The 114306-nt window shown below is 43.1% G+C and overlaps 3 protein-coding genes across 6 annotated transcripts; 1 reads left to right on the forward strand and 2 right to left on the reverse strand.

Annotated features, from left to right (window-relative positions):
* Positions 1 to 1570: 1570 nt before the first annotated feature.
* KCNE1 (potassium voltage-gated channel subfamily E regulatory subunit 1) lies at positions 1571 to 15893 on the reverse strand. Of its 3 annotated transcripts, none has more exons than XM_035315718.1 (2): positions 15814 to 15893; positions 1571 to 2505 (listed from the first exon to the last, which is right to left on the reverse strand). In XM_035315718.1, the coding sequence occupies exon 2, from the start codon at positions 2442 to 2444 to the stop codon at positions 2064 to 2066; it is 381 nt and encodes a 126-aa protein (XP_035171609.1). In that variant the 5' UTR covers positions 2445 to 2505; positions 15814 to 15893; the 3' UTR covers positions 1571 to 2063. The 3 variants fall into 3 exon arrangements, with proteins under 3 accessions (XP_035171609.1, XP_035171608.1, XP_035171607.1); XM_035315717.1 differs by lacking the exon at positions 15814 to 15893 and adding an exon at positions 8483 to 8759; XM_035315716.1 differs by lacking the exon at positions 15814 to 15893 and adding an exon at positions 8260 to 8759.
* A 16601-nt stretch (positions 15894 to 32494) lies between these two features.
* On the reverse strand, positions 32495 to 72601 carry RCAN1 (regulator of calcineurin 1). 2 transcript variants are annotated; one of them, XM_035315719.1, is made up of 4 exons: positions 72231 to 72601; positions 39305 to 39478; positions 38191 to 38350; positions 32495 to 35172 (listed from the first exon to the last, which is right to left on the reverse strand). In XM_035315719.1, the coding sequence occupies exons 1-4, from the start codon at positions 72453 to 72455 to the stop codon at positions 35009 to 35011; spliced, it is 723 nt and encodes a 240-aa protein (XP_035171610.1). In that variant the 5' UTR covers positions 72456 to 72601; the 3' UTR covers positions 32495 to 35008. The 2 variants fall into 2 exon arrangements, with proteins under 2 accessions (XP_035171610.1, XP_035171611.1); XM_035315720.1 differs by lacking the exon at positions 72231 to 72601 and adding an exon at positions 41645 to 41836.
* A 10453-nt stretch (positions 72602 to 83054) lies between these two features.
* Positions 83055 to 110516, forward strand: CLIC6 (chloride intracellular channel 6). Its single transcript, XM_035315721.1, has 6 exons — positions 83055 to 84121; positions 105552 to 105661; positions 106112 to 106237; positions 107328 to 107434; positions 108198 to 108379; positions 109691 to 110516. Exons 1-6 carry the CDS (start codon positions 83174 to 83176, stop codon positions 109850 to 109852), a joined length of 1635 nt encoding a protein of 544 aa, XP_035171612.1. The 5' UTR covers positions 83055 to 83173; the 3' UTR covers positions 109853 to 110516.
* The last annotated feature ends 3790 nt before the right edge of the window (positions 110517 to 114306 follow it).

Consider the following 114306-nt stretch of genomic DNA (forward strand, 5'->3'; position numbering starts at 1 on the left):
AAAGAAAAGAAAAGAAAAGAAAAGAAAAGATGGAATTTAAGTAATGCTGACAATCACCCTTGTCACAAATAACTGCACCAGAGCTACAAAAACAAGGTGACCAGCAAGTGCCTTGGCACAAAATGCCTGGAAGCATCTGAAGTGGAAGGGGAGCTGTAGGAGGCAGCCCTTTTGAAATACTTAATGTTCAAGGTTTTAATGTAACGGAGGCCATTTTTAATGCAAATTTAAACATTCTCATCAATGCTGCACAGGCCTGCACCTGGAGAGCTAACAAGCAAGAGCATTTGCACTCTCACAGGGGGAGAAAAATGCAAGCAATATACAGGCTGCATGGTGAGAACCAAAAAGAACAATGCCCAAGCCAAGAAATCAACATTTTTCCAAAGACTGGCTTTGGTTTACATTCCCCCAGAGGAAAAAGTGACTCAGAGAATTAAGCTGATGGAGATTTTCCAAGCTGTTCAAGGCACTTAAAACATTCACCTTGCCCTCAGCTCAATGGTAGGCACCACATAAATATATTTTTAAAAATACTCTTTGTTTTTAATTGTTCTAAGTTCAAGTATTCTGGGAACACAAACATTGCTGGAATACTACTTTAATGAAAGTGCAGTGCTAAAGAAGTACCTATGCATGGAAAGGGAATATGCTCTGACTTGCATCCCTTGCCTGTCCAAATACTTGGGTAGTGATTTGTCCCTGCTCTGCCCTCGCCTTTCCTTTGAAGTGGTTCCTCTGCATGACTTTCTTTCCAGCCTTTCCCAATTCTTCTCACTCTCCAGTAGCTAAAAATGGGATGTATATCTATAGAGCAGAAACAAAAGTCCCCTCCTGCCCAGACCGTTGCTTCTTTGATCCCAAACAAGAAAACAGGCTTCAAGCTGGCTGGGTTGCTATTTTGAGCAATGCAATGTCCAGGGGAGATGTATTTCTGCCTGTTAGCAGAGACAGCTGATACCTGCTGCCACAGCAGTTGAGTTCGTCTGCTGCCTTCCCCTTGCAGCTCTGTGGTCACAGCCCATGGAAGGAGGGCATGCAGAGGCCACAGACAGGAAAACCTCCTTGGCATGGACCTCACGTCAGATATGCAAGAAATAAACAGCTGTGCTGAGTGGGGCCTGATCTGGGGAGCTAAATAAACGTCTCACAGGTTTCAAGATAAGCAGTCACATAAGCTGCACTGGAGATTAAATAGCAGAGATTTTGGGAAACTACTCTTCACAGAGTGGAAATTCACTTTCCAACCAAGTGCTAGTACCTAGGTCTTGTGCAATAATTAAATGTGGTCGAGACATTTGTGCCTGTATGTTACTGGGTCCTTGTACAAGGGTGGATATTGCTGCTAAGACCAACCTCAATCCACAAACAGGAGAAACACAAGTAGTCTGCAAGGCTACTCTGGGGGACCTGGTGGGAAGTAGGGACAGTCACGAAAAAATTCCCTCTGAAGTCTGCATTATTCCACAGAAATAGTTTTCAGAAAAAAAAGAGAAGAAAAGAAAAAAAGAAAAAAAAAATCATTTTCTAAAGTTTTGTCTCAAAGATGCGAAAGATTCTAAGAGACGTGTCATCCACAACACTGTGCAATGTATATAATGATTATTCTACAGTGGACTAAAATACAAAGGTAATATTTCTGCTACTTCTTCCTGGAAGACAATAGTCGCACTTGAAAATAATTGCCTAAGCCATACTTGGCTGTTAAACCCTCTAGTTTGTGCTTCATCTACATTGGTTTTACTTACACTGACTACTGCAAGCATTCATGCTGGCAACACCAACATTTACATTTTTCACTAGGTGAAGCTGATGAGCCCACGATACTCCCATTGGCTGTATCCCTCCCTCCTTGACCTTACAGTGGCTCTAAGAAGGTGGTCGGGCACTTTTGCAGCAGTAGGTCCATCACAAACCCATCAGCTTCACCATGAGTTCACAGTTGTTCAACCTGACCTAGGCCAGCACCTGTGGCTCTGCAGATGGGACGGCAGCTAGCCTGGTTCATAGCAGGTATTACTTGGGTTGTCCCCATGAATAGTTCAGTCCGTTCTCCCATTTTGCTAGGAAGACTTCACCTCAGGAATCTGCGCGCTCGGTTGCTCCACGGCCAGCTGGTTTTCAAAGACACAGCAGAGCTTGTAATTTTCTATGAGCTTGGCTTGAAAATATTCCTGGTCCTTCTTGTGCCAAATGTCTGTTGCGATGTACATGTTGTAGGGGTCACGGGAGTCCTCCAGCCTCCTGGCGCGGATGTTGGTCACCATGACTCCCACTGTGAAGAAGCCGAAGAGGCCGACCATCATCAGCACATAGATGATTTCAAGGCTGCTGCTGGCACTGCCAACCTGAGACGGGGCAGAGCTATTTGTCTGCTCCAGTTGGTCTTGAAGCAGCTTGGAGAAGAGGGAGCTCAGGGCTGTGTTGTTAGACAGCACCAACATCTTTTTTTTTTTTTTTTTTCTTCTGTCCTTTGCGCTTCTTTCCTTCTTAGTTGTAGCTTTTCTAGAAAAGAAGACAACCAGGGACATGTCATCAGACAAGATAAAGTTTCTTCTGTGTCCCTTACTGGCTCCCCCTGAAGGAATCTGTCTGAGGGCACACACAGAGGCAGGAAGGCTGTGAGGGGCTGCGAGGTCCAGTTCACCTACTCCTGCCAAGCAAGGCCAGCGAGGACAAGTCCATCCCCTGCAAATATTTGTCTTAGAAGCCCTCCACAGTGTGATGTCCTCAGTCTCCACAGACTGCTGCAGTGCTTCACCCCAGCAGCTGGCCACTCACCCAGGCCCCCAGCCCAGGCCTACCCACTTACAGCCCATGACTTCTTCCCTGAGGCATACACGTACAACGAGCGTCTCCACACCGCAGCAACTGCTTCTGGCTTTGAAGATTGTTATCATGGCTTCCTTCAGCCCTCTCTCCTCTACCTGTAGCTTAAGGATTGAATCTGGAAACAAAACCTCTGTACCTGATCTGCAGTGGAAATAACTCAGTACCCACAGCGAGCACTTCATGTCTACCCCCGCTGAGGAGCCTTGCCTTTCTTCTGCAGCCCTCATAATCATATACACCATGCAAGGACCAAGCAAACAAACACCTGACAGAAATATATCCCAAGCTTATTTAATGCAACTCCCCATTTGCCAAAGGAAAGTGGTTCACAGGGAGTTATGTAGCAACTGCCTGCCCGGCAGTGGCTGTTGCTGACTGGAAAGGAAAAGCATCTCCCTCCATCCTCTCTCTCACGGGCAGACGGGCCTCCCCCATGTAGTTCATTGCTTTCTCCTCCAAACCAAATTGCTGTGCAGTATCTGTGTTAATGGCAAGTTAGGAGGACCTCCACTGGCATTGCTGCAGATCAGGAATGTGCCAGGAGATGGCTGCACCAAGTAGCACCTGGACACTCAAAGCCTCCTAGCCATGGCACTCATGGTCCTTTTCCCCTTTCAATGCCAGCTGTGAATCTTTTAACAAGAGCAACCCTATCAGCACCGCAGTCCCAAAGCCTCAGCAGCCAGGTAACATGACTGACAATCTCACTACAATGCTTAATTTAAATATCCCTAGAAAAATTAAGACAACAGTTTCTTTCTGCTTTCGCCCTTAGCATGTCTGAATAAGGTACTGTTATTCAAGGTGACTTCTGTGACAGCAATCTTGTAATAACGTAAGATGGCTGTCAGTGCTTTCTACAGTTTTAAATCTGTGAGAGCAGGACACAGCATGCTAGCAAAAGATTCTCCAGCATGCTTACCTTTTTTTTTTTTTTTTTTTAAGAAGTACTATATTATATTCATTTATAATACATCAAGATCAAAATGAACCCTCAGGCAGAAAGCCACCAAAAGACCCAGGCAGCAATTACACCCAACATTAATGATGCAAAGATGTTGTGCAGGACCTCTGTGCAAGAGGGAGTTTCGCTGTGCACACAGCCTCCAGCTGCCGGTAATGACACGGCAGTGGATATGATGTGTCTGGAGGCTTCTCTGAATTGTCTGCACCTCGCAATAGCATAAATTGAAGAAGATACGGAGTTAGAGGAAGCAGGAAAGGGACACTAGTTCTGTGACCTCCTGTCATTCACATGGAAGGTAGCAATTTACTGTGTTCTGTGTCGCTGTGACCAAACGAAGTATGCCATCAATTCAGACATGAATATGACCAAACAATTGTATAAATTAACTGCTAATGCAACCGCCTACGCTGATTTTAGCTCCAGATTTGTCTGAAACATTTTACTAGACCTCTGAGCTGTGCAGTCATGGATTTGCAGCTGGGTCTCATTGAAATTCAGACACCCAGACCAGGATGTTCTGTGGTGAAAGCTCTGCTCTTCTCAGTATGCAGTCCTGGGGGATACGAGTGGCATCAGCCCACACCAGCTGAAGTCAGACTCCTTCCCTTGGTGAGTGGGTGACCGCAGGGAGCCCAGGTGAGGCTCCTGTGGGCTCAGATTCATTCACACCACTCCTAGCAGTTCCTGCCATGAGGTGCCTCGCCAGCAGGAAAAATGAGCACACAGGGGAATATGCCTTGGTATTTCAGTTTTAAATAGAGCTGAGCCTGGGGGTGGCTAAGGGAGACAAAAACCCCCATACAAAACAATATTCTGATCCAACTCATTTCTTCAGTTGCATGAGTCAAAGCTACAGGAAATAACATCTTGGCAGCTTGATCTCAATAGTTAAAATCTATTCACATTTCACAGCTGTTTTCAGATCCTTTAAAAGGGAAAGGAAGAGAAAAAGAAGCTTAAACCTTTATCTGAGATTACTCCTCCTATCTGTGTAGAACGTGTCAACACTGTAAAATGGAAAACTGCTAACAACTCGTTGCAATAACTTTGCCTGTTGCCGGACCGGCCCCATCTCCATAACCACATCGGACAGTGATAACAGGAGAGGTGAAGCAGGGGAAGAGGCACACTCTGGTTCCCAAGGAGGAAGGCTTCTCCTGAAATTTCAGCAAGCCTGAAGGCCTCATCCGTTACTGCACGAACCTTGTTCAACTCCACTGAAATCCATTCTGGGACTGGTTTAGAGCTGACTACAGCTCTAAAGGACTGCAGGACTGAGAAGAGCTGTCTGTGTCACTGGTCTGTCCCATAACAGATGATCACATCTCACTGTCCCCCAAAATCTCTGTTCTCCACTCTCCCCAGGAGCATATTGATGAGCTACAAATCACCATCACTGCCACAGTCCCCTTGTGGGGTTCCTTTGAGGTTCTCCGAATAAAACTGTGAAAATTATGCCTACCCCAAGATCTGTCAGAGCTGGTTTGCACCCCTGTAATTCACCTGGGTTGGTGGTCCCCATCCAACATCACCCAACGGGAGGCTTCAGTGTATGGCAGGGGGTTCACCTCTCCTATCTGCCGGGGGGAGACAAGCACCGAGCAGTGGCAGTTCACTATCTGGTGTTAAAGATTGCCTGGAGCAAACATGTTACCAGTTCAGCAACTTTTTCACTGGGCAGCAATTCAGAGGGAATTCCCTAAGGTTCACAGCAGCCTGAGCCACATCCTGCTCCCAGGTGCCTTGCTGCTTTTCCATCCATTACACTAGATGCGGGTCATATATTTACCTCCAAAGCAAAAGTGGAGGTCTCAGTGCAAGTTTCTGTCCAAGTCCCAAGTTTCTCAGCAGTGCAGATGGTGGGAGATGGAGAGAGACCTCCTCCGAGTGACATCTCCATGGAGAGGGTGGGTTTAGGACATCAGCCGAGATGCCAAAGGCAGGTTTCTGGATTTGAGAAGTGACCAAAAGCAGGGGTCTAGGAGACAGGTCTACACCATAAATGTCCCTGGTTAGATGAGGATGACCTGCAGTTTCTACAATCAGTGGAAGAAGGAAAAGTATCTTAAAGTAGCTTAATAGCCCCTTCCAAAGCATTTTAAAATATTGCTTATAAATGAACAGGTTCTCAGCAGGTGTACAACCATGCATGCAATCCAATTTCAGTGAAAATTAAAGGATCCTAGGACAGTGTTTGCTTTCTCTGTCTGCTGGCTGGTATGACTTGGCATACCTTTAGCCTGGCTGTTGTTCTATGCAAAGGTTTCCCTGGGGATTTACTTGCACAGAGGTGGGCTGTTACTTGCGGCCATGAGGCTTCACCAGTAGGGGGAAAATAATAATAATAATAATAAAAAAATCCATCACCCCCTTCCCTCATACACCCCAAAACCCCCAGGTGTAGAGAAGATCAAGTCCCACTCTGCTTATGCCCAAGCACACCAGAGCCTGTTCACGCTGGTCAGCACCTCCCACCCTTCCTACAGGAGTACCTGGTGCTTGCCCAAATACCTTTGGCTTGGGCACGAGCTGTGGGGCACAGGTGAGAGAAGAGAACAGAGACCTCTAGACGTCTTACACTAAGGCCTTCTGGCTTACAAGGCTGCTTGTGGTGGAGGCCTGAGCCGGCTGAGCCCCAGGAAGACCCAGCTACCCCTGGAGCCATGAAGCAGGATGTGCTGTGCAGCCAGAGGATGGAGGTGTGTGGGTAAGTGTGGGAAGGCCCCACTCACGTCACATCCCCCTGCCAGCTCAGAGGCTGTCCCCGGGCACAACCGAGGCCACATCTCTCCAGTATGACGATGCTCCGACAGGCTGACTCCCACATCTTGATCTCTTGAACACCCAAGTGCTCGCAGCCGAGCAGCTGCAGCTGTGGCAGTCACATCCCCGCTGCTGAGGAGGTGGCACAGTGACGGGGGTGCCACTGCAGAGCTGCAGACTGACACTTGAGTTCAAGCAGAGCAATTAGCAGCTGCCGAGCATCTGGCACTTATTACCTCTTCTGTCTATGTTGTAAACATCAGAACTGACTTGTGTCTGGCGGGCTCCCAACAAAGGCAGAAGAGAGCGGGTCTGCGTGCTGAAAGGCAGGCTGCAGCCTGCTGCCCCAGCCCGGCTGCCTCTACACGTGGACGGGGTGCTCCCAGCCCGGCTGGAGCCCGGAGGTGCCAGCTGCATCCCCCTCCGCTTCGCCCGGGGCTGGCTCCCAGCAGCTGAGCTTCGGTGGGCCCCAGCAGACCGCTAGGGCTTAAAAAGTAAAGAGGCGATTTTCTGTCATGTTGTGTACCTCGGTGACGTGACTCAGCCCAGTGGGGATTTTGTCCTCCAACACTATGTGGGCAAGCTGATTTGCCTTGGCTAGCGGTCCTTCTGTTCCCCGCCGAGGTTAAAATGTGATATTCCTTGCGCAGACAGAGGTGGATGTTAAATGGCAGATGCTCTTCTCCCATTACTGTTTTCTCAGCTCTCATAAATCAAAAGACCTCTATTTTAATTTGTACCAAGCAGATGTCTCCAGCAATCTCTCTCCCCTTGCTGCCAAGAACATCACTAACCAAGGGACTCCAGAGGCACATCTACCTTTAGAAAATATACTGCAGACGCAGCTTGTCAGGAGCTGATATCGCACAGAAAAAACTGAGCTACACTAGCAGCAAAAGTTAGCACAGCATGTTGCCCACCTCCCAGCACTGTAAAGCAATTATAAAGCTTCTCCAACATTATAAAGCAATGGATCTACTGACCTCCCCGGCTCATTTCCCTGCCTGTTCATTACAGGGATGGGTAGGTCAGACAACTAACTTTCTGGAGGCCAGAGCATTGCACAAGGGAGACCCGTTTCCTCCCTCCAGCTCCTGGAAATTGGTGCAAGCACGCAGCATCCAAGACACTGCGAGCCTATCTGAGATGGTACAACAGAGCAGGCAGGGTTGCAAGGATGGATTTTCAAATATCCACAAGATGCACACACCTCCAGCAACCCCCAACTTTCTCTAAAACCTCTGTAGCCTCTCCAGACCATCCTACCTGCCATCCATCACTACCTGCCTGAGCACCACTTCAAAATGCACCGTAATGCACTTCTAAATACACTTCAAAAAGCAGCACTAAAATGCAACACTCACGTGGTGGGTGCAATCATTTCTTTCCCAAAGCACCGGGGAGAAGACCAGACCCCTTACACAGACTGTGTACGTACCCACTGTTCTGAGGTGGAAAACCCAGCATCCGCCCCAAACAACAAGCGGTGAAGTTTATCCTCCCAGATGCGGCTGCCCTGGGCTCACACCCAGCCCAGCAGAGCAGGCAAACACTGGCACGACTGGAACAGCAAACAAAAACCAGCGGGCAAAACCCCTGCTGCCTCTTCTCCTCCATCAGCTCAGCCCTGCGGCGTGCCTCTTGGAGCCTTTCTGCTTTCCACCACCCCGTGCCCTCGTCCCCAGCCCGGTACAGACCTGACAGCTCAGCTCAGCTGGGTGCAGGGCTCCAGCCCTTGTGGGAAGGAGAAGGGGGAAGGTGTGAGCCCTGGGAAGCCCCTGGGTTGGTGCCTCCGGGGTGTCAGCGGGCAGAGGCTGGCTCCTGGCTCCTGCAGGGACAGCAGCCTGGCCGTCACTGTCCCCGTCGTCCCCGGGATCAGTGCAAAAGGTAAGAGGTGAACAGGAAAACACCCAGGCTCACCAGGCTGGGGGAGGGCAGGAGCCCGTGGCGTGGGTGCTGGGAGCCGGCCTCCTGCTGCAGGGTGCGGGCACCGACCCGGCCAAGGGTGCTGGGCTGGGAGGTGCTGGGGGGCTCCTGCGGGGGGCACCCAGCCCTGGTGGGTGCTGCTGAGGGGAGCAGGGGAGGCAGCACAAGGGGAAGCATTCCCAGGGCTGCACCTCCAGCCCAGCATGAACAGCTTGCTCCGAGGGGCTGACCCCCACCCCTCACCCAAAAAGAGCTGCTTTCCATTAGGGAAGAGCCAAAGGGAGGTTCGCTAATGCATGCTTGGAAGCTCTAAAGTGGATTTGTTAGCTTTGTAAGGGAGCTGAATTTAAACACACGCGGAGGGTGCTGTGGTGTGGATAGCACAGACCCAGCTTCCCAAGGCTGTGTATCTGCCTTCGGGAGCTTCATTCTGTGTTTTTAGGGACATGGGGGATACAGCCTGTGCCTTCACTGCCTGGGGTATTGCTGTGTCCCACTGAGGGGGCAGGCTGTTAAAAGGAGATGCTCTAAGGGTGGGCGGTGGCTCATTAGGGAAGCAGTGCGCTGCTTGATAAACAAATTGGTCACACAGAAGAAACAAATTGGTCCACAGAAGGACTGAAGGTAGGGTTAGGGCTCTGTGTCTGCAGCTGGTGAGGACAGGGCCCTGCCTGTGCCCCTCTCGGCTGCTGGTTGGTGTGAGGGCACTGAAACACGCACCCCAAACCAGAGAGGGTCCAGCAGGAGATGGGGCAGGAAGAAGAGAGCACGCATCATTGGTGACAGCAGGGAGCAGGCAGGCGGGCCCTGCTTCCTCTTCGTGGGGGAAATTTGGGAGAAAATTAGATCACGGCACTTCCTCTTCCCATAGCTGAATGTGTTGGGAAAGAGAATGTCTCGGCGTGGGCTGGAAGCCGTGACCTTCCTTTTGGGAGAGGGAGCTGCCGCGATGCAGGGGAGGCATTTTGAGCCAGGGCTTAGCAACAGCAGCCCAATTCCTTGTTAGTTCCCTTGCTGGCATGAAGGACAAGAGGCCATCAAGAGCTCCTGGTCTGTGCTGGGGCAGCATTTGCCAAACCCATGCTAAAACATGCGAACACGTTCTCACTGGGAAAGGGACCTCATGGGTGTGTGGGGCTGAGCGAGCCTACACAAGGGCTGTCCTTGGGAGATCTCAAGGTCAGTGTGGGATCTCACTTCCTCCATCAAACCATGGCGCCGCTACAGCTGAGAGGAGGGCTATGTCTTAGTTTCACAAGACCAACTCCATTAGTTCATTATTTTTTAAAGTCACATCCACATAACTTCTATTTGTCTTTGGTTGGACCTGAGAGGGAGATTACTTTTTTTAACGTAACAAAGGCAATTTATAAAGGCTAGGCTCAAAGCCACAAAGCCACTCCAGAAGTTCCTTTGCCCTCCTGGATCTATCAATGGCCATAGGTTTCATTGTCTTCACCTTAATGATGACATGTGGAGTGACTGGATCTGTCAGAAAGTGAACGCAGGTCAGCTCTGGAAGGAGATAAGGGACATTTCACAAGCACAGGAGGTTGCAGATCTCCTGGATCCATCCGTCCAGGGGTGGTAGGGAAATTTTATAAATTGGTCTCAGTGTTGTTTTGAAGAAAGAAAGGCGTGGGGAGTAAGAAAGTAGGTGTGGGGAGTAGAGAAAATAGTTTATTCTTTCAAGGACTCTTTGCTCTGTCTTAGAAAGGTTGCTGCTGTGGCTCTCTCACACTAAGAGATAAGGTCTAACTTACTGCTGTCCAGGAGATCATTATCTTTGGCACTTTCCCATACGTACCTCGTTAATCCCTCAAAACCAGGGGAAATCACTGGAGAGCTGTGCAAACTCATGTTCAGAGCGTTTCTGGGTTGCCTGTCAAGGCCCTGAGCAGAAATGAAAGGGCGCAGAAAAGTAACTCAGAAGGTGCCTTTGGTCTCCTCCGGTCCTGCAGTGACCTGAGCCGGGCTCAGCTCACCTCTGCTTCCTCACGGCTGGCCGAGAGGAGGGGAGGACAACCGGGGCTCCACTCCATCCCCCGTCCCTGGAAGACCTTCCCACCAAGTGGCTGTATTTTGTCTTGGCTGGCCCCCCGTGGGAAAACCTCATCAACGCAGAGCCGCAGCTGGCTGCAGCAGCAGGAGCAGTGCCGCCGCTCGGATCCGCAGTCAGCGCCAAGCGGTGCAGCTGCAGCGGAGCGTGGCTTTACACCAGCTGCAGAAGTAGGCTTGCCATTTGCAGCCTGCCAACAAAACGCAATTTAGACCATAAAACCCCACCATGTTATATTAAAAATGTGCTGACACCTGCAGCGTTTGGAAAAAGACACTGGATGGAGAAACTTCCAACCCCCACAACAAGGTTAAATTCAATTCCCTTGCACTGAAGAGTAATTCCTGGATGCCAGTAGAGGCACAGAGGCTGGAGCATTACATTTTTATGGTGATGATTGAGATGAGTCATCCCCAGTCAGCAAGCAATCATTGCTTTAATGACCAGACAGGGAAAATTTGGTTTAGTGGTGACCGATGCCGCAGTTTGCTCTTCCAGCCATGCACCAAGTGTTGTGGGAAGGCTGCATCGTCAGCTACAAATTCACGTACGCTCCAAATTATGGCTCCCAAGAGCAGGCTGTGGCCATCAGCTCCAGCAGGACCTGCGTGGCAGTTCCTACCCCTTTCCAATGACAGCATTTTGGGCAATTTGCACCTTGTCTCTGCTCGGTGCTGGGCAAACAGCTGGTTGCTTGTCCACAGCCACTGGCAGCGCTGGCATCCAGCAGCAGGACACATTGCTTACCAAATAGTCCATTCCTTTTCTTTTTAAACAAACTGTGAATAATTTTTACTCAAATAGGTTGAGTCTGGTACTTAAAAACCAGAGGATTTTTTTTTTCTTTACCCACCAGGCTCCCCTACAAATGCTCGGTCCTGTGAAAAGATGTTTTAAAAATGCTCTTTGCAAGGGTGGAAATGCCATTTACATAGGGGCTCTCTGTTTCCCTCTACATCCTTCTCCCTTTGCATCTTTGAGACAGAAAACAATAACCCCACGTAGTTCCTCCGTAGAAATTGCTCACTTCTGCCTCCCTCAGAATATTTTGCTCATTAAAATACCAGATTGGGTCTGAGAGCTTCTCAAGGGTTTCCAAGTCAATCTTGGCATATTGACCAAACCCATCCAAAGTTGCAACTTTAAAAAAAAAAAAAAAAGAAAGAAAATTAAAAAAGGTTAGTTGCTGCCTCCCTTCCTCACTTGTGCGGGCTTTCCTCAAGGTGCTCAGGTGCCCCAGCAGGGGCTTGCATCCCCCTGGGACCAGCCCGCAGCACGTTGGTGCCCTGCTGCTGCCAACCTGCAGCCGCCCTGCAGAAAGCGAGTGTGCCTGTCTGACCCCACATGCATGGTACAACGTCATGAGGGTGTAGGAGGCCCTAGATGAGTCTCCCCTTGCCCCTTCCCCCCCAGAAAAAGGGGAAAAAAAAAGCCATTTTCTTCCTTTTGTGCGATGAACCTGAGAAGTCTTGGAGCCGTGCAGGCACACCCCAGGCAGTGGGTGATACGGTTAGCAGCCTCGTGAGGATGCAACCCGACTCTTACCTCTCATTTCTGACATAACCCCTGTAACCTCAGCATCACTGCCAGCAAGCTAAAGGCGAGTGATCAAAACCACGTTTTGAGAAGCACGATCCCTTCCAGCCTGTATTCAAAGTGCCCTGCAAACGCCGGCTGGACTCAAGCTGAGGAGGGAGGGCACTGCTGGCCCACTCTGGTGAGCTCCTCAGATCTCCTCGGGAAGCCACCAGGGCACCTCGGGGTCCCATGCTCACCCAGGTCACAGCTTTGGTTGGGATCACAGCCCTGAAAGCCCTTCTCTCCTCAGCCACTATCAAGGAAGGGCAGGGGGAGAGCAGGAAGGTCCCAGGCACAGCCAGGAGGAGCCGTGCATGCTAGAGGCTCTCCACATCTTCTTCCTCAGGTTGTCTACCTGGAATGAGGTTCTTGTTCGCTGTGAAGGTATAAAGAAAGTGAAGCTACACAAATCTTTCAAAATAAAAGATTAATTCAAGCAAAGTTCAGCTAAATAACACTTCAGGCATTCTGAGGGAGGATTTAAAGATGCTGTCTGAAGTTCTCACTTAAACCAGGTAGAAGTACAAAAGCTATATACTCATAAAAAATAAACCATTAGGAGCAAAGAGTAAAAAGATAAAAGACTGCAGTGGAAAAGCGCCGCAGAGCTCCATACTTTGATGCCAGTGTCATGCTAACACTAATTAGTGAGTGGAAAATACTGTAAACTTTCTCCTCCTTCATAGTGCACAGAAGTCGAAATTCATGTCAGACTTCATTAAGAAATAAAAAAGGCACGTCTCTGAAGAGTGTGCACACATCTGATGCAGGCTTCAGGAAGCAGAAATGAGAGCAGATGACTGGACAGGGGTCATTGCTGCTTATCCCACCTCGTGGCAGGGTCAGGAAAAAAACCTGGAAACCACAATCCTGGCTCAATCAGATGGCAAAAATCAAAGATTACATGCTGGACCCCCCGGTATTCAAAAGTCCACAGTCATTGACGGTAGGATCTCCAAGCAAAGCAGCTCTTGCACAGCCAAATGTCTGTGGGCAGAGGAGGGTTGTTATCTGCAATGATTTGTGCAGAAGGATTTTTGGAAGGGTTTTGGGAAGCCACAACAGAATCCCTGCATTGTTGGAGGCTTATTCATCCTCCTGATGTTTGAAGTATTGAAAACCTGACAAGTTTGCATTGTTCTCCTTTGCTTAAGCAACGATGCTATTGAACCTTTGGCTTTTCCTCCTCTGAATCCAGCCACCTCAGGGAGCGTTTTGTACCCACGCTTTTATCAACAGGTCTCCGCGTACACCAAGAAGCAGGGATGTTTTATGCTCAGAAACCAGTTTTGCTGTCAGCACTGCCAGAAGAAAGCAAGATCAAAGATCCTCTAATAGTACAGAAAGAAATACCTGTTCAAACGCCCCTTCCAATCTCACAAGAATTTGCACTAAATTGGTAGGTTAAGGCCGTGAGAGGAGGCTCCTCCACGTGCATTCTCAAAAATGCACTCATTCAGAAAAGGAGCCAGGTCATGGGGGAAGGGAAACCTTGCATCCTGAGAAGCAAAAAAGCAAAATACCTTTCCAGTCATTTAGACAAAATAATCAAAGCTACGTCCTCACACACGCCACCCACAGCTTCCTGCGCTTGCAAGTAACGTTAGGTCCAGCCCTGCCTGCATTATCGAGGAAGGCTTGCAAAGGCAGAGCTATTCCTGACTTTTTTTTTCTTTTCTTCTTTTAAAGAAGATGTGTGCTTTACAGCAGGTATAGATAAGCTTTTCTGCACACATATCTCTCCGCTAGGGTCGTTTTTTCTTCCTCGAGCAAACAGCAGATGCGGGCAGTGTACACACTGCTGCCCTGCAGGAGCCCTGGGATGCTTTGTGTTTCTGGTTCACTGACCCACGGCTGGCCACACTTTCTCCAGCTATGCCCTGGCAGCCTAGCCGAGGTCTTCACTAGAAGCAGAAAGGCAAAAGAGCAGCGTGAAGGTGGTTGGTGGTTTGCAAGAGAAGTGTCCCCGATGCAATGGGGCTCCCCCCATACCATAATGTGAGAGGGAAGGGGGAGCTTGATGTGGGCATGGTGAGCAAGCAAACTGCCTGCTGCTGAGCACCTCTGCGGTTCAAGGAGGAAAGCTTTCAATATTTGCAGCCTAAACCAGACAAAGCAAGCAGGAACCACAACACCCAGTTTTCTTTGATTGGATGGATCCCACCTAGCCCTGAATATCAGGTAGCTGCTTGGGCTATGCAACAACTTGTTTGTAGCTTTATAATCCAAAGAGTAAATCATTCTTTGGTTAGTACATGAGCATACGTGGGATATCTTTCTTCTGTGATCACAACCAAGTAGAAGGAAATAAAAGTCCTGGGACTTCAGAACAGAAAGTACAGAAAAAGGCAGCATGAGAGTGGTGTTGCTCCACCTGGAGCGCTTTCCGCCAGGTTCCTCTTCACTTTGCCACACATTTCACAGGAGAAAAAGCAAAAGGGTGTGGGCTGACTCAGAAGACATGAACATCTGACAGGGCACACAGCATCTGAAATGCCTTGAAGCAAAGGTACAGGCTGTGAATCATTTCTTCCAGGAAACACTGACCAGCTCCTACATAAAAACAGCCATAACTGGCCATTTTTTTTAACCCAGTATTTTGCCTTGCAGTGCCAGAGCAGGCATTTAGGGAAAATTGGTAAGAAACTGGTGTCAAGCTATGCATCCCTCGGTATAGCCCCTCAGCTGCAGCGTGCGCTCCTTGCACAGAACCACATGCTGTTTGATGATTCCCTGTGTCCTGCTGAACTTAGAGACAATAGCAACCCGCACAAACTAAGAACACATTAAAAAAAAAAACTACGCATTTCCCTAACTACAACATCTGTGGGAAAACAAACACAGAGGTAGCATCGACTAGGCATACCTCTGCTGGGACGTTTCATCTCTGAGCTGCGCCCACTGATGCAGTAATGCAGTTCCTCTGGACCACAAGGGCATTGCAAATGATGAGATGGAGACCACAATTTTTTCTAGGATTGCAACACTACTGCAACATGTGTTGGGCCACTTCCATCCCCTACAGCATCTTACACAGTGCCCGTCCCTGCCATTCACAGCGGTGTTAACACAGCTGCTGACATTTTTTTTCTCCGGTCTGGAGGAAAAGCACAGCATTGCAGGATCATCTAGGCTGGAAAAGATCTGCAAGATCACCAAAAGTTCAGCCATCCTACCAGACCATGTCTCTAAGTGCCACGTCTACACATCTTCTAAATACCTCCAGGGATGGGGACGCCAGCACTTCCCAGGGCAGCCCATTACAATGTTTGACTATCTTCTTCGGGAAGAGATTCTTCCCAATATCCAACCTAAACCTCCCCGGCACAGTTTGAGACCCTTTCCTTGTGTCTCATCACGTGTCACCTGAGAAAAAAGAGACCAGCAGCCCCCTTGCTGCAGCTTCCTTTCAGGTAGTTGTAAAGCAGGCTGCAGGAAAGACGGACACATCTTTACAAAAATAATCAACTAATTCTCCTACCTTTCAAATAAAATCATCTCTTGGATATGACCTACCTGGAGTGAGTGTCCCCAGCTGCCCGTGGGTGCAGGTCACAGGTCAGTGATGCGTGGGGGTTAGGAGCAGGCTGTGCTGGTGTGGGATGGAAGGAGCCTACCTGCAAGCATAACTAAGCTTGCCACGGGCCCAAGTTATGCAAATTTACTTGATCAGCACTTATCTCCTTACCTCAGAGCAGGGCCTGCGATACAGGGTGAGGAGGAGAAGAGCGGAATGAAGCTCAACGTGAACTCTACCGCTCTGTTCCTCAAGGCAACTCCTTCTCTTCCTTTCCTATATCAGCACCGCGAGTTTTAATTGCAGCTTCCTTATTGTAGCGACCTCATCTCTCTATTACCTAGAAAACCTCTCACAGAGTTGGGCACGATGTACTTGGAGGCAATGATGATAATTAATCTATCCTGAGGTTACCATCCCTCTTCAGTGCCTTTAATGAACGACAGAGACGGAGCTTCCAAGAAGCGCCAGAGGCTGCAGCTCCACCTAATGACACTGCTGAAAGCGAACCTCGAACGCGCGGGGAAAGAGATTGATTGTGGTAGATGCGCTGTCAGCGCTGCACTCCAACTGTTTGTTACTGCCGGCGACCTGGAGACGTGAGCCCAGGGCTGCTGGAAAAGGCAGAAATGGAGAACACGTAAACTAGCGGTTCGCGTGGCTAGTGGGCAAAGGCAGCGATGGGGAGAGCGATGCTGAAGCATAGCCCAAGAGTTTCACACCAGTCCCCTGAAATAAATGGCCTAATGATTCTCAATATCTATACCATCAGCCTTAAAACCCAGCCCCTTAGCACGTTGGCCTGGTTTTTGTTTGTTGTTGGCTTTTTGTGTGCATGCGCTTGTGTGTGGTTGGGTTTTGTGGTGTTTTTTTTTTGGTTGTTTTTTGTTTTGTGCAGACATAAAAGAAAGAGGGAGGCAGAAATGCACCAGCAGTGCTGGTTCAGCAGAAGGCTCAGGAAAAGGACACGGGTCCCCACAGTGGTTTGTGCATGGGACAGGCTGACAGTCGTGATTACAAAAGGCACACCCACATCACCTGGTGGCTTCCTAAGGGCCATGAAACATTTTTATTCCACACCACTGGCTCCTGGACTGGCAAGAGAGCAACAACCTACTTATGCTGCCTCCCTGAAGAGGGTCCTTGTTAGACTGTAGAGGTCCTGCTTCCCCCACAGCTCCCACCCCTAAGAATTTCCAGCACACCCAGGTCAGAAACATCCATGGGGAGCTGAAACTTTGTGCCCCCAGAAGGGAGGCTGGCTTGTTGCTGGAGCTGCTGAATGAAGGGCAATGCACTGCCTGCCTGCCCCTGCTCCTCTCCTGCCCTGGGGTTTGTGTCTACATTTATACACTCACGCTTTAATTGTGCATTTTCTCCACACAGTGCATATTTGCGTTACTTCAGGCATTTCTTTCTTGCCCTCCTAAGCAAACAAGCCTGCTCAGTTTTTTTGAATTCCCTCCCACTCGTAACAATAGGCTAGACATGGAGCGAAACTGTCCCTCCTTAATTCAGGCTGTCACACATTCCTCTTGCTTTAAATAAGGGACTATTGCTAAGCTCATGATTTCCATTCTTTCTCAGCCAGCAGCAGGGCTGAAGCCCTTTCTGTTTCTCACCGGGGGCTGACAGAAGTGACCTCAGCTGCCCATGGTTTTTGTGGCACCTGGGACAAGCCGTGCTCAGCCACAGCCTGGGGAGAGCATAACCTCAAAAAACAGTGAGGTGACCTTAACCAAAACGGTTGTAAAAGGGATGGGGTTCATTAAATCCTCCGGGTTGAACATATACCTTCTTCTTATTGAATAGTAAATGTCCTCAGAGAAGGTACTGCCATGAAATGAAAAGCTGATAGCTAAGAATAAAGCTCAGATCCAGACCAAAATGCTTTGGAAGACACAAAATTACTTCCTTTACTGAAATCCCAAACTGCTATGAAACACAAGGGTTTTGAAAAAGCCACCGTGGCAGAAGCAGCGTGGCAGTGGAGCCCTGGGTGGGAGCTGTTGGCTTCCCTTCAAGCCATGGCAAGCAGCAGCCCACAGAGCGCTGTGAGGTACATCTCAGCCCTACAAAGCCTGATCCTAAACCCCAGTCATGAAGATGCTCAGGTGTGAGATGTCAAACGCTACATCCTGCTAAGGTGTGCCACGTGCCAAGCAGCAGGCCCCATTTATTTAGAAATGTAGCTATAGCAAACATTTTCCCTAAGCTATGGCTTTACCGGACCATGCCATTCATAACGCAGTGACTAACACATTTACTAATTTTAAGCCTACTTTGTTTGTTCCGCACCAGGAAATGGAAAATGTGAATTCCTGTTGTTCAGCTCCTGCACCAGATATAGTACATTATTCCCTTCGTTTGGAAAGTTTTGTTTCCAAACACTATCCATTACTCAAACTGTATTAATGCAACAAAAGTACCATCCAAATAGTTTCCAGTAGATCTCAACAAGAGGATATTGCTTTTTCTGGTGTTATGACCAGCGACACTCATGTCAAAAAGCTCCAGCTCGTGCCACCTTTTACCCTAAATGTTTAAAAAATAAATAAGTAAGTGAGGTTCTTGTTTGTACAGAATTATAACCACCAGTGATTCACTACCTGCACGTGTCGTATGCACATCCTGGTCAGTGAGGACCTCCGGAAACTATTCAAAAGCTTTAGCTTCTTATTCTTGGGTACTTTTTCTGAACCAAAAGTCTTTGGTCTGAGTATTGCAGTGTATCGCAGGCTGAGTCCCCAGCTGCTTGGGCTTCTGCCCCTTGCTAACACACTCCAGCCACCACTCCACAGATCCTTTGGGAGCCCGTGTCCCTCCTGGCCAGCACCAGAAGCAGCACGGCTCACCAAGTGGTGCCAGGAGGAAAAAATAAATGTTTGCTGGGCATTGCCCCCTCGCCTGGCTGTGCTTTGCTGCTTACCCATGCTGTGGCAGTGGGAATAATGAGGGGCTTGCCATGACCAGAGCTGGGGGTGGATGAATACTTGAATCCTTTTCATAGTTGATGCAGATGCTGTTTGGTTGCAACTCTCCTCCACGTAGCTCTGCTCTAGCAAAGTGGATCTTTCACGTCTTTAGTGTTTCGTAGCATAAAACCAACACTTTTTTTTTTTTTACTCTATCGCACCTGACTTCATCTTAATGCTACAGCACCAGTTCAAGACTCACTCAGGTTTCTATAGAAGAGGGACATTTTCCTATGGTTCATTTTCTTTTGATTTCATCTGCATAATTATATCAGTAAGTGCTTGGGGTCTGAATGCTGCTGCGTCAGACTACTGAATGAGCCAGGACACCAACATTTTATTGTCATCAAAAGCCAAAAAGAAACAAACCTCAAATTGAACCTGCCCCTCCTGATAAAAATAACAGGGCAAGCACATACTCAGCAAATGGAAAAATAACCAAGATGCCTCTGCTTCCCTTTTTAATGAAAGCTGCAGCACCCAAACACTCAAGAGGGACTGGGGTCCCCTTGGGCCAGGCGTCCTGTGGCCATGATGCACCCCAGCCTCTGGGCCCCGTCACTGCTGTGCGGGGTGCCTTCTCCCCACTGGAGACCTGTTCAATGAACAGGAGCTGCCCCAAACTGACCCCCTGCTCCCTGCCAGCACGTGGAGCTGTGCCTGAGGCCCCCCAGCCCCGGGGAGCCCCACGCCGCTGGACCCCGAGCTCCTGGTGCCAAGTGCTCTGTGCCCAGGCAGCAGCAGAGCAGCCCTGCCGCAGCTCAGGGCTTGCTGGTGAGGGGAGCATACAGACCTCAGGGGGAAGAACGGATGCCTACGACTTTTCATATATTTGTTCAAAGGAATTTTGGGTTATTTTTGCACTTTTTTTTTTTCTATAAGCTTTTTCTTCCTTAAACTATGATCCATGTCAAACCGCCTTGCAAATATTTACACATGAAGGAAACATCACCACAAATGACAGCTGAAAAAACCTCACAGCCAACCAGACAAGAAACTAACTACGTGTCAGGGAGTGACAACACAAGCGACAACACCGTTTTGTCATTGCAGTAGTACAAAATTCGTCTTCTGGATTGCTTCTAAAATCACTTTTCTGCACTTTGTTTTTAACACTGAATCACGGGATACTGAGGAGGAACAAACAGGTCATCTGTCTGGGGGCAATGATAGAAAGGCTAAGACCAAATCCAGGCACTGATGAAGCCACAGACTTTGCACTAAGGCTCCGTGTTTGAAGAGGCTCGTGATGGCGAGAGAAGTGCGTCCCCTAACATCTCCCACCACTCCGGGCTGCTGCAGTTCTGCCCGGGCACTTCCACGTGACTCAGCCTCCTGTGTAAAGGTTTCTTTTCTGCTGCACCGCCATCATCAGACTTAGAGATCATAAAGACGCACTTGAAGCGCAGATGTTTGCGCGGATTTCCTTCATGACTGGCTGCATTCAGCACAGGCCCAGCGAGAGGCACCTCGCTGCTGGTAGGCATGACTCCCACTGCCATAAAGGTCACAGGCAAGGCTAAAGCAACTGCCAGGCAAGGGGAAACAGCACGACCAAAGTTTCTGGTGAGACACGATCCTCTTGCTCTGTTTATATGAGAGGAAAGCCAGGCAGGACACTGGGTGCTGAAGTACCTCCAAACAAGAAGGGCCTTTTACATCAAACTTGCACAATCCAGTTGTCCACAAAATAATAATAATTAAAAAAAAAGATGTGTTTTTTTATAAATATTTTATTTTTTTTTCCCCAAAAGCAGAGCTGGGTGCCCGTGCCAGATGCCACAAGGCGTGACTCCCTCAGCAAGCACCTCGCACAGCCCCAGCAGCCAGCCCCTGGAGGAGCTCACAGGCTGCCCCCCGGCCCTGCTCCGGGCAGAGCACCACCACGTGCTCTGGAAAGCGTCTGGGTTTGCTGGACCAGCCCTCCAGTTTTGAGTGCTGGTCAGAAGCGTCAAACCAAAACTTTCCTGCGTTTCTTTCACGGGGTGGGTTTGAGTTTACCTACCTGCCCAAACAACAATTGGCCAACAAAGCAACCTGGGTTTGGAGAAAGGTAAGTGCAAATATATGTATATATTATTTTTTTTTCAGCTGAAAAGGGGAAAGAGTGCTTTCCCTCCCACGCTCCCCCCCCCACTCCGCCCAGAGCAAACCTAACACAAAAGCTTACTGTTCTGCCATCAAAGAAAAAATCCCCTGGTGTTTCAGTTTGTTTGATAATGTCCTGTTAACTGACATCAAATCAGTAGAAATATGTTGACTTGGAGCACACATCCACCACCATTTTCTGTGGTTGCACAGGCACAGAGACATCTCTTCCACTCCATTTTCTGTACCAACAAATAATTATAAAGAGAAGGAAACAGAGACTCAAAGAAAAGGGGTAATTGCTGTTAAGATGCTTGCAGTATGCTCCTTCACCTGGCAGCAAGGACACTGCAGCTGAAGACCAGCGTGTGTGTGTAAATTGTGTGGAAGGTGCTAAAGAACAAAGGAAATGAATTTTACTCCACTGGAGAATCTTCACGTGAAATTGTATAAGTATCTTTTTTTTTTTTTTTTTTTTTATGCCATTTTTAATAATCATGCAATTGGATTTGCACTGGTGGGAATGGCAAGGAATAACACTTTGCAGCTCTGGATCTGTAAGTTAGTTAAAAGGCTTTCAAGCAGCCGAGTTCAGCCTCTACCACCTGAAAATCTTTTGTCAGCAGCTGTGAGTGTGGCTTCTAGTTGTAAGTGCTTGATGCCTGCTGGGTTAATAGTGCTATCTGGGGAGTCCAAACGTGCCAGGGGCCTGGGAAAGTGCACAGACCCGTCCCCCTCCTCCCACCTCCCCAGTGGGAAAGTTATGTTCTTGCTTAGGAGATAATGGAAGAAGAAAATCTGAGAGCAGCTGCTTGCGCTCGTGGATCCATCTGCCGCACCACGTAGAGCTTTGATGCCCGTTTTAAGAGGCACGACACGGGCATCTGATTTGCTGATAAAGGAAAAGCTCACAGGAGGCTGGATGCTCGCACGCCTGCAGGTTTGGACCTCACCCAAACGCAGAGGCTGACCTAAGATGGAGCCAGCTAGTTGTGTCGCCACGACAGCTAGTGCTGACACGATTCAACAGCAGATGAGCTCAGGTATTTAACGCAGCCACATTTCTAATGCATTCGGGATGCTCTGCTAATACCCCAAAAACATAACTGCCTCGATGGACGGGCTGGGACAGAGCTTAAGAAGAACCTGGCCCTCTGTGAACAGACCTTGTACATGTCTCAAAACATCATCCTGCATTGTCTACTAAGTTCCTTAAAAGGCACTTTAAAAGCTTCACCACTGCCAAATATCATTTTTACCTGCAATAGATGTCTAAAACCAGCTGTTCCACAAGTCACAGAGCGAAGGAAACTTGCTTTCCTGTGGATATCCACTTTACAACTGGATATTTTGGTACTCATAAAAACCCACAAAACTCCACAACCAAAAAAACACCAACCCACAAAATGACAGAAGTGTTCAAGGAACGTAGGACATTTGCCATGTGCATTTTCTGTGCCACGTCAATTTTCTGTGATAAATAAAATGTCCTTTATTCCTTTGCCTTCATTAGAGTCACTGTAGGCATCTCTCTTGCATCCAGCCATTATTTATCATCTTCTCTTGGAAGCTTCCCATACCTGGCCAGACCTCAAGATATCTGCAGTATAAATTCTCCACATGGTTCCTGTCTGCAGCCCTCTTTGTGGGGTTTGTTTGTGGAGCTGGTGCAGGATTTGCTGCGCCATCTGGCAACGCGTAATCAAGTGGAGCACGGGGAAATTGAGAAGTCTGGAAGCAAAACAGCTAGCATCTGCAGATACCAAGCAGCCTTACAGCCAGCCAAGCTGTGGTGTCATCGGCAGAAGCCTGCCATTTCCAGATCCAGGCTCGGCGATTTTGCAGTGTCAGCTGTGGAAGCGCTTGCTTTTACGAGGGCTGGGGACAGCAGTGCTGCTCGGGCTGACTAACACCTGCAGAGTGGCAGCCTTCTCACTTCCCTCTCACCTTAGGTACCAGGAGACAGCACCTCTGGCTACCTTGCTGGCTACCCTTGGGCTGTAATGAGCAGGTAACAGAGTAAACGTGCTTCTTCAGTGCATTTCTTTTTCTGCCAGCAGCTGTTTAGGTGCACAAACTATGCTGCGTGCCTCAGCTAAGCAGAGGAAGGCATCCACTGCAGCTGAAAGGAGCAGCTCTGGCATCCTCTGCCAGACTGTACTTCTTGCTCTTTCCACCACCTCTTGCAGTCCGGCCTGCAGAAGTGGCACATCAGTGGGATTTAGACTGGTTCAAGTACACGTTAGAATAGGGCCCAGCTTTTAAACCAGAGTCTGAATCTGAAAAGCCTTTTAAAGAGCTAATTAGGAGAGGCCTAACCAGAAGATCCATTCATGATGGGTACCAGACGGGGATTCATGAGAAGGCTGTACCTGCCCTGTCCTCCACACCTTACTTGTGCCCGGTGACTTATTCTTTCTGGCCTCCTCAGTGTCCTCTCTCACATGCTTGGGTGTCCCCTCTGCTCACACGGCAGCTCAGCGCTGCTCGAGGCAGAGACCTCCGTGAGCCTGGTGTTTGCAAAGCGTGTGCGTCACTGTGAACAACAATTAATCACAGCTGTTAATCCGAGCGGTTCTTCTTCCCTCCTCCACACAGCCCACGCATCTTCCATGGCTCCCAACAACCCTAATACCCGATGAGCAACAAACCCCTACAACAACACAGCAGCACCTTGCTTCCTTATTGACATTCTGGCGTGGAAGCTGGGCTGTGCATAAAGCGAGTCCCAAAACGGCTCCAGCAAGGCATCGGTCGTATAAGGGAGGCAAGGATCAAGCACAGAGCAGTACTGCTTCAGAAACCCTTGGGAACAGAAGGAAGTTCTAGGACATGTGGGTGAGTTAATTCATTGTCGTGCTCTATGGAGAAGGACTGGGTATTTACTACCAACCAACAAGCCCTCCCCCAAACACAGCACTATTCATTTCCTGAATGATTCCACAGACTGACAAAGCATGGAAAGTTCTCGCTAAACGTCTCTCCCACACAACACAATTTGGCAGAGGGATTAACAGCGTAATGTGATGCACCTTCTTTTTAATCTCATGTAAAAATTTTGACTGCTTAACACTCTCCTTACTCAGCAGCTAGCCATCAGAGCTGCTCCTCAGGAAGCGCGTGCCAGGACACCGCACTACGCTCAGGAAGCTTTTTGACCTACCTACAGGAGCTATATTACAGCAGCACTAGCCTATAATTAAGGTTGTGTCAGAGTTTCCATTCTGTAATGTTACCCTAGAAGGGGAGAGTATACGGAGCTGAAGGTACCTAGAAAACTCGTGGTTACACGTCAAATTGCTTGGGGTATTGTTTTGCACAGCCAAGACTTCAAACCGAGTACCTTGCCGTGAATCACCCAAACGAATCAAAGACCTTACTGTCAGACACAACAGTCCCTTCTCCTTTCTTGAAGATTTCAAGCAGCATAAACCACATTATTTTCATGAGCCTGGAAGATTTTTCATCTCACTTGTCCTCAAGGGATCTGAGGTGGTAAAGCCCTCACTCTTTCTACTAGTCCTCCAGCACAGTTTGGTCAGCATTCCCCTGCCTGTTGGGAGCGTGCTGCATCTGAGCACGCTTCCTCAGATGCGTCAACATCCTCTGATCCAGACCTTCAGATAAGCTCAGCTATACACTGCAGAACACGCAGAACATACATATGTACCTGCTATCAGTCTGACTTGTCTTCACAGAACAAAAATTCCCAGAAAAAGCCTGAGTCCTTAAAACTTTAAAAATAAGCCAAGAAATTACACGTGCTTGTACTTTCTAATATACCGTGGCAGTGCTTGGCTGAACCTTGAAAAACAGATCCTGATCAGCACCATGACTGGTAAGGTCATTCGACCTGTCCACTTGGTTCACATTCAAGTGGTGAAGCGAGGTCAGTGGATTGCACATGTGCCCCTGCAGCATGAGGAAGTAGAGGCTTACCACTGTCTGCAAACCTCAGAAACGAGGAGGAGGGTAGGGAGCCTGGAGGCACTTGGTGTTGCATGAGGAACCTGGTGCTGTGGAGCATGTTTTGGCAGATGAAGGTGATGTGCTCTTGTGCCAGGAAGGTCCCGCTGCTGGAATCAGAGCTATTGCAAGGAGAACCAGCGTGGCAGTCTCTGTGGGAACATACGCGCTGCAGGTGGGTACGGAGAACCTGGAGGACTGCTGCCTCTGCAGTGAGGAGGTGTACGTGGGGGCACCGAGGAGTGGAGGGAGAGGAAATCTGAGCCGAGCTTGCTCTGATGTCCCAGATCAAACTCTGGTTCTTTGTCTTGGTTCTTTCCCATACCTGGTCTCCCAGTTCAGCCTCAGGAGTCTCTTTTGCCTCTCCTTTCCCCTGTGACTTCATGCAGGCTTTGCACTAGCCAGGGCAGGCCTCTGGCTGCCTCACACTCCGGGCTGAGGTGAGCCTCTCATGACCAAGAAAAACAGCTGTGGTTGCTGCTGGCCGTCCTGCCTGGGACACAGGCAGAAGTGAGAGAGTGACAGATGCCAGCGCATAACCTGAGACACTTGACACTTGGCCGCTCTGCTGACTAACCCAGACAGGGGAAGTGATGGTGGCAGAGTCTTAGGTGAGATCTGGTGAAACCATCTTCTCATCTAGGAACCAGACTAGACAGAGGGACACTACACCAGCCCTCCTCTCTCCTTTCCCCACCCGTGCCTTGCAGTGTCTTGGATCAGGTCACAGATCATACAACCATCTCAAACACTGCAGGAAAACAGCAACAGACACCACTGACAGCTGCTCTAGGTTCGCATTTGCCCCCACTTTCCTAACTTCAAATTAGCTCACCTGCTCCTAGTATTTCTTTAGGTCCTCCCTCCAACTCTTCCCACCTTTTCTACCACGTTATGCTCCCTCTCTTCCCTCTGTCTCAGTCTGACCACCACGTGTCCTTCCCTAAAATCTCAAAGTAGGAAATCTCATGGAAAAATAACATCTGGAGGGAAGGACTGCAGCACACAAAAACTCTACTTGAAAACCTTTCTCATCTCTTCAAATGAACTTCTTTGTACGGCTGAGGAAATACAAGCCTAACGCCACTCTAAGATGCACTTAGATATGCTTCTTAAGGCAGTGTGGGCAGCTACCTTGTTTCAGAAAGAGCCACCTTACACAGAATGGAAAAGCAATCACAGGCAAGACTTTTCCCCGCAGCACTTATTTTCCTTTACAAAAATAGAACTCCTTCCAAGTGTCCTTCAACACAAACAAGCCCATTTGCCTTCAGCCAGAATAGTGCGTGTTATGGCATGCAATAGGCTTGACCTTCAGCATCAGAACAAGGAAGATGCTGTAATTCCCTCTCACAACAGATATGCTAGCGTGCATATTCTCACTGCATGCTCTCCCTCCTGCGAATGCGGTACGAAGTACACACAAATCATTTAAAAGGTAAGTTTGAGAAGCAATTACTTGGCTGAACAAAAAACTCCCTGCAGCATTTAGTTCACTGGCTCGCCATTTCTGCAACCCTGAAAGGATCAGAAACAGCGTTTTTAGGAACATTTGAACAAGACATAGGATATCTGAGGATATCGAGAAGACACTAAAATGCCTGAAAGACTTGTCACTTTCTAGAGGAATGAACAAGCTGCAGATTTTCACTGGTGAAGTGCCAGCTGACTGTTGATCTGTTTGTCCTCACTGAGCAGGGGGCACTAACTAAACCAGTGGCTTTCTACCCAGAGGCACACCAGCACCTGAACCATTTCAGCCACTTCTTGCTGCTTCAAGCCACGCGAGGCTGGCGTGATCAAACTCCCCACTACAGTATGGGCAAAATCTTAGGGGTGGAAAACAAGAGGTATAAAGGGCTAGGGTGCACAACTGCCTTTTATGCCAAGTCATCTATTTTTGCAGCTTTCACAAAAATCAATACACTGATCATTAGTTTACTTATAACAATCCAATACCATTCAACTCCAATACTGGAAAAAGACCACATTGCTGCTAAAAGCACTTTGTGTAGCTGCTGCTTTTTGCATAATCTGGCCATAACTCACATTAAGAAATGCTTTTGGATGAGCCAAATCAGATACAACCTGTGAATTAGCATCGCTTGATATATATAAACTAGTGTTTGAACTTCACCTTTTACAGTGAAGACAGACTGGACACATGTATGTGTTCTTTGTGCCTGTTCAAAGTAAGCAGTATTAAGAAAATTTGACAAAAATCCTTTGGAGTTTTTTGTTATAATAATTCAAACACATCTAGGAGTAGGTAACACCAGCAATTTTTACTCTCTTTTACGTGGCACAAAGCTCAGCCAGGGCAGCCAGCAGGGAGAATGATAAAGCAACCCCTACAGAACTACATCCCTGGCTGTTTCTATCCCCTAGTATAAAATCACACCCCGCTTTTAACACATAGCTTCACTGCTGGTTACAATTCCTTGGAGATGCTTCACTTAAACATGGGAATTGGATTAACACTAGTTTGAAAAGTTTTAATATAAAGAAGTCTTCAAAATCAGAAGCATTAACTATCTCTGCAAGCCTGCAATCCACGCCAGCCTTTTACAACTTGTTTTTCTTGTTATGTGCATTGCAGTAATTACTTCTGCTCTCTTTCCCTGCAGGGAAAAGCTTCTCTCCACAGGAACTGCTACAGCGCAGCATGAACAGCAAACATACAAAATGCTTCATCACCTGGATGAATCCCATTTTACGGTCTGCCTGCTTACCTGCATACAGAGATACCCATACAGAAAAACACAGCTACTCAAGTACTGGAAGCAACCTTGCCAGGATATATGGCATCCTTTGCGTGCACACTTGATGGGGTTTTTAGAGATTATAAAGCACAAAGCGCACAACAGATACGAAAGCCTTCAAAACCTGTGCTGCGTCCCTGCAGCCTTCTAACAAGCTGAACGAATGGCTAGCTAACTTCCAGCAGGTAACCTGCTCTCACCTGATTTCTTAGGATTAGGATTTCTTAGGATCAGGATTTGAACACTTGGCCCATGTGAACTTTTTCTCACGAGCGGTACCAATGAAGTCAAGCAGGGAACCAGGTGTGTCACACTGCGATTTACCACTTTTATCTTTAAAAAGTATTTCACTACAAAATTTTGTATACAACACAGAAAAGTTTCAAGCAGCATCCCAAAGGGATCAGAGATGAGGAACAATGTACTTTCACAGCCCCATAGCAAAGTTACTTTTTTTCCACATCCGCTACCACGATGGGAGCCTTAGCGGGAGGTTGAGTTTCTAGTTTAATTTTATCCAGTCGTGCGCAATGGCATTGCTTGACATTTAGCTCCACCTATTGGGCACCTCCACGTACCTCTTTGAATTCATCTAAATTAAACGCCAACTTAATTATGCTTGAAGGCTCTGATCATACAAGTTTCCCCCTGCCCCACCCTCCCCCAAACGTATATGCAAAATTGTACATGCAAATTAGGATCCAAGTTCTTACTCAGATCACACAGCATGTAAAAAAGTGAATGGAAAATAAAGAATAGAAGAAAAGGGGAGAAAAAAGCAACCCAAACAACTCCACCTTGGAAACTCCACCAAAATGGATTCAGAATCTCTTTTCAGAGAACATACAAGATGAATTCCTTATTTTCCAGGAGATCCCTAGTGAATGTCCCATTTAAATCAAACTCGGGTCTCCTAAATAGTGAGTTTTAATGATTGCTCAACAACAACAAAAAGTTGTTTAAAAATAATTCTGATAGTTTTGTCAAACAAAAGCTGACCTCCAAGCAATAACCTAGCTCAAAGTCTCTAGTTTATAAAATTTCTCTGGACCTCTTGAAACAACCTGATATGAATTAGTAGCTCACCCGGGATATATTTAATTTCATATTTGGATCACAAAATAAAGCATAAATGTCTATAAAACGTAAAAAATAAGTTCCTTTGAAAATTACCCAAACACCTGTAATGCTGTAACCAGAAATGGCCACTTGCTACAAGCAGGTCGTCTCCCGTTTAGTTTCCGAATATTACAATTTACAATTTTACTTATTTTTCCTGTCAAGAGACAGGCACTGTAAGGAAACAACACGAAGGTGATTTCACCAAATCTATTTAAGCTTTTTAGGATTAGAAAGATACATTTTAGAGCTTTAGAGGAACTACCAAATAATGAGTTAAAAATATCTTAAGAATCAAGGGAAACAAGTTTATAATGTCAGGGAAAAAGGAAAGTAACAAAAGGATTTTGGCAGAGGGCACAGGATAAACTTTCAACCACTTCAATGCACAGAAGCAGAGAACTTGAAGAGGAGCTCCAGAACAGGCGTGGATCTAGTGGCATCCCTTGGCACCTCAACACACTCCCATAAAGGAAATTCAAGTGAAATAATGGTGATGTCTACCTGAATGACACCTAAGGACAACTTTTCCTCTTCAGTATTCCTATAGCCTCGATACTGAAGTAATTCCAAATATTATGTAAGTTCTCATCTTTGGCACTTTAGGGGAGAGATGTAACCCTAGGTAGCATAAGAAGAAAAGACAAATTTTCTGTTTCTTTCTCCAGAGATCTGCAGTAGCTCAGTAAGCCCCTTTTGGTAAAACCTTTAACTAAAGCACTGAGGGTCTAGGGGCACTCAAGAAAATAAATATGGAAACAACTGAGTTTTTTGACTGGCTACCCACAGAAATCCTCAATATGAAATGAAAAGGCTCAGAGTAGAGCATAATGTAAAGAGTCAATTTTGACTAAAAACCATTACAAGTTAAAAAGAAAATTAAAGTTGGGGGGAGAGAGAGAGAGAGAGAGAGAGAGAGAGAGAGAGAGAGAGAGAGAGAGAGAGGGAGAGAAGGAAAAAGAAAAGAGCTGAGTCAAATTCTTGTCTGTGCTCTAGGGCTCTTTCTACATTTGTTTATCCTTGAACAAGCTTCTCTTCACTGGACTTGTGAAGTGGTACCAGTAGGGCAAAACACCTCAAAATTTTCAGAGATGTGGACAACAGTACAAAGCGGCCAGCATTGCACTCAAGGGAATCTGCCTTGTTTCCAGGCCTACGTAATTACTGAAGGTATGTGGTCCTGGGAATTGGTTATGGCTTGGCCAGAGTTACAGATGCACAGCACCAGAACAGAGTACAACAACTTACACCAGTAAAAGAAATAACGGTTAAATGCGTATAAATGATGGTGGTAGACATGCAACAGAGATCAGACAGAAAAGCAGACATAATTTCATGAGGATTAATAAAAAAGACACTGTGGGCATTGGGTGAATACTGGAAAAGTTCATGCAAGTGGGCTGTGTTTGTAATGAAACTGCAAATAAAATAAATTCCTGGCACATACCTGTGGCAAAGTCACTCACACTGAATATGAAGGCAGGTGCAAACAAAGTCATACGTAAAATCCAAGGAGGTAACGGCCCTGCTTGGTAGATAGTACAGAGTCATTTCCAGTATGTAGGCAGAAGGACAACAAAGATGCGTAGTAGAAGAAATATTTCAAAACAGAACAAGGCTAAAAAAATAAAATGAACCACCACCAACAAAAAACAACAAAACCAAATTAATACTCTATGAAGAAAACAGCCTGCTATTTGCAAGGTATAAATATCTTCATAATTACTAAAAATAAGAAAATTATTATTGACAGAATCAAAAGCTGATAGCAAAAGCCGCATTATACTGAAGAATACACAAACAAACAAAAAATGTCCTATTGGTGCTCCCCCCATGCTATGCTGCTAGCAAAGACCTTTGTAAAACCCCTTGTGAAGCCTATAATGAAATTCTGAAGCCACAGACACTGAGCTCTATCCTCTGATAAGAGAAAAAGTGTTTCAGAAAGACACAGGAAAGCCCTTTAAATCCCCAGAGACCCTCAGTGTTTTGGAAACAGAGGGAATGCCATCTTGAGGAAGACAGGCGAGAGCAGAAAACATTAGGAAGAACTGCAGCTTCTTGGGCTGGTCTTTCAGGGGGAGAAAGTCCCAAAGAGCATGGGTGACAACGCAACTGCGAGAAGTGATGAAGTGCCACTTTGAGCCTTTTTCCACCTATTTAATCTTTCATACTTAAACTCCTATCATTTTTACATACCTCAGAGTGTATCACACTAAAAAACAACTGCCAGCTACTTGAAAAAAAAAAAAAAAAGCAACAGAAATGCTGCAGTTTATGCACATAAGCACAGACTAGGTAAATGACAAAAGGTTTCAAGTCGAATGGTTACTACTTATAAATGGGAATTTTGTCAGAGAAGATAAATCCAGTCCTGTCAGATCTATCCCATTGACTACTTATCAGCTGAGTCACTTCTCTGCTCTTGCTTTGTCATGGTAGAGTACAGCATCTCGGGGAATATTTTGTCTTTATTAATATTGGTTGTTCTGTAGTCTTGCTTTTAGACATCCAAACATGAATTTATAAAAGCGTTAAAAACATGAATTAATAAAAGTGTTAAGTGGGTATAATTTTCTGTAAAATGTTTCAAAGGCACGTTGGACATAATCCAGGAAAAAAGCAAAGAAGATAGAGGAAGTGCAACAGCTAAGCCTACTGAGTGAATTTCTGAACTTGGCCCATGCCTAGACTAAGGGCCCACCCCTTGCTACCACAGCATGTTTGGAAGTGGGAGAGGGCTCTGGACATAGCACAGCTAGCAAGCAAGCTTTATAGATAAAAATCTCAGTTTCTAGTTAAAGAACTGGTCTTCTCCCAAGACGTTCTTTCTAGTGTGACAAAACAAAACTTGACTAGGCAGGTGGTTATGCCTAGGGGAAAACCCATGCTGCAACTGTTAAAATGGTATGAGAGAGCTGCTGGAGTTCATTCCTTCCCCACCCTTGACAAGTCTGAACTACACATGAACAACTAATACACTTGTCCAGTATTTCGAATATCAAAGTTACTACACTTACGGCTGCAGTAACGTGCATCGCTAACTGGCAAGTCTTGATAAATGACAACCAGTGATTACTTCCACATTTATAAGCTCATGGACGCTATCCTTATGCAGAATGCAAATAAAAAAACAGTGGAGTTGTACATCCAGAAAAGAAATGAAATTAGAGATTTTCTTTGTAAAGTAGGATGGTTCAATTGCTGTTGCTTGAAATTGCACAATACCTTCTATCTTTTGTTAGATCACTTAAGGATCAAGTTATGCCTGTTAGTCTATATAGGAATTCCCCTGGATGGGCCTGCTATTGATAAGCAACAGAACTGCTCCTTCAAACCATTTCTGTGTATAGGACAATTACTTAAAAACATCAATACGTCCCAGTCATAAGTACTGAGAAGAACGAGCAGCATTGATACCAATAACGCCTTACTGCCATGAGAGGATTTCTATTTCATACTGAGTGAAACCTTCAATGCATTTTTGTATAACATGTTTTGCAACTCAGAGACATAGGATTACCAGGTAAAGGCCGAGAAATATTGACATTTTCTTATTCCAAAAGCTTTAAAAGTAGAATTATTCATGCTGTATAATCAAACTGGTAAACATAATATGAATGCAGAGGGATTATTATAGAATAGTAAAACGTTGATATCATTATTAGGAAGCACATCAACTTTAGGCACAGAAGAATCAGTTTTTAAGTGGAATAATTTGGACCACTTAATTTACTAGTCAATTCTCAGACTTGCATTGAGATCACACAAGTCACTTAAGAAAAAGGCTGGGAAGTGTTTCACTGTGAATAAATTCATTTTGTTGGAAAGGATGGAACAATATTCTAATATTCTAACCTTCAAATCAGCAGTGTTTGGAAGCTTAAAGTTCATGTTTTGGTGCAAAATATTCAAATACTTTCATGGATAAACACCACAACATTTACAAGAAGACAAAATATTTTAATTTAAATATGTCCCATACTATACAATTGTATAAAATACCAACTAAGCATTCATTTGAATGTTTAAAAAACAGAGCAAGCAATATACTGTAGTAATGATAACAGAAGGTGGCACAAGCCAAGATACAGAACCAGAAAAAACAGGCAAGTTACTGTCTCACCATCTTTGTTTACAATTACCATCAGAAGGGTAGCCATCCCAAGTCTTCCATCCATGGTTTCCAGTGCCCACCTTTATGAGGCAGATGGCAGTGTAATAAACTGGGAAAGTCTTATTTTTTTTTTTAGCTTTCTTTACTTTTCCTTGAAATTCAGCACTGTTTTCTTTGTATTGCTACAAAGCAGAGCAGCAACTAAGTTGCTAATGCAAAACTAATACTTTGACTGGTAATCATATAAAGATGGAAAGAGGACAAAAATGATTTCAACAAACTGTACAAAGTAAAACACCCTAAGCCCAGTAGTAATTTTAGAAACATGGAAAAAAAATCTTGGGAAGGCTTAAAGACAGTTGTGGCGAGCTTACAAGGTTTCCTGTCCATTTTATTTTTATTTTGGGGTGTTAATAAGCAGTACATGCATCCAGCTGATTGTTATACCTTAAAAAAGCAAAATAACCTTAAGCACCTTAAGTTGGAGAGTGTGCCACTTGAGTTAGGTCCAAGACAGACACCAATTGTCAGTGTTCAGTATGCCCTGTGAACTGAAACACTCAGAACAAGGTCATAACTAAAGTTTAATATATTCCTCTTATCTTTGGTCACAGGATATCAATCTCTGTTTTATTTAGTATAATGACACGCCTTCAATAAACCACTTTTACACTGCACCACAGCTTGGAATGGCTTCATTACACAATTTGCTTCACTGATATTTTATTTTAAAAATGAGGTGTGAACCTGGGTATTTAAATTAATGTTTGCTTCAAATGGCACTGAATGTATTTTTTTTAAAAACATTAACTCCAGCTACAAAACTCATCCTCAGACCAACTGTGGCAAAAGTGAACTAACACATAACTAAACTTTTGATTTTTAGAAACATGTTGGAAAGCCTCAAACATCCCCTAAAAATTGTAAGTGATATTCTCCCATAGATATCAGTTATTATCTCCTAAAAAAAATACTGAAACCCATTTCAAAGTGAAGATCTCCATTTTAGAAAACAAATAAGAAAATACACTTCTGCCATCTTTCTTCCACCAAACTTGTGTGTGATAAGCTACAGTCTTTAAACACTAACATATAAAAAAAAGCTTCTCCCACGTATACCCATTACTTAAGTATGCATCATTACTTGGCATTAAGCATTTCTAAATACCAGCTTATTTTGGAAGCAAAGCTAAGAAAGTATATTCTTATCGACATAGAAAGCCAGTAGAAAAAGATACAAGTGTGCAGCTTGTAGAACAGTTCACATCAGGAATGAATGAGGAAAAGGCACTCCATCTCGCTTCGCTGTTCTACACAGTGTGTGCAATTTTTCAATCACTGTTAGACCTTTGTTCACAGCAACGCAGATTCACATATTGAGTAGCGCTCTCATTACTCTCCATTCATTACTATTTTTTCACTGGAAAAGTACATTGCTGTGAATATGCAACATTAGCTTTATTTATACATTTAAGAATACTTTTTTTTTCCAAATGAGAAAGTCGAGATTACTGAACAAATGTTATTGAAGATATAAATTATTTAAGTTTAAATAATTTAAAATCAACTTATTTAAACAACTTTCCTATTGCACATTTTTTCTATACCTTTGCCAGACAAAACCCTACATAGGCATTTAAAAGAGTAAAATTTTAATAGCACAAGTTACATAGCACCAAGGTAGGGTGCCAAATAAATTGTATGCCTGCTGAAAACTGAGTGCCAATAAAAACAAATATAAATATATATGTATATACATATCTAGTAGTAAGTCCGGGATGCTGAGATAATAAATACTTTAAACAATTTCCCAGATTTCCAAAAACATGTGAGAAACTATAGAAAATAATGCAAAGTTACTTTTAGAAGACCAAGAATACACATGCACAAAATCTAATATAAGAAAAAAGGTTTACAATTCCCAATGTCTTGTCTTTAAAACCACCTCTGTTATCGCTATGTATGCCACACAATGACTAGCCTATTAGTTTGAGGATTTATGAGAGACAGAACAAAGAAAGCTTCCCCCTGTTGTTTTATAATGTAAAAGCCTACAGTACCCCCAAAAAATAAACCCACAGTTTGTCTTGTTAGGTCTCAGAATGTCGTCTTCTGCCTATCTTCATTCCCAGTGACTGGGGAATACACCCATGACATCTATCGACCTGCAGCATCAAAAATAAGGATGAAAATTCCTGTATTTTTTTCTGAGCAAACTTACATTGGAATTTCTCCTACTACAACTGCTGCTGTTGCCACCAAACCTGTGACCTGCCGTTTCCAGAGTAAATGTTTCCCTTGAACACACCTACTTGTAACCCTTGAAATACTATGGCAGTTCAACTTAAATGGGCAGGGGTATAATCCGGCCTTCTTGTCTGAATAATTTTTGGTTTGGGTTTCTTTGTTTCTTCTTCCACATCGTTTTCCTGGTCACTCTCGCATACATGGACAACAACGCTAGGGGTAGTGTCAGTTGCAGCATGTAGCTCATATTTTTCTCCTGAAAATTAAAATATTAACAAAACTGGTTAAAAATGATCTATTTTGTAGAAAAGCATGAAATAAATGACTAAAAAGAAAAGACTTGTTCTTTTAAATGCTACTTCTGTAATGCATTGATGACTAACAGCCTGATGTCACAAAGCATCAGATGTCACAGACAGGTGCATTGCTAACCATCATGTTCACCATCCAGAAGTATTTAAGTACTATTTCCAAAGCAACAGTTCTCAGCTACTTTCTTACATGAGAATGTAAGTTACCCCAGGCATTTAAGAAAGTGTTCTGTGTGAGCTGTCACAAGACTTCCTGGTGTGTGGTTGTGGTTTTTTTTTGGTCATTTAAAAGCGTACAAAGACTATACATTCACTATACCATGCAGACTTATTTTTCCTCAGTGATGACAAAACCACAGGATCTTCCTTTCCCTTCAAAGCTTTCACTGTTAAGAAAGCTGGATGCGCTTTTACCCACCTCGCACAGAGGTGCTTTAAAACTGTTCTGGCATTCTGTGGAGCAAGAGCTAGACAGCAAGCATCACACATCACAAGCATCACAAGGTGAAACATGGTAGAGATGTACTCTGACACAAATTTGGTTGACTGCTGATTTCAACTCCAGTTTCACTACAAGGTTAATAATTGCTTTTAAATCTAACCAGATGTTAAATAATTTTAATCTTATGTTAGATCAGGGGAAAACCAAACTATTTCTTTTCACCCCTTCCATGATGAGCTCTCCTTACATGTTTTTTTGTTTTTCATGTTACTTTATACTTTTTACCCCTCAGTGGAGAAAACAGCGTCCTCTAAGACCACTTCAGTGATCAGCTGTCTGAGAGCTAACACCTGTGACAAGCTGCACGCCCTAGCATGCCAAGGCTCTAAAGTGGTCTCTGCTCTGTTTCCCAGAGCACTTCAGGAGCAGGAACTGCCAAGAGCAGCAGTTCCACAGAGAAAAAGGCTCTTGCCTACAGTTCTAAAAAACGCAAACCATTGTGCTGAAGTAACCCTTGCTTGCACCTGGCTCCTTGGTACTGAGTCATTAAGTCCACGTTCCAATAAATCTTAGTCAATAGGTAGTTTTATAGGGCTTAACATTCACTATGTATGTGAAAAATCTCGTGGAGAAAGGGATTGCAGATCTGCCAGTAAGCTTACCGTAGGGCATCTTAATAATAGAACTTGCAGGGCAAAAACACCAGCTTTTACTTAGTAAACTTTTAAATACTTAAGACATACAAATTTCTTTTTGGTATGGATACAATTTAAGAGGAAAGCTTGTAGCTAAGAAAGCAGCACCCACCAAGCAAGCTCTGAGCTTTCACGGGATCAGCAAGCTGTAACGCTATTTATTCCAAGTGCTTCATCCAAAATGACTTTTATTCCAACGAGCATAATCTTATGGGACTTTTGTTTCAAAAACTGATTTCAGGAAAATAAAATCTTTGGTAAAAATATTTAGTATGTCAGGAGTATTCTCAATGAATCGTTTGAAAGACCTAATCAGGCTTATCTGTTTAGTTTACACGCTTCTGGATAAACAAATGATTTTGGTACCATTTTATACCTTCACTTTAACTGTGGTATTTCTCCTATAAATTGTTCCGGCCATTATCATTCAAACACTATTTAAAATTTAGTATTTATTAAAAACTTGCAATAATCTACTCCATTTTTTATCGTAGCATAAGCATAGATTTTTATCCCTCCATAGACCGCAATGTATGAAACTTCACAGGTAAGAGTAATTCGCTAGTGGTCTGAGACACATTATTTTCATTAGGAACTGTGGGTTTCACCAGCATACAGTTGGCCATAAAGTGCTCCACAGACAACCATAACACACTACTGTACAATTGATGCATGAGGAAGTAGAAGTTCTCCTCTACCATCTTTTCCACCCCTTCCTACTGATGTAATAAAAGTTCCCTAAACTGGTAAGCAGATATATAAAAATATTACAGTAAAATAAATCAGACTATAGTTTGTTCTCTTTGATGCTGCTACTAAATATATTCATTTGTTCTCTCTCCTAAACCTAATAGGACAGTTGCAAACAGGTTAAATAAGAGTTGCAAACTGTAAATTGTGGAAAATTAAATTTGCATTAACTCTCATTAAGTTGTTTAAACTGAGATATAAAATGACATCAAGGAATGAGATCATATCAATCCCTGAAGCATAGCTAAAATACAAGTTAGTTCAGTTTAATGGAACTTTTTAACAAAGTATTATTTAATTTAAAACACAGATATCAGGTAGAACTGTTTCTCCTTTCTGTGGTGTTATGTATTTTTAATAAATAGATGCATCAACAGCCTACACAGCTGAAATGACAAGCAACTGATGAGATAGCAATAGAAATGAATGGTAATAAACAGTAAGCATGCATTCTTGTTATCTCCTCTAATTTAAACAGAGAGGGATGGAAAGGAACAGTTTTCCTTCCCAGGCTGAAGCAACCTCAAAGCTGCCAATAACTGAGTAAACTGCAGAAGATGAAAATACCAAGGAGTTGGTTGGGAGTGGCAGAAACTTCTTCCTCTTAATTCCAAAAGAAAAATAGTGCCTCAAACCAGCTTGACACTGAGATAGTAGTATGTGTAGGTGGAAAACTATCTCAGAATGCAGGGAGGTAATTCTAGTTCAGAGCTACATAACTGTTAACTGCTTTAATGTCCTCATCTGAAACAGGACTTTCCTGTCTCTGCAGAAGGCATACCACTACTCAACTTCCTCTATTTTTAGGAAACTACTTCTTGAAAATTCTGGTGAAAAAGCTAACGTGTTATTGAAGCAACATTCATGCTCTCTATAAATCACAAAACATCATATTGTTGAGGTCTGGGCCCTTCAAATGATCCTGTTGAGTTACTGTGTATGTAAGAAACCATAGCTTACTTTTTCTGATGCTATACATTTAACTGGCGAACAGTACTTCATTCGGAAAATTATAGGAGTTCATTTGAAAAGGTGTTTTAGCTGAGAAAAACCTAGGTGTTTCTAATCCTGTTTACCTGGTCCTAACTTGGAGATAGCATATAAAAGGTCATAGTTAATCACTGGAGTAGCATCTTCTACTTGCTTCCAACCAACAGGTGGAGAGGCAGGAGGTGAAATCAAAAACTGTTTGTCCGGATTTGGTGGTGCCAAATGCGAGCTTCCAATGTGCAAAGTCTGAAAAAAGCATAAAAAATAAAGTTATTTCACTACTATTGATGAATTCATCATTAATGAGGAATTTTAACATCGGCTAGATGCTATGCTATAGCAGGCACTCAAGGTGGCAGCATGTAACAGTATTATTGAAGACAGCTATATGAAAGACCCCGTATACAAAATACAGACGAGCCACCACATCCATCAGCTCTGATGAAACATGCAATGAGGTGTGTACATCTACATTTTCTCATTATGGAGTTTTACAGAAATTTCACCAGAAAATATCTGTTCTTAAACTACTGAAGAAGGAGGAAGCTGGATATGGGCTTTAAGGCCTAATGACAAATGGTGTTGAAACTTATTACCACAAGTGAGAGTGGTGAGAATTCTAGAAGGTATATAAATAAACTGGCTCCTTCAGGACTGTCCCTATTGACATCTGAAACAGACACACAGATTAATTTTCCCATTAAGGTTATGGAGGAAAATACACAGCAGCCACCAAAAAGCACCCAGATTACCAGAACCTGAGACAGTTTCATTACTTTAGCGGGAGAAGATAGCTAGCTGGAGAGCTCCACTGACGACAATTTCAAGAACAAACGTGTGCTAGAGTCCTGAGCACGTACTGCTACACTTCAGATTCCCGCACATACCATTTGAGCATTCTTTTCTTCTGTGTGTGTACTGCTGGCCAATGCGCTTGGCTTTCCCCACCCCATAAATTCTATCTTTGCCTATGTTGATCACTATCATCTACTCTTTCCCCAAGGGAATCTAAGCAATACAAAAGGAGACATAAGTGCAAAATAGGCAAGAGCCTCCACATACTTGTAGCTTTAGAACAACCTGTGATTCTCTAACCAAAATGAAAAATTAAGCATTCATTAGCATGAGTGGAGACCTGTGGAAGCTTACCACTAGTAAATTCAGCTTTAGTACCTTGCAAGGATAATCACAGAGACCTACCTGAGCAAAATACAGTTTTATTTCCTTTCCAAGGAATTCTGTCTTGTGCAATTGGACTCTAGCATCTGCCGCAGATAAAGGGTTACTGAAGTTTATTCGTACTCTTTTGAAGCTCTTAAAATACTGAAAGGTGGTATCTCTGTCGTATGTTCTAAACAGCGATTCAAATTTGGCCTGAAAAGAAAGGACCAAAGAAAGTCAACATGCAGCACTGCATATCTTCTCTAACGAAATACAGAAATAAACAGCAGTTGTCAGGAGGGGGATATCAACACTCTTGAGAATTGGTGTACTTGTTATAGCTCAGGTTTCTTCTTATTTATTCTAACACTTTTCTAACCTATCACTTGTTTGTTCTTTTTTTCCTCTATAGAAGCTTTTTACATCCTAATTGAGAAAATAGTTTATTATCAATAAGAAGCATCTGATTTGATAACATAATAAAATATCAGTTAATGGTATTGCTAAGATATTGAAAAGAAATGCTTGTTTTACAAAATTAATATCCAAAGGCCTTAAAAAAAGACTGCCAAGCATGCCTTTGTCTAAGTGTGTAATTTTCAATGAAACCAACACAACAGTTTTAATAGAGAAAAATGAAAAAAGCTTATTTGCAAGCTAAAAGCAATTTTCTTCAGTGACTCAGCATGCATAATAAAGTTCACGAACATCGCCTTTTTTAATAGCTGCTACTTTCACTTAGGAAAATGCATGGTAAGAAAAGATATTACTGAACACTACTTTAATAGCCTCTTCTGTTCCTGGAACGGAATTCTAAGGCAGCTCCCACTCGCTCTTCTAAAAAGTCTTAAGCACTAACCAGATAGCTCCTAAAGGCCTTTGACACACTTTCTGTTTTGTCTGTGCGGTAAGTATAGGAACTGGACCAAAGCCTCATACCTTCATAGATCTGCAGCTGAGTTACTTTGCTGTCCTGACTGTGTGAAAAGACTAAAACACATTTACCAACAGCTGGTAATCTCCATGATGCATTTAATGTTTGGGCTCCTAGGACATCTATGCAAACCATATAGATTTTTTAAGTTATTTATTTTTAAATAAAGCGTACTTCCACTCTTACTTGAGGACACCAGAGCAAAGGAGGAGAAAAAAGCAGAAAGCTGTGAAGTCAGCATGCTCTTGCAAAGTGTTTCATGCTCACGTTAGGACACAGTAATCAGTTACAAGCCTTATTTCGGAGATGGAGACAGATCAAGCATGCTGGTATTTCGGATACCTTATCTTCATAAAAGCTTACTGGAAGCTGAATATGAAGTCAAAATATAAAGATATATAGAACTGCATGCATTTTTTTTATGCCACATTTTGAATTAGTAGGGAAAGCAACAGAGGTTATATAAGGCAGCAGATATTACTTCAAAATTTTGTTCTCCTTTCTGAAGAGCTGTTTCACAAACTCGTCAGCTATATACGTAACCAGTATATTTCAAAGATATTTTCCAAGATATTTTAAAACCACTGCTGTCCTGCTTCTTGCTGAGCCACATCTAAGCTTCAAAACGAAATCTGAGACAAGAACAGAACCCTCTACACAGAAAGCCTGTATTTGTTAGCCTACTGTACTGGAAAGAAAGCTGGATGAAACCATGAAAACTAAGCCTGCATTTGTAAAGTCTTAGTCATGTGTCATATGAAAAAAAAAGAAACCCATGCTGAATTGCATTTCAAAGTTCACATTCAACATTTAATCTCAGAGCGCCTACAAGAGTTGTGCAATATCTGTAGTTTTTTAGTGCGTGCAAATTATATAGGTCATAAATATCATGGTAACAGTATGATAATGAACAAAACATTATTTTTGTACTTAAGGTATCTTAGCAATCAACAACTGACTGTATCAGGACTGGGTTACTTACACAATACTAATTCTAATCAGTGAAATACAAATCCGAGAGAACTTATAGTTCTAACATTGTTATTAACAACTATAGTGCCAACCAAAAAAAAACACCAGAAAATGTATATACTATAAGTTATGAGAATCTTACTACCAAAATTATAATATCAACATTGCTGAAAACATGTATGAAAGTGAAGAATACAATACACAGACGAGAAATGTCTAAAGGTAAACTTCTGATCTTTTTCCAAAAACCCATAGCTTAAGATCTAACAATTTCCACAGTGAGATTCGTGAGATTCATTCGTATCAGAGCATACTGTTGCAGACTTGTAAGACCCAAGACCCTCACATTAAACTGACTTCTTGTAAGTCAAGAAGCTACCGAGGTAAGCTGCATTCTAAACAGTTTTGTACAGCACCTCAAGACTTTTAACATTCCAGCAGTCCATGTAAATAAAGCAAAAAATAAAGCATACCCTTGTTTCTGCTTGATTGAAGACATCGCTATCTGCCACACAGGCAATCAGAGAACTAAAACTGTAGTTAAAATTTCTAAAATGCATTTTGTGCTTCGCTAAGGCAATACTTGCCGTTCAGCAGAAACCAATTACTTTTAAGGAAGCCGCTGGCTCTGCAGGCAGTGTTTATAAGGGAAACAAGTCCGGCCCCTCAGAGAAAAAAAAAAAAAAAAAAAGAAAAAAGGAAAGGTTTCAGAGCATCCTGTATGTGACAGCGAATTCCTGAACAAAGTCCTGCATGCTTTGAGGCAGTCAGGAACAAAATGTAAGCTTCTACTGGAAAGAGGTGACGTCAGCACATTAGTCAGCTTCCCTATGCTAATTACCAGCGCTCGGGAGGATGGAAAAAGCAGCTGAGGTTTGCACAGCAGCTGCTTTATCAAGCCTCTTGCAGCATAGTTTCCACTGGTAGTAATTCCATTCAGCACTCAGACAACATGCTCTTCACTGGAATGGGACAACCCATCTTAAGATGGAAAATGTTACTGCTAAAGGACCAAAGTCTAGAGTAATAGGCTGTAATTAGCCAGGAGGAAAATTTCAAGACTTTGGAACGGAAAACAAATCCCTCAGGTCAATAGCTTTCAGTAATTTTTTGGAAAAAATACACAGCCTGAAATTTAGAGATTAGGAGGCATTGATCTATGAAAATACTTTTTCCCCATTACAGTGAGAATTCATTTTGAAGCTTTCTCCAATGCAACTAGATGGATATGATTTCCATTCCCACTTTATTACGAACCCAGTATGAGCCCCATAAGCAAACTTTTTTATTTATTTAAATAAATGCAGCTTCATCAGAAATCGACTGGTAGGGTTTTAAGAGACAACCTGAACTACCAACAGCAGTGATGAGCTATGAAACCTACGTTTTTGAACATGCACTGGTTCATAGATTTGTTTCAGAACATTTCCCAAGAAGTATCAAGAACAATTCACACACACAAAAAAAATCATTACCATTTTAAAGTAATTCATTACATTTAAGCTGAAGCTTAATGAATTTCCAGACTACTTGGAAACTTCCCACACAGCTTTAGATCAAAATTCATAATGAAGTCAAATTTCTAAGTGCATTTGACTATATTTAGTTCATTTGACTATAAAACGAGGCTATCACAGAATCATCAATTTTTATGAAACTCTCAAACACAATAAACAGTCATTAATTTAAACCCTTATTTCATAAATATTTAATCCTGTGTAACTATTCACATAAATAGCCTTCTTGATTTCCATAGGCTCTACTTGCTTGCTAGAAGTTCAGGATGCTTACTGTGCCACAGGCCAAAATCCCCATTTAGCAGTCAAACTCTACTGTTGCAAAATTACCTTGGCATATAAATTACCTTAGTGTGAAAGACCACTCAAGACCTACTTCCTAGTACCTCTTCATAGAAGCCCCTACTTTAAAAAAAGCTCAACTCCAGGAAAAAAGCTGGTTGGAAGGACAATGCAACAACTGGCCTAGATGCTGTCGGTGAGATTAAACTCAACGCCTAGAAGGAAGTAACAGATAACAAGGCTCCAGTGCTTCAGGAGCACCTAGCGTACCAAGTGCCTGAAGGACAGAAAGGGTGGGAGAAACAACCAATGCTGCATCCCATCTTCTGGTGAGCGTAGGGCAGGAACTGCAGTATCAACCAAACACTTCTGAGGTTTCACTTGGCACATATACAGCAAGAACTGGTTTGAGTTTTCAGGATCACCGCCTGCACCCAGGAAGGCAGATACTCATAAAAAGCCATCACACTGAGCAGCAAACCACCTGAGCTAACACAGAAAATCATGCAGAGTATGTCTTGAATCCTGCTCTTGCCCTGGAATTAGGTCATCGAGTGTCTTACAGACTTTGGAAGTGGAAGCGCCAAGCATGACTTTGTGGACCAGTGGTCTGGATGCTCATCTGGAAAACATGGCCATGAATCATTTGGGCATATATGGAAACTGAAAACTGGCTTCCCACATCCTATGTGAATGCTACAGCCACTGATAAGAAAGTAAAGGTCCCCCTATAACCTGCTGCTGAGTCAGAGTCACCTGGTGCACTCTGAGGCTACCTGGGTGACTTGTGGGTGACAGGTGGAAAGGATGTTGCTTCCATGAAGCCTCACAGGGCCAACACATGAGGCTGTTTTCAAGCTGCTCAACAGAATGAATCCTCCAGCAACCTCACTGCAGACCTTTATATAGGTGAGCACGTCAAAGCTTCCTTGCAGTCCAGTGGTTGTAAAGGTCTGCTAAAGCCCTATTTTGGACTCGGCTTAAAGTAGGGCAGGGAGATTCTAGGTACTTAAATCCCTTTGTAGCTCAACTTAAATTTGGGTCCAAATCCTACAAAAAATGAAAACACTTGATTGCTATCATCCTCAAGGGCATTTACATCTTACTGAGGATAAAGCACATAGAAAATGACTTTACAAGTCTTCCTACAGCCATTTCTCAAACCTAACTTCATCATTTAGAACAGGACCATAGCCTGCTGTATTACTGGGTTGGCTCTGAAGATACCAACCAGTTCTGAGAACATCTAACATCTCAGAAAACAATTTTTTTCACACTGTTCTCTGAATTTAAAATAAACATTGGCTCTTCCACTGATATGCAGTAGAATTTTACTTTATCAGTTTCAAAAGCAAGGAAAAGAAACCAGTTGTAGTCTATCCCACTTATGCATTGTTGTTATTACTTTTTGGTAAGGTTGTGTCACCAGTCACTCAAAGATACAACTCAGGTTAAAAAAATGATAATGACTACATACTGAAGCTCCATGCACAATACAGAATAAACTGAGAATAGGTAACCTGAAAAAGAACACTTTGAAGTAAAACCTAATACCCTTAATGCTATGCTTTGTTAGAACAGTGCAGTCTACAATGTTTCAATTAATGGATTAAATAAATTACCTTGAATGCTTAAAAACAAAACAAAACAAAAGGGTTCCTTCATTTAAAGGGGAAAAAAAAAAAAGATGTATATTCTCAATCTCAGTACCCGTTTTATTTAATTAAATAACACAGCAGCACTAAGTTGAGACCCCTGAGATGTATGTACTGTAGGAGCCAAATTACAAAAGCACTATTACAAAACTCTGACAGTGTTGCAATGTTTCTTCTGTGCTGATCAAGCCCTGTAAGCCCTGTAATGTTTGCTAGCCACAATGAACTACCTGGAACAAGAACACTGCATGACAATCAGCACTGTAAATTCATTGTTCTGATACTATCAGAGTAGGCTTTTTTTCCTCCTCTCATCTTCAGAGAGTTTGCTGCTTCTGTCTTCTCTTTGAGACTCCCTACTGACCACATGACACAGAAAAGAGACCAAGGGTGAGGAGATGACCTGCTTAAAGATCTATGCCTTCATCTGGGTAACAATGGCCAATACTTCATCGGTAGAATAGGATGCTGCTGTACTCAGCAGTGAGAAACTAAATGGGTAAGATTCAGGTGAAGTGACAACACACTTGGCCTTGTTTCTCTCAGTTCTCCTTTCCACTGAAGGGTACAGATTCTGGAGCTTTTTTTTTTTAAAAAAAAAAAAAAAAAAAAAAAAAGAGCTCTGCCTCTAAAAACTGCAGAAGAGATGCTCACTAAAATATTCCCCAACCTCAGTAGCTCCTGACAGATGCTCCATTAGTAGCAGCATGTCCCAGGCAGAGAAATTTAACAGACCCTTTTGTTTTTCTGGAAGGAGAGAAAGGAGAAATAAGGTGTCAAATGAGCATATGGAAGTGTGAACACAAAATGATCAAGTGCAATTACTGACTCTAGAATTTAATCTCTACTTGCAATAAGATAGGTAAGGCACAGAGGAGGAAATGAGACCACAGAAGCAGAAAAAAGGCAAGTCACAAAAAAATGATTATGTTGTCAATATCAAGAAAGAAAATTAAGATGAAACAAAGCATGTTGGTAATTCTGTAAGTGAATAAAACAACCACTGTATGAGCTATAAATCAGAATGTAGTCCATTCTTCTCTCTCTTCACTGGCATACTTCTACAATTACCCTTGGCGAGTGCTCCTTTTGCAGTCCCTGCACTCCCACTATATATACTTGCTGATCTTCTGCTATCAAACATACAGTTTCTATTCCTGTCTTCACATTAATTATCTTGCCTTCGCCCTTATTTAGGGCAGGGATAAACACCTTGAAGTTATCTAGAATGAATAAGCATGCTTACTGGTTTCATTTTACTAGTGGATGGGAAAGGAGAAGGGGGGGCAGATAGTAAACTACAAAGAACTTCCAGACCTACCCACGCATGTCTAGGTTTAGGAAGTTAAAATTCAGGTGTGTGTTAGTGCACACAGAGCAGACTGACCTACTAGCCTACACTGTTTTTGCCAATGCAGGAGCAGGACAGCTAGATATCTGCATGTGACAGATGTGAAGGAGAGAATGTGAAAATTTATTAAGTGATCCTTTTTGGAACTTAACACTAAAAGTTGACTCGAAAATTCATTCAGGTAAAACCAAAGAGTCTTGAAGTGAGACCCACTGAAATAAGTAGTGAGCACATGTCCTCGACGGCATTTTTCTCAACTACCTTTTAGGGTGCTCTGCAAATTAACAGAGCAGTCAGGAAACAGTAACATTCTCTATTGTTAGAAAACCTTCAGTTCCTGCCCTTGGGATTCAAGAGGCAGGTTGTTTTGCTGTAGAGGCTTTTTGTGTTGTGCCCTTTTTTTTTTTTTTTGGTTGGCTTGCTTGAAAGCTTACTCGATGAGCAAGAGAAGTCACAATGTCAACAGACTCACCCAAAAAGCCAAGAGTGAGGGCAGTGAGTTAGGTCACTTGACTTAAAATATCCGTACAGTAACACAGTCTCATTTTACTAGTCAAAATGAAAAAAATTCCAACCTCTCCCCTCTGAACAAAAAAAAGAAATCTCCCCCCAAATGAAGACTGAATGGAAAAATGGACATGATTTCTTTTTGCAAGTGTGGCAGGATTTATTACCAAGTGAAAACTGGCAGATCAGTCATGCTTGTTTCTTTTTCTCCTCAAAATCCTTACATTAGGCTGGGCACCAAGAGACAGACAACCTTCATGTCCAGTGCAGAACAGTGAAATGGCTGCACACCTCCTTATGCAGTCAGGCAGTAACACAGCCCTCGACATAGCTGTACATGCTTCTTCTAAGCCAGGCAAATCCAGATCAGAAACACAAATATAATGTATGAGAAAGGCAGGGAGCATATGGGAGACTTATCATACAGCTGAAAAGGTTAATGGACAGTTTCTTCTGCTTTTGTGGAGCTGCGCACTCATTGTTCTACTCATTCCTAAGATTATCAGAAAGAGATTACAAGGAAGTATACGCAGTGTGTTAGTACATTTAGCAGAGAAGTACTCCACAAGTTAGTACATTTAGCAGAGAAGTACTCCACAAGTAAAAAACAAAAGTCTTTGGTATTATAGAATAAACTGTACAAGAACATCTGCAAATGTATTTACAGTAAAGAAATCACAGAGAGCAGAGCAATGCAAGTACGCAGACTGGTTTTCCAAATTATACAGAGCTACGTGCAGTGTATTAAGTCAAGGTAACACCCACACAATGACAAAATGGAAAAAGGGGCACGAAGCATGGAGTTAAGACTGTCATCATCAACTCCTCTCATTAACTTTGTTTATAATGTGGAATGGCAGACACATGACCATTCACTATTTCATATGCGAACGAGTATTTTAGTCACAATTTCCAGCCATAAAAGTAAAGACAAAAATTCATGCAGCTTTAAAATATAAGCATATGATGCCATATATGAGGGTACACAAGGGAAAAGCCTATTTGTCTGTACTACAAGTTATACCAAGCACCATATAGGATTGTCTTTAAAAAAAGATATTCAATGCCTATAAAAAACTGAACTGTTGGACAATATTTTCAGATACAAAAAACAAACTTTTCAGAAATTAAGCTTAAAATCTTGCCTAAGAGCACTAGTTCAACAAAATGATCAGCAGCATACTTGGTATGTCAGTAGAGACTTCTCATAGATCAACATGGCTACATTCAATCGACAATAAAAAACAAAGGCCATGTGCATGGGGTGTGGTATCACCTCTGTTTTGGACTTAGCTGTTTCAAGGAAATCTTTTCTTCTTCCAAACAGCAGAACATGCAGGGACAAATGACCATTAAAAAAAAAAAATTAAGAAAAGTTTATGTAAAAGCAAGCAGAAAAGCTATGAAGATTCTGCATCATTATGTGTAGAACACACACTATTAAAAATAATGAGACTGAAACAATTTTATATACCTAAAATTATAGAAGGACAAAAGCCAATCAAAACAAGTTTTCAGAGAACTCCACTATTTCTCCAGTTATTCTGTACAAATTCACAAACTCATTCATTTTAATTCCATACACTAGAAAGAACATACTGTGAAACATGAAGTTCTTTTGCAGCAATTGGGCAAGTGGGCTGAGAAGAAGGAAAAAGTTACTGTGAGGTCAATTATAAAGACTTCATCATCCCCTGCCTCCACCTTTCTCCCCTCCCCATCCCAAGAGAAAGTTTGGTTTCAAAAACCACCTTTGTGAAGACAAGCTGCTGCTTGGAATTGGATGAAAATGCCTAGAAAAGACTGTTCTGCAATACTACAGGTCAATCCATTACATGTTTGAAGATAGGGGGATGCAAGAGAAAAATCATAAAGTTAAAAGACATGATTAAAATACCACAATGATCATCTTTCTTTAACCAAGACAAATGTAAATATGATCATTCCCATGGCCAGATGCAGATGGAGTGCCAATTTCTTTAAGAAAGCAAGGGGAAAGAGATGGTGATGGGGACAATACCACAATCTAACTCATGGAAGTGATGCACATGCCTCAATAGAAAAACCTAACTATGGAAAGGGAAGGAAATCCTTAAACTACTCTTCTCTTTTTCCTTAAACTTTTTGAAAGCTTCTATAAATATAGGTATCTATATTAATCCTTTCCTCAGAGTGGAGATTTAAAAAAAAAAAAAAAAGGAAAATTCTCCAGAGATCATCTACATCTGTTATCAACTGAAAAAGAAGGGCTTTTAAAGCAATCTGTTTAAGTTCATTTTTGCATACTCTAGGAAAAGCATCTGTAAACAATTTACTGCAGAGCTGTAGGAAGTTGCTTGTAAAAATAAGCCCCCCCCCCCGCCCCCCCCCCCCATTCCCCAATTTATGAAGTAATATCTCTAAGCACTGTGTAACTATGAAATAAAGGAAGCACGAAGTGTTCTTCCTACCAGTATAAATAGGAAAGCCATCATCAGTCTGTCCTTCTCAAGGTTATTTATTTGTATACCAGTGTGGGAAAAGAGATAGTAAGTAATTAATGGATAGGTGGATTTGCAAGATGTCTCCTGCTCTCTTGAATTATTTCAGAAATGCTATACAAGTCGGCTACTAAAACAAAAAAAAGGTTTTCAGTTCATTATTTCTTGTGAGGGGGCACCTTCTGAAGATGAGCCCTGTTTTGTAAAGATGGAACAGCTGTAAAGTTATTTATAAGCCAGATTTGGTCGAGGGAGAGGTCCAGGGGATAGGGCACATGCTTAGTGTTGGATTCATGCATTCTTTAAACATGTCAAACATACTCTGACAGTAACCACAGCTGGAGTGGTGCACTCTGATGCTGCCTCTACACATCACCCATGCAATAGAGTGAGTTGAGGGGCATTAGAGAGTATCTTGGTGCTGGGCTTGTACACTAGCCTTCAAACAAGTTATCTTTTAGATACCAGAGACCAAATTTTGAGGAAATAAACCTTTAGTGCTAGCCTTGACATATATAAATTTTGATAATGATGCAAGTAAAACCAGCAACCACGACAAGAAGTGATGAGGAATGAAGTTTGTGCATAAAGATAATCAAGTTGTGACAGCTTATGAGGAAGAAAGGAGGCAGACAAAGACACAGGAACCAGGTTCTTCAAATTTCTTCCGGTAAAGCAGGGGGGAAATACCAGTAATGGATCCAACAGTAATACACCTCGGTCACACAACTCAGAATATTTTACTCCAACTCTATCAAACTGAAGCCAGTGTGGTGAAAGCTGTCCAATATCCAGATGTCCTGGTAGCAAGTGCCTACCATCCTGGAGCTGGAAGAGGCATGCACAACATAAATGAAAACTGCCAACAGAACACAAACCTCAATTTCATTTATGATTTTAAAAGCCCAGCCCAGTAAAACTGGAATCTGTTTAGATAAGTACACTAAAAAATACATTAAGACATGATATATTTTATAAAATAGGGTCTTTAAAAAACCGAATCCTGAGATAATTGGGCAGAGTTATGATCCCGATTCAAATGTCAAAGGCAGTCTTTTAGAGTTTTTTTTTCAGCAATACATTCATCAGAATAAAATCTTGATCTCAAGCAACATTTAAAAGAACAAAATGTTGATAAACATTTGTCTGGCTCTTTGGTTTTATGAAACTCACTGACCACCACATAAGGATTATAAGGGCAATAGCACTGCTGATGCAATATCCTACTACATCCATTGAAACTTTTCTAAATAGACCAAAGAACACAAGATATTTTTATCTCACTTTGCACATTCTATATAATGAAGGAGGTAATCATAAAAGGTCAATACTGAGGAGAAAAAGCAGAAGGAATGAATCTGTCAGCTTATCTTTTCTCCCTACTCAACATCTAAATCAAGAGTTACCATTATAAAGCATGAATCACTGCTTATTAAAGCTTTAGATAAACCAATTTAAGAAGCCTAACTACTTTTCTTTGAGCAACCAAGGCTGAATCTAGTTTTCAAATCTGTTCTGGAACAGCCAGATAGCCTTTTTAGGGGTTTCTGAACCAATGAACAAGGATTGTATGATGGCTATTTCTCCTCAGCTAGTTGAACAGAGTTCCGAATTTCTTTAGTGCAGAAAAACTCTGAAGCCAGCTGCCATTTCTATTGATTACTTTGGAAGCCACTAGCATGCCACCAACCTCTGTCTTGGTATGACTTACACCGCTACACTTACTCCTCAATTTCAGAGTACATTGCAAGATGACAAGTCTTACCACATATTAAGTGAAAATTTCACAAGTGACATCTGATAGTGGAAAACAACCCAGTTGCTCTTTATCTGATGACACTCAAACTGAACTGGGTCTTTCAAGCTGCAATGAAACTTCCATTATCACATCTGGGAAATCAAATCAGTTCACCATGGCTGGTTAAACAGTGCTTTATCATTAGCTCCACCTGCATATTCTTATTAAAACTACGTTGATAAGTTCTGCACAGCCTGGACATACTCCAAAACCAAGCACATACTCCAAGGCTAATGAAAGTACAAAAGGCAGCTTGGGCCATGCTGCAAGCAGCATTCTGTTTGCTCTCCCACTCCCCTATACAGCAAGGTGCTACCTCCATACAACCTGTGAGCTTCTGGGAAGAGGGATCATGAAGATGTTTCCTCAATGCTATGCCTGTGGACTTTTGAGAATTTGGGTATAGTCTTACATCCAAAGATAATACACAGGTGTCATTATGTATACTCCCCCTCACAGATCGAGTACAGCTGATGCAAAATCTTCAAGAGCTATTAATATTCTTTGACGACATTTGCTGAAGTAGCATAGTGGCTTGCTTAGAGTCTGGATTACCTTTAGAGTGCTTTTGTTTGAATTAAAAAGTTTCAGAGAGAAGTTCAGAACAGTCAGTCAGTCTCTCCTCAAAAGAGATCCAAAACCTGCAACAGTTTTGTTTACTATTTAATCCATAATTCTTGAAAGATACAACTTTCTCCTCCCTCCATTTAAAAATGTTCCATTTTAAAGATATGTGAATTGCAACCCAATCTGGCTTCAATGAATGCCGGTTAACTTGCTGCTTTTCTTGGTTTTAATTCAAGAACTTGTTACACGGCAGAAGAAAATTCCACAGAAAGTTGCCCGCATGTATTTCTATTGTATCAAAAGGAAAACATAGAAGAAATCCCACTCAAATGTGTTCTTAATAGAATTACAAGCATGCATTTGAAGTCTGAAACTACAGATTGTACCCTGAAGCTGTATGTCCTTTCAGCAGAAAGCCATAATACCAATGCATCCAAAGTTTTGACCGCAGAAGTGTGCATCACCTATAAGACGTCAGCAAGGTTTCTATGAGGCCAAGTCCTGAATTCAGCCATTTGACTGCACACAGAAGCTATCCACTCCACAGTTGCTCCACTGAGGGATAAAAATTCATATAACCACTAATGTTTTTTTTTTTTTTTTTTTTTTTTTTTAAACACAGATTCCAAAAGCTTTGCCAAGAAAGAAAGTAGTGGTTTTAACTGGATAGACTCTTACAAGATTTTTAAGAGGAGCTTAAAATACATGAATTGTCATGCTTGCATTCTGTAGCCTACATATGTTCAAATAGAATATATAGAGCTGTGCTGTATCACAGTAGGGCTATTTACAGATCAAGTGTGTGACAGTTTTCCAGCCACCCATCAGGAAAATAAATACCTACAGTGTGCTTATTCCTTCCTTGGAAAAATCCATGACTTACACTTCCATTTCCAATCATTAAACATTAAATTCCTGTTCACTGACGGGTAACATAAAAGCCGTAATTTGGAAATTCCACAACAGAGTACTTGAGTAACCAACTACACTCACTTAGAAAACTTTAATATAGCAACTATATTCCAAAATTTAAAAGCTTTTTGCAACCTATTTCCACCCCTGCAAGGAATTTACTCAATCCATTGTAAATGAATTAAAATTTTGCCCTCATTCAAGTATTCTGGAAGAAAAACATTTTTCATACAATATATTTACTGGTAACTATTTTGCCATTCATATTAAAAACATCATTCTGCTTTGAAAAGTGACTTTGACGTGCTGAAAACTAATATTTAAAAATCTGCAAAACTGCAGGGACTGAACAGAATAGTGGACTTATTAAAAAAAAGTATCTTAGGATCTTATACATAGCAACTACTCTAGAAGAGATAAACAACTTCTGTTTAATTTTGTTTCATTGAGAAAAATATTTTTAATGAATAAGAAACAAAATGAGAAGTAATAAAATCTGTGTTGCATTCTGTCAGACCATATGGATGGCTTATACAAACAAGCTATTCCAATGCTTTAACTCCTGCACAGCACCAGTGAAGTGGTCATGAATAAACGTGCTGAGGAGAGAACAGATCCTTCTACAGATAAATCTAAAAGAACTCCCCTACTTTGTTTGAGAAGTGATATTTATGGAATGAAGGCGTTAATCTGAACTGCTACCAGAAGTAGTGCAACCAGGACATGCAGTTATCACCAGTTCATGTAAGGCTGCCAAAAAGCCTGATCAGCACCAGAATGCCATCCCACTCATCTGCACCTCAAAGCCAACCAGCACTTGGAAGCTAAAAACCATCTAGCCTAGAGTAGCTGGTGTCTCTTTGGGAAACAGAAGAGCAGGGCAAGGAATATTTATGGCTGCTGTACATCTAGGAGCTATCGTAGAAAGTCCACAAAGCTTGTTCTCACCCGGAAAGCAGGAAACAGTCATTAGCAAACAGCATCATAAAGGGTAGGAATTTCTGAGGAGTACTCTACATTCGCTAGGAGAATTGCTAAGGGCCTATAACCCTATATTGAGAGACCATTCAGGGATAATCTCCTCAGGACATTACTTAATCCTTTCAAGAATGATCTTTCAAGGTTTTAAAAAAAAAAAATAAACACAATAAACAATGTGTTTTTTTTTTTCCCTCCAGAGTTCCTTCATGCAAGGATAAATTTACAGAAGAAAAATGTCCCTTAAACTGATAGGGAGAGTTTTCTCAAAGTCATCAGACAGTAGGTCAAATAAATGGACTATCTTGAGCCTCCTAGTAAGTTTTAATCAAGTATGACACAAGGATGAAGGCTTAAAGGACAGCATTTATGATTAAATAGAAATGTGTGTGAAAATACCAGGGATGGGAGAGAGCTGGATGACCAAGGAAGAAGCATGCAAAACTTAGTTGTTAGCTACTCAGCTTGACACAAGCCAACCAGGCAGCTCTTGTGAGCTTGCAGACAAGCTAGAACAAGTACCAGTGTATGCCATGGCACACAAAGATGGGAGGATTCAGAACTTTGTAGAAGATGACAGCCAAGAACACACATGCAGAGTAAGACAGACATTTGTTCTGCAATCTGTGTAATATGCTTAGTGTACAGAGGAATTTGCAAGCTTTAGGACCTTATTTAATCCATACACTATAAAAATTAAATAAAACCATTAAGTTTATCTTAGGAAAAAAAAGTCTTTCTGTTCAGTTTCCAGAGCTCAAAACAAAAATGAGCTGACTGCATATAAAGACTGAGATGCACAGTGAGTAACTGATGATCTGAAAAGTGCATTTAGCATATAGCATGTGCACTTTGGGTTTTAAGAAAGAAAAAAGGCCAGAAGGGACAGAAAGAATTAGGAGTGGCTATCTGGTCAAGCATACAAAAATTTAGGAGAAAAAAGAATCCAAATGGATGGCAAAGTGCAGTGGTAGTTTCAAAATTGGTTCTCTATACAGAGACAGGGAGAAGATTGTTTTCAGTCTTCAGTGCAATGTTATCTTGTACTGCTAACAGTGACATCTATTCTCAGAGCCCTTTCTTATCACTAAATTACTCCAGGTGTATTTAACTGAAGAGTTAACACAACAGCTTTAACTTAATCAACAAGACACAGAACATATTCCACTAGACCAAACTGGTCTAACCAAAAATATATCCAGGCACAAGATGCTGCTGACAAAACAAACAATTCCCATGCAGTCCCCTAAAAGAACTTGGATGCAGTCACCTTTGGCAGAACCAGCTCTTGTCAGGCTGGAGGAAGCATCAAGGAGTGAGACTTGTCAGTCAGCCAACACTCATAGCTTCACACCTGTGCAAAGGTGTCAGTAACTGCAAGCAACTCCCTTCCTAATACCAGCAGCTCCCAACAGGCTGGTGGATCAGCAAGCACAGTCACAAAACCTGCTGCAGGATATGCTCCAAGGAAGTCTGAAAACTGTACTTCCTCACCATGTGCACTTTTTTCTGGCATTTCTGATGTACCCTTTTAGTACTGTAATGCTGTAATCACTAACACCACTCCGATCACGCCTGCCAGGGCAAAAACTGAAAATTCACACGCTTGATGCCATTGCACAGGTGAAAGACTGCAGAAGTTGGCTGAAAGTTAGAGTGATAACATTAAGAGAAATATTCACCACCATCCAGCAGAGGAACTTTTGGCCAATGGACTGAGTATGAGGATGCTAGTTTTAGCCAGTTCTTTGAACAGAACTGAGAACAGTAATCAACACTGAGGTGAGGGTACATTATCAAACTTATTAAGTACTGATGCAGAAGGAAGACTTCATTTCCATGGTTGTTTCAACTGCACAGTTTTTGACTTTTCTTAGTTGTTACCCTGAAAGCCTGAGAGCCAAAGGAGAGAAGATAAGCAACAGGTTTGGAAGACAGCAGAAGCGGCCCCCCCCATCTTAAATTATGCCAATGGAGAAACACAGGTAAAGAGGAAAGTTCGGGGAAGAAAGTAAAGAAATTCTGAGCACCGTAAATATTTGCAGATTTCTCAGAAATAGCCACACCTTTTGTCTGATACTAAGTTTAGTTCAAAATAAGAGTTTTTAGAAATGCCATAAGAAAGTCGAAGAGCAGCAACTGTAACTGCTAGCCATTCTAACTACAGCTTCTCATTTGTGCCCCATGATTTGTATAAAATCATGGAAAGTTGCACTATTTCCTGATAGCATAAGGCAAAGACTGGTCACTCAAATATTTATTTGACTAATTCATTCCACTGGGTTTTCCATAAGTGATTCATGACTGTACTCTACTTTCCTGGAAAACATTTCACAAAGTCTGTACAGTATGTAAAGTAGTATATTTTCATTGTCTAGTTTCTAACTGTGGATTTGGTGGATTTTCAAGACTCTTTAAAAGCAAACAGCATTTTTTAATGAGTTCATCCTACCAAATACACTTTTTTTTTTTAAAACTCAGACACTCCTATGCCCAGGATGACTGCTATCATGAGAAATGTGTACGCGCTTGTTTTTCTGACAAGTTACTCTAGGCTTACACGCAGTTCTACTTATACATGTAACCAGACTTAGTACATCCTTTAATAGCACATTTTATCCTCTCTTGCTTGTCCCGATCCTGACATCGCTATTTTATGCCGATTCTGTTCCCAGTTAAAGTTAATGCCGTTAACACTGCCACTTTCCCAAATGAAAGGATGATCAAGTCCTTATCTGTAAGCTCCTCTTAATAGGGATTTATCACTATTTAGATGTCACCGCCAAAATTGTAGGGAGGTGGGGGTGGGATACAAACTATCAATAAATAGGAATTTAACTGTTTAACACCACTGAAGGCAAGACTGAAAACAGGTTGACAGTTGATTTCACGGCAACCTCAAAAGCCAGAGACTGGTCAGTTCCACTGAAAACACAAACAGCACCTGCAAAAAATAAAGCCCCAAAGAAGAGCAGAGCTGTCAGCAGACCTAATGCCATCTCCATTAACCCAGCAAGGGCTGCTGTGTTTAAATAGCAGGACACATTATCCTCTATCACAGTACGTGTGGGAGGGGAAAACTAAAGAGTCAAGTATGTACACGTGAATCCCAAATCCATAGATACACGAGAGGAACTGAAGTTTCCCCAATAATTTTTCTTACTTCCATATACAAGTGTGGTAATTACAAGCACCAACCTCTTTTAAGATTTAGGTGAAGATGATGTTCCACATGAAGGTAAATTTGTGCAGGCCCTTAAGAGGAGCATCTCTGTGGAAGCATTACCTACAAAACCCTCCGAGACCAGTCTAGAGAAACTGGGAAGAGGGATGGCAGTAATTTGATTAAAATTATTTTAATGCAAATCTAAATACTTATTTTCTTCAAAAATGTTATAAAAAATGTATATGTATTTCACTCGATTTTCTAAGTAATCTCTTTTACAGGAATTCCAGTCACAGATGCCCTAGGAAACTTTTTTTTTTTATAAGGAAATTTAGGAAGAGCCTCCCTGAATACTCACATCTTCAATCATAAGTTTGCTCTTTTCTTGGAAGTCACAAGATTACAAATAATTTGTTTACATAGAGGGACTGTAAAATAATTACAAGTTCTTTAAAACTACTTGCCAGACTGGTTCCTAAAATCCCTCCTGGTGTCAGTTCAACACATTACACACCAGTGGGGCTGACTTCAGTACCTGATCAAAGTTCTGGTTCCTCTGGCCAAGCCTGAGTCTGGAGGGTACTACTTAAACAAATGTGCCTTCAAAGTAGTTCCCAGGACCCTCACCTCCTCCCATGATCATTAAGCAATGTAAGGGACTGTAGCTCTGTTTAGTATGCAGGTAAGCCCTGGGTATAGTGAAAAAGACATGTAACCTTGTTTCCCATTTATATGTGGGTTGCTGTGCTGTGTAACAGGTTGGTTTTTCTCACCAGACATTCTTCGCAGCATAACAGGACAATCGATTACCCAGTTCCTCCCTTCCCAGACAGTCTGACACAGCGCTGCTCACATTGCTTCTGGCTTGAGTTTGACTTACAAATTTCATTTTTATGAGAACTTCACACTACTTGCTTCAGGCAAGTTTCTTTGGACTTTCCATTAAGCCCTTCTTTGAAATTACCAGAAGTGTTTAGGCTCTAAGCTTTATTGGTTTTATCAGTTTTACAAACGCATGATACCACCCATCTAAACAGAAGTGCTATCAAAATAGGAATAATCTTATAGTGCTGGAAACTTATTTCTGAAAGTTAATATTTCAATAATATTGAAATTTCAGCGGGATATTGAACGTGGAGGTAACTTCTCAGGTCTCCATACTATTTTGAAATTTGTTGTTTACCTGCTTTCATAGTTCCCCAAGCACTTTTATGGAAAATACAGCCATGAAGCCTTTTATCAGGCCAAGGAAGAAAGGCAGACAGCTCCCTTCAGGGTGCTGCCCTAAGCTATTCTTAGCCTGTTTGCTATTACTGCCACTCTCCAAGGTATTTCTGAGGAACTTCATTAAGTTACTGCAACAATAAAATCCTAGTCAAAGGAAAGACTAGGATTGCATACTTAGCATTTCAATAAATACAGAAATAAAGACATCTTTCCCATGTGAACACTTAAGGCTTATCACTTTTTCCAGATGAATTGTTTTGATTGGAGTACTTCTGCAGAAAGCTTTCTTGGAGATGAAGTGCTTTATTGCACAAAATTTGTGAGTGAAAACACCTAGCATACTCATTTTCTTCATTAAATCAGTTTGTGCACAATTAATAGATACTCTTTTACGAGTCACAGTTTCATAAATGCTATTTTTAAGCATTGGTCATTTCTCAAAGTCACTTAATTTTCACAGCCTCTAAAGGAAAGCACTACCTTGCTTGTTTGTAAAGCCAACCAGGAAAATTTTAGCTGGCATTCAAAACCTGTCAAGAACAGTAAGCCTACAAGCATTTCCAGTTCTACATTACGCAACTGGAATGTTACAACAAAGTTTTTGTAGATTTAAATTCAAAATAATTACGCAATCCTCAAATTAGACGATATGCAATGCAAAGTACTCACCAGAGCAGTCAGCACAATAAAGTGATACTTAAAACAAGCGGGAGGGATTAAACAATAATGAGCACAGATATGTCTTGGAAAAAAGATGTGGGGGAAAAAAATGTTAGCAGATCTCTTAAGAAACCATTGTCTTATGACTTTACAAGAGATACCACATTGTCAGCTATAAGAAAGTCTGCTGGCTGTTTTAGGGCTCAGAAACTACTAGTTACATACCCTGGAAAGTTTTAAAAATAAATCAACTTGCAGTATAATGTTTTTCCTTATAGGAGAAGGAGGGAAAAAAAAAAGCACACTGCTAAACCAGGGAAAATTCTTTTAAATTACTCCACTGCAAGCTGTTTCATCTGTAATCACATAACAAGTGCAGGATGTAGCAATTACAGTAACTCCTTTTGTCTGAGATGGATGAAGCTCCAATAAAATAACTGCAATCAAATCTGTCTGTTCAGCAGTAAGCTTTGGTGTTCCACATCCAATCTATTAAAACAAATAGATGATCCTCTTCAAGAATGGAGAATTAGGATGACTTGGTTGTATTGCCATGTATTGCCTTTTATAGCACTTACTTGCCAGTGGTCATACTTTGGTTTTAGATTTACAGTTCCAAGGACTATTTCCCCCAGATTCTCATGGGTTATCACACAAACTTCTCAGCCTTCCCTCCTACTAGGAGTATCCAACTGCTCATGAAGAACATGGCTGACCCTCCAAAAAAAAAACAACAAAAAAAAAACTATTAGTCAGTGCTCTACCAAATCCCCAGTGCTACATAGAGCAGGTTCTCCTGCCCAAGAGCTGCCCCAGTGCTCGGGGGCCTGAAAGGGACCCAGGTGCCTTTCCTGACACAACCTGGGCTTAGGGACTATGTTAGCACAAGCTGATGAGAGTTTAAGTGCTTGTACTACATCGTGCACTGAAGTTTTGCAGCTGTTTTTTGTTTTTCTTTTACTTGGCTTTCATGGGATCCTTTATCTCCTCTTAAAAGCGCAGATTTGTTGTAAAAATACTTGGGCAATATTTAAGGATTAAGTGACAGAGCAACTATGCTCCTAACAATTATGGTTAAACCGTAGGTCTCAGACTGAGTTTCTGGAATTTAAATTAGGCTTACTCTGTGAAAGGCAGACATGGAAGCAAAGACAGCACAGACTCACAAACTTAGGTAACTTCTGTTTTCCAATTTACGATTAGCCACTAAGGGATCAGAAATTAACTGTCACATTCAGTCTGGTTCTTCTGTGATCTCAGATTTGTATTTAACTGATGTTAGATTGTACTTTTTAAAGCATCACAAACTTTCTGCTTCTTTACTTAGCATAGCAATTAAGAGACTACTACAAATAACTGCAACAACTGCTTAACTGTGGGAAAGAACTCCCCATCACCAAAACAGATATCAGTGTTGTCATAAGCTTCCCAGACCAAAGGACACTCAACAGCACCAATTCAGTCCCTGCCACGTCATCTGAGGCTCTTCATAGTCTCCTCATTGCAAGTTACAGCTGGGTTTGACTATTCACTATTCCCATTTACTTCCACACCAGCTTTGTCTGCAGGAATCTATAATGTGAAACATTCCTAATTTACCTGAAGTCCACTTTTTAAATAAAAAGCTAGTTCAGAACATTTTCAGAGATAAATGTTTCAAAACTAATATGGCACGATGTTATACCTAAACTTTTGCATGTTATAGAAGGGAAGAACGGACTCTCATCAGTACTTAAGAATCCTACACAGAATTTTACACTGCTCCATCCCCTTTGAGTAGCGAATATATATATTTTATAATCTTTTAGGCCTTAAATAAACCTTCAGGACTGCATCAACTGAAGGAGCGGAGGATTATTATAGTAGTAAAGAGAATCTTCAGGTAGCAAACTGAAGTTAACTGTCATTTGGAGGATTTCTGCTTATAGGAGTATTCATTGCTGCATGTTGTCAGTTATCATTCTGATACACTTAATATACCTTATATTTACAATTGTCACTTTCACGTGTCAGATTTTAACAACTATGTTTTAGAAGACTAATACTGTTAACAGGTGAAGCTAAATCTAGATATTACTTACTTTGGATTTAATATTTTTAAGAGATATGCAGAATGTTATTTTGGTCACTTTTCTTTAGCTGTCACTTCTAACATGTAAAAATAGGTTCTGTCCACAAAAATCTTTTTTTCCTCCAAGTTATCTCCCCTCCACCCCCCAGTTATGGTAGGCACACGTGCTCTGTAATACTCGCTGAAGATATGACCATAATCTTGATTAAATTTAATAAACAGTTAATCATAGAAGTTTCATTAACATTAAAAAAGATGCAGCTTTCATGCCAAATCTACTACTTGGAGGAGGAAGGTAGGGGAAGAAGAGGACTAACAGCATGAAAACAGCATGGATTCTGGGGTTTTAAGGACTTTCTTAATAGAAAGACAGCAGTATTTGTTTAACTTAAAGATGAAAGTTATTGTCAAAGTCAAGCACAAGTTATGTATTCTACAGCATTTATCTGCCCACTCTTTTACTATGTTCTCTGTGAACAAGGGAAAAATAAAAGTCAGGGGAAAAAGGTTATACTCAGGAGTCTTTAGAAAACCACAGAGCTGTTGAAAAGCAGGCTGCTATTTTGTGAACTTTGAAGAATGAAATTTTCCACTGGAGTCAGGGAAGGAAGAATGGAAGATGGTTTCAAAATATTTTTAAAGAATGTTCTGGGTGGGTAGCAGAAGAACAATAGAACTGCAATTAGTGATTGTATTTCTAAGAACACACTAAGCATACCCAGAAGATTCAAAAGCATTTTTAAAATATTCTGATAAAGATAACAGAATGAGCCACAGAAGAGGCTGGATTTTTATCTTAAATCAAATGCATTTTTGGTAAGCTTAGTGTCTAATATTCTGTGATTTTCTCAGACATGTTAAGTTAGTGACATGCTACATAGTGTGATAAATTATATAAGCTATATTTCTGAACATAATGAATATCAATTACAGCTTTTTACCAGCCAAATAGCCTGTTTGCAAAGTTTGTGAAGCTTCCTAGGTAACTAACCCTTTCATTGCAGCAGGCATAAGATTGCAACACAAGGGCTGTATTACTGCAACTGTTTATGGAAATATCTTGGCAAGAAGAACATGCAAAATACCTATGACCATCTGACCTAACCTTTGATGCCTCATGGTAACTTTACTATTGAAACACTACTGGTAACAAAAAACCACTGCCATTTAAAGCTTTGCAGTGCCTAACAACAGAACTTTTAGGATGCACTTTTGTTTTTATGGGAAACATACACCTGTTTTAGATGAAGAGGGAAAAGACTTATCGGAAAATAACTCCTGAAACTGTTTTAACTTCCTGAATATTCAAGGCCACAGCTTTTGTTTATAAACTTATGCTTCAAATAATATTGCTAAAAACAAATACAGTTCATGCGTTTCAGAAGACTGCTTCCCCTGTAGCTTTAGAAGTATGTAGCTTTCACTTGTTCTCAGCAGGGGAGATAAAAACCTCATCGCTGTACTCCAGTATTGATAAGAGCACAGTTTTTATTTTGGCAGCTTCCCAAGGAAGAAACAAGAGACATAGCTGCATCTCAAGTAGTTAGTTAGGGAACAATTTCTCCCCCCCAAACATCTCCTGTCAAGAATTAATGCACTTAATCTGCTATCAGCTAGGTTACTAGTATCGCTTTTAAAACTCGCTTGACATATACCGAAGAAACTCAAAATTTGTTTGAGGTTATTACACACCTCTCAGGCGAATGACCTCCTCCCACACTCGGTTTCTCAAGTGGAAAGTATCTGACTCCTGATGCAAAGACTATCTATTCATGCCTAATAGGTGGGCTCTGTTTAGTGTCATTAAATTATATGTTGTAGTGAGGCGTGAACACATGGGCTAACAGCATTTTTAACAGTCAGAAGTCACAATGATTTAACCTAGTCTCTGATCCGATTATTCTTTTGGTTATACAACCCCAGGCAAGAGTTATTCATACTTTCCACTGCCTGCAACAGCAGCTGTTTCACTATCACCCTGGAGCCTCAGGAAAATTCAAGCCCTTAATCACTATTTCCATTAGCCAACAGATCTTTGCTATCAGCTTGAAGTGATACGGCCGAAGTGCCAAGAAGTCTAACTAAAGGAAATTGATTAAAAAACTGTCCTGCAGTTTTTTTCCAAAGAAACAGCCACATACATCAGAAGTTGGACAAATACCACTAATGGGTTCCCATTGATTCCTTCGAGCATACACAAGCCATGCACACAAGCCTTGTGCACATTCCTTCAAGTATGTATGTCAGTCTTGATGCAAGAAAACTTACTTCTTATTTAATAAGATCACAATCTGCAGGACATACAGATTCTAATTCTTACCTAATCTTTTCTTTCTTTGCACATATTTAATTTCACCCTGCTCCCCAAACTGGGCAAAGCAGTCTACTGCATACATACTCCCACTTTAGACAACAAAAAGCCTCGGCTTTCTGCAGTAACGGGCAACGTACTGCTGCAAAGCCACCAGTCCTGAACAAGTTATCAAGTTTCTCTCATAGATGGGAGTTGTTCTTAATACACTTCGTAACAACACCTACACTTGCTGGGTTGCCCTCCCTTTCTTATTTTCACAGAATGGTTTGAGTTGGAAGGGACCTTAAGGACCATCCAGTTCCAACCCCCTGCCATGGGCAGGGACACCTCCCACAACACCAGGTTGCCCAAAGGCCCATCTAGCCTGGTCTTGAACACTTCCAGGGATGGGGCTTTAATAGTTATCTCACAGATGTCTTTTATTTAACCATAGGGATTATGAACGGCTTCTTCACCTACAAAGTCAGAAACAGGATAAAACCAATTTTGTATAACAACACAACTTGAGTCTACTGGCAGTTCACCAGCTCTGTTACATTAGCTTCCTATCTCTACAGAGAACGGAAACAGTACCTCTATGAAAGAAAAGAACAATTTTCCATGCCTTTCAGCCAGTATTTGTTTGGAAAGCAGCCCGATCTTTAGAAGTACTTCGCATCCAGACAGTCCCTTGTTTTGAAAATAAGCCCAAGCCTTCCCAGAAGCTTCCAGAATATTTTCTTTCATTGATGAAATAGCAAAGTGATTGTTTACTCACCTATACAGCATCTAAAGAAGTATTTCTTGTCAAAGTTTGACTCTGTTCTAAGGATACCAAGATCATCATCATTAAGCATGTGATGCATACACACAAATAAATCCAGTGACCAAACAGTACTTATCTCACCATTATCTCCGCACAAAGCTAACATACAATCCAGCACAGCTATTTGCAGCTGAAATACAGGACACACACCCATTACAGCATTAAGCTTTTATGACAGTTTCTATGTATACATCAAGAGAGCTTTCTACAGCTTCTCAATAGGGCAACTACAATGTAGGTTTCAAGACAGAAGTGCCAAAAGCACCTCAGTTTTCTCCTTGCCAGTCTTCTGCCAAATGACTCAAGTTTATCCAGTCAAACACCCTTCAGCCACACTGAATACAGATAGGAAAAAGCAATCACAGTACTTTCAACTCTGAGTTCATTCTCTTAACAGGACAGTTTGGTCACATTTACCCCTCCTAAAACCACAGCTTCATCAGAACGATACATCGCCTCACTGTTTCTCGTGGCTTTTGTACTTTGGTAATATCTTTTGTACTTCAGGAACAACAAGCAACTGAAATCCAACTCATGAGGTCTGCAGTGTACTCAGCTCGGTAGCTAGCAGTATGTTTTCCTTCCAGGAAGTCTGCCAACATCAAAATAACTCCAGAAAAGAAAACCTCAAAAAAGGAAAAACAATTCAATTACAGGTGTCCAATCCAATTATTAGCTTCTGAACTATCTGAAATTCTACAACAAGGTGAAGTTTTATCTTAAATAACAAGGATATTTTTTTAAATAAATGAAATCCAATGCACACACTAAGTATCAATAGCTCTGCTTTTATGAGTGGTACCAGTAATAAGTAACTCACGTAGTTAATGAAGTAAGAAGAAAGCCCTCCTAGTTATCTCTGGCAGTAACAAATGCTTGCGGGAAGAGAAAGAAGGTATAAAGGCAGGTAAATATAAACTTCTCCCACTTCATTATTGCAACAGCAAGTCACAAACTTTGGGGACCAAGATATACCCTAATCACAGTGCTCAATGGCACCCTTGAATCTGTCCCACCCCTTTCTTAATATTAGGCTTCTGGCTTCCCTAACATTCTAGGGTAATGAGATCCACGGTTTAATTATGCATTACACACACACAAAGTTGTATTTGAGACCTCATTCCCAACTTCAGGTTTACTAAAGACAGCTGGATATTTCAGCTTCACTAATGTATTTCCAGCATATGTTCTATGCTGGAAATATTCCACAGGGTGGCTCACTCCCACACCTCCCCTCTCTCATGGAAACAAGAAGCCTTTACCCTTCAAACTCCAGTTGTAGAATTTGACAGAGCCCACGCCTTTTTTTTTAAAAAAAAAAAAAACCTACAAATCCTTCATGAATACCAAGTTACAATAACTAATACTGCATGAATGATCTCTTCAGACTTAAAAAAATACAGTTTCCATTATGGGGTGGGGGCACATTCTGCCTATCTGAATGGAAAAACCTGTCACTAATTATAAAGCCATTCCTAGTTGCTTCAGGCCAGAGGTGTCTAGAAAGCTTCTGTCACAGACAAAGCCAAGTCCTCGTGCTACTGACGAGAGTCTCAGATGGGTCCATCTCTGAGGTACTACTATCATCAGCTGCATCAAGTCTTGAGGGGGAGAAAAAAAAACAACACATCAACCCAGAATCTCCACATCACAGTTTTCAGACTTGCGTTTCATCAATTTGAAGTCTCACTGAAAAACAGGACTTGTATATTTTTATAAGGTAATCCACAGAAAACATTAACAGGCTTCACAAACTGTTCTTTCGCATTCAGTTTTACTTGACACATTGGTGTCAAACAGCTCGTGGATTTTTTTTTTTTTATCAGATGCACAAGATGCAGCAATGGCAACAGCAAAATCTTCCCCCCCCCCCCACTAACTTGAGAAGCATCTCCATGCAAAACTTGAAGTATGGAAACACTCTTTGGACCTGGTAGTGCTTAGAGCAAGAGGAAAAAAAACAAACCAACCCCAACTAAAGCTACCTAGCTTTAGTTGTTTGTTAGAACACTATTTCAAAAATATAAAAACAACGCACACATTAATAAAAAATACATTATTTCTATTACATGCTATATATGAATTTAACAGTGTACCTGTTTTCAAATATTTTACTCATTTTTTCGTTTTCAGTTCTGACACTAACTTATGACCCTAAAAGACCAATACTAGACAAAAATATACATTTACAAACATTTTAAATCAAAATGTGACCAACTGAACAACCATTTTCAGTGACAAACTGCTGAAGATCTATGCTTTCTCTACGACTGCTGTCAAAAAAATCATCTTTTATTACCATCTTAAATCTATTTTGCATAGGACAGTTTAGTCATTACTAATTAACATAATGCTTATGTTAATAATAGTGCTTATACCAGCAAATATTATGTCAAGAGGTTTTTGTAACAAGTTTCAAGTTTGTATCACATCTAAATTCTGTAGTTATTTTTACATGGGCACATCTGTGCTGGTATTTCTGAAGAACAGACCTTAATTTGTTCCTGAACGACACAGATAACAAAGAACATAAGGAAATGTACTCCACAGCATTTTAATGTACACTGGACCTGTTGGTGTGACCAGAGCACAGTGATTTAAACCAGACAAAGCTCTTCCAAATTTCCATGAGGTTCTCCAGGGAAATAAAAGCTTTTACACTTGTATCACAAATTTTGCCTAATCTTTTTTAATGACCTGGGGTTAATGATTAGAGTATTAGATCATACAGGAATATTTTTTTATTTGATATCTACAACACCTATGCTATTGATGAACATTTTACAATATTTATTTTTACTTTGCAAAAATATTTTTAAGCCACTTAACAGTCATCTCAGGCAGCATTACTGAAACTGTTTCCATTTATAGCCAAACATGCTAAATCTGAATGTTGCTTACCCTTATTTTCACCCTGTATATATGACTTTCCTTAACATATTCTGTAAGTGACATACTTCCCTTTTATTGCTGCATATAAAAGGATTTGCACTGTTTGCTCGAGGAATGGGATGATCACTGTACTTTAAGGACTTAACTAGTACTAGGACTTTGGATGTAGAAATAAGTATTTTATGCTTTCCACATGACCTAGGAGACCTATAGAGTGTTCCCAGTGTGATATACAACTGAGACTGCTCCCAAATCCCTCCTCTCAACAGACCACAACATTGAAAGCTGCAGCACGAGGGCTCTCTGTTAGCAGCTCACTTATGTTAAAGCTTTGACTTGTATTCACATATGATGCACTCTGAGATGTCTTAAGGACAAAAACCTACAGAAATGAAAACAATTCTCCCTCCTCCTGTGAAATCACCCTTTCTCCTGTTTCATGGCATTACTTGTACTTTCACAAGAAAGAAAGTATGGAAGAAGTCACCCAAATTGCTGTTGAATGCCTCAAAGTCCAAGTCTATAAAAAAAAGAGGTCAAGCACTGCTTGAACAAACTGATTTATGCTGTATAGTCTCTTCAGACAATTCTATGCCAGCTGGAGATAAGAGTACTCAGCCCAAAAGGTGATTTATTCAAATCATCTTTGTGATGACAAAGCAGCATCCCACATGGGCACTGGGAAGAGCAACTAGAAAACCTTCTCTGGGCTCACAGGCCAGAAAGAGCTACTCAAGTGGGAAGACTGAAGACATAGCCTTAAATGAAACAGACACACTGAATATTCCACCTCTTAATGACTATTGCTAAACTTTCCATACAGACCATGTGTTTAGTAGAAAATGTTCATATTATGAATAAAGTATTCCAGCTTTTAAGACAAAGTCTTTCCAAAGATCCTCAGGAGCTGTGGAGGTGAGATATCCCCATGACTCTCAGGAGTTCACGTTGGTCCTCAGATGCCAAGATATGAACAAGTTCTGCCTATGCACTTAGCAGACTGGATGCATCCCAGAAGCCATAAAACTCCATTAGCATGATATTATGCTCCACTGTAACGTCAGAAATTATTACGTCAGCCATAGCACTACAGTTATATGATCTCCAGACTTCAAGTCACTCAAAAGTCTGCCTTAACCTGTTAACAGCTGTAGAATAAACCTGTATCATCTGAAAGTACAGCAGCTAAATACCTCTGGAAGATTTAATTTTACTGCAAGACTTTTCATACCAGAAGATTTTTTTTTGAATCATCCTTAGTCATTTTACTGTTTGATGTAAAAACAGATCATGGGGATAGGATTTTGAACAACAATCTTAACCCTCGGCTTTTTTTGGAAAGCAACAAAATAGAATTATAAACATTGTCACAAAAATTATTTGAGGAAAAGCACCAGCACAGAAAGAATGAAAGCCTTCAAAAACACACACAGAAAAGTATGGATCTCATATTTTTCCCATTAAGGGAACATTTCACCAAAACCAGTGCTGTAGCCACAAAAATATAAGCTTTTTTTTTTTTTTTCTTAAATGTGACCTAAAAGGATTAACAAACTTTAAGTAAAAGGATTAATGAGGCATGCGACTAAGACAGGAAGAGATTACCAGAAAACCCAAGCACTATTCTGTAAGGAAGGTTTTGTGAATACTCCTGAGAAATTTACCAACTTCCTGTAAAGCAGAAGTAATTCTTTAAGTATTTAATACAAAATACATTCAACATCTCATGATTATTTCAGTAGGCTGAAAGTCAATTAAAAGTTTCCAGAGGCATGGCTCATTTAACAATGAGTTTATTTTCAGATCAATTCACAAACAAGTTTTTCCATATTAAACCTATACAAAGCTAAAGGAAGACTAGCCTTTAAAGGCTATGATAATCATTAACAAGATGCAATATATCTGCCATTACTGCTTTTGCTCTTGGTTATACTACTGCAGAGAATTCTGACCTTTTCAGGCCTTATCTTCAAACACAACTATGATTTATTTAAAATAATCAGGCGCTGTTTCACAGCCAGTTCTACCCGTGCTTGCCACTGGAGGTTACATGAGGACGCAGATGTACTCTCCTAGGGTAGTGGGAGACCAGCTCCCTCCCACTAATGCACTGGAAAGCAATCAAGCTAAGTTCCTTTAAAAATTCAGCTTTCAGGGAAGTTTTCTCTAGCAAGCTCTGGAGAAAAACTATTATTGCGATTTAACAGCTTGTTATCTATGAATGTGAGTTTTCCATTAATTAAGGGAAACCTGCTACACTCATTACTTCACAGTAACTTGGGAGATTTAGTAGACTAAGGCAATTATAGGAGCCTTAAAGTAATGCAAGGAGTTCAACCCACTCTAAGGAAAACAGCTGTATCCAAAATCTCTCCCTGCCCCCATTAAAAAAAAAAAAAAAAAAAAAAAAACACACCATAACCCACCAAAACTAGTTCCTCAGTAGCCCAAAGCTGAGTTCTTTCCAGAAACTTTATGTTCCTCTTTTAATCCCCTCAAATTAAATGAGTGATACTTGTCTACAATTAAGCTGAAATGGAAACCTGACAGAGCAGACCCAGGTAACCTACTTAGCAAGAGACTACTGGGGCATAGATGAAGTTATTTAGCCCCCCGGTGGCTATGCTCTGAAGTTTAAAATCATCAGTGAAGTATGCCACATCCCTCCAGGATTACAAGACACAAGCAAGCTATTACCTTCTGCACTTGCTATTTCTCAGTGGAAGTTCTATTAAAACATCCAAGTGTCCTCCACTGACACACAAAAAAAAAAGACAAAAACGCATACCAGCTGAGGAAGATGGAAATGGGCAAAAAACAATTGCTGGCTCTGGTAATTAGCTACCAACACTTTTAAATGAGTGCACAGGCTCATTTAAAAAAATTAGTTACAACAGATCAAACTCATCTGCATACTGCATGAATAAATACTGCTTTAAGGAAAAAAAAAATTCTCAAGCATAAAGTCAGCATTAAAACTACTGAAAAGCCAGGGGAAGGAGTAGAAGACATTTCAGGAAGTCAAAATAGATTTTTTTTCCAAGGTAATTAGCCAACTGAAATCAGATAAAGTGTTTTTACTTGAGATCATTTATCATACACATCTATGAAAGCAGAAGTAAGGGGATACAGAGTCTATAGGAATTTCTCCAACTGGGAGCTAGAAAAAGCTGGAGAGTATGTATTTCAGCATTCTAGGGAAGATTTTGAAAGTGATGCTTAAATACCTCATGGATGGTTTTCCAAAAAGTCAGATTCTTTCTTATGTGAATGCAGCTGAGAAGAAACCATCACTTACTAGTACTATTATCATACTTGAGAAGATAGCATATTTTTAAAGAGATTCATGTCAAAACCAATAAAAACATCAGATTTCAACTGAAAAAAAAAAAAAGAGCAAAAGACATACAATCAACATTTCCAAGACTTAAAATTCTGTACTTTCAGCTTTGTTGTGCCACTCTTATCATTTAAAAAAAAAAAAAAAAAAAAAGATTTCACTGTCGAGTACTTATTGAATATTTTTCTGTCCAGAGGAGCTGTGAAAATTCAACATGGCATGAACAGCAAAACAAAACAAAACCTACAAAAACAAATAAAACACCCCTGGCCCAGTGATGCATTCTGAGAGCAAATCACTGATTTTAGGGAACCTGCTCTGTGCATTCTCACTTTGAAAAACATCTCTGTCCAAACAGTTTGGTGGCAACAGTAATCTAAGGAAATGCTGTAGCTGCAGCTATCCCTCACCACAAGCTGAGGAGGAAGGAGTTTGACACAAGCAGGAACCACTGACTGGGGAGGGTAAAGTGGAAATAGTTGTTGCCAGTCATCTCCTATCTCACCTTTGATTGGATCAACCCACCTCAAATAGGGCAATCCAGGATTACTAAGGGGCCTACCGAAGAGAAGAGAAAACCCAACTCTGCAGAAAAGGTACTTTAAGACTGTTACATACACCCCATTTCCTACCTTTTCCAGCACTGTCAAAAACACATTGAACTCACCAAAGGTAATAAAATATTTATAAAACCACAATGTCTGGTAATGCTATATTTTATAATACCTTTATTCATTCCTTTATGACAGAAGAAGTTTAATGCAATTGTCTGCAAATTCTCTAAGAACAAATTTGACTTTTCCATTAAATGAATTTCCTTAAAAGTAACTCCTTAAGTATAGTAAGGTTATCATCTTGTAATCTGTTCCAGATGCTAAACCATCACTCTAGACCAAAACCACCTTCATTTTCTCGGGTACCAGAATTAGTAACAGAATTAGTAAAATTGGATGCATGCACAGAAGGCCCTAATTTTCCCCGTTTTAATACAGTCTTACTCTTTTCATATGAACTAACAGCAGCATGCTGAACCCGCCTTTCACCAATCCAAACAGACCGGGATCCCAGCCTTAGTGCCTCACCCCACCTCTCGTCTTCAGTGAATCACTTCAACAGCAGAGATTCAGTTAGCCAATTTCTTTAATCTATTTGAAGTCTACATGCACCTACCAACTGCCTCAGCATTCTTTATAGAACTTCAAGAAAGATTTCTCTTCCCTGTTGGACACAAACACCCTACTTATGGTGTTCAAAATAAAATTGAATTCCTAAGGCATAGAAGAATTAAGATCAACAGCTAAGCTGCAGTAACCATGCATACCGTCATCCCTGTTTAAGGCAAGAGAGTTTACACCAAGATGATTAATTAAAACAATAGGAAATAAACTTGAGATTAATCTGTATTCCTACCTGCTGCAACTCCTGGCAAAAAATAAGTAGAAAGAATAAGGAAAAAAAAAAAAAAAAGACTGCCATTTCAGTGATGTGTAGTTCTTTGCTCTGATCTAAACTTAGTGTCTGAATACAGAGAGTGTTTAGAATTAAAACAGAAAGATGGAAAAATGGTTTAAGTGTTTAGACACGTCCTGATCTTTCATGTAATTATGCATTTATGTTGTCATATCTGTGTTTTCAAAATACACCCTTTAAGGTTATAGAATTCACCTACAAAAATACTATTACCACCAGCAATTGAAGATACTAGAACTGATTATATTCTTCTAAGCACATTTGGAGTGAACTTGAATTAAAGAGGGTAAATCCCTGTGAAGGTGCCATTCCCTTCCTAGCAGCAGGTGCCCTGAGTGATACAGAATTACACTGCTGTTAAAAGTTACATAATTTTAAGCAATAAAGATGATGCAGCTATATTGTATTCTGATTCCCAGCTCATTTTTAATGCATTGCAACTGTTAGTAGCCTTGAGCTGTTGGACTACTGCTATACCTAGTCTAAATTGTTTTTCACAGAGACAGCCAGTTACCGTAAAAGGATTTTAAACCAGTACATTTATTGCCTAATTTTTCAAGTCCATTTCATTTTTATCTTTTTAAGAAATGAACGCTTCTTTCAGTATCAAAGGCACCAGAAAATAAGGGCTTGATGGAAATAAGGTGTGTAAAAACAAGGAGAGAAATACTGGCTTCACTCATTCTTTAATTCTGGACAGCGGTGCGACAGGTAAGAGGAGGCAAGCTCGACTCGAACCCAACTTCCATGGAGAAAGCCACAGATGAGGTGGGAAGCAATCCTGAAACGTTTATATCTATTTATTAGACGTGGATCTGTCAGGCAGCTTATAACATTGTTCTGACACCTGCTGTTACCCTGCTCTGGCAGGGCGGCGTGCAGCCCTCTTCGCTGGCTTTTTAAACAAAGCCAGGCACTGCAGACGCCCTCGCCATGCCCAGCAGCTCCCTTTGCCGGCTCGCAGGGCAGCCCCGCGCCTGAGAGGCTGCCTGCCGCCCCACCAACCCTTCCTCCCTCCGTCCCTCCCCGTTCCCCCCGAGGCGAGGCGGCGGCGGCGCGGCCCTCACCCGGCACGGCCCCTCCTGGAAGACGCGCGGGTCGAGGTTGCAGGCGATGGTGGCGGTGGGCAGGTCCGCCAGCGCCTCCGCCTCCATCGCGCCGTCCACCAAGCTCCAGGCCGCCTCGGCCGGCAGCGCCTCCTCTTCCTCCTCCTCCTCCTCTTCGTCTTCTTCCCGGGGCGACGGCTCCTCCCGGCCCGCTGGGCCCCTCCCGCCGCCGCCGCCGCTCTCCATGGCCGGCGGCGAGCGGAGCCCCCGCCGCGGGGCGGAGCCCGGCTGAGGCGGCGGCCGTTGGTCCCCCCCCGCGGCCGTTTAACCGTCGCCTTCCCTCCCCCCACGCGCACGCCTATAGGCGGCGGGCGCCGCCGCAACAGGTGGCCCGCGGGAGCGCGGCGCTGCTCGCCGCCATCTTGAGTGAGGGCAGCGCCGCCCTGAGGGGCGTTAAACGTGAATAAAAAGGGGTGTCGGTCAGCCACCGCCGAGTGCCTCGAGTTTCTTTCGGCTGTTCTCAGAACTACCTGACCGGCCCTTGATGTTCTGCAAAGGGTTTCGTGGTGTTCCAGAGCCGAGGGGAAAAAAAAAAAGCCTGTAGCGCTGTTGGGGGAGTTGTGTGGTGTCTGTGTCGTTTCCTCCTTACCTTGGACCTGAAGGAGGCGTAGTCTTAAAGCCTTCCTTTTTTTTCCTAGTGACAGAAGTCTGTAAGAGACAGCTGCACCTTTCCAGGCTACGCTCAAGGAGCTGCTCGTGTCAGACGTTCTGCAGAAGCTGAAAGCTGATCTATTTGTGCTGAGCTGCTTAGTCCAACGTAACTGACCTAGACAAATGCTTTTCTTGCATACACGTATATACAGAAACGTATTTTAGGGTAATACTTGAAAGTGAACTTCATGTGACTTTTTTTTTTTTTAGAAAGCTACTGTGATATTCACTTACCGACCTCAAACATCCTGTCCTAGTAGTAGAGTACTGCAGAATAGCTAAAGGTATAGTAAGTGAAAGGATGCTGGATGATAGCAGGCAAAATTCTAACCCAGTCTTTGACCTTCACAGGGCTGATCAAGAAAGCAGGAGGTCTCAAAAGTGGGAAGTGCAATCCCTCCAAAAGCTGTTCTCTCATCAAGACCAAAAGAGGGCTACCACAAGAACAACACTTCCAGCAAGCTGAGGCGCTAATCCTAGTCTTAAGGTCAATTTCCAAGAAACTTCTCATAGACGTGAGTGAGAAGGCAACTGTCATTTACATCACTGCTCAAGCTCCCAGGACTTAGAAAGCAGTGTCATCACACGTAGTGATCTTGTCATCAGGCGTCATCTATCCAGAGGCTCAAAAAAACCTGTTTCAGTTCAGGATGTCTAGTATTCTAGACTGCAATTTGAACTACATTTTTGTACGTAACACATGTTAGCCTGCACTTGTAAAAATATTGCTGTGCCACACGCAGGACTGGATTTTGTAACCAGGCTATAAGCAGATTGATACAGGCTATCATGGGTCACTTGTTCAGCAACATTAATAAAGTATTTAAAATTTGGTATGGCAAATATTTTTAATGGTGTTCAAAGTAACATACTTTTACTGATCTTTTCTTCCAAAATGCCACAATACTTTGTTGAAGCAAAGAACATCTGAAAAATTAATTTTGAGGGCTGAAAATTACGTGCTACCTACTGATTTGCATTGTGTAACGTTTACAGCAGAGACAACAACCCCACTACTTGAGAAAACCACTGTTATCTTTAGTTAGCATTGCTGAGCATTTTTTTTCCCAACAGATCAAAGACTTTAAAAATGATGAATTACAGGTCTCAGTCAATTTTAATGAGATCTTGCAGGATACAACAAGGCAAAAAAAAAAAATGCCAGGCAAAGAGATAATCATTTGCCTTCTCCCTCCCTCCTACAATTTTTTTCAGACTCTGTAATCTGTCTGTTGTAATCCATTCAAGCCTTTCTCGGAGAGAGACATGCACATCTTACATGCAGCATATTTTCATGACTGCTCTAAGTGATGTCTGTTTATATTTTCACACCATTTTTCACAAAAATTCAAACAAATGGTATCTTAGAAAAAAAAGGTTACGTATATAAACTTGCTGAAACTTTTTAGAGTGAACTTATTTCAATCTCTAGACAAGCTAATGTCATTTTTAATTTTATTTTATGCTCTCAGATTTGCTTCCTGATGTGAGTGGTGATAGCTTCTCCAAGGAGCAAGTATCTGTACTCTCTGTTTCAAGAGTCCTAGCCCTCTACAGAAATCTCACCTGAGGAACCTGAACAAAAAACTGCTGTTACAGGTGTTTAAAAGCTCTCACAGAAGAAGTAAAACCTGCCAGGAACAAATTCATGTGACTGCAGTCTGCCATCTTACTGTTATGAAAGCCATTCGAAAAACATTAGTCTGGCCATTACTGGTCTACTGGCATAAGCCACCCCCAGCTGGTAATTGCAACCAGGTGTCAGATTTGTGGATGAAAATAAGTCATTAATGATATTTGTATCATAATAACACCTGAAGCTCAACTAAGATCACTATCACATCGTTCCAAGCAGTCTGAGGGTTCCTGGAACAAATTCCTGGAACAAATCACTAAATACACACTTGAACAGTGCTGTTCAGGTGTTTTAAACAACACACACTACCATCTAGTGGTAGGAAGAGAGACCCAAAGCATCTCAAAAGGGCTATTTTTATTACATGTATCTGCATACTGAAATCCTCACTTCTCAAGTGAACAGAAGTTAGCTAACCAGCATGAAAAAAAAAAAAGAAAAAAAAAAGAAAAAAGAAAAAAAAAAACTTATACAGAATGTTCGGAGAAGGACTGAACATGCGGCACATGCGGCTTGTGGGTGACTTTACTTCCTGAAAACTAATGCAAACCACTGGCTTGTTTAATAGTCCTCGGAATAGATTTTCAGTGCACCTAGTTAGCAGCTGCATATAGACCGGTGTAGTTAGCAGTTCAAACACGTGGTATTGGTGTCAATGACAGTACTTCAGAAGACTTAGATTTATTTTTCCTGGATAGAAGCCTATTCACAACATGATACTGCAGTCATTCATTTACTGTAGACTTTAAAAATGGTATGCATGTCTAATATATGCATATATATTCAACATTAATTTTAGCTATCAATAACGCAGTTTTATTTTCATTAAAGTGTTTTTTAATTACTCCCATATCCTGCAAGTATCCTGAAAGCAAAAGCCCATATCCTCAATTACTTGCTTACATTGACATTAAAAATCTTGTACTACCAGTTATTTGCTCGTGTTTGTTTTTGAAAATCTTGACTTCTTAAACCTTGTCCAAATAACCACCTAGATTTACAATAATAAATGTCCAATGTGTCTAGAGACTTCAAAGCTCAAATCAACCCAATCATCCTGTTTGAATCTAAAACATGGTCAAAAGAACCTAATCCATATTCACACTGTCCCCACAGTTGAGCATGACACACCAGCGTATGGTATTTTAGATATCTACTAAATTTCCCTTGTTAGATCATATGAACTTCATAAAAGCCCGACTGATCCAACAACACTGACTCCTAGGGGTCTTCGTTATCAACAAGGTTGGAGGAACGTGTTCTCAATCTCTCATACCTGAGGTGTGCCAGTCACTTTTCAGTCTGTTTGCTCCAAATCCAGTTCATGTGTCAGAAGGGAAATGCCCATCGCTGCTTCCTCCCCACAGCTAGGAGGATCTTTCACTCAGTGGCAGCTCCTTCACAAACTGCCCCATGAGCTCTACCTCCTTCATTTCCTGCAGCCCTCTTGGAGCCCATGTTCTTTAGGAGGTTTTCCTAAAATCCACCTCAGTGACGTCTTCAATTTACTTCTTTCAAGTGCTCGTTATCTGCTGAGCAGCCCCTCTCAGTTACTTTCTTATATATAGACATGTTCCCCTTAAAACAGCCTCCCACAGACAGAGATCTGAGCCTCGTTAAAGCAAGCCAGTTATGTTGAAGTGAACATATAAAGCACACAAAACCTCACTGCTTTTGCTTTAAGTTCAGCTTGAGCAAACCATATGCCCCAAGGAGAAAGTAGACGTAAAGCAAGTTCCCTTATATAACAATTTGTTCTGATGTTAAATGCTATTGGAGGTATGTTTAATTTCTAGCTTAAGCTTGCCTTTTTCTCCCTCATAACCTCTCGTTCTTGTTACGCTTTTCTTTCCTGTAATAAAAACCTCTCCCAGTACTTGGTGTTTTATATTGGAGTCCCTCCTCACTATTCTTCTTGCTCAGCTAAGCAGATCCAGTCCTGCAAATCTCTCAAGATGTAGAGCTCCTTTTGGGGTTGCTGAAAGGGGTTTCACGCCTGGTCCATGCTGCTCCCCAGCATGCTCCCTTTCCTTCCCTTGACTTGGGAAGGGATCCTCTTTTCCAGAGGGTCTGGATGCCATCAGTGCTGCTTGCAAAGCTTCTGACACTCCTCCGCAGCCTCCTGCCCACCTGACTTGCCTTTTAACAACACAACCTAGGGAGTTATTTCTGACAGTACTTTAGTTCACTGCATTCACCAGTGCCTTTTAAGCGGCAAAGGAGGTAGCAACACACCACCCGTTTTTCTTTTTTCTTTTTTAACTTGTGCAGACTGATCTTCTTCATGTTGAATCCACAGTAGTGAGAATAAGAAAGCAGGGCTATAGCCTCCCTGTCCCATATTGTGTAATGTTTTTAATAGAACATTGTGTAATGTTTTTTTTAATGCTTTTATTTTTCTTCTGCCTGAAGGAAAAGCAGAATTAGCTGGAGTGTTTTTCAGAACCACTAGTGTTTGGAAGAGTAGGAATTGTCCCAGGGCAGAGAAGAAACATAAAAATAAAGTGTCATTAAATAAAATACATGCAGTGAACCTAAGGTTTCTTTACTTTGGAGGCTAAGAACAAATCCGAGGTGCAGGAGGTAAGGCTTGCTAGAGAGTCTTTGAAGCAGTAGGTAATGTACAAATCACGTGCAACTGATCTGAATCAGTTATTATTAAATGTCTATCAGCACAATCTCTTCTCTTTCACACATATCTCCCTCTTCTCCCCTGGTTCGTTATGCTCCCTTCCTGCCACCCTTCCTCAGCGAGACGGTGAGGTGCCTGTATTTGCACCGTGCCTGGCACAGCCGGACTCCCAGGGTCGCTGCCACCTTTGGGTACAGCCCAGATCTAACAATGGTGTGCTTCATTATACCAGCACAGCAGGTTACCGTGTACCTCTTACTGATTTTTAAACTGTGCTCCAGTAAGTCAACTCCTAAATTAAGTAGAAAAGAGCAATACATCGTAGAGGTAAATGAGCCATTTATTTCAGGAGCAGTGGGTAATAAGAAGCCTGGTTACTGATTTACTGCAGGGCTCATTTACAAGTGCTGTAGAACAAATGGGTTTTGTGGGGAAGCACTTCTGAAAAGGAACAGTAAATGCAATACAATAACAACAAAAGCTCTATCAAAGATCTTAGCAGAAAGAGTGAGGTTCAGTTCCTAATTCTGGGAAAATAAGAAAGAAAAAGAAAAAAAATAAAAAGAATGAGAAAAAGAAAAAGAAAAAGAAAAAAAGAAAAAGAAAAAGGAAAAATAAAAAGAAAAAAGAAAGAAAGGAAAAGAAAAAAAGAGAAAGAGAAAGAGAAAGAGAAAAAGAAAAAGAAAAAGAAGAAGGAAAAGAAGAAAGAAGAAAAAGAAGAAGAAGAAGAAAAGAAAGGAAAAAGGAGAAAAAGTAAAAGAAGGAAAAGAAGAAAAAGAAGAAGAAGGAAAAGAAGAAAAAGAAGAAGAAAAAAAGAAAAAGGGAATGATTGTGGCAAAACCTGCATGCAAATAAAATGGATATTGGTGAAAAATGGACTGGGACTCATACAGAGTGAACTGTGTGTAATTCTGTCCCAAGGCAGATTGTGCGTGTCTTTTTCTATGATTTTCTACCCTTTGTTACCACTTTTAGAGGATTAAGTGCCCAAACCAGCTTCACTAAAAATTCCTGGGGAAGAAAAAAAAAAAAAAAAAAAGTCAGCTGCATAGATGTCATGGGAATTCCACTTTGGAATGAAGCAAAAATAAATAAATAGGAGGTCTGGAGATCACCTGTTCTTCTCGCTGCAAGGTTGCACAAGCAAAGAATTCTTTCCTGATTATATGAAAAAATATTTTCAAGGCTATCACAGTGTATAAAAATATTTCTGAAAATTCTGCCGAAGTGAAAGCTATACATTAATTTATAGAGAGCTACATATAGATTAGATGTATTTTTCTAATGAATAGAGTAATTTAACAGTGAGTTCAACAGTCAATGTGCAATTACCATTCACTAATCATGATAAATGTATCTCTCAATTGCACATGTAACTTACTTTTATATCAGCTTGGTAATAAATACTTTTATGAGTATTTTGTAATACTCTGTTTTATTCCCAAATCTATAAATACTCTAAACCCTATTATTATTTTAAAAGTTATCTGAGATTTGCAAAGAAGGAACCCATTAAAGGCCAAATGCAAGTGGAAATTGTACAGAATGTGATCCTATTTTACATGGGAAAAAAGCTGTTAAGAGCTATAAAAGGTTAACTGAAAATTAAAACACAAGTTAGAGTATAAAAAGATCAAATGAGTCATGATCAGGGATTACATTTTAAGAAATTATTTCAAGACACTTCTGCCGTAATAAAATCGGGAACTAATATCGAATAAATAACAGGTTAATGTAATAGGAATGAAAATAATAGAAAATTTCAAGAAATTCTAGATACATTATTAATAGCGAAGGTCTCTTGGACCTTAGAAGAAGCTTTGAGTTAAATGTTCTGATGGATCTGATTAGGGCTTCCTATGCAATTTCATAAAGCAGGACAGTGTGAGAAATGTAGCACTTATAACAGAAACCGTAGGGATACAACATGTAGTTTATACTTCGAGTTTGGGGCAGCAATACGTCCTGGGTGCTTTGCAGCACACGTAAGGGCATATTTTCTTCTCCAAATAACTTATATTTTAAGGACTACTTTTCAGATGCCTTCATCAGAAGAAATTGAGCTGAAGCTGGGATAGTTCATCACTTTGGAAAACCCACGCCCCACATCCAGTGCCACAGTCAGTGCGTCAGAAAACAGGAGGAGGAACAATGAGGGTGACAATAATGAAATCACAGTTACTTAATAAGACCCAGATCCCCACAAAGACTCTTAGCTTTAAACATTTCTCTAATCCTATTGAATCACGTGCAAATCGTGACAGTCCTTTAAATAGTGGTGTGTGCATGCCCTACGTAATGGCACATGAGGCAGGGCATGGCCATGGCTGAAAGGCATTTGAAAGTGACGAGGGAGAAGGAGTTCAGTGAAATAAGCTTGCCTGGGGTTTTCCAAGCAGAATCAAAACATGGGCAGAGGTCCGGATAGCCCCAAATGAGAGCAGGTCCATTTACTCAAGACATGCTCTCAGCAGCAAGGTGAGGGTTGAGCTGGCCTTGCTGCTTGTTTTGTGGCAACATTAGCAGCATGCAGCCTCTGCCCCTGCGTGTAGGCTGTCCCCCCGCACATATACCTACCCAGCTCCTTCCCCAGCAGGCTGCGGGTAAGCAGCTGGGGAGGGAGCCGATCGCCCCTAAGCAGCTTAGGGCCGGGAAGCTCAGAGCTCTGCATGCAGATGGCATCCCCCTAGCACGCACCACGCCGCTGCCGTTTCCAGAGGTGTCTCCTGCTCTGAATTTTGCTGGGGCAGACGGAGCAGCCCACCGAGCACAAAGCGGCAGCGTGCTACATCGGCTTCTAGACAGAAGTTTAAGGAACCAGTGACAGAATGAACAGAGCAGGCATAAATAGATTTTGAAAGTGCTAAAAATCATCATCTTCCAATGCCATGTTTACCACCCCATTTCCGGACTCACCTGTATTTCCCACCGAGTTCAGTGCAAAATTAGTTACTCAGCATCTGGCAGAAACAACCAGAATCCAAATCCTGTGTGCAGACAGGTTTTGCCCTGGGGACGCACATCTTCCCTTGTGAAATGTGGTACGTGTGGACGAGCAGATGAGCCCACCTGGCGAAACAGCACAACCCCAGCCAGAGCCAGCGGCAAAAACAGGCAGATCAGGCTGCTCTGTGAGGCAGCAGCCTGCACAGGGAGGCAAAAATGCCCTGCTGGCTCCGTCACCCCAGTTCTCTGCTCATTGTGTTAGGGTGAACCATTAAATATTTGGCAGTTGTGTATTTGGCAGCTCCCTTGCAATGCAAAAGGCATTTTTTTTTCCCCTTGCCTCAGGCTGCAAAACGGTAACCTGGATCCACAACTCGCTGTACAGTCAGGGAAGGAGAGGAAGTGACAATAATCCAAGCAAGTACAGCCTAATTGATAACCCCCAGGGATGCAACGTGTTCACCAACAGACTGTAAAGGGATCTTCGTGCTGTCCACTAATGTCTGGCATATGCGATATTTAATTACCTGCAGTCGGCTTTTAAGCGAAGAAGGTGTGCAGTAATCCTCGCTGGAGCTGAACTGAGAGAATAATATTTATTAGCTGGGGGCCTATTTTAGAAACAGATGGGACATAAAGAGCTTGAAGACAGCGTAAAGGAGTGTGAAGGAGGAGAGATTAATTGTTAAGTAATTGTTGAGTAATTGAGAGGGGAAGTGCTGGATGCATAGAGCACAGCACAGCAGAGATCTGAAGCTCCAGGGCTTCGCTGGGACAGAGCTAATTTTCATGGCATATTTCCAAAAGTGCCACCTGGCTGCCTCTTCTCTGATCTATGCCCACCTCATCCCTCTTTACCCTGTCCCCTGACTCTTCCTATTTTGTCTCTCTTGCTGGCACATGGGTGTCATGGCATAAGCAGAGCAGACAGCAGTAACCAGCTCCTGAGGCAGAAATTATCACTGAGTTTTATTTTTATTTTTATTTTTATTTTTATTTTTTTTATTTTTTTCTGGCACTGAAATCCTCACTTTATTTTGTGCTGAGCCACAGAGCAGGTGACAGACAAAACCAGAGCACCAGTGTTCTCCAGCGAATGAGTACTGGGGAGAGACACTCATTGCTCATGTAGCTCCATCACATCAGCATGATGATGCAAGTCCCATGTCAAACTCATACCTTAACAAACACTGAAACTGAGACCAGCAGAGGGATTTAGAGAAGTGATGCAGATCCAGGCACAGCTGAAAAGAGGACACGCTCAGAGCAGGCAGCCCAGCGAGCCAGCAGAAGCTGTGCTGCGGAGGGAGCCTGACCATCGGGGCACGTCGGCCACCAGAGCTGAGAAAACCTGAGCCTGTGGGGCCTGGGAGCAGGAGCCAGCATCTCAGGTGGTGCAGCCGAGAGCAGTGCTCAGACAAACAAGGGTGAGTGTTCAGACGAACTGTGAGACAAACTTTACCATGAGGGCGGTGAGGCCCTGGCACAGGCTGCCCAGAGAAGCTGTGGATGCCCCATCCCTGGAGGTGCTCAAGGCCAGGCTGGATGGGGCTTTGGGCAACCTGGTCTGGTGGGAGGTGTCCCTGCCCATGGCAGGGGGGTGGAATTAGATGGTCTTTAAGGTCCCTTCCAACCCAAACCATTCTGTGATTCTGTGAAATACAGGCAGCTGGCTTTGGTAGTTAAATCTGTAACCCTCAGTCATCTCTCCTGCAAAATTCCCACCACTTTTCTGTCACGGATGTTGCTTTGTTGTTCTTTTCCACCATGAAATCTTCGGCAGAGGTGAGCCTTCTTCCTTCCCGCCCCTGTCCCACCCACCTTTGGACAGGGCGAAGGATGGCAATGCTTGTGGCTTGTCTCACATCTGAAATTTTTGTAAAATATTGCACCTGGGGGATGTGTCAGGCCAAGTGTTAGGAACCCTTCAGCATGGGCTGGGACAAGTAAACCAGTATTATCTGGGTAGGAATAGAGATGACTGAGATGTGTCAGTCACTGTTCATATCAGAACCCACAAGGGAAGTGAAATAATTGCCTTACTGTGGGTCCAGCTGCAAGACCCCCATTGCCAAAGGCTAAGCCTTCGTTCCAAAATGCCCAAACTTTCAAGAAGCACCCCTTCTGATCCCGGCTGCCCAGCAAGTCAGTCGGTATCTCCCCGTTCTTTTGTCTTGCTGGGAAATCGCCTCTGGGCGGGCGTAAATTCTATGTAAAACAGTTGCAGGAGTATTTATTTATTTACCTGTTTGCTTATTGTTATCAGAGCAAGCATTTCTCTGACCAAATTATTTATTTTACAGAGTTCCCATCTCCTGTCGGCTGCCATCTGTGTGCCGACTCCAAAATCCCGTGTTCGGCCCCACTCTTTCCACGCGGTGGTTTTAGATGCACGGATATAGAAGCGCGTTTTTTAAAGGTGCTGCCTCATTCTTGTCAGCCTACTTTTCCACCCACCGTTTTCTCTGCCAGTAGAAAAGGAGGGATGCTTTCAGCTCACCGAGCACCATAAACCAGCACCACTAGCCAGCCTCCGGAGGGAAATGCGACAGGAGCCGGCTGCACCTCCTACAAAACGACTTCCCCTTGCTTGCCAGCAAACCCGTGCTGAATATTATCCTTCCACCCGAGCCTGCTGATTGTCCTCTTGATGCAAAGCCTCTCCGCGAGCGCGACAAGCTGCCTGTCACCGGGGGGCTTCCTGCGGGATGACCCTACCCCAAACCTCCTTGTCGCCCCCCCAGCTGCCTGCTCCATGCCCGGGATGGGGTCGGGGTGGCCGGGATGGGGCCGAGGCGGTTTTGGGGCGGCGGCCAGCAGCCTTGGGACGACAAGCAGCACTGCCCTGTCCCCCCGGAGCGTTTCAGCGGGGCGGGCACGGCTGAAAGCCGGGGGAGGAGCGCACACACCTGCGGCTGCCTCCCCCTGGCCGCCCCCGGGGCCGCAGCGCAGGCGCGGCCCATTCCCCCCTCCCCACCCCCCGGTGCCCGGAGCTGTCCCCAGGCTCGGTGGCACTGTCCCCGTCCCGGTCCCGGTGGCATGGCGGAGGGCCCGGGGCAGCCGTCGGGGAGCGACCTCCCGCGGGCAGAGGGCGGCGAGGAAGCCGCAGCGGCGGCGGCGAAGCCGGGGCTGTCCCCCGAAGGGGCTGCGGAGCCCCCCGCTGGACCCCCGGGTGTCCCCCCCGACGGCGGGGCGGGACAGGAGCCGGCCGAGAGCGCCGAGCCCCCCGACGGCGGCTCCCCCGGGGGACGGGAGGAGCCCCCCGGCGAGGGGCAGCAGCAGCCGTCGGGGGTAGAGGAGCCGGAGCCCGTCGAGGACGGTGCTGCTCTGCCTGGGGGGGAGCCGGAGGGCTCGGTGCTGGCCGAGGGGGCAGCGGAGGAGGCGGCCCCGCTGCGAACGGGCCCCGAAGAGGCGGCAGCGGCGGTTCCGACGGGGTCGATCCCCGAGGATGCGGTGCTGGAGGCTGAGGCTGAGGGAGCGGAGCCCGAGGAGGCGGCGGGGAGAGACGCAGGAGAGGAGGTGCAGGGGGGAGCCCCCCGGGGGGCAGCCCCCGAAGAGGCGGAGAGGGACGAGGCCCCGCTAGGGCCGGAGCCCCAGGACGCGGAGCGGGAGGAAGCCCCGTCGGGGGCGAGCCCCGAGGCGGCCGCAGAGGAGACTCCGTCGGGGGAGAGCCCCGGGGAGGCTCCGGCCGGGATCGAGGCGGCTCCCGAGAGCCCCGGGGAGGCGGAGGGCGCGGGGCCGGACGGCGAGGACGGAGCCGAGCCCCGGCCGGAGGCTGGGAGTGGAGCCGAGACCCCAGGGGCAGGGGGAGGCGGCGCGGAGGCGGCGGGGCTGCCCGCAGGGGACCCGGCGGGGCTGAGGCTGAACGGGGTGCGGGGCCGGGCGGAGGACGAGGAGGACGAGACGGGCTCGGCGGCACCGCTGGAGCAGGAGGAAGAGGAGGAGGAGGAGGAGAAGCAGGAGCACGACATCTCCCTCTTCGTCAAGGTAGGGTGCGGGGGGCTGGTGGGGATCCCCGGGTTGGTGACCCTTCCCTCCACCAGAACCCCCCGGGCAGCTCCTGTGTTTCATCTGTCAGACACCACCCCAGCCCGACCAAGGTGATTTGGTTATTAATGCCCCAAATAAACCTGCCTCTGACCCCTCATTCTTCCTGTGCTTTGGTGCGGACAGGATGGGACCAGGCTCCCCACTCAGTCACGGTGCCCGCACCCTCAGCCCCACAAGCTGTGGGACCGCACGATTCCGCTGGCACAGACCTGGCCTGCAAGGTGGCGTCCCTAGAGTTTCCCCTGCTGACCCCTGTGCTGTGTTACTTGAGGTTTCTCTAGGTTTAAATGGAAAGCGTGCACAGGGATCTCAGTTCTGGTGGACTGGGAGAGCCTCCTCTGCCCCCAGACTGGACAGTTTTGGATTCAGAAGGTCAGTGAACGGCCCAGCAATGTTACATCCCTTTCAGTTGTCCAATTTGCACGTGTCTGGGCAGCGAAGACTTGGGTTAGAATAAAATAGACCCCCCATAAAATTTGTGATGGTCTTTAAAATAATTTCTGCCATTTTTCATGGTACCAGAAAGATGAGCAATGGTGATGGTTGATGTTGACGAACGTGCTGCCTGGTTTAGGTGAGACCTTGGAGCCCAGGCTGGGATGCTGCAGCGTCAAGGTGCCTTTATGAGCAGCAGCAGGGGCCGAATTCTGTGCTTGTGCGTCAAACGGCAGGAGCTGCCACTGCTCAGCCTGGCTGACGTGACTTTGTGCTTGCCTGTTTATCGCCCTTGTGCCAGTTTCATACCCTTATGCCCATTAGTGAACGGTGGAGCGTGGCAGAGGGCGAAAGTCACGATGGCCGTGTGTGTGGTGGTGGGCCTGGGTGCACTGTTTAGGGAAGAACGTGGCCAAAATTAGAGAGCAGGCAAAGAGCATCTATTGTGTTGACTCTGCAGTCCCCAAAATTAGGATTAAGGATGTTGGTTTTTATATTTTTGAAAATATTTGTGAATTAACAAAAACAGGAGGAGTGTTTCCATGACTGATGTAGCATTAATAACTTACAGATGCCTTGAGAACCCTGCAACTGCTTTTCCAATGGTCTCAGTGGAGGAGTGTGATAAAGCTTTAAAATTTTATCTCATCTGGGAGCTAAACTTTTTTAGTTTGATATCAGCACAAGTTTTCTCCAGTTACATGTAAGGAAAAAAAAAAACCTGTGGGAGAGCTCAGCATCTCCCTGCTGACCAAAATGTGCAGGCTGGCAGTGCTGGGAAATGGGAAGCATTTTCCTCTTCTGCTTTGGGGGTGGGGGCATGGGGGGGGGTGGGTTCATGCTACTCTTGCTGTCACCTGGAGATGCTGTCACTGTCTTTTGGCAAAGGAAAGGAGGTATAAAAGGACTGGAAGTCCTCTGTAGTGGCTTGAAGTATTTTAAGAGCACGTGCACAGTGTTATGCTTTAGTAGCTGCTGCTGAATTTTGATAGGTGAAAGGAGGAAAGTGGTTTCCAAAGTGAGACAGCATGAACTGTTGCATGGGGGCATTCTTGAGTGCTTATACCTGACCACAGCAGCTGGTCCACAGGCGTGGTGCTCCTTCCTGAGCAACTCCTAAAACCCCAAAGTTAAGGAAGTGAAATGATGATCCAGACTGATTGCAAATGTTCATTTCCAGCCTGAAACACTTCCCTTCACACACACGTTTCTAATGCACCTGCCACCCCACTGCTCATGCTCTATTAAATCAGTATGACATGCCTGTCTGTTATTTCAAGGTGCTTTTGAGGTGTTGACACCCACCTCTGCTTTGCAAGTGCCACCGACCTCTTTTGCCCTTCTGTTCCCTATTTTTCTGCTCATAGGAACTGGGAGGTGATTAGGCTGTTTAAGATAGGGGGGTTGTTGTCTGTCCAGTTAAATATGGTCCTAGTTTCTTTGTTGTCCCTGTGTCTGCTCATTTGCCTGCTGAGTTTTGGCTTATTTGTAAGTGATCAAGATATTGTCTGCCTCTTATCTGTGCCTGCACGCACCGTGCTTGAGATAGGAGGTCTGTGCCATCACTTGAAAGCGCAACACAAATAGAGTAATGTTAAAAGCAAGCCCCGTAATAGGAGAAAAATGAGGAAAAAATGTAAGTGATAGTGACTGAATGATCCTCAGTTTCCCTGCTAGGGAGCGTTGCACCAGACGTGGCTGACATTAAATTTCTTGTTACGCTATCAGTAATAAAGCTTTGAGAGTAACAAACGGAAGCATCACTATTGGAAAGTAAGCGGGTCTTTTTCAGATCCAGCTGTAAGATGACTAGTCACAGCATTTGCTTCCTGCGTTTACCATTGCTGATCATGAGCTTGTCCTTTCAAACGTGGAGGTTTTTTCCTTGCCTGCTTCCTGCTGCTTTGCATGGGTTTGCTCCCATTTTGCCTGCATGTTTGAATATTGTGACGATTGTGCTGTCTCGTGCCTCCCCCTGTGAGGTGGGCGGCAACGTTCCTGCCAGCTCCACAAGAATGGGTCTTGGGAATTGTGCTTTTAAGCTGATTTGGGTTGCTATGTGTGGCTATTTAATTTGAACTTGGACAGCCCGGGGTTCAACGCAGAGATCTCATACCAGAGCACTTAGCAGGGTTAGCAGCCTTTGTGGAAGACGATGTCTTTCTGGACCAGCAGCTAGATGCCAGACAGGCTACTCTAAGGCGTCCCCAAAGACAGCAGACATTTGTCTTTAGGCAGCTAGACTGTGCCCATAATGAAGCTGAACAGCAAATGACTCCTTGGCTGTAAGGGCAACACCATATCGAAGCATTTCACCAGGTACTTATTTGGTTTCCACTTTCCCATGAAACAGCACTTACCATGTGTTTCCTTTAGATAGTGATGTTTGATGGCTTTGGTGTTTCAAAGGCAAGTGTTTGCAAAGGGCATTCAGATATATTTTCTGGTTGGGTAGGACACTGGTCTTCTAAGAGTAAACATGTGTACGTTCTCTTCCCCTTCCCCACTCCATGGCAAGAACCCTTTATTTGTCAGAAAATGACATATATTTATCTTTCCATTTGAATTAAGTGTAATATTCAGTTATTTTTAAACAATTTAAAAAGTTTTGTAGGATTTAAGAGTATTTCTAAATTAAACAAAAAACACTACCACCAAAAACCTCCAAGCTTATCTACCAGTCACTTTTAAATTATCTTGCAGAATGATAACTTAAACACCAGAGTCACAACTCCAGATTTCATCATTCGAAAGATTTCTGTAGATACTAGTTTTGTTGTAAGTGCTGAGCTCAGACAGCCAGACAACCCGGCTTGAGCACAAGGTCTTCTCTGAGATTACTCTTCCAAAACAGTTTTTGTTTAGTTTCAGGGTTAATTTTTTTGTAGTAAAAGCTGCCCCTGAGCCTAAGTAATAGATTTTATCCAAGAAAAAGTAATAAGCCTCACCCAATTTCTGTGACATTCTTGGTCTCTAAATCAAAGTCATTTATTTTCATTCAGAGAGTTATTTTATCCCTAGCAGGTTACTTCACCGATACCAAATTTCCTTGCACCATTCCTTGAGTTATGTCAGGTCGGTCAAACACACTTAGAGATGTACTGAATTACAAAATTTCTGATAAACCAGTAAGTTAAAGTGTCAGAAGCCTTGCTGTGAGGAGGCAGAGGAAATAGCAAGTGCCTCCATCCATGCCTCCGAATGCCACAGTTAACATACCTGACTTGAGGGGCAGTGTGTTACATGCTAGGGAAGAACCAACCCCATTTTCTGTGATGTGGTGGACCTGTAGCTCGTACATTAATTCCATTTAAAGTACAAAAAGGCTGTCCTAAAATTGAATTTCTGGGCTTTCAGTGCTGGAGCCATGAAGTCCATAGACAGCAGGAGTTTAAGTCCCTGAAAACAAAAACAAAAACAAAAACCATCGTAGCCTGTATTCCCATTCAGTGGACTCTGTTCTGTACCTGATGCTTGCTGTAAGCAAGTATTACAGTATAATTACTGAGGAGGTACTTAAGATTTTGATTTTTTGCTCATTGGTGTAATGAGTCTGTAAGTCAGATAGGTATGGTTTATAGGGAGAGTAGCTGACATCCTGTATCAAAGTGAAACTATCAAAAAGAAAATACTGCTGTCTGCATGTAGATTCACTGTAGGAATCTACACTGTAGGATTTAAATGGACTCAGGAGGGTGAAAGCAAAGATGTGTATGTGGGAAGTTATGCTGCATCCTTATTTATGGATTAAAGGAGGCTTTGGGGGAAAATTAGGTAGTACATATCTATCCAAGCAAAGGGAATTGCCCAGAGCTTGCCAAAGATGTGTTTTGTATTGGTGAAATGCTACAGTAAGATAAATTGTTGGGGAATGAGCAGAGACACATTTGATGAGGTTTGGGCAATAATAGAAACTGTTGGCTGTTCCTTCCCTTCTGTCCCCCCATCCCTATCAGCATTTCACCTTCTGTCAAAACCATGCCACATCTTCCCTGATGAGCACTCCCACTGCTTTCTCCTCACTCAGTTTTTATCCTTCTCAAGCCGCATCTTGTGTACCTTCTTCACAAAGCAGGAGCTTGGACATTGTTTCCCCCCACCATCCTTTTTGATACAGCTGGCTGTGGGACCTGTCTGCTGCTGTAACCGAGGAGTAAGGAAAGCTATCCTAGAGCCAGAGGGAGAAGTGGCTCAGAGGAAAGCCAGCGTGGTGGAGCAGGACAGGAGCACCGCTTGTGCTCCGCCTGCCGAAAGCAGCATCTGGCTGGAGCTGGCTGGGATCGAGGTGAGCGGGGCTGCCCTGCAGAACCAGAACGGTCCCGCTTTCCTGGCTCATGCCTGGTTTGCTGTTTGTAGGGTGATTTCTGTCTCTGAATATATACAGCAGTACACCAAGTACCAGAGCAGGTCAGGAGGTGTGCTTGGTAAAACACACGGGGTGGTTCTGTTTCCGGGAGTGTCTTACAAAGCATGAAACTGGCTGGCTTCCCAGGGGCATTTGCCTTTTCTCAGCTACCTTTCTTCTTTTTCTCCCCCCCCCCCCCCCTTTTTTTTTTTTTTTTAATTCTGTTTTCTTATTTCTTCTTTTTTCTTCTTCTTTCTTCTTATATTTTTTTCTTTTTTTTTTCTTTTTATTCCTTTTTCTTTTCGTCTTCTTTTCTTTTTCCTTTTTTTCTTTTTTCTTTTTCCTTTTTTTCTTTTTTTCTTTTTTCTTTTTTATTTTTCTTCTTTTCCCAGCTGGAATATGTCAAATCAGGGTTCCCTGACACAGCTTAAGAGGACCCGGCATTATGAATTCCTTTCACAACCCTTCAGGTTATTTATTGTGTCTACCCTGTGTGCACCTGCACTTGTCCTTCTGGGATACGAGTATTTGTTCAGCAGCCTTTTCCTTTCAGTAAAGTTGTGCTTGGGAGACTCTCATTAAAAAGACAATGATATCAATCTTTTTCTCCAAAAGAGCTGTGTACATTTTCTGAATGCATTCTTTCTCATTTTTACTTCTTGTGCTTTCCGTTTTGGCAGTTCGGGTTGTCACCTTTGTAGGGCTCAGGCTGCTGCAAAGAAACAAGGTACATTGGAGCTGCTGACTTTAGAATAGCTTGGAAGACCAGACCAAAATCCTTGCTGCCACCGTGCTCCTAGGGGCATGCTGGCTGGAGCAGTCAGGTGTGACAATTTGCAATCCAAATCCCGTTCCACAAAAAGACAGTCCAGCAGATCACAGTTATGATTTTGCATCTAATTTTTATTTATATTTTTGGTATGATCTAGCCAGACTTCTTGGAGTCCCATTTTTGTCTATGCGTTGAAGTCCTGAAACTTGATGTGCACATAATATTGTACAAGCTGTAAGCATCTATTTTCAGTGCAAATGCAGATCTCTGCTGTTTGCAAGCTTGCTTTATGCAAAAATAATACACACACAAAAAAAAAAAGGCTTGAAAAAAGTAAATGCCTTCAAAGCTGCTTTCTAGATCTTTTCATATTTTTATTTATTCTCAGTACACTGATTCAGTAAAGCACCTCACCATGCATTTTCTTTAAATATAGGCTTAAAATCACGTGCCACTTAAGCCTTTTGCTAGCCAGAGGTCACTTTTTCTTGATTCAGGCTACAGGCCCGTCCTGTATTTCTTGCTCTCTGAAATCAGCAGAAATCTGTGGAGAGGTCAGCCTGATACCTAAAATTTAGCCATGCTGCCTTTTCTCCCTGAGCTTTGCCGTCATAGTGAGGCTCAGCCAGCCTCCCGAACCAGGGGCAGAGCTGGAAGCTTTCCTTGTCCCTGGTTGTCAAAGTGAGCCTTTGGCTCATAAATCCTGTGGGATGGCTGCAGCCTTCTTTGGAAATGTTGGTGGCCGCTGCCTGAAGTGATTTTGTGCCGCTGTGCTTGGGACTTCTCTTGCTGCCTGCTTAGTGTGAGGTTTGGTGCTTTGGCCTTTCTTACTGCCTTGTGCTATTTGTTGTATGCATCCGTGCAAGGGTATATTTAGGGTTAATTAAAAATATATGCATTGTGAAGTGGAAGTGATAATTGAAATTATTAATACAGCTACACTTTTTTTAGGATGTTTATCTCAGGCGAGGTTCCTTTGAACTGGTGGTTGTATGCTTTTCTTTGCAGAAGAAAGACCCTCCTCTTCAGAGAGAGTAAAGGGAGTAAGGTAGGAAAGGGAAATACTGTACGTTCTATAGATGGGGAACTGAAGCAAGCAGACTTGTGTGGTCCATCGCTGACTGCATCCAGTTTCCTGATCTCTTAGCCAAAACAGATCCTGCTGCCTCTTTTTAAAAAGCAAGGAATTGCTCACTCCTTGGGCTCTGGCCGTGGGGTGTAAGTCAATGCCGTGTGAAGGTTGCATGATTATTTTCTTGCCCAGATAATAAAATGTCACGCTGTGATAAGGAGTTGTGTGCATTTCCATTTGCAGTGTCTGATTATTTACTGATAAAAGGCTGAGCAAGAGGAGTGATTGCGTTCCAGTTGCTTTCAGTAACATAGGCACTGAGGGAAATTGTTTTAATTCCCTAATAAAAATCCTTAGCTTCCCAAACCAAGCAGTGGCAGCTCGTGCTGTGTGCTGTCTGAAAAGGCTGTGGGAGCCCATCCTTGGGATGATGCTCCCAGAGCAGCTCTGCACAAAGGAGATGTGTGAAGTGGTGTTTGCCCCAGTGAGGGGGCTGGCTTCATAGGGGAAGTTACCTTTCTCCTTTTTTTCCCCACCTGGTAAGGTGATTATTGTGAAAGGTCACAGGCAGAGGTGCAAAGGTGATATTTCCCATTTTTTTTCCTCTTCATATGCTGAGATTTCAACATATATTTGAGTACTTAGACTAGAAATATAATTGTGACAGAGTGAAGTAAGTGGCAGAAGGATTGGAGTCACAAAGGCATGTCCTTTATTACTAAATTTCTAAAATGGAATAGTTAACCATTTACTCAGATGGCAGAAAAACTCTCCTTTGTGCCTTGGAGAATCATTGACATTTATGTGGTAATTAATTCTGTGAAATTACTTTTAAAGGCTATTACTGAACCTGAGCTTTCTGAAGAAGTAAATGGTGGCAGATGAAACTTGGAACAGGATCCGAATATGCCCTAAAGGCTTAAAAATATAGGGGTGTACTCTGACATTCTTCAGAGCAAGGCACTGTTGGCACTGGGGCTGATTGTTTTGCAGTATGGTGCATGCAGTATACATGTAAAAACTGCATTTGGATTAGCAGCGCTGTGTTTCTCACAGTTTCCAGAGGGCTGTGAATGGGAATGAGGTGGTGGGGAGAGCAGGGTAAGGATCGGCTTTGAATTTGGGTTTCTACTGGGAAAGGAGGGAGCAGAGTCCAGCCCTCATGCTGTCGAGCCCATGGGTTTTTGCTGTTACTGGTGCCCAGTCTTTGACTGCTTATTTGGGATGCAGTTTAGCCAGTTTCCACTGGAGCTGACAGGTTTTTTATTTAATATTTTACCTAGTCATTTGAATTATTTTTCTACTTGGGCCAAAATATCACATACCGTTAAAAAGGAAGGGGAAGGCAACACCACAAAAACAAATCCCTCATTTCACCTTTTACCTTCACCTCTGGTTTAAACATCAGAATTAGGAACACCAGTGGAAACTTATTTTCTCAAGCACTTCACCAAGTGCTTCATCCACCTACTTCCTCGAGTTGCGTAAAGTAGCTTATTTGTTTTGGTTATTTCTTATTTATTTACTTATTTGCTTACAGTACAAATTACAGATACTTTATATGTATGTATGTGTTTTGCATTTCGATTGAAACAGCAGGGCTGTGGTGGTAAGTATCCTACAGTGAAGTGTAAAACAGGATGTGTCACGGAAATACCAGTTAATCTGTTTTTCCCAGACCTATAATGTGTTTGAGAATATAATGCTCTTTTGTTGCAGTAATTCCCTGTAAGAATTTAAAAAGGATATAAGATTTTTGTCTCAATGTAGAATGTTCAACCGGCATCTTGCCATGTTATTAAATACGGATTAGAAATAGCATTGAGGTATTTAAACATAATTCTTGTAACAGGATAAATAGCTAAGAGCATTTGGTTTGTTGCTTGTGTGCTTGTGACCTGGTAATGTTCCTCTTACACACAGGCAGACAGAAAGAACTCTGGGGGCAAAACTCATAGCGAGAAGAAATTTGGGCTTGAGCTGCTTGGTGTGAGGTGCAGGGTGCCAGCTACTGCCTGCGGCCAGGCAGCCTTCCCCAGGGCTCACCAGCTCAGGTGCTCACCTGCCTTCAGTTCAAAGCCCCAGGTTTTCTCAGGCTACTGCAGCTGTTTGAAACTATGGGTAAGAATCTTAGTGAGAGTGGGTAAGGATTAGGAGGAGGGATCTTTCTGAGGGGTATTTTTTTTTTAAATTATTAATTACCCGATGTATTTCTGCTGTGGTTAACAGACGATGGAATTCCCTCTCCTCACTTCAGAGGGAAATAGGGTAGGGGGAGCTGCTGAAACTTTGCCTCTGCTTAAAACCCCTTCTCAATAAAACATCCATTTCTTATTATTACTATTTTTGCATGTAAAAAAGTTTTTTTTTAAAAAAACAATGGAGGTGTGGTCACATCTGCCATTAAAATGAAATGGCTTCTGTTTGGGAGGAGTGGCAATGATTACTTTCAAAGATTTGAAAAATCTCAGTCCCTCTACACAAGTAATACCCATATAATTCCTTACCATCGTTATTATAGTACATGATAGCTGAAAGTAATGCTATCTTGAATGAGATATAAATAAAGAATAGCTAATTCAACATGACAATTACTTGTGTAGGAAAATGATATTCCTAAATTGGGCAAGATTAATTTAAGCCCTACTAACTTGTAGCCCAAGATTTTCAGTCTTTGCTAGTCACATGTTAATTTTCCTATTTATTTTTACCTTGTTGAGCTAGCAGAGCAGTGGATTCCTGGTTGCTGATTGCTTTTGTGCTGTTACGACATACTTATTGTGCTGTGGATTCCAGGTAGCTAGGTGCAGGCGTCCTTTATGTTTAGTCAGTTGCCTTCTCGTTACAAGACATGCTGGTGGTTTCTCCCTGAAAGCAGACACAACACTGTCTCAGGTTATGCTGAGTGCCATAGCTACCACAGTGGCTTTATTTGCAGACCTGGCACAGGTAGCTGTAAGATAGGAGGAAATAAATCCGTAATTTGCATTTTTCCTATGTAATTTCATTGGGTTTTAGGAATTGTTGAAGTGTACCTGTTGGCTGCCTTTCACTGCCCTGTAGAGAGCCAGAGTTGCTGTTGAAAATGCCTTTGACAGTATTACAGGTCTGTCCAAGGCTAGCAGGAACACTGCAGGATTGTTTTGCATTTCCCCGTTGTAAGAAGGCATATGTACACAGGCTTAATCTTTAAACCCTTTAATTTGAATAGGAGTTAATATTAGTAAAAGCACAGCCTCTATAAATGTATCACAGGATAACGTGTATTTTAATTTTCACTTGTAGTCTCCCGTGTTGTTTATTTTGCAGAATTATCATTTAATGGTTCATTTATTTATGAACTTGGTCAGAACTGGAAGGCCTGAGTGCTGGCAGACCTGCTGCTCAGTAGAAATACTGGGCAGGTTGTGAGTAGCAAAATCAAAAGTAAGCGAGGGTTTCATGTAAATAACAGGAGTGAGTTTAGGCCTTTCATTTCTAAAATAGTAATAATGAAAGGTCTAATAATTTGGCTCCTTAAAACGGAATGCCACATTCTGTTCTTAATAGCGGTTCTGGAGTTACTGTCATTATAAGTTCTTGTAAATTGATGCCTGTAACTTCTTGGAACAACATTAACCTTTGAATTGAAATAGCTTCTTTTTAATCTATTTATTTTTAAATATAATTTGGTTAATACTTCCGTTAACACTTAATCAGTTTTGAAGATGCAGTTATTAAAATGGGAAAGGGGGCTGCATTGTTTTAGTGTTTTTCAGACCTATTACGTTGGTCTAATTATTCCTAACAACTTGACAAAGGTAAAAAGTTTATTGCCACAAAGTTACTTCTTAATGAAGGAAAATTTCTGTCTATGCATCAAAAGCACTTAATTACTTACTAAGTAATTAAGTTAATTTCAGCAATAATTACTTAACCAGCAGACCATGAGTAAGTAAATAAAGTATTAAAAGTTAGAATAACGGAGGCTTTCTCTGTCCCAAAATGGCTGCTGGCAAGTAGTGGGGAAGAGAGAACAGAAACCAAAGGAAATTGCAGCAATTTCAGACCTCTTTTCCTTTCTGCCGTCTAGAGAGGATTAGAGTTTCCTGATGTATACAACCCCTTTAAGCTGTGACCGCTGTTCGCTACGCAAAAGCAGGATGGAGGCAAATGCCCTGCTAAGAAACTCCAGTGCACGGTTAATCCCTCAGCGTGAACCCAGGACCAAAAGACTTCAGAGAACCACTTCCAGCAAAAAGCAAGACATTTTGGAAAACTCGTTCTGAAGGAGCCTTACTGAATGTATGAATTAGGAAATCCAATAAGACAAAGAAGTCATAATAAAGTAATGCAAATGCAGCAGGAAAGAAAGATCTAACTAGTATAATTTCAGAAACCTGACAGAATGAAAAGAGCCTTAATAATGCAAGTGTTGCAATGTGTTATGAAATGCTAATAGATGGCCCGGTCCATGAGACACAAACCTTGCCCAGGCTTTGGATGTTAAAATATGAGGTAGGAAGGCTTTCATGGCTTTTACAGGTGGGAGCTCAGCACGAACTCACATTAATGCCAGAAGAGCCCTGCTCCAGGATATAGACCATCTTTTATTATCAGTAATAATAGCTGGATAGCTCATAATTAGATAATCACTAATGTACAGTTGCATCATTAAAAACACAGCAGAGAGATGTGTCTAAATGGTTGTCCTGTTCCTAGGTAGGCTCAGCCTTTAGCCTACTGCTTACACTCTGTGGTCACAAAACCCAGTCTAATTGTGTCCTGCGGTCAGTTGCAGCTGTGCAGGTGAGATATTAATTCCTTTTACCTTCCTTCACCTACGCTCATTTCCTTTCATTCTTTTTCCCTTGGCATCTCTTTTTGGCCTCGCCTTGGGTAAAAGCTTTAATCCACACCGCATTTTGTAAGGTGAGCGTTCTGAGCCCTGCTGGCCTGGGTTGCTGCTTGGGTGTGCTCACTGTCAGCAAGGACACTGCTGCTGCAGCCGTCCTGGGTTTCATTTGAATTCTGTAGGTGCCTCAAGGCTTGTGTCCCCTTACAGACTGACTCTGTTGCCTTTTGCCATCACAGGGTGTGACTACTGGGCTGAGGTGTGGATTTTCAGTTGCCGTTGCTGGGATCCTTGTAGTGCTCCTCGTCTCCTCAAAGTCAGGCAGTCTGACCTGGCCAGTGGGTAAATACTGGCCCAGGTTAGCATGTGTCCACCATTGCTGTAAGCCTCTATCAAACATACAGTGTCAGCACTTAGATTTGCAGTGATTTGCTCAGTCCACTCTAAATAAAATGCCATTTTGCAGTAACTGCTGTCTTCTTCCACAGAAGAGGGTAACTTCTGGCACTGTTTGCTTGTCTGGCTGTTCTTAATACATGGACTTCCTTCATTTCCAATAGCATCCTATCATGCCTGGCATCTGGTTAGATAGCCTGGATCTCACTATCAGAGATACCTCTAAATCTGAATCGGATGGTTGGGTCAGACATGCTGGGTATGGCATGCTCTGGTGTTACTTCTACAGCAGTAGTTATCTGAAGCTGGTGAGTAGTCTCAAAGAGTGGATTTCAGCTCACCTAAGTTAAATTAGATGCCTAAACTATACGGGGCTGTTTAGGGCAGTAGTTTGAGAAAGCAGTGCTACCAAAGAGCATGTCATCCCAGGTGGGTGAGGCAGGCAAGATGAATCAGCCTTGAGGAGTGACTGTCTTTCTGTCTCCACTGACCAGATACCTTTTTTTTTTCTTTTTTTTTTTTCTTTCTGACTCTGTGTGAGGTGGCTTTCAGCTTCAGTGTGTAACAGCTGTATGCTTTATACACATTTTTATCATCTTTCCATTACCCCAGTGCTCAGGGTATTGGCTTGTGGGGTATTGAGTCTATTCCAAAAAGCACCAGTGGGCTGTGGGCTCCATCAGAAGGCTGTGTTTTATCATCAGATAGTTCTCTGCTGTCTCTCTGGTTGAAACTCACCCTTACATTTTGTAGAAATGCCTGACAGGACCTCCAAGGCTCTCTCCTGGACCAGTGCAAGCATTCATTTTTGTGATGGGGAGGGAGGGAACAGGGAAGTCAGCACACCCAGCGGTTCAATTCACTTTCAGCTGCCCTAGAAGACACTTGGGTTTTGGTTTATCATACTCTGTTCTATGCCATGGGGCTCTGCACTGTAATGTGTGACATCCACTGGCCAGGATGGAGAGGGTTTCATGTCTGACAAAACCAGGCTCTTACCTCCAGGGTAGTAGAAGCCCAAGTAGTTAGATGCCCAGAGCATGCACATTGCTGCTTCCTCCTCCAGACTTCCTTCCCTTCCTTCCTGCATTTCTGTCTGCAAGTATGTTCAGGGTTTGTGTAGTTTGCTAATCTGGTCACCTACCCTCTTCAACACATCCTTTTACCAAAGGGGATCAATTAGCAGACTGGATCATTGAGATGTTAAGTTACTTGATGCTTTACTTTGTCTTTTCTCCTCCCCTGCTGAGTACACGGGACTTAAAATGAAAAAGACTCCTTTATTCTGACAACAAAATGAAATCTACTTGATCCAGTGTAACTAGCTGCACTTCAGGTTGTCATTCAAGAGGATTTTTAGCAGAGACAATACTTAAAGGACCTGCCTTATCTGCAGCCAATTTGCTTGTTTAAAAATTAAAGGGAAACCTAAATGCACTGGCTGATTGTGATTTGAGAGAGAAGTAGGAGAAAGGGAAGAAGGAAGACCTCTAGAGACTGCAGGGTCTGCTTTTCAGCTGGTTGTCCAAATTACTAATTTTGCATGCTCTATTGGATCTATTGCCCCATGTCAGCATGGTTTAGCTTGGATGGGTGGTCATGGGGATCAATTCAGTCTTACATTTAATGATCTCACGATGAGATCTTGAACCACCCAAACACACACTCCAGGGTGGTATAGAGCAGGGTCTTGGCTTAGACAGCTGAAAGCTGCAGCTCTGATGGTCTTCATAGCCCTGAATTTTTCTTTCTTGTGCAAGGCAGTGGGTTGAGAGGAGGATCATACCTGCTCACGTGGAAACGGGCCATGCTTCCTGCCAAAGTGGAGTTCACCTCAGACACTCTTCTGATGCAGCACTAGGAGTCGTTTGTATTGGAAGGGGAACACCCACGTTTGCTCCCTGTTGCAATTAAGTCAGCAGTGGCAGGCTTCAGCAGGAAAAAGGGATCTCACAAGTAACACTGAAGAAGAGGAACGCTTTTGTTCTTTAGAGAAAGCATCACTTATTTTACTTGCTCCCTCCTTATTCTGTGTGTGTGTTTTTTTTTCTTTCTATAGCACAAAAAGAAAAAAGAAAACAAAGCTATTTTTAGCTTGTAGTTGCATTTACTGTTGCCTCCTTAACCCAAAAGCTTAATTAGGGTTTAGGACAAAGTGTGTTGTTGAACTTGTGTATTCATGGTTGTAATCCTTTAAGTACGTTGTGTGTTGTCTGAACCGTGTAATACTGTTCAAGATAAAAGATACGTGTCTGTAATATTTCTAAATATAGAATAAGATACATATCAATTTAAAACAAATATCCATATGGCATACTTTCAATAATGAAGATGCTCATTTTGCTCTTAAAAAATGAGAAAGGGGAAATAAGTCTCTTTCCTAAAGCATCCAGCTGCTGTTTAACACAACTTCCGCATTGAGTTGCACTGCTGGGGATGTCACACACAAGTCTATCCTGGTGAGTACCACAAATACAGTTTGTGCAGGAATCTCAACTAATGGCTATGCTTTAAATACATGGATTTCTGCTATTTGGCTGAGAAATTAAACAGCGTCTGGAAACATCTGTTTTAAGTGTTGGATAGCAGACAGGCAGAGCTACATGACCATTTAAAAGTACTGGAATAATTAGTGGCAAAACTTTTAATTTTTCCTATTACAATAGAAATTATTTTAAGTTACAGATGCCTTGTTTTAAAACTTAGCCTACAAGTACGATATCAGCATCTCAAGGAATCTCAAGAGTGCCGTTAGCAAAAAGCAAGGAATCTTGCTGCAGAGGCGATGTGCTGCTTCTGAGGCTGCCGCTTCTACTCATCACTCCAAGAGCAAGTCAAGACTTTCATTTCAAGTCCAGTAGGTGGCATCAAAACAGTTCTGTAAAGTTCAGTGTTTGGATGCTTGTGCCCTAGCCCTAGGGCACAAAGTGAACACAGTGTTTAAATAGAGAAGATTCCAGGTAATCTGTCTCTTCCTCACAAAAAGCTTTGGTTTGAACACGAGCTTATCCTAATGACATGCCTGTGGTGTTTCTGTGCACATCACAGTGTATGGCATGCGTTACCTTTGTGTATTATAGTTGCCTTCAGTGAACCAGACTGACTTATAACTATACTTTCATGGCATTCTTAACAGAGTAATATTTCAGATTTTGCTGTTTTCAGAGTTGCAGTACTATAGAAATCTGCATGAATACTGCAGCAGGCATCAAAAGCAGAAACCATGCTTTATACCCTCAAGGAGTAGATACAATTTTTAAAAATTAAAACAATATATCTCACAGAATGGCAGCAAAACATGGGTATGTCTCGACCCGCTTCACCTTCTAGGTATATGGTAGCAAGCTGCGCTGCAGTCAAACCTGTGTGCCTCTCTGTAGCTATTGCCAGGTCTTGTGCTAGTGGGAGTGTGGGAGTGTGGTCACGCTGCTTTCCTCCATCCTTCTGCCTGTGCTCCAGGCAGCTTTGTTTCCCAAGGTCTGCGGACATCACTGCTGGTGAAGTTGCCTTGCAAATGGTCTTTGGTGACCTAGCTAACAGTGGGTGTTGTCAGTTCAGGATAACACGAGATGCTATCAGAAGTTGACTTGCTTTGAAGCAGTGTAAACAAGGAAAGAAAGATGGATGATTGCAGTTTCTACCTGTGTTTCAGTGTGAATAGGTTTTAAGTTAGCAGAGCAGCTTGAGTGGAAGGATGTTTGCCCCTGCCCTGAAGCTCTGCCCAGGCTTGGGCCCTCCATGGAGGACCAGTGGGCAGTGGGATTTCCTCTCAGGAGGAGCAGAAAGCACTGGCATTCCTCTTCCCCTTCCTCCTTGGCTGTCCTGAAGCCAAGTTAGTAGCTGTCCTGGTGGTGCAGCAGGGTGGGAAGCAGAGCTTGCCATGGCAGGGGCCTTGCCAGCCTTGCCACTGCATCTGCAGAGCCCTCAGCACAGTGTGGCCATGAGGCTGGCACAGTGGAGCCCAGCCCAGACCAAGAGCCTGTGCTAGGAATGCGCTGGGCTCGCTTAATCCCTGCCAGGGCAGAACAAGTGAGTCTGGAAGGAATTAAAGCTAAATGGCTGTTGTTCTCGGAGGTCGCACCCTCCTCACAGCTGCTTCCCACGCTGGGCCCAACGCGCAGTAGTTGTAGTTGGAGCCGGGTGCCTCCGGTTCTCATCCTTTGAGGCGACACCAAACGTGTCGTGAGAAAGAAGAGGGGAGTTGTTAGCGTGGTATGAGAAGGAAGAGCATCCGGAACTGTCTGATAGCTGGGGTTTGAGGCCAGAAACACACAGGGGAGTTGTGGTAGGGAGGGCAGGGGCAGACATGGGGTGCTGGCCCCAGGCGGGCAGCTCCACATCTCCTGGCTGGCGGTGGTCCTGCCCCACTCGCTGGGTGAGCCTGCTTCTCAGCCAGCATCAGTACGGGCCAGGAGTAACTAAGCTCCCTCGTGCCGAAGGAAAAATAGAATTGGAGTTCAGCTTTCAGGGAAAACAAAAGCTCTGCTCGCTGTTCTCCTTTTTATTGTAGCTTCAAAGGGATTATAGAGTTATATAAAAACAAGCAAAATAAAAGTCATCTCTGCTCCTTCTAAACTGTTTCTTCCATGCTTAACCTTCAACAGGAAACAAAAAGTCCAGGAAAAACAAATTCCATTCATCGAGATTTCAGAGGCACAGGCCATTTGAGGTCAATAGAAGAACCTTCACAACCCTCATTCCCGAGATGTTTGGACAGGAACTGTTAGGAAAGGAATTCTTACAGCAGTTCTAGGGGCAGAGCAACTGCAGCTCAGGGAGGGCCCAAACTACTGGTTTACGGAGGACATTGTGTGTGACTTCTCAGTAAAGTCACTGTGATTTTCCTCTTGCTATGGATGAGGATGCAGAGGCAAGTGACCCCTTTAAGGCTGCTCAGGAAACCAGAACTGCTGGATCAAGATAGTGTAGTTCTTCTGCGCCCCTCTCTAATGATTTGTGCATGAGGTCCTGCTGCCTAGGGAAATCAGCTTGTGGCGTGATGATGCTCCTACCTGAGGGCTTAAGCCTGGGGAAAGGAGGGTGTGGAGAGCTCTTCCCTTTCCCAACTTCTTTGAGTAAGACTCAGTATACAAACCAACCAAACAAAAACCAAACACAACTCAAAGAAAAAAAAGACTGAACAGAGTGTGAAACAGTGAAAAATGAATGAAAATAGGGAGTGCCAGCTAATAATCTCATTAAGTAATGGCACATGTTTATGGGATTATGCAGAGCTGTAATAAGTCGATACGGCTACAATATACAATTGCTGCCTAGGGCTCTGAATGACAGCTTCTATGCACAGCTTGAAAGTTTTCTCCTCTGCAGCAATGTCTGTCATAATTGTTTGATTAATGAACTCATTAAATCTCAGTATTACTAGAAAGGGCACGTTGACCTCCTGACTGATCACAATTAAAGCGTAAATGCCACTTACTCTATGCTCTGGTTAGACATCTGCTTAAGCAGCAGGACAGCCCCAAATCCAGCAGGATGTGGATGTTAGCAGAGTGTCAGAACAGTTGCATGTGGAGGCCAATGTGTGGCATTACCTGAAATTACACTGGAGTTTGCCTGGTTATTAAGGTTATAGCCAGTCTGGAAACACAATAGTCCATTGAAACAGCAGCCAGGCTCCCGCTGACTTTGCTGGAGTTAGGATTTCACCCTGCGTCATCCAAGAGCATAGCAGTCGGGGAGTGTAATTAAATCCTGTGCATAGACCAAGCACAGGTCAGAGTAATGCATCCCTGAATATGCTGTGGAGAAAAATTCATGGAGTTTTGCTTTGGGGCTGCAGTGCTCCTAGCTGTGCTGTTGTCTTGTTTGTATTAATCTGTGGGCATCCACTGTTGTATCATGTTCCTGCAAGGTGAGATACTGACCCAGTCTCACTGCCACCCTTAGTTTGTTGGAAAGTACATTATTGTGCAATGATGGCATGGCTTAGCTATTGTTGTGTTGCTTGATAGGTGGCAATAAAGCTATTTCGGTGTCCTGACTCGTGATTTTTGAGTCGATGTGGCAGACTCTCTCTTTGGGAACTTGAACAAACACCTTTGGCATGTGTCTCTGGTGCTTTTTTGTCCAGTAGGAGTTGTAGCTCCCCAGATTAGATGAGATGAGTTAGGAAAACAGAGTTGTCTCCCAGGAGCCAAAATGCAAGTTGACATATCTGGAGTCATTTTAGCTAGCTATATTCACCCTAGCTTCCTCAGTAGGCCAAAATATTCATGTTCTGGGCTTTCAGTTAAGGCTATAGGAAATTTTAGCATCTTTGAGATGCCAGGTTCAACTATGTCAAGTTCTGAATCAGATTTACTGTTCAAGGTCTTGCAGTCATCTCAGACTGCCTGTCACAGCAGGAAAAGGTTTCATAACTGCTTATGCTATTGTGTGAGCTACTGTAATCTTTCTGTCACTTGCCTCTAGCTCTGTAGAACTGAAATAAAATAATAGGTATGCCCCATCAGCTGTGACATGGCTGGGCTGGAGCCTATAAATGTGCCCTCCCTTCACCTGGTACCCAGAACTGAAGCCCCTTGGGTCTAAATGACTTTCAACTTCCAAAGGCCAGATGTGGCATACCAGCTTCCTAGCAGTGCCTCCCCAAATGTCTGCAGCCTCCCTTGCCATGGCACTTCAGCAACTGGGGCTTTTGGCTCAGTAGCTCACAAAAATCTGCCTGCTATCCTCAGTCTGGACACAGCAACCCTTGGAAACATACCCCCATGTCATGGCCACATCAAGAATGGGGAAATATCATCATTTCTGTGGATGTATTTTCCACTGTAAAAGCAAAATGCTTACCATAACCACAGGAGATGGCACAGCTGGGCAAACCCAGGAGTGCTTCACTGGAGACTGTGATACCTGCACTGCAGAAAATACAGCTAAGATAGCAGTGCACTGTTAGCATCCCTTGTGGGCAGTGTGGGAGGAGAGACAGCACCAAATGTGAAGATCAGCAGCCTTTTGGACTTCATCAGCATGTTTAGCACCATCACAGCCAACCTGTGGTAGTCAGAAAGTACCAAATGAGAAAGCAATTGTCTTGGTGGTTAGAGTTGTCATTGCTGTAATCAGCAGTGCTTAATTCCTTGCTTTATTCAGTTTATCAGTGCTTTGTTAATTTTATCCACTGTGAAAGAGAAAAAATGGTAGTGCTGTAGTAAATTTTCCTCACAAACAGGCAGGGAAGTTAAAAAGTTTGCACTTAGAAACAAGGCAGGAGGTTGCTTCTGTAACATCTCCAAGGCTGCCAGTCCCTCAGCTTCCTGGTGGCCTTTCTGTCATTCCAGTTAAAGACAAACTGGGACTCAGTGCTTTGCTTCTGCATTTGTCATGGTAACATGTCTGTCTGGGTCTGCATCGCTGGCTGCACCTCACGGATGTTTCCCCACGAAAGCAGGCTGGGGCTGCTGTCTGACTCCCTGAAATTTGCTGTCACCAAGGTGATGTGGGACAATGCAGAGCAGCAACCTCATTTCCTCAGCTCCAGCAAAGTTAGAGGGAGCGGAAATTTCAGTATTTAATGGCCAGCAGAAGACAGTAACTGATCAAGAAAAGTTCACCTGCTGTCACTCTTGGTCACATAGCTCTTCTTGACCACGGGGCCCTCTGGAAAGTTTTCTGAATGCTGCATGAACCCTGATGGGATAATTTATTTGTTTTCTTATCAAAGGCTGAATAAAAATATCAAATCAGTTGTAGGAACTGTGGAAAGGGATCATGGCAGTGCTTTGAAATGATATCCCCCCGCTGTTCCTATACTGCCTGGCTGAGGGTGGGGGTACCACAGCAGGAACTGTGGGGTCTCACAGACTCTTCACCCCCTTTTTTTCCCCAGGGCAGGGTAGGTGAAACGTGACACGAGAGACAGGATGAGATGAAATTTTGGTGTCATATGTTTAGGTCAGTTCCAAGCACATGCTAGCAGCATGTGTAGACTCCTACCAAAGAAGGGCACGGTAGTTTTCAGTCAAAGGTTTTTCTTGTTGTGAGCTGTGCAGTGCTGGAAAGCAGTGCTCCGTGTAGGATGAAGAAACACAATAGTAGCTTTTGACGAGCTTTCATTTTTGCCACCTACAAAACAGGACCCATCTAACACTGTGGCCCAGCTGCTTTAGCATTTCCAAAAGTTTTTGTTCTCTGGCAGTGTGCGAGGCAATGGGCTATTTTGTTCTTCCTTGATGAGAAAACTGTCAGTTGTCGCAGTACCAGAGGCAGAGGGTGACCGGAGGAGGATCCCGCGGGCTGAAATGGCGACCCATGGCGCGGGTCGAGCCGCAGGAGCATCGCTCCTCACGCATCCCTCGAGCTGCGGGGCAGAGATCTGCCTGCTCCAGACCAGGTGCTCGTTTCCAGACATTGAGCTCTTTGTGAAGGTGAGGGGCCTGAAGCAATCCAACTGCAGCATGTGTGTGTGTGTGTGTGGAAAAGCTTTTTGCTGTGTTTGAGATTGGTTTGATAGCATTGAGAAGGGTGAAGGAGCAGGCGGAACTGGTTTCATGTCTGTGTGTTGTTTGGTTATATAAAGAGGGTCGACAAGCATGCGTGAACTATTAACTGAGTAAATGACGTGCTTGGGTTTTTAGTTCTGTACCCTTACGTTTAAGCTAGGTTTTTAAACTGCACTTCAGGAGGGCAATACGAAAGGCGTAAGGACGAGGCCGCTGAGCTCCGGCAGCAGCGTGGTGTGAAGCCTGGCGTGACCAGCATCAGCCACACGAGCTCAGCAAACCTCTCACAGTGCCATGACACACGGGGGGGGAATCGAAAGAGGGCCGGGAGAGGCAGGCACGGCTGCGTGACTCGGCTGGGGACACACTGAAGCATTAAAGCCAGGAGCCCTGGGTCGATAGTGAGGAGAAGGCCTACGCCACCATGGTGTGCTCGTCCCCATACCGTGTCACCCGCGGTGTGCAGCCTTTGGGCTTTGTTAGCCCCCGGTTCAGCAAAGCGTGGAGACCCCTGTGGTCGGCTGCTCGGCGGCTTCCTTTCCTTCCCCGGGGCCCCCGCAATCGTTGAGTTGGAAACTCTTAATTACTTGATTTATTCTGTTTATTCCCTTAAGTGCTTTGGACGTTACATCTCAATTTACACAGGTAAATCTTTCTGTGCTTGTTTCCTGTGATCATAAACTGATTTAAGCCTGTTTTAATCTTGCAGTGACTCAGGTAGATTTATGCTCACACAGACAAATGAGGTGGAGACTATTTCCTCTGGAAGGACTGCTGCGATTTCAAGTTCGTTTTCTAACTTGTGGCACTATAATTATGCACTTTAATGAAAAAATACATCTCAGAGATGACAGGAGTCTTCATCATACCTATGTGCATGTTTGGAGAAGGATATAAAGAAACTTTGCATGAAAATATGCTTCAGCAGAGATGAGTAACATGCTATACGTACTTAGATCTGGATTTTCTGCTTCCCTACTACATCTGTTATCAAAATTCGCTATCACAGATGTATGCATACTTTTTTCCTTTTTTTTTTTTGTAATTGTAGGCTGGCAGTGATGGGGAAAGTATTGGAAATTGCCCATTCTCTCAGCGTCTCTTTATGATACTGTGGCTAAAGGGTGTCATATTTAATGTCACAACTGTGGACTTGAAAAGGTGAGATCATAATACGAGTTCTCATTTTTAGAACAGCTTTACCAAAATGGTGATTTACAAGGAAGAATGTCTTTGATTTGAAGTGCACACACGCAAGTCAGTGCACATTACTTATGCTGTGACTTGGCGTTGTGCTAACAGGCTGTATGCCCGATACCTCTTTCAGGTTCACTGATATGAAGTGGACCAACTCCTTTGAAGCATTTGATATTTTAATCTATTTTGCAGTAGGTCTCTGTAACACAAACCTGAATTTGTAGCATTTCAGGGTGCATTCAGGTAAGGGCTAGCTGATTCTCACGCCACCGGTGTGAAGCAGCTGGCCACATTGTGTTTTGCAAGACATATATTAGCCTGTTAATCTGAAGTTGAAGCAGTTCATTGCAGTAAGTGTAGGAGTTGAAATCGTGGTCCCCATTGCAATTAACCCAGCCTCCTTCCTTCCACTAGGAAACCAGCTGACCTGCAAAACCTCGCCCCGGGAACAAACCCCCCTTTCATGACATTTGACGGTGAAGTCAAAACTGATGTCAATAAGATCGAGGAGTTCTTGGAAGAAAAGCTAGCGCCACCCCGGTACGGTATTCCTGTCCCCTTCTCCTGCTTGTAGCCCTAGCTGTGACAAAATGTGGTGGGACCGGTGCCTGCGGTCTGGGTGAATGCTGTGGAGGCCTGGCAGCACACGGTGGATGTCCTGGGGTAGCCCTGAGATGCCGTCTGTGCACTTCTGCCTTTTCCTTCACCCCGGGTTTACTGTTGTGCCACTAAGTCATTCCCAAGGCATGAAATCCGCCCTCCTGCAGCAAGTATATGCAGAAACCTGCATACCGCTGCAGAAACCTGACCTCTTTTCCTCTACTTGTGTTTGCTTGAGGTTTCCCTCCTCAGACTGTACAAATAATTTGGCTTACCAGGAGCAGGTAGCTAAAAGGACGCAGCAGTGAAAGCCTCCCGCTCTGCAGGAGTCCTGGGTCAAAGAATGTCAAAGCTCATTCTGAGTGTCCGGGTGGGATAATCTTCACATGTCCTTCTTCATCTGTCCTTCCCACCGAAGGAGCAATCCCTGCCTCTACCCAAGCCCACCACCAGTAGGATCTTGCCCCCCACCCAGGCACCTTCTTTCCCCCAGGACAGCAGCTGCCCTCTGCAGCGCTCCCCTCTTGAGCAGCCAAACCTGACATAAACTACGTGAGCAGCTGCTCCCCTGCACTTTTTCCCTCCTCTCTGCCTTTGGCAACAACAGCAGCTGGCCCAGCCACTCCAAGCTTGCTCATGCATGAGCAGGACAGGCGAGGAGGCCGGGGGGAGCAGCAGTTGGTGCTAGCAGGGACTTTCCCTCCACTCCTCCTCATGGCAGGAGCCGGGCTCCGTTCAGCCTCACCTCTGGCGGAGGCAGCCTAGAAGAGGCACCAGGTTGCTTGGATGGTGTTTGCAGCACAAACAGTCATTTCCCATCTGCCTCAGGAGAAGGAGGAGAGCCACATGGTTTAGATACGGTTGAAATTCACACTTGCTAACTGGTTTATAGCTTAGGGAGGTTCCCTTTCAAAGTCCTGTATAGTCATATATTACGGCGCTGCAGTTTAAATAATGTATATGAAATAATTAGTGGGGATGAAAACAAAGGCTAGTCCATAACTTCCTCTTGTTTCTTTTTACTCCTCAGGTATCCCAAACTTGCACCAAAACACCCCGAGTCTAACTCTGCAGGAAATGACGTGTTTGCAAAATTCTCTGCCTTCATAAAGAACCCAAGAAAAGATGCTAATGAAAGTAGGTGCTACGGTCCTTCCACCAGCCCTGGTAGCCACTGGAAGAAAGTGGAACTGTACAACTCCAGCACACCGTGCTGCAGACATGCCAGTTACATCTGATGTAAAGCAGTCCTTTTCCAGAGCATGAAGGCTTTAGAAATATGCATGCATTCAATCTATTATCTGGGGATTCCCAAAATTGGGCAGGTACCACTGCTGGCATGGGAGTGCCGACTCCAGCTCCTCCCACTTTGTTCAGCTCCCAGGCACTGCACCTTCCCTTGCCCCTGGGAAGCACAGCCTGCTGGAACTGTGACCCTAGCTTCAGGTCTGCCACCTGCTGTCCTCCTGCTGCCTTTCTCCTCCGTTTGTGTGAATGCTGAAGTCTCCAGCCCCGTGGCTTTACCTTGCCCCACACATCTCTGCAGAGCGAGAACCCACAAACATGCAGTAACTCATCTCCTCTGTCCTCCAGCTCCCTCTCCGCAGCTGCATTCCTGCACCACCCCCCTGTGCACACCGCAGCCAGCCCCTGCTGACCCTGGCTGTTTCTGGTAACGCAGACCCGGTTTGGTTTTTCTCAGACTCCCCTTTAGCTGCTTACAGCTCTTATCCCAGCATTAAGTTTTAAGCTTGGGATAAAGGAATTGCAGGAGTTGGCATGGCTGGCTATCTGTGAGCTGGATTGGTGCCAGGAGACAGGATGCAGGAGTCGACTTTCTGCTTGGTGTCAGAGAGACCTTGGTACAGGCTTGAATGACCTTTTTATTGTCTTAACCTAGATTTGGAAAAATCTTTGCTTAAGGCCCTGAGGAAGCTGGACAACTATTTAAATAGCCCCTTGCCCGATGAAATTGATGCTTACAGCACTGAGGAGATCACTGTTTCCAGCCGGAAATTCCTGGATGGAGATGAGCTCACCTTAGCGGATTGCAACCTCCTACCAAAGCTCCACATAATTAAGGTTTGCATTTGCTTTTCAGCTTCCTGAAGAGAAGGGCAATGTAGAAGCTCAGGTTCTTTTCTAAAATGGAGAGGAATCCTTTATCTTTTCTGAAGCCACACAGTAGCTGGAGTGCCATTTCGTTACAGCACAGCTGGGCAGATCCTCAGATTGATGACGAGGTAGAATATCTGCTGTCATATTTGGGCTGTGACTTCTCCCTCTAAGCCTCTCACAAGTATTAAATGAGTACTATATTCAGTGTGGTAGAGAAGTATTTCTTTTTGCATTTCACATGCAAGTGCCATGGACCAACCAGATTAAATGATCTTGTCTGTGCTAATTCAAGGAGCCAGCAAAAGCTGAAATTTGACTGTCTCTTCCACCTTTAAGAGTCCTGAACTGAGATGTCTGGGCATTGTTACAGCCTGTCCCTAGGCTGCCCTGGAGCCAGCCAGCCTCTGGAAGGGAAATGGCCACACTGGAAACTCACCTGGTTCCCATACAAATAAAGTTACTTCAGAAACTTTCTTCCTTGACTATTATTTTGTTAGAGTGGATTGAATTGTTTTCAGACACCTCCAGGAGTGAAAACTTTCCCAGGAGGTGTCCTGCTTGAAACTATTCCAGCGGTAGCAGCAAGGGAGAAAGCCTTTCCTGCTCCATTACAGCTCAGGCATACAGCGACACGTGAGAGGTGGCAGGGGTCAGCAGAGCCAGTGCAAGGAGAATTGCCCTGAGGGATGATGGAGGATGAATGTCAAACCATCCTTGCTGACCCACCAGGAGGTATTAGGTGTCATCCAGTAGTTTTCCCCAGCCATTTGAAATCTAGTATTGCAATTCCAATTTTCCCTTTGCAGTGAAAGTTTGCAGGTGTGAGCCAGTTTATTACTGTAAGATTATTCTGTTAATTCAGTTTTATGATATTTTAAACTGCATCTCTTCCAGGTGTTGTCTGCTGGTCCACATAGCTCTGCATATTTATACAAATTAAATCCTTTTAAATGAGTTAGATTGTTAGCTAGCTTTCTTCATCCCATGTATTTTTTCCTTTTTTCTTTTTTCTTTTTTCTTTTTTCTCTTTTTCTTCCCTTCCCCTCATTTCCCCTCCCTTCCCTTCCCTTCCCTTCCCTTCCCTTCCCTTCCCTTCCCTTCCCTTCCCTTCCCTTCCCTTCCCTTCCCTTCCCTTCCCTTCCCTACACTGTGTATAATGACCCTGTTGCACACTGAAAATAAAAAATGTTCATGAAGAGTAGATTCAGTTATTTGCATATCATGTGTGTAATAATATTTTTCTTTCTTTTTCTTTTTTTTCCCTTTTAATAAAAGGTTGTTGCAAAGAAATATAGAAATTTTGATTTTCCACCCGAAATGACAGGGATTTCAAGATACTTGAACAATGCATATGCAAGAGATGAATTTACAAACACTTGTCCTGCGGATCAAGAAATTGAGTATGCATATTTGGATGTTGCAAAGAGGATGAAGTAAGCAGAAGATGTCTCCATTCTTCATTGCTACGGAGATTTAGATGGGCACCAGCCAAGACGGGGAAAAAATAAGCCCGCATACATTCTGCAGTGTGATTTTAAGTTCTGATATTGGCCAATCTGTCTTTTATAATAATTGTGTAGCATTCTTTGTTCATTTTTAAATTATATATGTAAGTGTGTGTCTGTACAGACGTATGTACACATGGATGTGTGTTCTGCGTTCCAAGTTAAAGGCATCAGCCAATACTTTGTTGAAGTTGGGGAAACAGACTAGGTCACACAATTACAGCAATGTTACAGACTAGTGACTTACGCTAAATGACTGAATTTTAAGAAAAAAAATAGCCCTGTTTCTGACACACATTTAACCTGTTATTACTGCTGCCTCTGTTCTGTGTTTCACAGCTGTTGCCAAACTTTGCAGTTACTGGGAGGGTTTCTGTTTGCTTCTCCGCAAGCCTCAGAGGGCCGCGTGCCAGCAGCTGGCACGCAGGCAGCACCCTGGTTAATCCAGGAGAAAGGCCAGCCTGTAGGTGGGACCACACCTGGCTTCCCAGAAGCCCTCTCCTCTGTGCTAGAGACCTGCAGGGCAGGTCAACAAAGAACAACTTGTTCTCGGATTGCCTGGATTGTCTTTGGTATTAAAAAGAATAAATTAAAAATAAATAAATAAATCCCGCCTTCTTTCTCAGGGCTGCGTAACCCATCATACTTCTCCACTCCTCATGCTCCCAGACAAAGAGAGGAACACAGACCCACTGGCCGGTGGACTATCTGATAATAAATATTTGATAAGGGAGAGATTTGGTTGTCACTGCAGACACAAGAAATGGGTGAAGGTCTTTCCCTTGCTACTGGTGTTGGATACTTTTTGTTATCCTTCCGTGACTACCCTTTTGAAAGCAAAGAGGAGGTGAGGGTGTAAGGAAGAAATAGTCCTTTTACGCTTCTCTTTCTGGGTTGTGCTCCCGTGTACTGGATTTTCTCAGGCGGTCACGAGGACTTCATTGCTGGGTGTCTCTCAGGTACAGCAGAGACATAGCTCCTGCCTGAGGTGGGGAATGGATTGGAGGAACCCTTCCAGCCTCGCGTGAGTCTGTGTTCAGGGCGGCCAGTGCTGCTGAGAAATACCCTCTGGGCTGGCATCAGGGAGTGCACTTCTAGAGATGTGTGGACTGTGAAAACTGACGTCCGCAGCTGCTTCCTGCTGAGCAGGCTCTCAGCAAGAGGGTGCAGTGCTTTAGTCATAGGTGAGCTGGAAGTTTCCTTCTGATGGATTTTGCCTGTATGTACAAAATAGAAGTGAAAATGGCTAAAAGTAGCCTCTGTAGCACCTATATCCACAAAAGGCTGGTACAAAATAGTCATTTATCTTTGCCCATGTCAAACATGCACTTGTTTTCTAGTAATGCATTATTTAGGGTAATAGTAGGTGTCAGGTGTATTGTGTCTGGGTCACTTCTTCTTTCACACTACACAGTTCTTACGCAGTTGTCCTATCACAGTTATTTGTAAGCAGTGTTAAATACACATTTGTAACTTCTCTGGTTTCTTTAGTTTCTCTGTAGAGAAAGCAGGCACAATACCTTTCCCCTCCCAATCTCAATTGTGAATTTACATGCTGGGGTTGGTAGCTGAGCAGTCACTCATCACGTATTACTAACTTACTTTGTATTTTCAAATACATACATATATATAATATATGAAATATAAAATCTGTATACTCTTTTCATATGCCTTACAAATTTAAATAGAAAATATACAAATTCATAAATAATTTGAGCAGTGTTCTGTCTTTATTTCCTTAGTAGGTTCCTGGCAAGATGCTTTGCAGCAGTGGCCTGGATTCTAAGAGGCAAAATGTAGCCCAGCTTCGGTTTGTGTTGGAGGAATTGTGTCACAGACCTGCAGTCACATACCCAGGGAGCAATGCAAACTGACTGTGCCCATCACTGCTCAATAAAAAAACAAGGGCCAGTGCATGATCCCTGACCTCAGGGCCACCTGGCACAAACCACATCCCCTCTGGCTGGGGCTGGCCACAGGTGTAATGGGTTGGTTTGGGAAAAATCAAACTAGGACAATCCAAGCAGCCAGAGGCTGTCCACGCTGCTCAGTGCCTCTAGCATAGGTCCAAGCTCACAGGCTTGCTCCTGGCCTCTTACTTCTCTTGCTTCTCGATATAAATGCAGCGATGGCTGCTTATTAGCAGAAAATGAAACAGAGCCTGGACTATTCTCTGCCTCTGAGAGCATGTAGTAACATCTGCTTCACATCCACATGGCTCTTTTCTACTTCCTGGAAACAGGGTGGCCACGCTGGTTGTGGGGTACGGCACCTATCTCCAAATCATGCCTGGACATTGGTGAGAGCAATGAGTGAAATATATGCAATCAGAAGAGGTTTTTATTATTATTTTATTTTTATTGTTTTCTTCCCACCTTCAAATCTGGTATTGTTTGGAAGGATATTTGATTGAAGGCTTGTGGCCACTGAAAGATTTGGAATCTGATGTTTTATGGTTTCCTTATTCCTCTTAGTCACGCAAAAGCTGTTTGTGGCTCCAGGCTTCCACAATGGATTGCTGGGCACACATGGTGCTACCTAAACGAGCACATTGTGGTTGGTGTTTGCTATTCCAGGCAACAAAGAAAATTCGGGTAGAGATGTCACAGAAATGACCCAGCATATCAGAAAACTGCACTCACTTTGTTTGCCCTGGGATGGGGTGATCTAAAATGCCCTCACGATCCCATGAATCCCAGTACGTGAAGCCATATCTGCTACATGTTTTTAGGGTCTGATTCCAGCCCCTCTAATAGAACACGCTGTTTTAAGAAAAAGCCTTTGCCCACATTCAAGTTTTTCTATCTTAAAAGACCATGGATATATTTTTAAAAACAATTTGCCGGAGAATAAATTAGATGAGATAAAGAGCGAGAGAAAGCAAGTTGCAGTGTTAACAATATGACCACCTGTCAGAGTGGCCTGGACATGGATGAAATATCTAGACATGGATTTGTAGTGCCTGATCCCATGCCAGGGCTGAGATTATGTTCCATTAGTTTAAGGCACATTTGTGGAGACAGCACTCCTGATTTCCAAATGCTTACTAGCACAAGTAGTCTTCTCTGTGGCGTTGCTTGTACAAAATTTGTTTTTATTATTTTATCATTTCAAATACAAATGTTTACCTTTCCATTTTAAACATCTATTATACGCAAGGCATATATACTCAGGCAGTTACTTTATTATTTGCTCTTCAGGCACTCGTGTAGAAAATTCTTCGGGTTTTGAAGATTTCATTGTCAGCTTCAGTATCCTAGATACCATCTTCAGAATGACCCGTCAACTTGAAGGTTGAACACTACTTGCGCTCAATGCAGTATTTCCAAAAGCAAGCTGAAATAAAATCAAATGCGGGGTAAGTAACTGTAACATATTTCCCCCAGTGCATTCTATTTTTGACATCGCTTCAAAGCGACTGAAAACTAAACCTCATGAAAGCAAGTTGGTATCCATCATCCGTATCAACATGCTATTTGGTTCAGTATAAGCAAACATCTAATTCTCATGAGCGCCTTACAACTGGCTGAAGTTTAGCTTAAAAGCCACACCCGCTGGTTATTTCTAAGCTGTCAAGAACCAGTAATCAACTGCTAAGGTGAGGCGTGACCCTGAAAGGTCAAATCAACAGAAACTATCCAAAGCATGGTAGAACTTTGACTAGGTTAGCAAACTTCCCTCCAAACCAGCCACCGCAAGTGCTGCTAGCACCCAGTCGCTCTCAGCTCCCCGGATGCACCCCATGGATCGTTAAAAGCTGCCCAAAGACTCACAGTGGTTCTGTAGAGACTCACCATGACCTTCATGATCACACCTGGGAGCTGCTGCCCTAAAAACTGAGTTTCCTGGTGGGATATCCTAGATACATGGCAGGGCTTGGAGAGCAACGGTTTGCCATGTGGCTCACTGCTACACTCCCCAGTTAGAAGCCTTAACTGGCGTCGTATTCCTGAAGTACTCTTGGTTTTCTCAGGTGTCAGAGCCCAAATGTAGGCTTCGCTTCTGAGCTGTGGAGTGAAGCAACCTTGTTGATTTCCTAACACATGTCTCAGAGCAGCATTCAGTTTTCCTTCTTCACGGAACTGCAAAGAAGAGCAGGAGCAAGGTTTCTCCAGGTTCTGGCCTAAATTGGACTCTTGCTGATAAAGAATTTTTTACTGATGAGCAGAATGCAAACAGAAAAGACCTCTTCTGGAAATGAACTAAAGGAAACAAGAATCGTTTCAAAATTTGAAAATTATCCATCTTCTTGATTAAATCAAACCAATGAACTGAAATCAAAATAAATTCTCCCTTTAAAAACGGAGGGTATTTGTTTTTCTTGGAATTCTTCCTTCTATTATTTTATTTTATTTTATTTTATTTTATTTTATTTTATTTTATTTT

The sequence above is a fragment of the Oxyura jamaicensis genome, chromosome 1, assembly GCF_011077185.1.
Source record: "Oxyura jamaicensis isolate SHBP4307 breed ruddy duck chromosome 1, BPBGC_Ojam_1.0, whole genome shotgun sequence".
Lineage (NCBI taxonomy): Eukaryota > Metazoa > Chordata > Aves > Anseriformes > Anatidae > Oxyura > Oxyura jamaicensis.

Excerpts from the sequence above, each read along its gene's own strand:
- CLIC6 (XM_035315721.1), top strand. The coding sequence starts at position 83,174 with ATGGCGGAGGGCCCGGGGCAGCCGTCGGGGAGCGACCTCCCGCGGGCA. Across the intron at positions 84,122-105,551 it reads ACATCTCCCTCTTCGTCAAG|GCTGGCAGTGATGGGGAAAG; the intron begins GTAGGGTGCGGG and ends TTGTAATTGTAG. Across the intron at positions 108,380-109,690 it reads CAAAGCTCCACATAATTAAG|GTTGTTGCAAAGAAATATAG; the intron begins GTTTGCATTTGC and ends TTTTAATAAAAG.
- RCAN1 (XM_035315719.1), bottom strand. The coding sequence starts at position 72,455 with ATGGAGAGCGGCGGCGGCGGCGGGAGGGGCCCAGCGGGCCGGGAGGAG. Across the intron at positions 38,351-39,304 it reads TAAAACTGTATTTTGCTCAG|ACTTTGCACATTGGAAGCTC; the intron begins GTAGGTCTCTGT and ends TGCTTTTTTCAG. Across the intron at positions 35,173-38,190 it reads TATCTCCAAGTTAGGACCAG|GAGAAAAATATGAGCTACAT; the intron begins GTAAACAGGATT and ends TTTAATTTTCAG.
- KCNE1 (XM_035315718.1), bottom strand. The coding sequence starts at position 2,444 with ATGTTGGTGCTGTCTAACAACACAGCCCTGAGCTCCCTCTTCTCCAAG.